The 144,179-nt window shown below is 36.9% G+C and overlaps 2 protein-coding genes across 4 annotated transcripts; one reads left to right on the forward strand and one right to left on the reverse strand.

The window, feature by feature from the left end:
* Positions 1 to 14,821: 14,821 nt before the first annotated feature.
* ZMYM2 (zinc finger MYM-type containing 2) lies at positions 14,822 to 109,976 on the reverse strand. Of its 3 annotated transcripts, XM_043992042.1 has the most exons (26): positions 109,916 to 109,976; positions 108,789 to 108,856; positions 76,854 to 77,352; positions 76,499 to 76,592; positions 72,265 to 72,550; positions 69,179 to 69,344; positions 68,126 to 68,338; positions 62,308 to 62,379; positions 57,416 to 57,566; positions 55,956 to 56,071; positions 54,601 to 54,717; positions 47,891 to 48,041; positions 46,153 to 46,325; positions 39,052 to 39,217; positions 37,405 to 37,439; positions 35,559 to 35,688; positions 34,171 to 34,286; positions 27,831 to 28,008; positions 22,010 to 22,138; positions 20,927 to 21,021; positions 19,928 to 20,096; positions 19,384 to 19,535; positions 18,320 to 18,434; positions 17,107 to 17,358; positions 16,646 to 16,766; positions 14,822 to 15,657 (listed from the first exon to the last, which is right to left on the reverse strand). In XM_043992042.1, exons 3-26 carry the CDS (start codon positions 77,340 to 77,342, stop codon positions 15,465 to 15,467), a joined length of 3,879 nt encoding a protein of 1,292 aa, XP_043847977.1. In that variant the 5' UTR covers positions 77,343 to 77,352; positions 108,789 to 108,856; positions 109,916 to 109,976; the 3' UTR covers positions 14,822 to 15,464. The 3 variants fall into 3 exon arrangements, with proteins under 3 accessions (XP_043847977.1, XP_043847976.1, XP_043847975.1); XM_043992041.1 differs by having other exon boundaries at positions 19,384 to 19,490; positions 76,499 to 77,352; XM_043992040.1 differs by having other exon boundaries at positions 76,499 to 77,352.
* Positions 108,219 to 110,016, forward strand: LOC122747815 (basic proline-rich protein-like). The gene is made up of 2 exons (XM_043993638.1): positions 108,219 to 109,261; positions 109,326 to 110,016. The coding sequence occupies exons 1-2, from the start codon at positions 108,219 to 108,221 to the stop codon at positions 110,014 to 110,016; spliced, it is 1,734 nt and encodes a 577-aa protein (XP_043849573.1).
* Positions 110,017 to 144,179: the final 34,163 nt, after the last annotated feature.

Raw genomic sequence — 144,179 nt, forward strand, 5'->3', positions numbered from 1 at the left:
ACCTAGCTGCCCTCTACTCCTCTTTCACCTTTGCTGAATCATCGTCCATGTGTGATAACCCCTAATTGTAGGTGTCTCCCAACGCTGTCCTGGGCCCTTGTCTCTTCCTGTGGTCTCTTACACCTGAGGAACTCATAAGCTTCCAAGGTTTTAATTATCATCTCAGTATAAGTGACTCAAAAATCTATATATCTATCCCTGATCTATCTCCTGAACTGAATTCCTACATAACCAACTTCCCATAGGGATTTCTATGTCCCATAGCATCTCAAATTTAACAAATCAAAAACAGAATAGTGGGGGCAGCTAGATAGTACAGTGGATAGAGCACTGGCCCTGGAGTCAGGAGTACCTGAGTTCAAATCCGGCCTCAGACACTTAACACTTACTAGGGGTGTGACCCTGGGCAAGTCACTTAACCCCAATTGCCTCACTCAAAAAAAAAAAAAACCACCAAAACCTACCCCCTTTCTAAACTCCCCTTTGTCTGTCAGACATCACCATCTTTGCAGATATTCATATTTTCCTTGACTTCTCACTTTCCTTCACCCCAGTTACCAAATCTTGTCATTGTTACTTTCATATCATCTTTTATCAATTCCCTTTTCTCTACTAACAGCTCACTAAGATGAGCTTTTATCATCTTTTGTCTTAATTGTTGCAATAGCCTCCTAATTGGTCTCCCAGCCTCAAATCCCTACCCTCTCTAGTCTATCATCTATGCTGATGCAAAAGTGATTTGCACAAAACATAGGTCTGATTATGTAAGTTCTGAACTATTCCAAGGCCTCCCTACTGACTTTGGGATCAAATCTTATTTCAGCCTTTTAAAATATCTCTTTTGTGTTTTATGTTATAGTTATCAGCATAGTTCCATAAGTATAATTTATAATTATGCAAATAAATATACATGTTGGGGAGGGCACATGCTCAAAAATTTCTTTACTAAAGTATCATCCACTCAAAGTTATTTTTCATCTAGTTGATATTATATTGGATGTACTGATTTTTACATGTTATTTCTCCCATTTAAATGTAAACTTCTTGAGGAATGAACTGGGTTTTCTTGCTTTTTCTCTTATTCCCAATGCTTTAAGTACATAATAAACATTTACATAAATGCTTGGTGATTGTCCGATAGGGATAGACAATCAAAAAAGTTTGGAAAAACAGCTCTATGGTAACAGGTTTGATAGACATAAGTGAGCAATTTTCTACTTTCCCCTTTCTTCAATTTAAGGTCCTCTTGATCAGATTTGCAAGAATATTGCAGAGAAAGAACTGATGGTATCTGAAAACAGATGGAAACACATTTTAAAAAAAAATTTTTTTCCTCTTTGACAATTCCTTAATCTGAAGTTTGGGGTTTTTGTTTTTTACTGTTTTCTCTCACAACCTAGCTAATGTGCGAATGTATTCCTGCTGAATACTCATCTTCATCAAGAGAGTAATGAGGGGGAAGCTTTGTGGCGCAGAGGATAAAGTACCAGCCCTGGCTTCAGGAGGACCTAGGTTCAAATCTGACCTCAGACATTTGACACTTTTACTAGCTGTGTGACCCTGGACAAGTCATTTAACCCTCATTGCCCTGCAAAAAGAAAAAAAGTAATGAAAACACCACTTGTGCACCAACAGATTTCATATTTTCACCCAAGCCTTGATCATCCTTATCAATATTTTCTAGATTCTTTCTAGCATCATCATTTGTTCCCATATGAATCACTCCAAGTGGCCAACAGATTTAATATATATTTGCTTCGTGGAATATCAACCTATCCTCTCTTTGAACCTTTTTGAAATCTATTATCCCAGAATCTAGTGTATACTACAGACATCTGTTTCCTTTCCTTAGTTATCATGAGCTATATAAAGGAGGGAGTACTTGCTTATTCTGTCTCTTCTCAAGTACATGCCCTGGGTGATATGAGCTGCCTCCTGCATACCCATAGATTTCACACTGAGAAGACATTAGACACAGTTGGTCAATAGTCAAATAATTCCTTCTTTAGGAATATGAAGGTAGTTATTGGTCCCTTCTTTTGCTGAAGAAAATGGAAAACCATTCACCCAAGATAAGCTAGAAAAATGAGGGACAGAGAGAAATATTGCTTAGTTTTCTCCCCTTTCTTCCCTGTCATTTTCTACCACTCTAACCCCCAAATTAATGGCACAGGTTAAGATTCCATCTATTTCTTCACTTCCTTTTTTCCCTTTATTTTTGTTCCATCAATCCAACCCATTTTATCAAGAAAAACTTCATTCCCCTAGATTAACTGGAGAGTAGAAAAGTATTCTGTCAGGCTTTATAAATTTTCCTTCTTTTCTATAGGGAGAATTTAAATAACAAAGGAGTTTCTCAGTACCAGTAGAAAATTATATATTATCATTCCCTGAAAAATCCCTCATTTGAAAGAACCTCAATCTTTATCGTTTTCTGTTTAGTAGCTCTCCGGGCAAATCTTCGTGGCTAACTACTGATACAAGCTACCTGTTTGCCAGTCCTTGAAATTCTGATCTGCTAAGGTACCTTTAATGGGCAGTTACCACATTACTGCTTAGCTTAAAGATGAGATCTAACTAGGTCTATAACTCTTCAAAATTCATGATCTCTAGGTTCATTTGCTCCTCTTTTTTATTGGACAACCTTCTAGTTCAAAGTTCAATTTTTTTGTGTTATGGATCCTTCTAAGAGTCTTGTGAAAACTATAGAGTCCTCAGATTTTTGAATAAAATATGTAAAATTACAAAGGAAACCTATTATGTTGAAATAAGGCTGGCAAAATACTTTCTTAAAAAAAAAAAAGCTCACAGATATAAACTATTGTAGGCAAAGGAATCCTACCAAATTTATTCTATGATCCAAATACCAGAAAGAGCAAAAACAGAGAAAGAAAACTGCAGACTAATTTCCCTTATGAATATTGATGCAAATAAAACACTAGCAAGGATATTTAAGCAATGTATCACAAAAATCATACACTATGAGCAGGTGGGATTTTATTCCAGGAATGGAGAGCTGGCTCAATATTATGAAAACTATTACCATAACTGACCATGTCAATAACAAAACCAACAAAAATCATGATTATCTCAATAGATGCACAAAAAGTTTTTTGATAAAATACTACACTCATTCCTATTAAAAACTCTAGAAAGCACAGTGATAAATGGAGCTTTCCTTAAAATGAGTATCTGAAATCATTATCATGCATTATCTGTAATGGAGAAAAGCTAGAAGCCTTCCCAGTAATATCAGGGGTGATACAAAGATGCCCATCACTATTATACAATATTATACAATATTGCACTAGAAATGCTAGTTATAGTGATAAGAAAAAGAAATTGAAAGTATTAGAATAGGCAGTGAGGAAAGAAAACAGTCTTTGCAGATGATATGATAGTATACTTAGAGAACACTAGAGAATCAACTAAAACACTAGTTGAAATCATTAACAACTTCAGCAGAGTTGCAGGATAGAAAATAAACCTCCATAAAAAAGCTCACAGAGCCCAGATTAGGAATCCTTGCTTAATTCATCTTATTCATTTCTTATCATTTGCTCCAAAGCAAAAGCTCTAGTAGATGGAAGCCTGGCTTTGGGAGTCAGACAACCAGGATTTGCTCTCCTGAGCAGCTATGTGAGGTAAGGAAAATCATGGCTACTGTACCACAGGCAGTGTGGCACCAGTCAATAAGCATTTATTAAGAAGCAAAAATTGTCTCTGCCCTCAAGGAACACACTTTAATATATATTATGTGTATATATGCATGCATATATATGCATATATATATAATTTAAATGGAAGCGGCTAGGTGGAAGACCTGAGTTCAAATCCAGCCTCAGACACTTACTAGCTGTGTGATGCTGGCGCATCACTCAACCCTGTGCGCTCCGGTTCATCTGTAAAATGATCTGGAGAAGGAAATGGCAAACCACTCCAGTACCTTTCTTTGGTAAGAAAATCCCATGCAAGGACACAAAGAATTGGACACAACTGATTACACACACACACACACACACACACACACACACACACAATCTCCTGGAAGGTAATAGAGGGAGCCACTTAGGCAAATGACTTAAATTTCTAGACTTAGCTTTCTCCTCTGTAAAATTAAGAGGTTGGATTACATGACTTATAAGGTCCCTTCAGCTCTAAATTAATGATTTGACCATCTATTCAGAACTTTGTTCAGAACATGCACCAAAGCTTCATGAAAGCAATAGAGGAATGATCTATTGCCCAATGATTTTGGGATTCAATTGTCTTTGCTATTTTTTTTTTTTTGGTTTGGAGATGGTACAAAAAATGTAGGATTTGAATCTTCTAACTGCATTATTCACTTAAAAAGAAAAAGTTTTCTCCCCTTAGAATTTTACAAAAAGCAAGTATCTAGACATTTCAAACTCTGATATAATCAATTACATTTTACTTTTTCCAATATGAAATTCTTTCAAACTTGTTTTGCATGATGTTCCTGATTTTTCACTGTTAACAAAAAAGTGGTTACATCAACATTTCATTGTATGTTGCTCCCACTCTGTGGTTGTAGGGTCTTTGTTATGTATTGACTGAAAGCTTGGTCATATGATTGTCTCAGACACTGACTACAATAGGATAAACAGCCTTCTTGTCAGCATCACCAGATTTGGGGTGGAAGAGGCAAAGAGAGATGAAGGTTGCATATAATTACCTCTCATTGTAGAACTCCTCTTTTACAAAAAACCTTTGAACTAGTGGGCCTTCATTGCTCAACTGAAAAAAATGGCATCTCTGTACTTCAAGTATCCTTTACTATGTAAAAGTCACAATGGAGCTGAGTCTTCCTCTAAGAAATCTAAATCTTTCTAAGGTTTCTTTCAAGCCATAAGGTACCTCAGAAATCACCCACTCCAAATTTATTTGACATGTAAGAAATTCAAGGCCAAAAAGGTTAGATGGCTTTCTGAAATTCATAGTGAATTTATTTGCCAGAGCCTAGACTAGAACATAACCCAGGTCTCCTGAATCCCAGCTGTAATCAGATTAGCAAGCTTTTCTTACCCATCTGTGTGCTAAACCCTGAGAATGACAAAAACAGAATACTCCCTACATCGAAGAAACTATTTCGGGAAGCATGTTCATAAATATGGACACAGAAAACAGATATTTAAGGGGTTTTTTTCTGGGAAAGCAGGGAGCATAGCAACTTGAGGGATCCAGGAAAAGCCTTAGGTAATGCTAGAACTGAAACTCAGAGGAACCTAGAGGTTCTAGGAGACACACAACTGAGCAAAGTGCATTTCAAACAGCTAGTGCAAAAGCACTGGAATGGAAATTTTTCTCGTTTTCAGCAAGTTGAAAATAACACAAAGATGAGGGTCATTTCATAAGTTTTGACTTTGCCAGAAACAAATCCTGTTCTTCACACACAATGAACAGTAGATATGATGCACAAGAAATGTTGTTATATGAATTTGGTTGAATTACCAGTGACAAACTTTCTTTTCCTATCTAAAGGAATAAGAGGACTTATCAAACTGAAGCATATGGCAGCAAAGAAAACAGAGGGAAGAGATTTCCCTTTGTTGGATGACTTCTCCACAATATATAGGTTCTATCCCTTTATATCCCTCCACTATAGGTTCTATTCTCAAATATTAATTTTCCAATTAAGAAATTCCATTACCCTATATTGCCTAGCACTCCTCAAATAAAAGTCTTACTATTTTATGTGTAGCTCAAGTTTCTCTAACACCATGGAGTGGTCTTTTCTGACTTCTCCCAATACACATTAATTTTGAACTTAATAGCATTGTCAATTTTTTTTTAGAATTTCAGTTCCAGAAAACACTTAACTCAGCTTTAAAATATCTCCTGTGTGTATATATGTCATAGAGATACCTTGTATGTGTATAGATAGATAAAATATATTGACGTGTTTTCTTTTTACATTACAAATATTTTCAGATTAATCCCACTCTGAGGCCCCTATTATATGTTAGTCTTTCAGAGTAAAATACTTCCCACATATTATAGTAAATTGGAACCTTAGTCATCATGGTACTATGGAGATGTCCAATGAGAAATGTCTGAATAGCTTTTGGTATATGAATGTGATAGACTACAACTGTGTTATAATAGATGATTTTTTAAAAAATAGATTTCAAAGAGACATGGAAAAACTTCAATGAACTGATTCAGTGAAGTAAGCAGAACCAGAACAATTTATAGAGAGCGTGTGCTGTATATATGTGTGTATAACTTGTATAAAGCCATTAAGAGAATGTTTTATGGGGACATCTAGGCAGCGCAGCGGATAAAGCACCAGCTCTAGATTCAGGACACGATTTCAAATTTGACCTCAGACACTTGACACTTACTAGCTGTGTTACCCTGGACAAATCACTTAACCTCATTGCCCCACCAAAAAAAAAAGGGGGGGGGAGATGTTTTATGTATATTTATTACCAAAAAATGTAGGGTTTTTTTAGTCAGGTGAGGAGGTAAGGGAAAAAAGTATTCTTAAAAAATGGAGTTGTGGGAGGTGCTAAACATGAAATGATGTTTCAGATGAGTTTTCAGGATTATTACTTTTACTTAACTAGTTTTCTTTGCTATAAAAGACCTCAGAGTGGGGTTAATCTGAAAATATTTGTAATGTAAAAAGAAAACACGTCAATAAAACTTTTTTAAAATCACTTAATGAAATAGACTCATAGACCTGGAAGGGACTTTAGACCATCTAGTTCAGGGGTTAACCTGGAAGATCCAGGAACTTGGATGGAGAAAAAAAGTACATTCTTTACTAATCTCAAAGTAAATTTAGGATTTCCTTCAATTATGAATCGCCCACTAGCTTCTTCAGACTGCCAAGGGGTCCATGACACATACAAAAGTAAAGCTCTAATTGGGTTCAAACCCCTCATTTTACAGATGAGTGGCCTATGGTCTACTGAGGTGATGCCCTCAGGTTGTTAAACTAAGTCAGTGACTGAACTAGGACTAGATTCTAGAACACCTAACTCTACCTTGGGCTCTTTCCACATTGTCATTCTCAACCTCTCTCTCTTATTGAATAGACCGATAGACTTTAAGTTGTTGCTTTTGAGCAGATTTTATCATTTGACATCAAATTCAGTTAAATTTAAACATCTGGTGCTAGTGCACTCCCATGGGCTATGTGGCCCTATTTGGTACATCATCTGGTTCCTCTCATTGAGGAGGATAAAAATGATCCCAGATAAGATGTTGAACATAAGAAATATTATTTCAATCAAGTTTGTTTTGAGTTTGGTTGGGTTTTGTTTTGTTTGGGGAGTAGGGGTATTAAAATAGTGTAACTGCTCAGAATTCATCCTAGATGCTATGGGGTATAGGGAAATGACAATACCTCTGGCCCCAGGAGATATCTTTTTTAAAAAACCCACTAAAACTAAAACATAAAACAACCATTAAAGATAATTGTGTAAAGTTGTGTAGTATATAAATACTGTAGGTGTTCTGAATGGATTTATTCACAATTCAGTGAAGCAGAGGCAGCACATTTGCTGAGCCACAAAAACGTGGATTTCAATATACAGAGGAAACCAGGGTGGTAATTAAAGGAAAAACTGAAGACACCTGATACTTACTAGCTGTCCCTCATTGCCCTGCAAAAACAAAACAAACAAAAAACAGGGGCTAGCAAACTATGGCACAAGAGACAAATCTAGCCCGCCAGAACTATTTTAAAATGTGAAAGCCATTCTTAGCTCACAGGCAGGTGGCCAATTAGCCAACCCCTGTTCAAAAATGCCTCTTGTAGCTTTAAGAATGGATTCCAAGTTTCTGAGAATGTAAGGAGACTGGTCTTGACTAAAATATAGGACATGCGTATGAGTAGTGGGAAATAATATTGAATAGGTAGGGTGAGAGCTTCGAAAGCCAGAAACAGTTTAAAGCCATAATCAATAAGCCACCATGGAAGATTTTGGAGAAAGTTAACATGAAAGCAATGTTTATGGAAATTTACCAAGTTTGTATAATGACTCTGAAGTCAGAGAGGTAGTGGCTTTGGGCATCAGCCTTATAATCCTACATTATGGTGAGGACAAATTATCCTCCATACCTTTGTTCAAACTGCTCTCTATGACAGGAAGACCCTCACACTACACTGTCTGGAAAATTCTTGGCAACTCTTTAAATCCCCAACACAAGTGCTCCTTACCCCAAGAAGCCTTTCCTGACCTTGACCTCACCCTTACCTTTGCCATTCAGATCTCAAAAGCTGTTTTCCTAGCAAGACACAGCTACTATACTCTATCTTTAAGGTTTTAAATCTACATTATTGGGAAAATCATACCACTGGCTAGACAAAAAACTTGAAGAAAAATGTGTGTATAGATGGGTGGGGGAGGATTGCTTAGGTTTTGAGTGGACTACATGTAATGGCATGTACAAATGCCAGTTTGGTTGGGCTTTTAGTCTTCTACCATATCAGAGGATGCTTCACAGAAATAGAGGATTACAACTCTATAAATATAAAATATAAAATATTTGGATAGAGGATTCAAGGCAAGAAATGGATTAGATGGGTCAGTCTCACTGGAACAAAGTGGTAGTTATTTAATGAACAGATCAAGGTCAGAGATCCTCAGCCATAATAATCAATTCTCGGTCTCCTATTCCCATTATTTACACAGACACTAGGCAAGTTCCTAGCAGAGATTAAGTGCTATCTTTAATTACTATGGACTTTGGCTAACTTTAGTTTCAAAAATTATTAAACATCTTCCAGTTATTTTTTATATTTTCAAAATTTTATCCAGTAAGGGCTACTAGATAAGTGCTTCATTAAGACAACTGCTAGCTATTTTAACATTATTATGGAACTTTTATAAAATGAGTTTTATCCTTGGTTTGCTGTCCCTGGAAAGCATCAGATAAAAATTGTCTTTTCATCAGCACTTTTAAAATAAGTAGTTTTAAGGACTTTACTAAGTTTTCCTCCATTATGTGCAACTGTCATCAACTAGGAATTGAATCACATACAAAAACCAAAGGATAGCTGCCATACCTACCTCATTTTTGCATCCACTCTGCCACAAAATCTATCAGAAAACAGGCTCTAGTATTCGGGTAACTTTGCACAACTTGTTTGAAGACTCGCAAAGAGCATTAGGAGTATAGGAGAGTAAAATTAACAGCATGTAAGTGGGATGGCCGACCAGCTCTAAGTTCAGGTAACTACAAGATCAACAAGTCTCTTCCCATCCCCCCCCCCCTTCCTCCTCTTAGTGCAGATAGAATTCAAAGACATGAAGAGGGATATTAGTGGAAGCTGTGCCACTTGGAATTGTTCTCCATCTCTAACAATAAATTCCATGTGTAGCATATTTAAAAAACAAAAACTACCAAAGTGGATGCACACATACACATCACGTCTGTACCAGATGAATGTTATTTTGTTCTAAAGAGGCAGGGAACCTATAGAATACAGTCCTGGCACCCTCAAATTCTCAATTCCACAAGCACTGAATCTTAAGTCTATAATCTTCCAAAACTTCACAGAGAACAGAGACTGGAAGGACAAGAAGAATGTTAAACAGTAGTGGCAGAAAAATTAAACCTACTTGTCCTCCCTATCCTTCCAGATGGAAAATGACAAACATTTCTTCATATACCCAGAAAAGGACTTGAGATATCCAAGCAACAACGAAGCAGGACAATAAAACCTAGGTCATACTTACAAATTTGTTTCTTTTGGACTTCAAATTCTCTAATGCACTTTATGTATGTTTGGGGGCACCATTGAAATAATGTCCAAAACCTTCATTAATCATTTTCTATTTGTAGTAATTGCCAGGTGACAGGTTCCTTTTTATTTTGATACATAGGGAAAAGAGGAAGGGGTAGGGTAATAATGTTTCAATTAATGATTCAGGTGTTACTACCAGGTTACCCATCTACAACTATTGCCCATGTCAAAGAAAAAGCATTCTTTTCTATTACAAGTAATACAATTAACCTTTGCAGCCTTGCTATATTGTATATTATTCAAGGCCCTCAGTAAATTAGTGCTATTTGTTAACACTAAAATCGGAAACAAAATTCACTTAAGTTTCGTTTATTTGGAAAGTAAACATCAGCATTGCCAATATTTGTAAGATTTATAAATGTCAATTCCTAGAATGGAAGGAATATGTTTGTTTACCTTAACAGAACAATATGACAAAAGAAATGAAAGCATTGAGGGAGAATGTGGTAGAAAGAACACTGGCTCCAGAGAACCTAAATCTAAATTCTGCCTCTTGACCTTAGGCAAATCAAACTCCCCAGGCCTGTTTTCTGTAAAAGGAGGGGACGCAGCCTCTGAAATCCTTCCAAATCCAGATAGATGATCCTGTGATCACACAATTTTAGAACCAGATATGTTGGACTCTGCTGCCATCTGCGGGCTTCCATACAGAACTACAAACATATAGATAAAATCCACTGATGAGAACTCAACATTCATGCTCAAATAACATCTATTCCTTTATTTACAAAGTGTCCCTGAAAAATTGTCCAAGGCTTCTGCACCGACCCTACCCCATAATTTCCCATTTGCATACTGGAAAAAATTGTTCCAATAGAAACAAATTCTCTTAAGGAATTAAAACTGTCCTGGGCAGTTTAAAAAAAGGAGGGGGGGGGGGGGAGGAGAGTTGGGTGAGGTATGGGGACGAAGCGTTTAAGAAAGGTGCTGGTTGTAGTCAGTCTCCACTGGGCTTGTCTTTTAGCAACACTAGATTAGCAAGAAAATGCTGTACCCATCATATTCATTTGGGGGCATTTCAAAAAAATATCCCTATGACTTGGAAAGTCACTTCTTTGGGTCACAGACCTTTTGGTCAAAACTTTTTTGGGTCCCCTTCCATGTCTTTTTAAACAGTCCCTACTGGACCCTAGGGCAGTTAGGTCCATAATTAGAAACAGACAATTTTTTTTGTGAGGTTGAAATAAAGGGCATAAAGGCATTTTTATCAGCCGAGGGTGGAGAATCTGCTCAATTCTGGTACTCCTTTCTAGGTTTCATCTTTCCTTAGCCCCGCTGCACAGTAATATTTCACCTCTCTACAGCACTCTTCTTTGAACACACAGGCTAAAAAACCTAGCAACTTCAAGAGCTACATCTTTTTCTTTTATTAAACCATACACTAGCTAGATGCTAGGTATAAACTAGGTATGTTTAATAAATACTTATTGACATAATAACTGCTAGTGGGTTTTCATGTATTAAATTTATTTGTATTTAAGGATACCTGTAAAGGTCCTTTAAAATCAGGTCCTGTACATATATATGAAAGAATTAAAATGTTTGTGCTATTTTAGGAAACATACTTTCAGTCTCCCAAGAAAACTTAATTTATGTAGAAACTCCAAGAATTTAAGTTATTTTTTGTGCATTAACAAAACCAAAAATTCCAGGTTCACAAATCACACCCAAAGCATTAAATCATATCTGATACCTTCCATTGGAAGTACAATCTACAATAAGCAGAAACTCAAGTTTGTTTGTCTGAACATAAATCCAGGGCTATTTCCTCAGGACAAAAATCTGTTAAATATTTTAATATATTGGTGCTCTCCTTGGCCCTATCTTTATTATCTTATTTACATGTTAAACATTTTCTTTGGCTAGTTTATTCTCAAAAGACTGATTTCATGAATCACTTTAGAATATAACTTAGTTTAGTATTGACCTAGACTGAAATCTTCAGGACAAGCTTTATATGGCCAGAACTGTTATTTCTTAAACTTTTATCATTGCCAACTCAATATAAGGAGCAAGAGTTAGGTTGCTTAGCTGTCCAGTTAAAGAAAACAGGAAGACCAGAGTCATTTCCTTTATATCTCTTTCCCCACCAAACCCATAATATATTACAATTGGCCAAAACAAGTTGGCTTCTGAATTTGAGAGGTAGATTGTAACATATTTATTAGGCTGTGGTCAAGATTTGAATATTTATATGTATGAAGAGACATATTACTTAACAAGAAGCTGAGGAAAGCTAGTCAAAACTCCACTTCCTCTATGTGTACTGGTTGCTTACAGGGGTGGAAAAAACAAAGCTTCAGTTTCAGAAAAAGGGAGGTCATTACTAGGAGTTAAAGGAGACAAATGAGACGTTTTAACATTAGAAAAATTTCACCTCTCTTTCCTCCCAAATAGAGGTCAGAGGGGAAAACAGGAAGAACAATCTAGGAAAATAGGAGAGAAACTTATTAAGGGAAAAGTCCAGGGCTAAAACTGTAATTGAAGGAAGGAGATTAATTCTTAAATACTTTTTAAAGACCCTTTAAATTTTAAAAATGTTTGTATGATACTGACAGATGAAAGGAAATGTCCTTATGGACAATGCTGACTTACCAAAAGTAACTGACATATTTATAACAGTAGATTTTAAGAAATTAAATTCTACCTTAAAAAAATGCTTGTAATAGTTTTAGACAGTAATAAAAAAAATCTTGAATAAATTAGGCCCAGTGCGTTGGTAAATGAAATAACCTAAAATTTCTCAATTTGGGGATAGATCTTCTATTTATTTTGCAAATGTTATAAATAAACTTAAAAAAAAAAGTCAAATCCCAGTAACTGTCAGGAAAATACTGAAAACATCCAAATGTATAGTACAATATGCACCTTCTTCCCATTCCAGAATTTTACCATGTAACACCAGGTAAATTAGAAACAACAACTTTTTAATAAAAAGAAAACCATAAACCAATTCTCGCAATTTACATATTAAAAAAACTATTTAAATAGAGTATTATAGTGAGACATATTAAACTTCTTACCTAACCAAACCCCTTTAATAGATTCGCCGGCCTTCTAATAAAAGGGTTTTGTTTTTTTTTTTTTAATTTTTTGTTTTTAAGGAATGAGTTATGGACACTCAATTATCTAAGAATACCATTTTACTTAATGAGGAGAAGATAACTTGTACGCAATGATGGCAAAATGTACTCTGAACAAGCTCCCCATCCCACCTTATTCCCCTAAAGAAAACTCAGCAGCTCTCACAGCCCAGCATTTTTAAAACAATGAAAAGTCACATTTACCAGATGCTACATTCAGAAATCACTAAGGAACAATAGAGGACTTCCATACCCTCACTGGCATCTATAACTACACAAACAACAATCCAGCAATGAATGGAAATATGGTTGGGAAGAACATCAGGCTAGTAAAACTTCCATATTACTAATTATTATTTTTGGAAAATAAAAAGAACAATTGCTGGGCTAAAATAAAGTTTAGAATTTAAATCCTGAATTGTGTCAAGGTCTGAATTATATTGCCAATTGCTTTCAGAAAACAGATATTTTGAATCATTATTAAAACTGTGGAAGATAAAAAATGGTTAATATTAACAGCAATAAGGCAGAGCCTTCTTGCTCACTGACATGCCAATCATTCATATTTGGGTGACGTTAGATGACATTTGGAAAAAATATTATTGCCCTTGGACGATTATTAGCACCATTATGTGAAATAAATAATAATCTGTATCAACCACTTTCTAATGTCATCAATATGGAGCTAAAGCATAAGTATTTGAAAGAGCCTGATTATGATTAAAGTGTTCTGAAAAAACGGGAAAAGATTGACAGTTATTTTTTTGCTTTACAAATTGGGACCTGCTTATTTCTCAGCTAAATAGAAAAGTAGCAATCTATTTTAGATAAGCAATATCAGGAATTGCTACTGGCAACCTGATTTTTTTTTAAATCAAATATAAAACACATAAGGGAATAGAAAAGTTATTATTGAGACTTATTAAAAAAATCTCATGGACATGGAACATTATAAAGTAAGTTTCATATACCCAAAACAATTCAATTAATTATTGCCTGAGCATATTGCCACTGTACCTGTGAACTGTTTTAAATGAGCATTTTTTTTCAAGGTGTATCAAATATTTTTCTGACAAAATAGGGCAGAATATCCTAGGAATATGTAGCAATTTCTTGGGCACTGTGGAGAATAAGCTTGATTTTACCAGCAATCATAATAATCTACATTAGTTATCATGATGTTTCAATAATTATAAGGAAAACACTACTACACACATGCTACAAAGTTAGCCATATGTCCTTACTGCTGACTAGCATTTTTTTTTTCAGTATCCTGGAAAAGTATAATTTTAAATGAATGTCTTTCTCTTCAAAGAAAGGGTCTTAAAGTATAAATTGCTACGCAGAAGCACAAAGCCTTTTAATGCAATCTTCTATAAGAAGTAATTTGAATTTTAAAAGACAATCTAACAGCAGATATGATTCCCACTGAGATACACCTTAATCCTTTCTTTCCTTATTCTCTATTAATATTTGAATTGTAGCCATTAATGAACTGTACTAACAAGCATCCAAAGTATCAGAATTAACACACTGGAAATTTTTATAGTAAAAATGTGAGACCATCTTATTTACATAAGCTCAACTTTCATTAACTACTGTTTCTGGGGGTTGTATTGCTTAAAATAACTCTATCCAATATAACATCTCATCAGCTATTTTTTGGTGCAGATAAATGAACTCAAGAGATAAATTGCTAAAGTTTCAGACTTATTTCTGGTAATACTTCATTGTGGTCAATTAACTATGGACAAAAAAAATAATAGTAACAACCCTACAATAGAATGCTAAGGATATTCGGGTACTTATGGTTGGCTAGTGAAAACAGAGAAGACAGTTACAGCAATTTCATCAGACATTTTTACAAAGTAAATGTCTTGATGAGTATGTGCTTTAAACTTAGTCATTCTTTATATTTATTTTATTTATTGGGGCGATGCAGAAAGTCACAAATGAGGAAAGGACACTAAGGTTTTAATGAGGGGAACAAAAGAGTTGTTTTCACCAGTATAGATTCACATTACAGTACACCAATATTGACAGCATTCTTTTGTCTATTTTTGGTACATAAGATGGAATCTCTCTACGTAACCTTGTAAGGCTTCAGAAACTAAAAAATAAAAAAACCTATTAGTTTACAGTTTATTTAAAAATTCTGAAAGACACTGCAAGTTCTAAACTTTAGTAGTGCTAACCCATACACAGCCATTGGGTTAAGAACCCAGTAAAAGAGCCCCCTTCCAAGGAAGCCTGGCGACAGTGGAGTTGTGCAATATGGATGTTTCTTACTACAAGAAAAGAAATTACACATGGCACATTCTCATTCATATTTTGTAATGTAAAAAGTTACAAACATACCTAATCAAATAAATAATAATAAAAAAAATGAATTTGAATGTGTTTGTTAAGTATCCTAAAACCACTACATAGAATAATGGCAACTTTCACTCACAGATTATTTACAAGGTAATACCCAGTGTGGGTACACTGCTACAAAACTCAAAACAGAAGGAGTAAACTTGAAATGTTTTCCATAATAAAGATCTAGCAGCATGACTATCTAATGCTGTTTTATCCCAACTGCTTTTTAAAAGTTTATTTTAATCCGTGTCTTCATCCAGTTCATAATTGTCTTTATCATAAATATCTTTTACTAAAAGAACCCGTACAAGCATATTTTCCAATGTGTTTCGGTCCAGTGAAGTAGAAGTATACCAGACAGGACTATCTGTTGAACTTGAACACTCTGGTTGCAAATAAAAAACATCCGTTCTTTGATTAAGATTCTGTGGACTGAAAGAGAGAGAGAGAGAGAGAGAGAGAGAGAGAGAGAGAGAGAGAGAGAGAGAGAGAGAGAGAGAGATCATTTTCACATAATAAACATTTATTTCCCTACAAATATATTTTTATTCCCCAATATTCTCTTTTCCCATTAGAGAACCTAACCAAGAATCATTAGTCTCAGAATGTTGCAATACCTCTTTGAGTTCTGTAATAAAAGAATTATTGCTCTAACATTGAAAAATGCTCTTGTAGCTGCCAGGGCCTCTTCCTGCCACTATATTCATCACAAAAGTATCAACTATTAATATGGTTAGACTCCATTTTTCAATTGTACATTTAGGGGCTGGACTAGTTACCATCTGTAATATCATTCTTATTAAAAAATAGAATTATAACTTCAAACTATAAAGTAAACTTTTAGAATAGAATCTGTCTGTAAAATAGTAATTGCCCATATTAGAAAAGGCTGGGAAATATCCTAAAGGCTCTAAACTGAAAAGTAAAAGCCAACAGGGAATAAAACACAGTATTTCTTTGGCCTGATACTGGAGAAAACCCTGGCTATTAAAAAAAAAAAAACTCTAGCCACTATATTTATCACTCCTTTGTCCAAGTGAAATAATTTAAAATCTTAATACTGCTTGATTCCCACTTTTGTCTTTTTGAAATAGCTTTGCAAAGACTGGTATCACAGATGTTCAAGTGCAGAAAGGATGAAAGGCATTAATGAACACTGTAATAATTTGGAGAAACTACTCCTTTTCCAAGTTCCAAGTTTTACTTGGATTCCAAAATTGTCGCTTGACTGTGGTCTACTAAAGGGTCTAGAAAAATATGAGTGAATTAGGAAACTAAAAAGAAAGGGTCAAAGGAAGCAAAACTAATTAAAAATAAGAAATATGGCAGCTCCTGGAGTCTATAAAATCCAAATCTCACTCTTCAAGACAGTTGACTTCAAATATAGTAATAATATACACTATTATGCACTACTATTTACCTTTTTGACAGGTAGCATTCAAACATTTTCACAGGACATCTAGAAGGATTGGCTGTATTTTCAATTTGTTCAAATACTGGCTCATCATCTTCATGTTTTCTTTTTCCAGTAGTAATTTTATCTTCAAAAAACAACAATAAAAAAAAACCTCCTAAGCTCATTAACACAGAGTAATAGCTATTTTGCCACTCTAAACTACAACAAAGATTAGAAACAGCCACAAAAATAACTGTGATATATGGAAACTCATGTGTTTTTTAAAAAAACAAGAACCACATGTACCTAAAATTGGTAGCCACCATGCTACAAACATTATTTTTGAAGAAAAGTGGGGATATGAATTGCTTAAGTTTCATTAAGCATAACTCTTGGATACTTGGCATATTATCAATGGGGTTCCTCAGAAAAAGTAGGGACAACCCTGCCATAAACAGTCCCAAAATGAAAATTGGCTACTCTACCTTCACTATCAGCTCCACACAAGGAAGACACTTGGTATCGAAGACATGCTTTGTTTTCCATTGTTACAGAATTTTTTTTCCACTGCCTAAATACGGTGCCAAAGGAAAGCCTTAAATGTTGCTCCACTGTTTTCAGGCCAAAATATTTAGTGTTAAAGTAGAACAGTGTGTTCAGAAGAGCTACTGGAGAGTGTGATCCTAGCTGTTTAATCCTCCAGAGATAATCTTCTTCAACACGAGAAAAAATTGACCCTTAAAAAAGAATAAGTATTAAAGGCAATAGACAATAGAGGTAGAAATTATATAGGTATGACCTTAAGATATATTAACCTTCCCGCCCCCTCCCAACTCCATACCATGCTTCTAAAATGTATCAATCATAAAGAAAATACCAAGAGATTCTGGGTTTTCATCAAACTGACCAAAATAAATTCCTATCTGAAATTTCAGGTTAATTTGATCATCACCCTCTCTATTTCACTCCCAGTTAAACTAGAACAAAACCCCCCAAAAATGGAAACATTTTCATCAATTGGAAAATGGATCAACAAATTGTGCTCTATGAATATAGAAGGACTACTGGACCATAAACTGATGAATATGGATAGAAAGAAACCTAGGAAGAAGTATAAAAAAACAATGTAGAGAAAAGCAGAGAAATAAAAGAAAAGACACTAGAAGGCAATGAACAAGTCTCAACCTCATTTCCTGAGGATTAATGTGAAATAACTCTCCTCTCTCAGCAGAGATCTAGTAATACAGGTGAAGAATAGGCATATATTAACAGCCTTGGTCAATGCATTACTTAGGTAAAATTATAGGTTTTTTTATAACAGGAGTTTATAGGGGTAAAGAGGAGTTATTGGGAAAACGATAGCAACATTTTCTTTTAAAAATCGAAGTTTTTATTAAAAAGAAAAGAAAGCAGAAACAAAATAGGGCTCCATTCCTTGAACCAGATATATTCATACACAATTTAAGAAAGGATCAGCATAACAATCACTTTTAAAAATAAGAAAAACATTTCCTCTGTAGGATTAAAATTAATTTATAGACTTTCTCTGAGCAAAAAAATTATCAATACATTTATCTAGCGTATCTTTATTTCTTTATACCATCCTTAAGCTACACACAATTAAACACTTTATACCTATTTATTTTAAATAAACACAGAAAATATTAGGGAAAATATTCATAGCAAAAAGAATATTACCATCTGGAAGTATACTTGGTTGCCAACTTCTAAGAATTTTACTTAATTCTTGTTCAAATGTCTGGTAACCTGGATCAATAAATATGTTGTCTTTTCGATTACTACCACACAAGTACTACAAATTTTAAAGAAATAAGAAAAAAAGAATTAATTCTATTGGAATCAAAATAGCTAGTTAGGAGCATCAAGAAATTATCAGGGCTTTACTTTTAAAACAAATTAGAAAAAAAGAATCAGTTTATTCCCCTAATCTAACTGAAAAATTGAATAAGAGATGAACATAAATCAAATGAGATATTTGTATTGTGCTTACACACAGTAACTGGAATATAGTAGGTGTTTAATATTAATACTGGCTCCTCCACCTTCCTCCCCACCCCATACAAACAAAAACAAAAAACACTGATTTGGGGTAATTTTAGCAGAAAATAATCAGTACTTAATGAATATAAATTATCAATGAAAACAAACAATTAACATTTAAACAATCACTGAGGACTGCAAAATAATCTTCCTACTAGCTTGATAACAGTTTTAAAATTTTCACAGCTTATTAGAAATGAAATCAGAAAAAGTTTAAAAGGAAATATATGGTAATGGCTGAAGGTGTGAAAAACACATCCAGGATGACAATGGTCTTGATAAGTCACCTATAGACCTCTTTGTACTCCCTTCATGCTTTAAATTTTGTTGAGAAACTAAGACACAGTAACTTCTAAGGGTGAGGGTTGGTTCTTAAGTAAATGACTATCAAGTAAAAGGTATGAAAAGTCTACCTCATGAGCCTAAACTAATTGCTGTCTTATCAGTTACCTTATTTGAATAGTGCACAGAACTAATTGAGTCCTAGGTTAGATTAGCCCTTGGAAATAAGCTTTGTCCACTTGGTTACTGAAGTCAAAATTATAGTATTCACTCGACCTCTCCACTCTTGCTTTAACTAGAAAAATACTTTCTTAGCTCAGCTCACAAAACTGTACCAATAATATTCATAAAACTCAACATCAAAGCTAGTTTTCAGCATTCTATCTTTATATTCTGGGGCTACCAACCAAATTACTAACCTCTTGGATGCCAAGGCAAAGATAATAGATGCTGTCAGGTGCATAGTTCTCTCCATTTGGCCTTCGGATTTCATTGACAAAGTGAGCCAACCCATAATTAAGTTCAGCTGTAGTGTGAGAGAGTAGATCTTCTTTTAACTTTACTGACTTAGCTGGGGAAAAAGATGTAATAACGCAGTTAAAACTCATTTGAGTATTATTTAAGACTATTTCAAGCCACAATCAAATATATTAAGATTCAGTCTATTTCATACGGATTATTTTTTTGGTTGGGTTTCTTCTTTCCCCTCTCCTGTCCCCTCCCCCAATACAATGTTTCATCTTTTTTGTGGGGCGGTGGGGCTGGGCAGTGAGGGTTAAGTGACTTGCCCAGGGTCACACAGCTAGTAAGTGTCAAGTGTCTGAGGCCAGATTTGAACTCAGGTCCTCCTGAATCCAGTGCCCGTGCTTTATCCACTGCGCCACCTAGCTGCCCACCCCCTCCCCAATATGAAAATAGGTATCAAAAGACAAAATTCTAAGGAAAAAGAATCAAAACACTTACTGGATTTTAGTTCATCTGATACCAATAGGTCTTCATCAAGCTGCCTCGTTTTGACCCAGTGTTTCCATGCATTCACGCCATATGTATATTTGAAGGGAAAGCTGCATTCAGAATTATCAGAACTATCATCGTGGGACTGGTACCCTGATACAGCTTTTCTCTTCGCTCCCTATTAATGAAACATCACTGTTAAATCTTTTCGGAAAAAAAAATGTTTTTGAAACCCAAATTCTTTTCCATGTAACAAAAATCACAAATCTTAAAATCTTATGTTAAGTTAAATAAAAATTGTTAAGTAAAAATTACAACAGTTGCGCATTTCACTGAATGCAGTGAAATTATGATCACGTTTGGCCCCAAAAAAGATGTAAGAATACATACTACCCACTCACCCATAAAAATGGGTTGACTACGGAATGCTATAAAGTAAGACCCCATATTTTTGTTAGCTTTGGGAACTATTTTACCCTTCTTTTTATTCTTTCTTATATGGGATTGTCTCCTGAGGCGGGAGGAAGAGAGAGACACTGAGAAATCAAATGTGGGTAAAATTAAAACAATAAAAAAGATATTAAAACAAGTTTCATACTTTGAATTAAAAGACATTTCTGAGGCTAAGCAGATTTTTGAAAGCTGAAGTATCACCAACAACATATCACCTCGGGAATAGTATATTTCTAAAATAATCTCATTTCTGAGAAAGTATAACGAGCTTAAATGTTTCCTATCCAATGGGAAGTTAATGTAAGATGGGGATTATTCTTTTAAAAACATCCTTAAATGGACCCATAACCTAAAATTAATTGTGCGCCAAAAAAGAAAGGAAATCCAAAACAAAAATTTGGAACTCAAAAGCTTATAAACAAATGTTGAAAAAGTTAAGAGGGAAAAAATGTAAAGATTTCTTTCTTCTTATCTGAAATGTGTATTAAGACTACACTTAGATGCTATTCTCAATGGCCAAATAAGACAATGAAGCAGATAAGTAGAATTTTATACCTTCTTTTTAGACCTTGGTCGTGGCTGCTCCTCATATTCTTCCCCAAAGACAGGTGGTAATAGAAATTCATTTTCCATGTCAAGCTCCTCAGCAGCTAAAAAGTAGAAAAGTTATTTTCATGTAAAAACACAAAGTGTCTTAAATTCCAAACTACAAGAAGAATGGGACTAACATGGACTGCATAGCAAATAAATCCTGGCTAGGCAATGGGTAAGGAGGCATTTTCATTTTGCACCTCCCAGGAGAGAGGGCAATCCTTCTTCCCTATCCCCCACCACCAAAAAAGCAGCACGATCTGCTCTTTTATAACCAAATAAAAACTAGAATTAGGAACAATTCCAGCATGAAATCCATAGGAAATTATTTTAAATGAATATGGTAAGAAAAATTTCATGAGCTCTGAAAGGCTGCTTAAAACAGGGCTCAAAACAGAACTGTTGATCAAAATTATAATCCTTCACATATGCCTTACAGTCGAAAGTAACTTCTGACCAAGAATTCACACATGAATATTTTGGCTATTTCATTTCATTTTTAATTTTAACGAGATAAGGGGCAGCTAGGTGGCGCAATGGATAGAGTACCGGCCCTGGATTCAGGAGGACCTGAGTTCAAATCCAGCCTCGGACACTTAACACACACACTTACTAGCTGTGTGACCCTGGGCAAGTCACTTAACCCCAATTGCCTCACCAAAAAAAAAATTTAACTAGATAATACATATGAATTGGATACTGCTCCAATATGGTAGGACAACTTATATGGATACATTAAAAACTTAACTTTCCTTAGCATAAGTGATTTCCCAAAAAGTTTCCCAGACACCACCAGTTCAGTCTCCACTACTTTTACAACCACTCTCCTATGTTCTTAGTGACAATTGATCCATTCAGGTTAACTAATTTGTACCAAATGAATCTTCTATAGGGTCTTTTTGCTATTTCAGTGCCATCCTAAGTAATGAGTAAGGGAACCAGGCAATAAAGATAGTGATGCTACAATTTTACCTGAATGAAAAATTATAAAAACAAAACAAATAAAAATATGGCCCATAATTAAAATATATAATGATATTTCAGTACCTCTAGGAAAATCAATTTCAATGTCGAGGTCTGGTTCATATGGAACGTCAGGCATATTTGCTTGTGTTTCTGTGTCAGAATTCTTCATAGCATCTGTATCTACCATTACATTGGTTTCAATAATTACACCTGAAATAAGTTTAGAAGTATTATATGTGGAGAAATACTGACACAAAACACATATTCAAAATTATAAAATCCATCTCTATTAATCTTTAGAAAACAAAATCAAGGTAAGACACTTAAAACACACTAAACATCAAAAGAAAAAGAACAAATCTACCAAATTCTCATAGAAAATTCCAGAAAGGATAAAAATAAACAATTGTCTAAAAATACAAAATGTATACTTTTACATAAGCAATAATCATACCAACAGTTAAATCCAAATAGTCTTTAACTTTAATCTGCCTAGTTTCCTACAACAATTAATGATTAAATAGTTATATAGCCCTACTGCTCAGAATTCTGGAAATGTTCTGATTAGTAATACTCAAAAACATTTTAGATTAAAATGTGTGATTTCATGTTCCAATGAAAGCACAAATACCCTCACTGAACAAAAGAATCAATTATCCAACATATATGACTAATTTTTATCTAAACAGGTAAACTAAATCATTGAATCTAGAACCTAAGAAACAACGATTTATGATTCACCTTGTCTGTCAACATTGGCATATGATCTGCCCGATGTACTAGACCACATCCAATATAGTTTTCACAATTCTTTTCTCTAGTGTCTCTCATTTTTACATGGAACAAGAGTTTAGTACATTCTTCAGTCTATGCAAACTCAAAGACCTCAAATTTCTACTCAATATTTTATACTGATATGTTAACGTGTGAAGAAGTAAGAGTAATAAATACTATGAGATAAATTTGTCTACCATAATCCCTCTAGAAAACACATAACAAACCTTTTTGACCCCCTGATCAAAAATTTTGACTCTTAGAGGCAGAACCAAGATGGCATAGGAAACGGAGGGATTCACCTGAGCTCTACCCAAGACTCCTCCAAATACCTTTAAATAATGCCATAAGACAATTCCTGAAGCAGCAGAACCCAGAAAATGACAGAATGAAAATGCTTTTCCAACCAAAGACAACTTAGAAGTTCATCAGGAAAGGTCTGTCACACCAGGATAAGAGTGGAGCACAGTCACAAGCTGGGCCACCAGCACAGCCCCAGCCCCAGCAAACCTGGAGCAGCCACTGAATCAGCAGCACCAGCAGTAACTACTTCTGGAACTCAGCTGAAAGACAGTAAGGGGGTCAAACAATTGGCCAGAATGAGATGACAGGGGTCTCTTTGCTAGCACTGAGGCACGACTCTGTTGTTTGGCCCATACTTGGATCCCTGTTACAGTCTTGGAGCACAAGCACCCTGGAGCTTGTGGCCACAGTGGAGCAGAATTCTATTCATAGTTCTAGGGCAGAAAAGCAGACCTGTGGTTGCTTGCAGACCAGGAGAGTAGTAAACATACCTCTCATTAAATCACACCACTTTGGAAGAACTGAAAAATTATAAATTTCTAGAAATATCTCTGAAAACAGCTACACAAACCCCCTGAAGCTTGGGACAGTGCACCCTCCACCCAGGAAGCAGTGCCCCACTTTAATAAAGAATTAAAAGACAAGAAACAGGCTGGGAAAATGAGCAAACAGAAAAGAATTCTGACAAGGAAGATCAAAATACATCCTCAGAAAAAGAAAGTCAAAGCTCCTACATCCAAAGCTGCCAAGAAAAAAATAATTGGTCTCAGGCCACAGAATCACTCAAAAAGAACTTTGAAAATAAAGTAGAGAGAGGTAGAAGAAAAAAATGGGAAAAGAAATGAGTGATGCAAGAAAATCATGAAAAGTCAACAGCTTGGTAAAAGAAATAAAAAAATATTGACGGACTAGGCCAAATGGTAAAGGAGGTACAAAAAGCCAGATAGGAAAAGAATATCTTAAAAGCCGAATTGGCCAAATGGAAAAGGAAGTACAAAAGCTCACTAAAGAAAATTACTCCTTAAAAATTAGGATTGAACAAATGGAAGCCAGTGACTTTGAGAAATCAAAAAACAATTTAAAAGGAATGAAAAAAATTGAAGGTAATGTGAAATACCTCACTGGAAAAAAAACAAGTGACTTAGAAAATAGATACAGGAGATAATTTGAAAATTATTGGACTAAATGAAAGCCAAGAAACTGTCAGGGGAAACTGCCCTATCCCGAAAGAGATCCCAAAATAAAAACTCCCATAAATATTATAGCCAAATTCCAGAGCTCTCATGTCAAGGAAAAAATATTACAAGCAGCCAGAAAGAAACAATTCAAGTATTGTGGAGCTGAACTGAAAAGGATAACACAAGATTTAGCAGCTTCTACATTAATGGATCAGAGGGCTTCCAGAGGGCAAAGGAACTGGGATAACAATCAACAATCACCTACCCAGCAAAACTGAGTATAATATTTGGGAAGGGGGGGGGGATGGGTATTCACTGAAAAAGAGGACTTGCAGGCATTCTTGATGAAAAGATCTGGGCTGAATAGAAAATTTGACTTTGAAATACAAGACTCAAGAGACGCATAAAAAGGTAAACAGGAAAAAGAAATCATACGGGATATTAAAAGGATAAACTGTTTACATTCCTACATAGGAAGATAATACTTGTAACTCATAAGAACTTTCCATTATCGTGGCAACTGGATGGAGGGTACAGGTTTGAGTTGAATCTGAAGGGATGGTATCTTTTAAAAAATAAAATTATAGTTAGGAGTATACTTGGAGAAATGGAAAGGGAGAGCTGGAATGGGGTGAAGTATCTATCTCACATAAAAGAAGCAAGAAAAAAGTTTACATAGTGGAGGGAAGAAGGGGGGGGTATGTGTGCGCAGGGGAGTGAGTCAACCCCATTCTCATCAAAATTGGCTCAAAAAGGTAGTTATATACACACTCAACTGGGTATAGAAATCTATCTTTACCTGCAGGAAAGCAGGAAGGAAAGGAGTTGGGGGGAGGGGGAGCGCCGCAGTGCAGATTAAGGGAGGGGGCAATCAGAAGCAAAACACTTTTGAGGAAGGACAGGGTGAAAGGAAACAGAGAATAGAATCTTGAGGATTTTTTGGTCTGTTTTCTTTCACAATCTAATATAATTTCAGTTAGTACGTGCCATTTACACTCTCATCTTTTATACAAATGCATTCAAAAGCTCCTTTCTTTTAATGCCTTTGAGAAATCCACAAATTAAGGTACACCTGTGGACTACACATAATCTTTTTAAAAAAATATCATCACAAAAGTATTTTATTATTTTGTAGTTACATGTAGAAATAATTTAACACTTGTTTTGTAAGATATCTACTTTCAAATTTTTCTCCCTCCCTCACCCCTCCCCAAGACAGCAAGCAACCTGATATAGGTTATATATGTATAATCACATTAAACATATTTCTGCATTAGTCATGTTGTGATGGAAGAATCAGCACAAGGGAAAAACCTCAAAAAACAAAAACAAAAAAGTAGAAATAGTATGATTCAATCTGCATCTAGATTACACAGTTCTTTTTTTTCTGGATTTGGAGAGCATTTTCCATCATGAGCCCTTTGGAACTATCTTGGACCATTGTATTGCTGAGATGAGTCAAGTCTAACACAGTTGATCAACACATAATGTTGGTGATACTGGGTACAATGTTCTCCTGGTTCTGCTCATCTCACTCAGCATCAGTTCCTTAGTGCTTCCAGGCTTCTCTGAAATCTACCTGCTCATCGTTTCTTACAGCACAATCGTATTCCATTACATTCATATACCACAACTTGTTCAGCCATTCCCCAGTTGATGGGCAAAACCTGAATTTCCAATCCCTTGACACCATAAAAAAGAGTAGCTATAAATATTTTTTTTTGTACATGTGGGGCCTTTTCCCTTTTTTATGATCTCTTTGGGAAAAAGACCCCAAAGTGGTATTGCTGGGTCAAAAGATATGCACAGCTTTATAGCCCTTTGGGCATAGTTCCAGATTGCTCTCCAGAAGGAGTGAATCAGTTCACAGCTCCACCAACAATGTATTAGTGTTAGAATTTTTCCACAGCTTCTCCAACATTTATTATTTTTTCCTTTTTTGTCATATTAGCCTATCTGATAGGTGTGGTGGTACCTCAGTTGTTTTAATTTGCATTTCTCTAATCAATAGTGATTTTTTTTTTGGCGGGGCAATGAGGGTTAAGTGACTTGCCCAGGATCACACAGCTAGTAAGTGTCAAGTGTCTGAGACTAGATTTGAACTCAGGTCCTCCTGAATCCAAGGCCAGTGCTCTATCCACTGCGCCACCTAGCCGCCCCTATCAATAGTGATTTAAAGCATTTTTTCATATGACAATAGATAGCTTTGATTTCTTCAACAGAAAACTGCCTGTTCATATCCTTTGACCATTTCACTTGGGGAATGACTTAGATTCTTATAAATTTGATTTAGTTCCCTATATATTTTAGAAATAAGACCTTTATCAGAAATACTGGCTATAAAAATTGTTTCCCAGCTTTCTGCCTCCCTTCTAATTTTGGCTACATTGCTTCTGTTTGTACAAAACCTTTTTAATTTAAGGACTACATATAATCTTTACATTCTTCCTGAATTATGCCACCAAAATTATTTATGGCAAAACCAACACAAAAATCTGAAGGCTCACAAAGTTTTAATGAGAATTTTAAATAATTATGAGTTATGATTAAGAAGCAGTATGGTAGAGTGGAAAGAATGCTTCATCTACAAAATTCAAGTCCATCCACTGATAAGTCTATTACTGAGGCCAGCATCCTACTAGCCTGTTCTAAGTGGTGGCATATTAAATAATTCAAAAGATCCTTGATTTCATTAGTACTACAGTCCCTTGCTAACACAGAACAAAAAGCCTTCCAGCCCTTTGACAGATGCCATTCATGAGTTGTCATGGCCCAAAATTAGTAATTGATGGCCTATTCCATGATGATGAACATCACCTAATTTAGCCAAGAATGTAATTTAAGACAAACAAATGCTGAACTGGCACTCCAAACCTTTCTAGGTAATAGGCTTTCAAGAAAAGACAATGTGGGGCAGCTAGGTGGGACAGGGGCAACTAGGTGGTGCAGTGGATAGAGCACCAGCCCTGGAGTCAGGAGGACCCGAGTTCGAATCCAGCCTCAGACACTTAACACTTACTAGATGTGTGACCCTGGGCAATTCACTTAACCCCAACTGCCTCACCAAAAAAAAAAAGAAAAAAGAAAAGACAATGAGGAACTGGTGAAGGATTTAAGGGAAATATATAACATAATATAATCATGTTGGCAATCTGTTGTTAAAAAAGCATTATTCTCTAATGCCAATTACTGAATCATTGGTGCCACTGCTCTCCTTCCACTATCACTAATGATGCAGATGTACATTTCTACAGAATAAATTCTGTTAAAGTATAAAAGCTAAATCCTGTAATGAAATTTCATTACTATGAACATTGTTTGGAAGAGGTAAGTCATTGGCAACAACATGAAAAAATGGGGAGGGGGGAGTAAAAAGATTTCAATTATGAGGATTATTAGGTGGAGCAATAGATACTTGCCAGTCATCTCATCCCAGACACTAGCTGTATGATCCTAGCTAGACAAGTCACTTCACCTTGTTTGCCTCAAATTCTCATTTGTAAACTGAGATGGAGAAGGAAACAGCAAATCACTCTCATATCTTTGCCAAGAAAACCCCAAATGGGATTATAGAGTCAAACAAGTAAAAAGCAGGAAGTTTCAGTAAATTGGCTTATACAACAGACATTTCTTACTATGATACTCACTGTTAATGTCAGTAGCTTCTGTTTTTTCTTCTTCCTCTGCCATTATATCTGCTGTCATTGTAAGCAGCTCACCCCCACCAAGGGGCTCTGAACACACTTTATTCTTTAACTCTTCAGTTACTACAGGAATTTTTTCATTACTTTCCGGTGGAGTAGGCAAAAATACAGGTACTGGCACCTATTAAATCAAAGTATCCACTGTTACAAATAAACTAAATGCTATTACTAGATATCTTTTACAGTGAAAATAATTTTGAAACCAGATTTACTTTTATTGTGCTACAATGTGTGTGACTTGAAAAGAACAGCCTTTTAAAAATTGGTAGTATTTTCCAGAAATATGAAATCCTTTTCAAGCAACAAAAAAAAAATTAGGAAAAAGATGATTTTTGGAAGCTGAATTATTCAGATGCTCAGTGACAGCACCAGAATACTGACAATAAAGTCAGAAAAAAGTTAAAACAAAAGACAGATAACATCCTAGCATTTGAATAAATCCTAAATAACAAATATTGGGAAAGTGAATTATATTTTAAAACTGTTGCAGAAACTAGATAATGTGGAAAAGAGAAAAAGCACACTGAGCTTAGATGCACATCTTATAACACAAACAGAATAAATTCCAAACACAAAAATAAATATTTAGAAAACATCATTAAAATACTGGAAAAAATGAATAATTTGTGGTTTAAAATTATGGAAATGTTTCATTCAACAGAAAGTATCAGCAAGAATAAAGCAAAAGGGAGGCAGCTAGGTGGCGCAGCGATAAACACAGGCCCTGGATTCAGGTGGACCTGAATTCAAATCTGGCCTCAGACACTTGACACTTACTAGCTATGTGACCCTGGGCAAGTCACTTAACCCTCATTGCCCTGCCCCAACCCTCCCCAAAATATAATAAAGCAAAATGAACCCAAGATAGTAAGGTGTTTTCTCATGCTTCTCTGCTGGGTTTTAAAAACAAAAATTTTTCCCGGCAGGGCAATGACGTGACTTGCCCAGGGTCACACAACTAGTAAGTGTCAAGTGTCTGAAGACAGATTTGAACTCAGGTCCTCCTGAATCCAGGGCCAGTGCTTTATCCACTGCACCACCCAGCTGCCCCGTCAAAAAATTGTTTTATTGGTGTCTCTTAATTTACCAAAATTTCCCCTAGTATCCTTTACTAGTATCCCCCCCCAAAGCCTACCCATATAATAAAAATCTATTTTTTAAGAGACAAAAAGGTTTAAAAAAAAACCCCAGCAATACTGATCAATACACTGAAAATTTTTGAAAATAAAAAAACCCCAGCAATACTGATCAATACACTGAAAATTTTTGAAAATATGAACAATGTACCATGCTTATGGAATCTTTTACAAAGAGGTAGGGATATCTCTTTTTTCAAGAAATTTTAAATTTTGCAACATTATTTTTATAGTTGCTCTTTCAATTTGTATTGTTGCAGAAACCAGACAAATTATGTTCCAAGCTTTGTTTATGTCAATCTATATTAGTTCATAAAGATTACTCCATGCTTCTCTTTATTCTCATGTTTGCAATTTCCAAAATATTCCATTGCAATCACATACCATAATTTCTTTACTCACTGCCTGATCAACAACTACTTTGTTTCCAACTCTTTTTTTGATCACAAAAAGTACAGCTAAAAATATTTATCAATAAATATCCAGCTTGGGACTAAGCCTAGTACTCTTGGGGGCTTTTTTGGGTTTTTTTATAATAAACGCTTTTCTTTAAAGTTTTGAGTTATAAATTCTATCACACTTTATCTCCCCTCCCCTCTTCCTGAGGTGATAAGGAACGAGATGTGCAATTATTTAAAACATTTCCAGATTAGTCACTTTGTATAAAAAAAACTCAAATAAAAGAAAATAATGAAAGAAATAAAGTGAAAACCAGCATGTATCAGTCTGTGTTCCATCAATATCAGTTCTTTCTTTGGAGGGGGATATTATGCTTTATCTTTAGTCCTTTGGGATTGTTCTTAGATCATTCTATTGCTAAATTTAGTTAAATCATTCACAGTTCTTCTTCAAACAATATTGCTGTCACTGTGTACAATGTTCTGCTGCTTCTGCTCACTTCACCATATACATCAGGTTATACAAGTCTTTCTAGGCCTTTCAGAAATCATCCTGCTTGTCATTTCTTTTTTTTTTCCTTTTTTTTTTAGTGAGACAATTGGGGTTAAGTGACTTGCCCAGGGTCACACTGCTATTAAGTGTGTCTTAAGTGTCCGAGGCCAGATTTGAACTCAGGTACTCCTGAATCCAGGGCCGGTGCTCTATCCACTGCGCCACCTAGCTGCCCCCTGCTTGTCATTTCTTATAGCACAATAATATATTCCATCACCATCATATAACACAGCTTGTTTAGCCATCCCCCAATCTATGGGCATTCCTTTGATTTGCAATTCTTAAGTCACCACAAAAAGAGTTGCTATAAATATTTTTGTACAAATAGATCTTTTTCTTAACTACTCTCAGCAATACAACAATCCAAGACAATCCCAAAGGACTAAAGCATACTATCCACCTCTAGAGAAAGAACTGATATTGAACAGACTTAAAAAAAAAAAGTACATATATAACCTATATTGAATTGGCTACTGTCTTGTGGAGGGAGGAGGAAAGGAAGGGAGAAAAATCTGGAACTCTGAATCTTATAAAAATTAATGTTGAAAACTACCATTACATGTAACTGGAAAAAAAAATGTTTTAATTAAATCAAAGAAGTCTTTTTCTCTTTTATTTGTGATGTCTTTGGGAAATAAACCTAGTATTGTTATTGTAGGATCAAAAAGTATGCACAGTTTCATAGCCCTTTGAGCATAACTTCAAATTGCTCTCCAGAAAGACTGGATAAGTTCACAGCTCCACCAATAGTGGATTAGCATCCCAGTTTAACAAAGCCCCTCCAACACTCAACATTTTCCTTTTTTGTTATATTTGCCACTCTGTTAAGTGTGAGGTGGTACCTCAGAGTTGTTTTAATTTGCATTTCTATGATCAATAGTGATTTGGAGGGGGAGCTAGATGGCGCAGTGGATAGAGCACCGGCCCTGGATTCAGGAGGACCTGAGTTGAAATCCAGCCTCAGACACTTAACACACACTTACTAGCTGTGTGACCCTGGGCAAGTCACTTAACCCCAATTGCCTCAATAAAATAAATAAATGAATGAATGAATGAATAAATAAATAGAAAGAAAGAAAGAAAGGAAGGAAGGAAGGAAGGAAGGAAGGAAGGAAGGAAGGAAGGAAGGAAGGAAGGAAGGAAGGAAGGAAGGAAGGAAGGAAGAAAGAGAGAGATTTGGAGCATTTTTCATATGATTATAGATAACTTTGATTTATTTGAAAACTGTCTTTCATGTCCTTTAACTATTTATCAGTTAGGGAAGGATTTGTAGTTATATAAACTTGACTAACTTGCCTATATATTTGAGAAATGAGGTTTTTTATCAAGTAAGCTTCCCTTATAACTTTGGTTATACTGGTTCTGCTTGGACAAAAGCTATTTAATTTTATATAATCAAAACTAAATATTTTACATTTTCTAATGCTCTCAGTATCCTCTTTGGTACTAAATTCTTCTCCTGTCTATAAATCTAACAAAATTCCATGTTCTTTTTCTTTTTTTTAATTAATGTATTTTTTTTGCAGGGCAATGAGAGTTAAGTGACTTGCCCAGGGTCACACAGCTAGTAAGTGTCAAGTGTCTGAGGCTGAATTTGAACTCAGATCCTCCTGAATCCAGGACCGGTGCTTTTATCCACTGTGCCACCTAGCTGCTCTTCCATGCTCTTTTAATATGCTTATAATATCACTATTTATATGGAAATCATGTACCCATTTTGACCTAATTTTAGTATATGATATGAGATGTTGGTCTATACCTGGGTTTCTGCCATACTATTTTGCAATTTTACCAGAAGTTTTTGTCAAATACTGAGTTTTTGTTCCAAAAGCTTACATCTTTGGGTTTATCATATATTAGATTACTATAGTCATTTACTATAGTGTAATTCATGTCTATTCTAATCCACTGATCCACCATTCTATTTCTTAGCCATTTACGAGATTGTTTTGATAATTACCACTTCATAAGACAGTTTGAGATCTGGTACTGCTAGATCACCTTCTTTCATATTTTTTCCATTGGTTCCCTTGATAGCTTTTGTTCTTCCAGGTGAATTTTGTTATTATTTTTTCTAGCCCTATAAAATACTATATGAAAGTTTGACTGGTATGGCACTAAGCAGATTAATTTGGGTAGGATTGGCATTTTTATTATATTGGCTCAGCCTACCCATGAGCAATTACTGTTTTTTCCTATTGTTTAGATCTGATTTTGTGTGAAAAGTTTTATAGTTTTCTAGACTCCCAAGTATTTTATATTGTCTACAATTATTTTAAATGAGATTTCTCTTTCTATTTTTGCTGCTGGACTTTGTTGACAATATATGGAAATTCTGACAATTTATGTGGGTTTTGTATACTGCAACTTGGTTGAAGTTGTTAAATAATTTCAAGTAGTTTTTTTTTTTAACATCCTATCACCTATAATCTCTTCGCTAATATTTTATTAAAAAATTTGCTTCAATATTCATTAGGGAAATTTGTCTATAATTTCCTTTCTATTCTGGCTCTGATTTGGGTATTATGTCATAAATGGAATTTGGTAGGACTTCTTCACCTATTTTCCCAAATAGTTATATAATATTGGGACGAATTGTTCTTTAAACATTTAGTAGAATTCGCTTGTAAATCCATCTGGTCCTGGGAATTTTTTTCTTAAGAAGTTCACTGATGGGGGGCGGCTAGGTGGCCCAGTGGATAAAGCACCGGCCCTGGATTCAGGAGTACCTGAGTTCAAATCCAGCCTCAGACACTTGACACTTACTAGCTGTGTGACCCTGGGCAAGTCACTTAACCCCCATTGCCCTGCGCAAAAAAAAAAAAAAAAAAAAAAGAAGTTCACTGATGGCTTGTTCAATTTCTTTTTCTAAAATTGGTTTAAGGAGCCTTTTAATATTAACTCTGGCTTAATGGAGTACAGTTCAATTACAAGATTTGCATATTTACACATTGGTTTCCAAAACTGTTATATTGATTCACAGCTCCACCAGCAATGCACCAAGGGACCTTTGTTCCCACAACCCTTCTACCAATAAAATATTACCTATCTTTTGTCACATTTTACCATTTGCAAGGTGTCAAGTGAAATTTCAGGGTAGTTTTTATTCTACACTCCTGTCATTCAGGTATCTAAATAAACCCCCAACTGATAAAGCATCAGCTTTTTTAACTTCTTTGAACTGATTACAAACTGAAGTAGAATCAGATGAGTAATATATACAACAATAATCATATAAACATAATCAGTTTTTTAACTTTTCTTTGCAGATGGAGGGGACAACAGGTGTGGAACACCATATACCCACAGATCTTTTTAAATACTGTTGTTCTTGATGAATTTTTCCCCTATCCTTCATTATAAGAGATGGGTCTCTAGGACAGGGCTTATACTTTTTTTCCACTTGCAACCCCTTTTTAACCCCAAAAATTTTCACTACATTCCAGGTATATGGGTATATGAAATAGGTATACATAACCTTTTACTGTTGTCAAATTTTTCACGACCCTTGCATTCAGTTACATGACTCCATATGAGGTCATGACCCACAGTTAAAAAGTTTTGCTCTAGGAAATCTAGGGATGCATTGACCAAGATAGAGGATAAAAGGATGCAATAAAAACACTTCTCAAATTAGAGGTATTATATACCTTGAAGTAATGAATTAAAAATAAAAAGTGGAGCACAATGAGGAAAAAAAAAATGCTGCCCTAAGGGGCAGGGTGGTAAGACCCATTTCTTTAATAGTTATGTGATCAAAAGACAGTGTGATGGGTAAACTGTCCCCACAAGGGACAAGTTTTACCCATTACAACAGTATGAACCATTCTAAAAGGAAGAGAAATTATCAATATCATATCAAATTAGGAACGAGTCACCAGAATGGCAACAGGGACTTACAAAGATATGCATGTCAGATTTTTAAAATGGAACATTCCAGGGGCAGCTAGGTGGCACAGTGGATAAAGCACCAGCCCTGGATTCAGGAGGACCTGAATTCAAATCAGGCCTCAGACACTTGACACTTACTAGCTGTGCAACCCTGGGCAAGTCACTTAACCCTCACTGCCCCACCAAAAAAAAAAAAAAAAAAAAAAAGAGGAACATCCCTCTGTCTATTTCAACAGTTTCACTGTGTTCAATAAAATCAGTATCTTCTTTAAAGAAGCCTGATGGAAATCAAAGATTTAACTTACTGGAACAGGAACAGCTGTGGGAACAGGAATGTTCTGACTGTACATATGCATGGGCACTGGAATATACACAGGTACAGGAATAGGAACCGGAACATATTCTGTTTTCCAATTGTCTTCTAAAAAGCCAAGATAAACAAGTTTAGGCAATGATATTAAATACTAGCCATGTTAACTGCTCAGTTTCAAATAAATTCAGAGAATAACATTCAAATATGAGTAAACACCAATCAGAAAGTCTATCATGTGAAAAAGAAGTCTTACAAAAATAATTAAGAACCGGTTCCTCTTGAAGCCCTGGCATTTCTGATGTGGAAGTTACACTTTCCCAGAGATGCACAAATGAAATTTAGACATTCACAATATTCCCCTTCCCCAAACAAATGGACACAGAAAGGAAATTTTTAAAGTATAAAAAGTCCTAAACAAAATGCTTGGTTGGTTGACTGAAAATAAAATAGGACATTGGTCAATAGGTTAAAAGTGAATGAACCTAAGGTCTTTATGGAGAATATTTGCTTTCAAAATAATGTTTATATTAATAAAAAGACAAATTTTCCCCATGTTTACTGATTTCATTTTAAGGAATAGAAAAACTAAATTTTTATAGACTTGAAAAATGAAATGACTTGTCTCCAATCACACAATATTTTTAAAATAACAAATGGAAATCACTCTTGTATATTTCTAACAAGAAAAGCAGTTACTAATATTTTTCAATTTCTATAGTTCATGACTGAATTTTCTCGGAAAATTCTACGTTTTTATTTCCATTATTCAAAATGCTCATTATACTGAAGCATAATAGTATTTTTCAAGAACACCACAAATTCGAGATGAGCAGAACCAGAACATTGTACACAGTATCATCAACATGTGCTGATCAACTGTGATAGACTTGATTCTTCTCAGCAATACAACAGAACAAGATAGTTCGAAAGGACTCATGATGGAAAAGGCTCTCCAAATCCGGGGGAGGGAAAAAAAAAAAAGAACTGTGGAATATGGATGCCAATTAAATCATACTATTTCTTTTGGTTTTGGTGCTGTTGTTATTCTTTTTTGAGGTTTATCCTTTTTTGCTCTGATTCTTCTCTTATAACATGACTAATGCAGAAATGTTTAATGTTATTGTACATATATAACCTATATCAGATTACTTGCTGTCTTGGGGAGGGAGTGAAAAAAATTTGAAACCAGAAATCTTATAAAAACAAATGTTGAAAACTATCTCTACATGTAACTGGAAAATAATAAAATACTTTCATAATTAAAAAAAAAAAGAACACCACAAATTCAACTATCAGGTTCAGAAATGGAACTGTTTCACTTAGTGAAGTAATAAACCAATAGTAAAATGCACAGTAAGTCACACTTTCAAAAAAACCTACCTGTCTGACAAGATTTCGTTTGCATGTGAGGTTTACAATACGTGGCCTTTGTCATTGTCAAAGGTTTACAAAGAACTGCTTTGTTCTTCATCTCTTTGTTAGGTGTTGGGGAAGGAGGTGGTGCTGAACTCTAAGGAAAGAAACACACCATTTCTTAGCTACCCACTTTGCATGTTAGGAGTTAGCTTATATTTTCAAGTTAAAAAGCTATGATTCTATAGCTATCAATGTTTGTTTTACCTAGCATATGACAAAAATCGATCAGATTTTACATTAGAGTAATGGAAATCAAATATGATGTATGACTACTTTAAGGAAATTTTATGAATATCTGATGTGATTCAATCAGCTCTCTAGTGGAAATTTATCAATATATTTTGAGAAAAAAATTTAAAGTACATGCCCTAGAATTACAGATCATGTACAGTATCTTTGAAATAAAAGATCACTTTATTTTGTCAAAACATACATGAAGGCAAAATACTGGTTGTTGAGTTGAACAAAAAGTTTATATCTTGCAGTACAAAAAAAAAAATCTTTGAACTAAAAAAAATCTGTTAGAAGAAAAATACTTCCTCCAGAATAACACAAATATAAATATAAGATTCTAGCTCCCTCTACTGGATAACTGCAAAGTATTTACAAAGGTAAATTTTTTAAATGGAAAGGGAAATAAATACTGTTATCTCACAGAAGACTACTTTGATGTTATGAATAGTTTCAAGAAATAGGGTAAAGGAAACCAATCAGTGGGATCAAGGCACACTGCAATGAATGGGGGAAACTAAGAGAGTAGAAACATTTCACAACAGAATAACAGAAATAGGCTCCTCCCCAGACTTTCTACATAAAGCAATGATTCTAGGGGGCGGCTAGGTGGCGCAGTGGATAAAGCACTGGCCTTGGATTCAGGAGTACCTGAGTTCAAATCCGGCCTCAGACACTTGACTTACTAGCTGTGTGACCCTGGGCAAGTCACTTAACCCCCATTGCCCAGCAACAAAAAAAAAAAAAAAAAAAAGCAATGATTCTAAATTCCCTTGTAGCAATTAGATAATTTTCTGATACAAGAAATGCAATAAAGCTAAAGGCTTATTTCCTATCCCAATGTACAAAAAATTCAAAGAACTTAACAGGAAGTAAAAAGTCTTTTCATTAATTTTGGGGGGGGGGGGGGTGAGGCAATTGGGGTTAAGTGAATTGCCATGGGTCACACAGCTAGTAAGTGTCAAATGTCTGAGGCCAGATCTGAACTCAGGTCCTCCTGACTCCAGGGCTGGTGCTCTATCTACTACACCACCTAGCTGCCCCTAAAATCTTTCTTAAAATAAACTTGCAGGGCATAAGCAGGAATTAATTTAACATAGATAAAAACAGTTCATTTTACAGCACTGTAAGATATGACCTTAATATTCAATAATATTCTATAAGTAAAGATATTTTGGCGATTTGTTATGCTTGAATACATCTATCTGTTGCAGGTGTTTGTTTTTATTTTTCTCCCCAAGGGAGAGTGGCAAGGAGGAAATAAGAATACAATAGCAAACAAGAAAAAGGGGTAAGGTAAGAGGGGTGTTGAGACATCTTAAAAAAAAAAAAGGAAAAAAGGAAGAGAGGAAAAAAATTTCAAAGTGACAGTTTGATCTTGTGTACCCACACGAGCACACACACTTTCTCTCTCAAGATTAAGTCATATACAAGAGAGATCTGAAGTTTCATGTTTTCTCTTTTTCTGTTCTTTTATATCCATTTTCCCATTCTATTTGGTGTATGTTAAGGTTAGAACACAAAGAAAAATTATATAAATTACATAAAGTGAAAAGAGTAACAAATTTAACAGACTTACCGACACTTTTGTCCGAGGAGTCTGGCAACCCTGGTCTAAATATAAACAGAATGAAAATAAGGTAACTTCATTTCATTCAATAAATACTCTAAATTAACATTACATTGATAAGACCTGTGATGTTGTTGGTATGAAAACTGCCACCTAGAACATTAATCTCAACCCTTCTGAAATTTATAGAATCCAAAAGCTGCCTGATAATTAGAAAGGTAGAGTGATTTTGTCTATCATGACACCATTTATCAATCAACAAAAACTTATTAAGTAACTGTTAATGGGCCAGGTACTATGCTCAGTACTGAGGAAAGAATAATAAAAATACAACAATCACTATACTCAAGTAGTTTACATTCTTACACAATACATTGTATCAGAAGGGGGATTTGAACCGAGGTCTTTCTTATTCCCAAACCAATCCACTATGGCACAATGCCCCCCTCTGAATTAATATTACCCCTACTAAATTTTAGTGGATTTTAAAATAATCTTTTGAAGATCAAGTTCCAAAATTCTAGCATACCTAAAATTATATGATTATCAATTAACTAAAGTTTTACAATGAAAATATTCTAGAGCTGATTTGACATAATACCTTGGTATACTGTAAACAGGCAATACAACAGGTTTGTTAAGTGAATTTTAAGAGGATAAATCAGCAAGTCTGAGCAAAAATGGATTTTCCTTTATGAAATTATGAGTCTTCCATACACAAAACACAGGGCCAAGTGCTTCTAGATGTAACATAGCAAATACAAAAAACAATTTAAAAAACACATTTACTCCTTTCAATAAATTAAATTTCAAAATAGTTTTTACCTTAGATACTTTCTTAGGTAGTAAATTCCCTAATTCCAAATGCCCTGAGATTCTGACATATGGCATGATAAAAGATAATGAAGCAACTAAGTGGTAAAATGGTTTGATTTCTAGACCTAGAATCAGCAAAATTTGAGTTCAAATCCAGTCACAAACATTTATTAGCTGAATAACGCTGGGCAAGTCACTTAATCTGTTTGCCTCAGCTTCCTCATCTGCAAAATACCTCCCCCAGAGCTGTGAGGATCAAGTAAGATATTTGTAAAATGTTTTGTAAAGCTTAAGCCACTATATAAATGCTAGTTATTTTATTATGGACAATTAACCAATTTAAATTAACACTAACATTAATATAAATGACTTGGAACATGGCTTTGGAGATCTGTCATGTTTTCTTTATGGTATTTTAACTTCAGAACCTATAAACTTAGGTAGAATCATACACAAAGCTCAGAAATGCCTAAAGACTAGGAAAAGTTCAATAAAACAGCATTTTCATTTCAAGTTGTAGATAAAAACATGCATAGTCAATAACATCTGGAAATAGATATAGGTGTTGACATATTTTGCACTACTTTCATGAAGTACTAAGGATACCTGATTTCAGGTAACGATTCTTTTTAAAATGTCAAGAATCTTGAACCTTGCCTCAAAGTCCATTCTAACTACAAAAGGAAATAGCCTGTAGACGAAAATAGATCCTTCAAAGCTCTGATTCTAAGCTATTTTGTCCTCCAAGTCTCCAAGAAATGAAATACTTTTTGGCTTCAAAATGGGGCAACTGAAAACTTTGAAGAAACTTTCCAAGTTACTACCTGAACCATTACATACCATAATGTAAGTTTTCGGGTCCTTTTTGGGTAGCCATGTTAGGTTCATTTTGCTGACAGTAAAAACGCAGTAAGCAGTGCTGATCACAGAAATGCTTCATTTCCCCACGCCACTGCACGCGTTCTTTAAGAGTTCCTTGGGATTTACAACAGTCACACCTTGCAGCCTTAATATAAAAGGAAAGTTTCAGATATTTTAAATAAGAGGTCTTTCAAAGAAAAATCTAATAGCATACACATAGGAGATGAAAAGATTTCTTAGATTAACTTCTCTCATTAATAATTTTGAAATTCAAATCCAAATGAGATTTTAACAAATAAATCTCTAATAATAGAAAATAAAAATTATGTCCCAAATTATGCTGTGTATACATGCAATTTTATTAACAGTCTAAAAAAATATCTTCCTTAGCAAAAAACGACTGGTTCACCAATTTTCAAGTCTCTTTTTACTTACCAAGGGGTCAGAAATACCAAAATCATAAAGTATCAAACTTAAGTGTGTTTTATTATCCCAAATTAAAATGTCAATTTCAAGATTTGTGGAGGTATATAGTAAGGTGCAGGCTAGTGCAATATTGCCAAGTCATATATAAATACACCAGTCAAAAACCATTAAAATATCTAACAATAAAATGAAATTTGCATAGTAAGATTTCCTTTCCAAACTTCAATAGATGTCAAGTAAAAGTATTTATATAAGGATTTTAACAACCCTTAAGAAATTACTGCAAAAAGGCTTTGACCTGAAATACACCATTACAAACAACACTAAGACAGCTGTTTTTATGAAAACTAGAATAGCATCAATTAATGCTTTATGGTTAAATTTTCAAAATATCAAATTATTTTTTAAAAGGTCTATCAGTATCTCAAGTCAAGATGTGACTAGGTTCCATTCTAAACATTTGCAAAATGAAAAAAGGATAATTCATGATGAAAATAAGGAAATTAGCATGCAACTAAAAATATACATATACAAACAGTAGGTTCATTAACATTAAACTATTCAGGGATTTCTTTTAAGTTTGTAGCCTAACCATGCCTGTTTTCCCACCCTTTGTCCATTTTCACTAACCCCTAACATCCCTAACAAGAGGGTAGGCATGAAAGGTTGAATTTCAAATTCAGTTCCTGTCAAATGTTTCTAAAGTAATTTCTTGCAAATATAAAATGCTGTACAATTTTTTAAATCATCTACCTAAGTGCAGGAAAGGTTGGATTAATTCAATATGTCTGTACCCATATACTTTTAAAGATTTTTCTGTAGTGTCAGGTAATCCTGGCCATGATTTTCCCTGATGACCCCAAATAATCAAAAAACTGATATAGGGTTACATTACTTAATAATTTATGGCTAGGGAGATCTTAGAAAAACTACTACTTCAAAATTCCTGTTCAAAAATGTTGACTGTTATGTTCTTAAAGTCTTATGTAACAGACATACCCAAAGATTAGAACACAGGATCTTTTTTTTCTCCAGGACAGGTTTTTCCCCTGCTAAATAAAGGTTGAATAAATGATTCTCAGTATCAATTATGAATACCAGTGATGGCAATGTCACTCTCATCAGCAAATTTTTGAAACCAGAATTATACTGTGATCTAGGAGTCATTCCCCATACTTACAAGCCAAAGAATAACATTAATATTTAGACATAATATTAACACAGTTAATATTTTAATAATGACCACAGATTAGATATTTTCTGAATATGATCTAACTAGAAATTAAACTGCCAAGAGACTAATTTCAAATGCCCTGTTTACACTCAAGAAATAACACCTAAATATAGAAAAAGGATAATTTAATCTACAAAGGGTTAAACATAATAAAATTTAAATGGTAGAAAATTCTTGTCTGCCTTATTATTCATCTGATTATCTCTATTAATAAGTTCTCTTAACTTTCAGAGGCTCATTTCTACATGTTTTATTCTCTGCAAGTTCTATGCTCATTCAAAACATTACGGACCTAGTAGTACTAATAGTGTGTCATTATCTGGCTCTGAGTTTATATACCATTTAAATTAGCAATTTAGAGGCCAGTTGTATTTTTTTTAAATAGGGTCTGATTATTTTTAATTTTACATGAACATTGAGAAAAAGCCTTCATTTTATAATTACTGATTTCCATAATTTACACTGAGAATTTAGTAATCAATAAGAAAAATATATAAAACCCCCAAATAACACCCAATTGCAGACATGCATTTTCAGAGCACACCAAGGAGCAATTACCTTTGCAATCCCTTCTTTTAAAAGACCCCCCCCATGCCACCCCCACATACACTTAATAGATGAGGTTTTTTTTTAAACCTGAGTAGTGATTTGTTCAACATTGAATGTATGCAATAAAAAGCCAAAGCTCAGAATTTAGTTCAAGTTCAGTTGTATTCCAAAGAAAAGTGTTTTCTGACGTAGTGGACACTTAAAAAAAAAATTTTATTACATTAACCCCAAAACCTTTGTTTGGAATAAGGGTCACTGATCATGTTTCATGAATTAAACAAATTCCTTACTCTACACTTTGACGTACTTAAGGCTTAGGGATCCCTAAACCAGACTTAAATCCAAGCAAAACACAACTAAACAACATCATTATTTAAAAGTTTAGGCTAGGGCAGCTAGATGGCTCAGTAGATAAAGCACCAGCCTTGGATTCAGGAGGACCTGAGTTCAAATCCCTAGGACACTTGACACTAGCTGTGTGACCCTGGGCAAGTCACTTAACCCTCATTGTCCCACAAAAAAATTATATAAATAAATAAATAATTAATAATAATAATAAAGTTTAGGCTAGGGGCACCTAGGTGGCACAGTGGATAGAGCACCAACCCTGGAGTCAGGAGTAACTGAGTTCAAATCTGGCCTCAAATACTTAACACTTACTAGCTGTGTCACCCTGGGCAAGTCACAACCCCAATTGCCTCACTAAAAAAAAAAAAAAAAAAAAAAAAAAAAAAAAAAATTAGGCTACCTGGCCTGTCCACTCCTCATTCCCACCCCACGCTAATTTTGATGGCTGTCACCATTCTAGCGGAATGAGAATTTATCTTCTGTAATAAAGAAATGTGACTATCCTCATTTATTGCCTGACTAATGATTAGGCCTGAAAAGAATAGAATTTTAAAAGGAACTTTTAAAGACCATCTACCCATCATTCACTGCAGGAATCCTTTCATGTACATCTTGGGATTGCGGTTGGTCCAGCCTCTGCTTGAACATGTCCAATGACTGGAAACACCCTACTCCAGGAGGCAGTCCATTCTAGAGTAGGACAATACTAACTAAATTCACATCAACTTGTTCCTTTTATCAGGATGCTGAGTTCTAAACCTGGCTCCAAATCTGAATTCTGTAGCAATAATCAAATCCCAATTAAACATTATTGGCCGGGGGGGTGGGGGTGGGGGGGGTAGTTAAAATTATTTTAAAAGACTTGAGAGATTTTTACAAATCTTTTGTTAGGAAGGTTTTATCATTATTTTTCTGACTAAAAAAAAAAGCATATTTGGCAGATAAAATGAGGCTACCACACAAGTGGATAACTTTGCACACTGCCATGGACTGAAAATAAAATGAAGTATTTGTGGCTGAGTGTGTTTGTAAAACAGCTTTAAAAAATAAATAATATATAAAATCATATACAAAACAGGTTCTGGAGAGATGTTGATTAAACAGATGCCAAAAAACACTTGCCATTTCAGATGTTCTAGGAAAGCAAAAAATATTTTTTAATGGAACTTGTATTAAAGGAATCATTATTGAAGTCAAAGGTCATACATGCTTTTTAAAACCGTGAGAAAGCTCCAGAGTGGCAAGGGTGAACAATGTCAGTACAGACAGTACAACAACAAAAAGATAGGTAGTAGGACTTTTTAAGAATGGAGACTTTTATACCAATCTATACCAACTGTTTCAACCACTAGATGTAGCTAAGGAGATGTACGGAAATAGAGGTGATGATGAGATATTAAAGGGGAAAAAAATTCTAGATAAAAGATAAAAGGCACACAAATGTGTGCTAAGACACCAAAAAATATTACTTTGGAAAATAGTTTGAGGACACTGCCTATCCAGGAATGCACAAGAGTGAAAGGTCATTAAATTTGTTTCTATTATTTCTGGTTGACTGAATACCAATACATTTGATTCCATTCACTTTTCACAAGAAGACAAATTGCCTCAATTTTAATTCCTAGTATGTTGTAAAATAAACAGAAAAAAGGGAAATAGACTATGAAAGTTACTCCTTTAAAAGTATAGTATAATCATAAGCTTAGAATTTGAAAATTTCAAGACTACCCAACAACTCTTATTTGCATCAAACAATACAAGTATAAGATAAGGCTATACTTTATCTATTTTTTAAACTTGGGTAGAGTCTAATTTTGTTTATGTTTGATATAGCCTGGATTGATTTATAAGATTAAGGCCAAACAACAACAAAACTAAATTAAGATTTTTTAAAACCTATGTTATAAGGGCAGTTAGGTGGCACAGTGGATAGAGCACCAGCCCTGGAGTCAGGAGTACCTGAGCTCAAATCCGGCCTCAGACACTTAACACTTACTAGCTGTGTGACCCCGGGCAAGTTACTTAACCCCAACTGCCTCACTTTAAAAAAAAAAAAAACCTATGGTATAGTTAAAAAGAGTACAATAAGAAATTTTTGTGAAAACCTTAAAAAAAAAAAAGCTGAAGTGAAATTACAATAATATTTTGCTAATTAAAAAAAAAGATCCTTGTAAGAAGCTGAATAAAGGACATTAAAATAAATACATTGTTTCACACAAAAATAATGGCTTGGAAAAAAACAAAAACATAACAAACCCTCTTTCTACTCTGCCTGTTGGCAAACTCATCTGAGAAGCCTAAGATAAATCATTTTAAAGCTCCTTTAGATCAGCCAGCACATAGATGACTGTGTTTAAAATATCCTTTTTGGGGGAATTACTTCGCTGGTCCTTGTCAGGTAACTTGTTACTTTACTCTCATACTTCAGAGATCAATAAATACAAATGGCTTTTTGCCTGAAATAAGAGTATTACTATCTTGAAGGAAAAATACTTTCAAATATACAAAAAAATATTCTAGGTTTAAAATAAGACAAGGAATACATAATAAAAATGTTTTTAATGGATAGAATACTGGCATTAAACATGACTGGATAATTAACTGGCTATTTCACTAATTATTTAATATTTCAAAATAAATTGTTTTATTGAATTTCCAACATTGGACATTGCATGAAAGAGAACATTAAATACAATTATCCTTTAAAACAAGTGGTAAAATGAACAAATTACAACTTGTGGAATTAGTCTGCATATTTAACGACAGATCATTTATATTTGCTTCTCAAGAAAAAAAAATTAACAAATTTCTCTATTTAGGCTATGGTATGAAACTAAACACAAGTTAAGACCCTCAAAGAAAGCAATAAACTAGAAACAGGCACATTCATAAAGTTGTGAACAATTACAAAATTCTCCAAGATAATCTTTACCATCTCAAAATATATAAAGCTTAGGTTCACAACATGCCAAGAAGGCACTAAATTGCACAGTAATTATAAATCATCACAGGGTAACAATTTCTGTCTCTAATATTAAAATGTTTAAGATAAAAACTGAATTAGCAGTAGGATCAATTTTCTTAGTTATAATTTTTCCAATACTAAGCTAAGCCAATGTTAATTTGCCCCCCAAAAAAAATCCTGAATGAAAAAATAAATTTAAAAAAATTTTATATCAGGCACTAAATTCTTTCAGTGTTTACTTAAAGCCAATAAAAACAAACCCTCAAATTGAGCAAAAGCTCAAAAGATGAATACAATGCAAGAATCATACTAAAAAACAAAAACAAGACTAAAACTCCAAACCCTTGGCATATTATAGAAGGCATGCATCAACCTGTATTGTAGAGGATATTTTATTTCTCCCCTGCCTGGCTTTTCAATTTAGATCTGAAATTCAAAGGTTTAAATCAATACCAACAAAAAAAGCAGTAATTTTAAAAATAACTTTTAAACAAAATGAAACCTTTAACCTCAATTTTGCATTCCTAACAATTCAGATTTATATCTTGCTTAATGTTCTAAAATGGCATATATTCAAAATTTCTTAATTGCTTCTTTTCACCTAAAAAATTAATAAGTAACTACATATTTAACTGCAGATCTTCTGGAGTCATTCCAAGACATCCTTCAAGTTGTCAAGAGTTAGTTCCATTTCAATGACCAATCAATTTCATAAATGGAATGCATAATATTCGCCAACATTTCAAATCTTATTGTTTATTTCCTCAGAGGTAGCTCACAATTTTGTAAAGGTGGTGATGAATTCTGTCTTCTTAAGCTTTAGAACTGTATCCATAATGAAGCTTTAGTTATTGAGATGGTTTTCCATGTTGCTGGCACAGGAACTAGTAAATACTTTCTCCAGGGTAATATTTGACTACCTCAGTCCAATTTTACACTCTCCCACCTACAAGATAACCAATGCTGTGCAAAATGGACCAAAATTATTAAACCTTCCTGAGTATTAAAAAGTAAAATAATTGGATTAAAGCTTCAAAAGAAATGCCTTTGGTCTCTTGTTTTTCCATGGAAAGTCCTTTCACCTCGAAAACACTGAAAAAAACAAAGACTCCAAAATTCACAATTAAATTTAGGAGTAGGCTTGAGGTGGCAAAAAAAAGAACACATCTAAAATACATCTCAAATGTTCAAAGCAATAATTGACTACTAATATTTGTAAACAATCATCAAAAATAGCTTTCATTAGTTAAAACAATAATTATAAAAATAACTTGATTTATAAAACTAAACTATTAAACAGATATCAATCTAGTCTATTATTTAAGAGGTATATATACAAGTATTTCACAAGAAAAATGCTATGTCAAGTTACAAACATCAACTGAAATGAAAGCCATATCTTTACTGACTATATGGCAGAAACAATCCTAAACTCACTCCAGGGAAATTTTAAAGAACTATGAACTGTAACATTTGTAATGAGGTACTCAAATGTAGCTCTTTGTTAGTGACCAGTTAAAGCAGCTGTAGAATCCATCTAAAATTCTGAGTTACTTGCCTTATAGTACCAATCTTGAAATTTTTTACAGCACTCTTCACTGCAGAAATCTCTCACAACGCCATCAAGTTCTTTAGTTGCTCCCTTTTTACAAAGCTGGGAACAATAGTTGCAAGTAACGCATCTCAATCCTAAACGTCTTGCAAAATCTTGTTTATAGAGTAGCTTGCAGCCTGAAAGATACCAATATTTAATCTTGAAATAAATAACCATTACGTTTTCTTCAAAAGAGGGGTTAAAAAAGGTGGAGGGGCAGCTAGGTGGCGCAGTAGATAGAGCACCAGCCCTGGAGTCAGGAGTACCTGAGTTCAAATCAGGCCTCAGACACTTAACACTTACTAGCTGTGTGACCCTGGGCAAATCACTTAACCCCAACTCCCTCACTAAAAAAAAAAAGGTTGAGTTATCTATAGTATCCCCAACAAAAACACAAGGCAATATACTAGTATCAGTTTCAAATAATTTGTGTGAATTTAACTACTGAATTTAACAAACTTGCACTCTAATGTGACAATAAGACTGAAAAAGGAAGTATGTTAGGAAGACTCCATAAAATGATTAAATTGCATGTAATACATAATTAGGTTGAGTCAAAAAAGACCTTAAGGTAATAGAGAATTATATTGGCTGCCCTTTACTACCTTATCTTCCCCTATTCTACTATCTGATAAATGATGCACTACAAGTATATTCCTTCACTATCTCCTAAAAAAGCCTTTCCATTTCCTACCTCTGATATTTTGTTTGGACTGTTCTACCAGAAAACTTATGTTATCACACCAATGTAAAATTTTCTCCTCCTAAACTCACAACATTATGATGGGACCGCTTAAGCCAGGATCCATTTTTTAAACTTTCAATAACTGTATTTCAAAATAATTGATTTTCTTTATAATCCTATGCATTATATTTTAGGCATTTAAAAATATTATTCTGAGAAAGGGTTCATGGGCATCATCAGATTGCTAAGAGTCTATGACGCAAAAAAAAGTTAAGAACCAGTACTATATAAAGTTTTTTCTTTTAGTTAACCAATTTCTTCCACTAGTATAAGTATTTTTTCTTATTTGGACTCTGTTAATGTGTTTTTAATCAATAACATTCTAAATGCTAGTTGAGGACAAAGATCATGAATTACATTACCTGTATATCATCCATTGTGCCTTGAACAACAGCAGAGAATAAAATTTTATGACAGCCATAAATATTGAAGAAATCAGAATTGCTTATTTTTACCAAAAAAAAACTGTGCAACCTATTACTGTAATCTGAAAAATTGTATTTCAAAGTCTTTCTTCACAAGTCAAAAACAATACTCATATTGCATCTATCATTCCACAGCACCTTTCTAGCATTTCTAATTGATTTTAATTTTATAATTTCTCTGAAAAGATCAGATAATTATTCCTATTTTACAAAAAATAAACCTCTGATCCAAATCTATCAAAATACCTAACTAAGCAAAAGAAAAAAATTGATTTTCTATTGGTATGCTTAAAAAGTGTTTGGCATAAAAATTATCCCAAAAAAATCATTATTTAAAGTTTACAAAAACAGGGGCAGCTAGGTGGTGCAGTGGATAAAGCACTGGCCCTGGATTCAGGAGAACCTGAGTTCAAATTCAGTCTCAGATACTTGACACTAGCTGTGTGACTCTGGGCAAAGTCACTTAACCCTCACTGGCTGGCAAAAAAATAAATAAATAAATGAAATAAAGTTTACAAAGGTAAACACCTACCTTCACTACAGAATGGCCTCTTAACTCCAGAGAAATTTACTGTTTCATGCAGAGTCTTCTCCTCTTGGCAGTATTCACAATACGTAACAATGCAATGCAACTTCTTATAATCATCTGAACATGTTTTGCTGCAGAACTGATACACTTTGTTCTAAACACAAGAAAGCAATAACAAATTTAAATGACAAGTGAACATTATAAGAACAATATTGGTTAATTTAGCTAAAACTGGGAATCCAGAGCCCTTTAAAAGGTATTACTGAAACAGATGCAATTCCTGTGTCCCTGATGACCATTTTCATTTTTGACATTTACCTCAAAAGACTTAATTATTCTCTGGGAAGATCAGAATTTCCCAGAAGACATATATCCATTTTCCACCTCAAAGCTGTCACTTGAAATACCAACTGCCTTATGAAAACCCTCCTTTGTCCACCCAGTTGTCAACTGCTCCCCCCTTTAAATCACTTTGGAGTTTACCTGTCTGCTTACATGTTATATGCTCTCCACCACAGTTGCTTGAGAGCATCAATCACAGGTTCTTCATTTTAGGGTCTGCAGAACAGGCCTTGCAGAATTTTACAAGTCCACATTATAAATTTTATCATTGTGGGGGAACTCACAATGTTAGGTTCTACTGATACATGTGAGAATCTCAGGACTGTACTGATGTACAGTTAACTGGCGCACAAAAAAGCTAAGAAACTGATCCATGTCTTTAAAGTGACATAACAGAAACAGGTTATGGACTCTGGCTTGCCATGTGGACCCAGAATGTTAGTCTCTTCTTAGGTTCCAAATAACTATATATTAAATCTAATTGAAAGACAGTCATACCTCTTTCCAAACCAAAATTAAGCCCAAATCAATGATAGCAGGACTTCTAGTACTGAAGTTGCAATAGTAGAAAAAGCTGAAAAACTAAATGACAAATGAGTATGCTGAAATAATCCTGTAAGACTGAGCAATGACTAGTACTCTGCTCCCAAAATGATATTATACAAGAGCTATATAGAATTGAACATTTAGGCCAACAGCTTGGTGAAAGTGGGAACTTGGAAAGAATAATTTTTGCCCCTTTAATGGGAAGAAGGTAAGAGCTTTTAAAAAGGGACAAAGTACTTGAACTTGACAATTAAGGGTCAGAGGATGAAATAAACAGATTGACACAAATTGGAATGAGCTATATGCCAAACACACTGAAATAAACAATGCAAAAGCATAAAGACAGTACTAGTATACCATGACAATATGAGAATTAAATCTGAGAGTTTTAAATGTATTGAGTCTTCATGTCTATAAAAAAGCACCTATACTTAAGACTCTTTCAACTACATAACTCCCTTGAGAATTCCCCTTCCCCCTGCTAAGATAGCAGACCAACGGGTACCATGACTACAGTATGCCTTCCACTAAAATACTGAATCTTCTGCTAGGCCAGACTGTTGGTCCACAATACATATCATTAAAACATAAATTTCACAAAGGACTTAGTTTTTTGAACCTCAACTCTGCCCCATACATATTAGGACCAATTAGGGTAGAAGAATGAAGAATGCTGGATTTGGAATCAGGAAGACTCAAGTTCAAATTCTGCCTTAGACATTTAGTAGCTATGTGACTTGTTAAGGGCTAAAATTCTTGCTAGTCTGTCTAAAATATCTAATGAGTGGTCGCCAATCAATTACAAGCTTTAGCAAGAGTTAGACTTTTAAGCATTTATTAAGGAGAATAAGAATTTGGTAAAGAGAGAGAGAAAGGCCTAGATTCCTATCTATTAAAGGGAGAGCACATTTCTAGCTCCCTTCTCCGCCAGCGTCCTCAGGAAAGAGACCCAGAGTCAGTGCCAGTCTCTTCCTTCCTCCTCCCACTAGTCTGCGTCACTTCCTCCCCGCCAAAGAAAAGACTCCTGGTCTTGCCCTCAAAGACCTTCGCTTCATGGGCAGAACTCTTCTACAGTAAGTATCCAGCAGGTGGCGTCATTCCAATCGTTACAGACTAAAACGAAGTCATTTAACCTCTATGGGACTCAGTTTCCTGACCTGTAAAATGAGGATAACAATTGCTTTTTCCCAGGGCTCCTTTCAGGACCATATGAGAAAATATATGTAAAATAATTCAAAAACTTTAAAATGTCCTTAAAAGGTTAGCTATTGGGGCAGCTATGTGGTGCAGTGGATAGAGCACCAGCCCTGGAGTCAGGAGTACCTGAGTTCAAATCAGGCCTCAGATACTTGACACTTACTAGCTGTGTGACCCTGGGCAAGTCACTTAACCCCAACTGCCTCACTTAAAAAAAAAAAAAAGGTTAGCTATTATTGAGAAGCAATGGCAGCACAGTGGATAGAGCTACAGGGCTAGAATCAGTAAGACTCAAATACAAATATAATTTCTGACACTACTAGCTGTGTGAACCATGTCAAATCACTTAACATGTCTGCCTCAGTTTCCCTAACTATAAAATGGGGAAAAATAATAGCACTTACCTCCCAGGGTTGTTGTCAAGTTCAAATGACATTTTTTTTAAGTGCTTAGCACAGAGGTTAACAGTTAGCACTATATGAAGGTTTGTTTCTCTCTTCCCTTTCCAAATTTTGACTATTTCTTGTTTCAAAGATAACAAGTATGTGTTTTTACAATCAACCTGGTGTCCTAACTACACAGCCAATAAATTTATCCTGCAAAACTCTACTATAAAACATGGGCTTAAATATGGGCTTTCAAGATGTCCTAAAGGATAAAAATTGAAGATTATTATTATTAAAACAGACGTTGGAAACAAATTCAAACTAGGCCACTATCTTGGTAATATGGCTAAGGAAATAGTACCAAGGCCTAGAGAAGTAGTCCTGGCTTGAAAAAGCTATCCATATTACACGCTATATACTGAAAGTTATACATGTGCCTTCATGAAAAGGCAAGTTAAACCATGTGAAAGAATGCAAGGCAACACACATAGGTACAAAATGTGCCTTAAAAGGCAATCAGGGAGGGGCAGCCGGGTGGCGCAATGGATAGAGCACTAGCCCTGGAGTCAGGAGGACCTGAGTTCAAATCTGGCCTCAGACACTTAACACTTCCTAGCTGTGTGACCCTGGGCAAGTCACTTAACCCCAATTGCGCCCCCCCCCCCCCCCACAAAACAAAAAAAGGCAATATAACAGGCCTTCAATGAACTCCCGAAGAAAAAATCTCCAGGGCCAAATGGGTTTACAAGCGATTTCTACCAAATATTGGAAGAAAAATCAATTCCAATACTATATAAATTTTTTGGAAAAATAGGTGGAGTAGTATCCTTTCATGATACAAATACGGTGATCATATATAAACCAAGCAGAGTCAAAACAGAAAAAAAATTATAAACCAATTTCCCTGAGTACTGATGCAAACATTTAAAATAAAATATTAGCAAGGAAATGACAGCAATTTATCATCATGATAATACATTATGACCAGGGTGGGATTTATACTAGCAATGCAGGGCTGTTTCAACATTAGGAATACTATCAATATAAATCAACGACATCAATAACAAAATTAACCAAAATTATATGATGATCAATAGATGAAGAGACAGCTTTTGACAAAATACTGCATTCATTCCTATTAAAAAACACTTGGGGGGGCAGCTAGGTGGCGCAGTGGATAGAGCATCGGCCCTGGAGTCAGGAGGACCCGAGTTCAAATCTGGCCTCAAACACGTGACACTTACTAGTTGTGTGAACCTGGACAAGTCACTTAACCCCCATTGCTCACTCACACACACACACACACACACACACACACTTAGAAAGCATAGGAATAAATGGAGTTTTCCTTAAAATGATAAGCAGTATCTACTAAAACCATCAGCAAGCATTATATGTACTGGGGATATAGGGATGCGCCCATTATCACCTCTATTATTTAACATTGTACTAGAAATATTAGCTTTACCAGTAAGAGAAGAAAAAGGAATTAAAGGAATTAGAATAGACAAGGAGAAAACAAAACTATCACTCCTTCAAGATGATGTGATGGTATACTTAGAGAATCCATAAGAATCAAAAGAAAAACTACTTGAAACAATTAACAACTTTAGCAAAGTTGCAGGATATAAAATAAATACACATAAATCATCAGCATTTCTATACATGACCAACAAAGCTCAGCAGCAAAAGCAAAAAAGAGAAATTCCATTTAAAGTAACTGTAGGCATTATAAAATATTTGGGAGTCTAACTGCCAATACAAACTCAGGAACTCTATGAACACAATTACAAAACACTTTTCACACAAATATAAATCAGATCTAAATAAGTGGAAAAATATCAATTGCTCATGGATGGACCAAGCTAATATAATAAAAATGACAATTCTCTTACTAGCTGTGTGACCCTGGGCAAGGCACTTAACCCCAATTGCCCTGCCAAAAAAGAAAAGACAGTTCTACCTAATTTACTAACTCAGTGCCATACCAATCAGACTACCTAAACTTATTTTATACAGCTAGAAAAATAATTTAAAAATTAATTAAAAAAAACAAAAGGTCAAAAATATCAAGGGAACCAATGAAAAAAATGCACAGGAAGGTGGGCTAACCATACCAAATCTTGAGCTATACTATAAAGCAGTAGTCATCAAAACTATATGGTACTGGCTAAGAAATAGAGTGGTGGATTGATGGAATAGGTTAGGCATAGGAGACAACACTAAATGACTTTAGTAATCTACTGGATAAACCCAGACTCCAGCTTCTGATATAAAAACTCAATATTTGACAAAAACTGCAGAGAAAACCATAAGAGAATATGGCAGAAACTAGGCATAGAACAACAGCTTAAACTGTATACCAAAATAAGGTCAAAACGGGTACATGATTTTGACATAAAGTAAATAAGGAGAGGAAGGAATACTTTACATTTCAGATCTATGGAGAGGAGAATATTTATGACCAAACAAAAGATAGAAAATATTATGAAAGGCAAAATGTATGATTTTGATTATATTAAAAAGTTTTTGTACAAAAAGAAGCAATGCAGCCAAAATTAGAAGGGAAGCAGAAAGCTAGGAAACGATTTTTATAGCCAATGTTTCTGATAAAGGCCTCATTTCTAAAATATATAGGGAACTAAATCAAAGTTATAAGAATGTAAGTCATTCCCCAACTGAAAAATGGTCAAAGGATATGAACAGGCAGTTTTCTGATGAAGAAATCAAAGCTATCTATTGCCATATGAAATGCTCTAAACTATTATTGAATAGAGAAATGCAAATTAAAAGAACTCTGAGGTAGCACTTCACACCTATCAGATTGGCTAATATGATAAAAAAGGAAAATAACAAATGTTAAAGAAGTTGTGAAAAACTTGGAACACTAATGCATTATTAGTGGAATTGTGAACTGATCCAACCATTCTGGAGAGCAACTTGGAACTATGCCCAATGGGCTATGGCACTGCACATACCCCTTTGACCTTGTAATATCACTACCAAGTCTGTATCCCATGAGAGAAAAGGACCCTCATGTACAAAAATAGTTATGGTAGATTTCTTTGTGGTAGCAAAGAATTGGAAATCAAGAGGACGCCCATCAACTGGGGAAAGGCTGAACAAGTTGAGGTATATGAATGTAATGGAATACTACTGTGCTGTAAGAAATGATGAGCAGGCAGATTTCAGAAAACCCGGGAAAGATTTAAGTGGACTGATGCTGACTGAAGTAGGAAGAACCAGGAGAACATTGTACACATAACAGCAACATTGTACAATAATCAACTGTGATAGACGTAAGTATTGCTGAGAAGAGTTATACAATGATCCAAGACAATTCCAAAGGACTCATGATAGAAAACGCTCTCCACATATGGAAAACAGAACTATGGAATCTAAAGGCAGGTTGAACCATACATTTTCCACTTTTTGGTGTTTTTTTTCCCCCTTTTATTCTGATTCTTCTTTCACAACAAGACTAATGCAGAAATGTTTAACACGAAGCTAGGTGGCACACTGGTAAAGCACTGGTCCTGGATTCAGGAGGACCTGAGTTCAAATCCATCCTCAGATACTTGACACTAGCTGTGAGACCTTGGGCAAGTCACTTAACCCCAACTTCCCCACAAAAAGAAAAAAAGAAGAAATATATTTAATGTGATTGTACATATATAATCAGTATCAGATTACTTTCTGTCTGAGGGAGAGAGAAAAATTTGAAACAAAATCTTATAGAAACAAATGTTGAAAACTACCTTTACATGTAATTGGAAAATAATACTTTTATGATTTGAAAAAGGCAATGAGAACCAAAAAAAAGTTCCTTAATTGGAATGCATACTAACAAACAGGATCACAAATGGGAAATTGTCAGAGAAAAGGAGAAAATGGAAAAAGGAGGGAAGGCTGAAGAGAAATAGGGGCTATAGGTTTAAAAGCAATATTTAACAAATTACATACCTAGTCTCTTAAGCACAATTTTAAAAATAATAATTAACCAGGTATGACAAAGTTGGCAGACATTACAAATAAAAATGACTTCTTATAGCAATAAAGGGAAAAAATGTAAGATATTTCTGAGAAAACAGTGTTCTTACAAAAACTAAAATTATTTCTTTCCTAGAAAGAAGTACTAATGTAAAAAATAAAGCTTAACCAAATCAATGCTACTGTGGAATGTGTACAAAATTCCTCTAAATGATAAAATTAACTTTAAAATAGCAACAAACAACAACTTACCTCCCATTCCAGTATCTCAGGTTTGGAACAAAAGGAATTTTTGCAGTAACTGCATTTCAACTGAATATCACTTGGTGCAGCAAACTGACCATTTGGGGAGGACTGCATACTAAGAGCCTGAAACACAAGTAAAATAATTTTATATTTTAATTAAATTAATACTGATTACTAAAATTATGTGAAATTGATACGTGATAAAAATGTGAACTTGAAACTTTTTTAAACCACTGATATATTGAAAAGATAAAGGAGTTTTCGTGTATTTATATTCAGAAACCTTAGTAATTCATAGTTAAAGGGAGCTTAAGAAGAAAGTTCTATATTCTATATTCTATATTATAAGAGACATTCAGAAACTAAAATACATAGCAGTTACATAACGTTCCTGCACCAGGAGCAGAAGACTAACTAGAACCGCAGCCTGTACTCTTTTCATTACACTTTATAAATCCATCTACCACCTGCCTTCCAATCAGGAAATGTTTCTTTAAAAGGAAATTTAATTTTTAAAACTAATTAAATGAGTCAAGTGTGAGGAATTTTTTTTTTATGATTTGAACCTAAGCTTTGGCACAAGACCAGCATGTACTCTCTGAGCCTAATATACCTCAACCATGAGTTCACCAAGTAATGAACCTTGGTCTGAAATATATATCAAGAAATTAAGTGCAACAAATGCCATTGCCAGCATATACTTGTGACTGAGATGCCAATCAAGTTGGGGAGCCAAATACTGCCCTAAGGCCAAACACTTAGGGTAAATCATGCAACAGCAATTTCAAAACTCTGTAATGGACTAAAATATGATTGTCATTGACAGATGAAATTCTTTTTGATAGGATATAGTTCATCAACCACATTTATACATAATTTATATACAATATATTTCATCTCTTGAAAGTCAGGATTTAAAAAATAATACAAATGTATTCTGTATTCTCTGGCTCAAATTTTATGCACTACATTAAATCTTTCTGCATTAACATTGATAATACTTTATCTTACAACTGGTATACAAAAAAGTAAAATTTTGATTATCCAGTCTAAGGAATGTAGTTAAAAAGCATAAATTAAGGATAATCTAAAAGTAATTTAAATGAAATAGTCTGACACCTATGTCCCCTCCAAAACTGGATAGTTTTAATTAAACTTAGTATTATGTATGTGAAGTATATGAACCCAGTATTCTGAAGTCCAGTAAGACGTATAAAAGACAATTTGGAGTTGTCACATCTTATTATCCTATCACAATAGGTAGGAAAGCTGAATTAGAGAGTTTAAGAGTTGATGGCACATACAAAAGTAACGTATCAGATATGTATACAGATAAAGATTACATAAAACAAATGTCAAACCTGAAATTTAGCCACACAACTGGAATTGCAAAAGTTGTACAGTTTTCCATCAGGCATTGTCGCTTGGTACTGAGGTAAAGAATTTCGCTTACAAAAGTGACAAATGATTCCCACACCTGAGAGAGAAAATGTCCACATAAGATCCTTGCAAACTAAATGATAAAGTTTTACTGACTAAAAAAGGTTTCCAGGGGAAGCTAGATGGCGCAGTGGATAGAGTGCAGGTCCTGGAGTCAGGAGTACATGAGTTCAAATCTGGCCTCAGACACTTAACACGTACTGGCTGTGTGACCCTGGGCAAGTCACTTAACCCCAATTGCCTCACCAAAAAAAAAAAAAAAAAAAAGGTTTCCAAAGTGCATTTCTCATAAAACCACTATGAGGAAGGTAGTATAACAATCAATATTAGCTTCATTTTAAAAACGAAGAAACTGAAACTCAAACAGGTTAAGGGACTTGTAACTATCAAGTTTCTGGGGGTGTGAATTTGAACCCAGGTCTCATGATTCTAATATTTCCTATCCATGATGCCACACTAATGCTCAGAAAGTAAAATCTAAAGGACTGTAACAATTTTAGAGTCTATCCAGTCTAGATATTATTTGAAAACAAGTAAACAGTAACTTTTAAATGGCATACTTTTCATAAGATCACAGGATCAAAGACTGTGGGGCTGGAAGGATCCTTAAAAGAATCCATCTACTCCAAGACCCTCATTTTATATGGAAGGGCAAAATGAGAAGGCTTGACTTTCCCATGAAGCTATCAAGACAGGATCTGAATGCAACCTTCTCCTGTCCTCCATCCTTAGTACAGTACCACACTGTCAATTAATCGGTAAGGCTAGTGTCCTATATTTTACTTAGAAACACAAGGGAAGATATAAATAGTTCAGTCTCTCCCTATATTTTAGAAACACAGATGGAGCAAAATTTTTAGCCATGAGAAAAGGGAATAAAATTTTACCAATATTTTAATAATTGCTTAGAGCTATACAGAATATAATTAACTTTAAGGTTTTAGAATTTCACTAGCATAGTTATTCTGAATCCTCTAACAATGAAACAGACTGAGAGATACCTGTAATATGGCAGATAATTTTTAAGAGTTGCTATGACTAAAGATTTCATCCCCCTGCATCTAAACATAGTGAAGAACATTATTTATTATGATAATCTGGAGCCCCAAAGACTAGGCCCCAAGTGAAAACTCTAGTGGGATCTGAGCTGATTGGGCTCTGAATATTAGCCTTCCTGTCCAAGGAAACCCCAACGAACATTTTAAAGATAGTAATCTTTTTAGTAGAGTATGGAATTAGTATTTCCTTACTAAACTAGTAATGTGACTAGTTTAAAAAAATATCAAAAACTAAAGAAAAGATGTTCAAGAGAGGGGGAAATGTCATTTATACATACATGTATATGTATACATATATAAATTTTTTTAAACTTTAAACTTACTTGGTGATTTTGCATATTTTGTCTTGTGTGTGTTCATGCAAGCAGTTGAACAGTATGGCTCCATATATCCATTCGGACCTATGCACTGAGTCATATCAAAAAACCGGCACTGAGTTCTGCATCCAGTACAAGCTGTCAATTTGCCATATTTCTAAAACATAAAATAGAAAACAGTGCATTAATTAAAATGTTAAAAATCAATTCAACTAAAATTAGTCTATGTCTTATGGTATGATGACTGAAAACATTTTTAAAGGTAACCAAAGATTATATATTAAAATGGATAAACTAAATAACTTTATAAAATATACAAAAGCTACTACTGTCAGGAATTCAGTTCACATTAAAATACCAGTCCATAATTATGCAGACTTTTGGGCAGGAACTAAAACTTCAACAGTTTACAATTACTTTAAACAAAGATACTAACTTCCAAATGAATTACCAGTCTTTTTTAAAATACAGTTTTCTGAGGCAGCTAGGTGGCGCAGTAGATAAAGTACGGGACATGGATTCAAGAGGACCTGAGTTCAAATTCCACCTAAGAGAAGTGACACTAGCTGTGTGATTCTGGGCAAATCATTTAACCCTCAAGTGAACAAGGAAACAAATAAATAAAAATTTATTTTATTTTTATTTTCTTCTCTACCAAAATTCACATCACATGCAATAATGGATTACAGATAAAACTAGACAAAAGTGTTTATTTAGGGAAGAGGGGTACACATTTCTACATTAATTGACAGAGAAATTAATTTTTGCTAATGAAAGTGAAGTGAAACTACAAATCAGCAGAACAAGTTTGCAGGAGAGTGGAGCTGAATTTGAAATACACAAACCATAAAACACAATCACAATCAAGGTCAATTCCCAGAAAACAAATTCAAGTTAATAAATTAATCCCTAGACTAAACTCCAAATAACTTCTGAAAGAATATTTGTCACTTTCAAGGATATTCAGAAGATTGCAATGCAATAAAAACTGAATATGAGAACTGCAATCTTTCCTATATGCAGAAGGAATTGATTCAAATTTATAGGAATAAAACCCATCAAAACTAAAGTATGTTCAAAATGTGAAAAAAAAACCCCACTAAAAATCAGTAATAGAAAAATGAAAATTAAAGCAACTCAAGGTTCTCTCATACCCTTCAATGATAGAAGAATTGTGGGAAAACAGGCACATTAATAAAAAGACCCTAAACAGAAACTCTTATATAGTTTTCATTGAAGTGGCAGGTAGATGGCAATCATGTGGCAAGAGGCACAGAGCACTGGGCCTAGAGTTAGGAAGACTTGAGTTCCACTTGGGCCTCAGATACTAGCTGTGTGACCTGAAGAAGTCACTTAGCTTCTTTCTAACTCAGCTTCCTCATCTGTAAAATAGGAATAATAGCAACTACCTTCCAAGGTTGTTGTTATGAGGATCAAATAAGTTAATTGTAAAAGCACAATGCCTGGCACATAGTAAGTTCTATATAAATGGTGGCTGTTATTACTAGAAAAAAGAATAATAGATTATGAAACTGGAGAGAACCTTGGAGAATTCATCAATAGATGTAATTGTGATTTGTTCCAGCCATTCTGGAAAGTAACTTACTTGGAACTATGCCTCCACAACTCAGTAAACTATGAACATCTTTTAACTCCAACATTCCAGTGACATCCCAAATTTATTAAGAGGAAAAGGAGGGGCAGCTAGGTGGCGCAGTGGATAGAGCACCGGCCCTGGAGTCAGGAGGACCTGAGTTCAAATCCAGCCTCAGACACTTGACACTTACTAGCTGTGTGACCCTAGGCAAGTCACTTAACCCCAACTGCCTCACTAAAGGAAAGAAAAAAAGAAAGGAAAAAAAAGAGGAAAAGGAAACATGTACACACAAATATTATAGAATTATTTTTGGTAGTGTTGAGACTAGAAACTAGGGAAATGACCATTAATTGGGTAATGATTGAAAAAATGCTATATGAAATAGGATATTACTGCACCACAAGAAAAAATAAAAGGGAGAGTTGAGAGAAATATGAGCAACTTTCATCAACTGATGCCATTTTACCTAGACCATTGTGAAAACAAAAACTCATTATGCCATTAGAACCATGGTTCTTTCTTTTATGGAGCTGTTCATTTTCTAGTTGTGTTTGACCCTGGGATCCCATTTAGGGTTTTCTTAGCAAAGATACTAGAGCGGTTCACCATTTCCTCTTCCAGCTCATTTTACAGGGTTAGGTAATTTGCGCAAGGTCACACAATGGGTCTTTTAAAATCCCATACAAGGGGGCAGCTAGGTGGTGCAGTGGATAAAGTACTGCCCCTGGATTCAGGAGGACCAGAGTTCAAATCTGGCCTCATACATTTGACACTTACTAACTGTGTGACGCTGGGCAAGTCACTTAACCCCAACTGCCTCACCAAAAAAAAAGAATTATTAGACTACCTGAAAACCATTCTCAAAAAGAAAAAAAAAAACTTAGACATTATATTTCAAGTAACTTTGGAAAACTGGCCTGATACCCTAAAACCATAGGATAAAACAGAAATTGAAAGAATCCTCCAATCACTCCTGAGACACCAAAATGAAAATTCCCAGAAATATTATAGCCAAATTTCAGAGTTCTCAGATGAAGGAGAATATATTCCAAGCAGCCAAAAAGAAACAATTCAAATTTCGTGACGTCACAGTTAGGATAGCACAAGATTTAACAACATCTACATTAAGGAAATCAGAGAACCTGGAATATGATACTCCAGTGGGTAAAGGAGCTGGAATTAGAGCCAAGAATCACCTACCCAGCAACACTGATTATAACTCTTTGGGGGGGGGGGGGGGGGAGAGAAGCACATTTAATGAAATTGAGGACTTTCAAGCATTCCAGATGAAAAGAGCAAAGCTGAAAAGAAAACCTGATTTTCAAATACAAGACTCAAGAGAACCATAAAAGTGTTAAACAAAGGGGAAAAAAGTGTAAACAAGAAAAAAGAGAAATCATAAGGGATACAATAAGGTTAAACTCTTTACATTCCTACATGGGAAGATAATTGTAAGACCTAAGAATTTTATCTTATTACAGCATTTAGAAGGGGTAGACATAGCCAGAGGGTATAATTGTGAGTTGACTATGATGGGATAATAACTAAAAAAACAAAATTAAAAGGTGAGAATGAGGGATGCACTGGGAGAAGTGGGAAAGGAGAGAGAGAATAGGGTAAATTACCTCATGTAAAAAGGTATGAAAGAGCTTTTACAGTAAAGGGGAAGATGGGGAGGTGGAGATGGTGGATAATACTTGAAAACATTACTCACATGGAATTGGTTCCTAAAGGAACTAACATGTACTCGATCGGGTATAGAAATCTATCTTACCCTATAAGGAAGTAGATGGGGAAGAGGTTAAGGGGGAAAAAAAAAAAGGGGGGGGGGGGGAGACAACTGACTGGGAGAGGTAGGAGACTGAGAGTATTGGGGAGGGGGGAATAGAGAGGGGGAAACAGGGGATGCGAAATACACAGTAATCATAAGTGTGAATGTGAAAATCTAGTGCCTTCCTATTGCCTCTAAAGTAAAAACATAAATTTGTCTGTTTTTAAATCCCTATACAATCTAGCCCCAACCATTTTCAACTTCACTAAATGCTACTCCTCCCTTTCTTCTGCCCCATACTCTGTAATTCAACCAAACTGGTCTCTTCTCTCTATTCCTTTCATGCCTATAATGCATGAAATTCTTACATATCATGATCTCACTAGACATCACCAGCTCTCCCACACTGTGCATACGATTCAGTCAAACCAACATTCCCTTCTGTTCATGACATACAAAATTCTACATCGCCTCTCCATACCTTTTTACTGGCCATCTTCCATGACTAGAATACACTCCTCACCCGACCCCCAGCTGACCCACCCCCACGCCGCCTAAAAAATGATTTGCCCAGGGTCATACAGCTAGTAGGTTTCTGAGGCCAGATTTGAACTCAGGAAATGAGCGACCTAAACTACCCCCAATGACGGTAAACCTGTGGCTATTTTTCATCTCATGTCTTATTCCATATTCCATCTACCTATGAAATACTTCTCAAATATAATTCCCTCTTCTATTGTCAAAATGCCACCACTCGATACAGGCTTTCATTAACACCTATCATAACTTAGTCTAACACACCCTACTCTCTACTCACTCCTTATAATGTTAACAAAATATTTTTTACATAGAGATCACACTACTGTTAGGTATCTTCAATGACTCCATAAAGCATACTCATTGAAATGTCTTTGCTTTTTAGTCAAGACCTTCCTAAAATCTAGTTATTGCCCACTCTATTTGCAAGGTAAGCAAGCAGTCTACAGAATTCTCTATAAACCTCCAAGTATCAGTAAGCATAAAATGTAAATGCAGCTTCTTCTGTGTACCTCTTTCTGTAATTTTTGTGTTATAGTGTATTATTTAACACACATATGTGTAGGTACTAAGAATGAAGAACTATTTAAATTTTGAATCCATCCCCTAGATCAGACACAATGTCCTATACAAGGCAGGCACTTAGTTCATATTTAGTTAATATGTAATACTGAAGAATTTCAATTAAAAAAAAACCCTATAATTCTACTGTAAGTCCAAGGTAAAAAAAAAATTGAGAAACTATACTTCCTTCTTTCATTGAGGAGGTCTCATAACAAAGGTAGGACACCTCAAATAATACAACATAAGGTTGATGTGTTAGTTATTTTTGTTAAGCTGACTTTTTTATATAATGGATGGCTTGCTAGAGAAAGAATTAATTATTCAGAAACATGATATAAAACCAAGAAGTAATAATAAAAAGATTAAAACATCTTAAACACCAAGCATTCTGATAACATCATAAGAAAAAGGCAGTGGCAGAATTCTTACCTCTGACTGCATCAGGAAGGTATCCTGCATGTGATCTCTAACTTCCTTCAGGAAGCTGGGATGGCTACCTACCTGGAAAAACATTAAGAAATTAGATTTCGCCAGAATTGGGACCATTCAGATTTGGATAATTCTGCATACGTAAAGAAGAAATAAAGTTGGAATAAAAGAAAACTAAAAGGAAAGAAAGTGGCTGAAACACAGGTAACTCTCAATATGATACTTTGTGAATTTCCCGTAACGTATCTTAAACTTTCAGCTTCTGTCCAGTTAGTTTGTGTTTGGAAAATTCTAACTTTAGTATCAGTCCTAAGGAAAATGTAATTACAACAAGGATTAACAACACCATAGAGTATTAAAATAAAAATAGATGACAAATCAGGAGAGCTGGGTTCTATTTCATTAAATAGTTGTGAATATTGCAAGTAAACAGACTATAATTGAGTAGTTTTATATTTAAGATTAACAAAATACTTCCAAGGTCTCTTCTACCTATGACGCTATCATTTTTTCTAAGGAAATCCTGTTGTTGTTGAGTCATTTTCAGTCATGCCCAACTCTTCATGACCCAGTTTGTTTTGGGGGTTTTTTGGGGCAAAGATACCGAAATATTTTGCCATTTCTTTGTCCAGCTCATTTGACAAATGAGAAAACTGAGGAAAACAAGGTTAAGTGAATTAGCCAGGGTCACATAGCTAGCAAGTGTCTAAAGCCAGATTTCATATTTGGAAGAGTCTTCCTGACTCTAAGCCTGGCACTCTAACCACTGCACCACCTAAGCTGACCAAGGTAATCATACATATGTATCTACAAACATTTTTAAAATTGTATATAGATACACTTTCAAAAGTTATGTAACGATTGGAATAACGCCACCTGCTGGATACTTACTGTAGAAGAGGTCTGCCCATGAAGGGAAGGTCTTTGAGGGCAAGACCAGGAGTCTTTTCTTCAGGAGTCAGGAAGTGACGCGGACTAGTGGGAGGAGGAAGGAAGAGACTGGCGCTCAGTCTCGCTCTCTTTCCTCTGGACTCTGGCGGAGAAGGGAGCTAGAAATGTGCTCTCCCTTTAATAGATAGGAATCTAGGCCTTTTTCTCTCTCTTTACCAAATTCTTATTCTCCTTAATAAATGCTTAAAAGTCTAACTCTTGCTAAAGCTTATAATTTATTGGCGACCACTCATTAGATATTTTAGACAGTTTAGCTAGAATTTTAACCCTTACAGTTACATATAGGGGGCAGCTAGGTAGCACAGTGGATAAAACACTGGCCCTGGATTCAGGAGGACCTGAGTTCAAATACGGCCTCAGGCACTTAATACTAACTAGCTGTGTGACCCTGGGCAAATCATTTAACCCTCACTGCCCCACAAACAAACCAAAAAAAAGTTACATATAGTAAGACTGTGGACTTTTAGGATTACAAAAAAGAAGCACTACAGTCATATAGAACGTTAAATTACTTTAAAATAAGTTTCATCTATTTATATAATATAATAATCACTAAGAAAGCTCATGTCACCAAAGTCCTTGGGATTGTCAAATAGTTCAACATCAGAAACTGACATATTTTATCAGTAAACTGACATTAAAGAGGTATGGTCATCTACTTTGTATTACATCAATAAGGACTTTTTCATTTGACTTGCAGCTGAAACCTTCCAAAAATACTCTCTTCTATTATAATGTGAGGACCTTGAAAACAAGAGCTTTCTTATTTTTTTTTCCCTATCTGTATATCCAGTGTTTTGAACATACTGTGTGTTTAATACAGGTTTTGTTCATTCATACATTCAAGAAAAACATGGTTTCTAAAACGTAGAATCACTGATATCCTTAGAATTCGTTCCCAATATGCCAAACTAAATTTGTTGCAAAAGTACATTAAGCTTTACAAACAACTACAACAATAACATAAAGACATTCTAATCTATAATTTTCCGTAAGGACTGATTTAGCAGCCTCCCAAAAGGTTATTGTCTCATTTTTTCCAAAAAAGTTTTATTTTTTTATGAAAAAAGTGCATTAAACTAAGAATTTTACAAATATTTATCTCATTTGATCTTCACGGCAACTTTGCAAGGTAGGTGCTGTGTCAATCTACAATTGAGGAAATGGAGACAAAAAGAGGTTAAGTGACTTGTCCAGGTACACTCTGCTAATTATCTGAAGCTAGATTTGAATTCAAGTCTTCTGACTCCAGGCCCAGTGTTCTATACACCAAGCCACATAGCTGTCTCAGATGACTACCTATTTAGACCATGCTTCAGCTTAACAAAAAGAAATGAAAATAAAAATATTGTTTATGTATTTTTTTTAAAAACTGGAATTGTCAAAAATTTCAATTCCCTCTGGATAACTGAATATAAACTTAGGCATTACAAAACCAGGATTTAAATTCATGGTAATTAAATATAAACAAAAGGACAATCAACGCAGTAATAATAGCAATATAAAAAAGTTATTAATGCAGTGAATAACTAGGATTCTGGAGGACTGATGAACCAGCCTAAGTTCAAAACATAATGAGGTTGGGCAACTAGGTGGCCAAGTGGATAGAACACCGGCCCTGGAGTCAGGAGAACCTGAGTTCAAATCCGACCTCAGACACTTAAGACTTACTAGATGTGTGACCCTGGGCAAGTCACTTAACCCCAATTGCCTCAATAAAAACAAAAAAACAAAAAACATGATGAAGTTAAGTGGAGCGGTTGATAAGACATGATTTAGAATCACAGAGCAAGAAATGAATCCCAGGTACACAAATAAAACCTAGAGATACAATACAGATACAAAAACAATAGGATAATCTTGTATTCATTAAACAACTAGGTACCAAGCTCTGTGGAAAAAAAAAAAGACAAAAATGAAATGCCCTGGGGACAGCTAGGTGGCACGGTGGATAAAGCACTGGCCCTGGAATCAGGAGGACCCGAGTTCAAATCAGGCCTCAGACACTTGACACTTACTAGCTGTGTGACCCTGGCCAAGTCACTAAATTTTCATTGCCCTGCAAAAAACAAGCCCCGCCGCCCCCCCCCAAAAAGAAAGAAAAGAAGAAAGAAAAAAGAAAGGCCCTGACACTACCCTCAATGATTTTACCTTGTAATGGAGGAAAAGCAAGTATAGACAAGGTAATTTTAGGAAGAGGAAATAGCTGTTGGGATCATAACAGGTCTTGCTTAGGTAGGTGGTACTACAGCTATGTTGTAAAGGAAACTTTAATTTGAAGAGGTCGAAATTAAGACTAAATATATTCCAAGTACTTAATAACAGCTTGTACTAAGGCAGAGGGGTTGGGGGGGGGTGAATATAGGAAAAAGGGCAAGAAGGCAACGAGAGGAAAAGGGCATTTTTGAGTGAATTTTGGAGTATATGAAAGGAAGGGAGGAAGGGAGGTAGGAAGGAAGGAGGGAAGGAGGAAGGGAGAGAAAAAAGGCAGGGGAGGAGAAGGGAAGAATGTTAGGGAAGAAAGTTAGTTTGCAATGTCCCACTGGCAACTGTGAAATGAAAAGAGGGAAAGAATTGCATCATGTAGGCCCAATAAGAAGCCACCTGAATAGTGCAGACAACAGATGATAAGGGACTGGGATTGGACAGGAGTGATGGCTATGTAACTAGAGAAAAGAGAAGAGATGGAGTAAATTTGAGGAGGTAGAATCCATAAGATTTAGCAACAGGCAGAATATTGGGGGGGGGGGGTGACAGGGGGAAAAGTTAAAGATGATTCTGAGGAAGCTAACCTACATAAGTACAAGGATGATAGTACCCTCAACAGAAATAAGTTACAAAAAGGGGTGAGATAGATGGTTGGCAAGTGTGGCAGGACAGAATCGTTTTGTAAATGTTGAGTCTGATATAAGGTTTGTGAGATTTCATCCCACACTTGGCAAATTGCCAAAGATGAAAAATGGGAATAAATCAGGAAAAGATAGGACCATTAATGCACTGTGGAAAGAGTTATGAATTGACTCAACACTCTAGAAAAAAATTTTGGAATGATGTGAATATGCCCATATCCTTTGGCCCAGAGATTCCACAGTTAGGAATATATGCTGAGTCAGTGACAAAAAGAAAGGTCCCCATATATTGGGGGAGAACATAGGGGAAAGCTAGTTAAGTACAAGAACGGTAGTACCCTCAACAGAAATAAGAAATGTAATATGTAAAATGTTAAGACATTTCTAAAATGTCTTAAACGTATGGTGTATCACTTCATACCACTAAAAACAAGACCTTTACACTTAAGTCAGAATGGGTAAGATTTAGTTTTTATTTATGTTATTTGTCTCAATTATCCACAGTGAAAAAGATAGGAATTTACAAATGAGCCTTTCTTTACCTAAATCCAATTAAAAAACACAATGTTGGGGAAAACTGGTATTAATTTTTGCCTATTATTTCTAACTGACTTTCTTTTTTTTGTTTTGTGGAGCAATGAAGATTAAGTGACTTGCCCAGGGTCACACAGCTAGTAAGTGTCTTGAGGCCGGATTTGAAGTCAAGTCCTACTGAATCCAGGGCCAGTGCTTTATCCACTGCACCACCTAGCTGCCCCGCCCTCTAAATGACTTTCATCTAAAAGTTAGCTCAACTTTCCTGCTTTTCCGATTTTCTTCTTACAAATTACAAAACTACAGTGTTATAAAGAACTCTCTACTCTTGAAAAAAATTATATCAATTTAATTCAACTTTATATAATTTTAATTGAGCTTTATAAACACCTGCTTCCACTACCACACCATGGGTAAACTATCTCAATAGATCATTTGATGATCTATGTTATGGAAAACTACAGAATAGGCAAAGTACATAAAAAGGAATTGGCAATTATTTTTCTTCAATAAAAGGCATCTCAGTAACACAGTTCAAATAGCCTAGATCTCTTTATAGCGATTTTCCCTAGTATTCCCAATTAGATTGTTCCTTAAATTCTTTATCAATAAATCCTTCATGAATTAGATGACTTCAAACCAAAAAAAAAAAAAAAAAAGGTGGTAGAGAATTTCTTCTTCGATGGTTGCCCATCTAAAGCAATTGCAGTTAAAATACTAAGCAGAGGGGCAGCTAGGTGGTACAGTAGATAAAGCACCAGACCTGGATTCAGGAAGACCTGAGTTCAAATCTGGCCTCAGACACTTGATACTTACTAGCTGTGTGATCCTGGGCAAGTCACACAAAACAAAACAAAACCAAAAAAAGAAAAAAAAAAGAAAAATACTAAGCTGAAAGAAACCAGGTCTTTATATTTTTTAAAACCTAATATGTGGGCAGCTAGATGGCACAATGGTTAAACCACAAGTTACTAGCTGTGTGACCCTAGGCAAGTCACTTAACCCCCATTGCCTGCAAAAAAACAAAACAAAACAAAAACTAATACGTGGTCTTTGTCTTAGCCCAGAACTTGGAAGCAAGGGCTATTATTCTTCCAAGGTCATTGGAGATGTTTAATGGAGAGAACTCATGTTTAGGAACAGCTACTGAGAGTCTTTCTAATGCTGAGATTTGAAATATATATATATATATATATATATATATATATATATATATATATATATATATATATATGTGCATCTTTTAGTTCTGTTAAGCATAAATGTTCTTTAACCAAATGATTTTTTTTAAAACCTAAATGTTAAGGACTTACTTTGGATAGTCACATTTGTACTAAATGGTATAGTGAAAATACTATTAAATTTTAAACAGGGTCTCAATGAGTTTCCAAGTTAAGCCTGATGAACAGACAAGATGTTAAAGATATGTCACTTCATCTCACATATATTTTTCAAATTGAAATTCTTTTTATTAAAACAATTACCTGTTTGTATTCGCTGACACAACTTTGGCAGCAAAATCTTTTCTGCTGCCCATCGACGATAAGGACATTGTTTCCAGCACCTTTGCTAGGCAAGTACTCGCCACACTGTTCACAGCAATTCATTATTAAGCCATTTGCCATTCTATATCTATTAAAGCAGTGGTCACTACAGAGCTTATGAGTCATGTTTTTAAAGCTTACTTCATGGCGAATCTAAAAGAAAAATTCAATTCAGTATTAAAGACACGTAAAGAAGAAAACTTTCTATCATTATATAAGAACAGAAGATCTGACTCCTCTGCAGAAGGGATGTTTAGGGGAAAGACTGTCAAAGTAGATCAGACCTATACGGGAATTCTTCAAGTAACTTAATTAAACCTCTCCATTTTAGTGATAAGGGAAGTTGATCTCCTCCCCCAATAATGCCTAAAATTGCAGAACTCGTTGACATCCTCTTCAACAAATAGAAACTGGAAACTGATAGACAACCAACTAGTTCTGATGAGTATGATGGTCCCACCTAATAAGAAGAATGGATTAACAACTCAAAGTAAATATTTCAAACTATTATGTAGCATACAATTTTAAGAAATAAAAACATCTTTATTTAGATGCTTGATAATGCCCTTCTACTCAAATTCGAAGCAAGATCATTACTTAATTTCCCTCTGATCCCACCCTGTTACCCAATGCTTCGCAATTTACCTTTACATTTGTAAGGGGAGGGGAGAGGAGAGAAGTGTGTAGAGACATGAGGAAGAAGACTATAGTTTTTAATGAATTCACCTCTACTCAAGAGATTATCCAAATTTTAAAAAAAAAAACTGTTAAAGTCATATATTTAAATAGAAAAAATTACTACTAATTTCAGCCAAGTGAATAATTTACACAGTACTGATCAAATCTATCTTCAACTCTTCCTTCAGGCTCAAGTAATAGAATACCTTGCTAACCAAATTTTAAAATTTGGTTTAAATATAGATAATAATGTAAAAAACTGAAGCTTAGACAATGTTTATCATGAAAACTACTTTAAACATAGACAATACAGACCTCTGTTAGTTTGCCACAGATTGTGCATCTTGATTTATTTAAGAGTCCTTTTGAAGGATTCTGTTTGTCTTCATAGAGTGATAAGCATGAAGTACTACAGAATTCCTGGAAGGATTCACTTGAATCCACTTGGGCAACAATGGTACCTTTCATTGTTGTTATATCTCTAAAAAAGAAAAATGAGGAAAGCACATATCATATTTTAACAGCAGAGCATTATTTTTAAAATAATTAAACCCTTATTACCCTGAAATGTTTATTCATACAAAAATCAACCAAACTCTACCAGATGGGGGTCTCAATAGGAGGCTATATGGAAGAATGCACCCAAAAGACAATTTTTAAATGTTTATAGTCCTAAGAAAAGATAATTAGGTCAACCACAAATGAATGTGAATACAATGTCTATTAGTAGCTAAAACGTTTGCTCCTGTAAGACAATATCAGTATGTTCAAGTCTGTAAAAACTCCAGAAAGCAAATATATACCTCTGACTAGAATCAGAAAATGATATAGGAATATATCCAAAAAAAAAAAAAAAAACCCATTTTAAAGTTTTACCTCAACTGGAGTTACAATATAGTACAGTATAGTATTCAAGTGGGAAATAATAATAGCAAACATTTATATAAAGCTTACTATGTGCCAGGCACTGTGATAAATGTTTTACAATTATCCTATTTGATCCTCACAATAACCTTGGGAAGTAGGCCTTATTATTACCCCCATTTTACAGGTGAGAAAACTGAGGCAAACGGGCAAACAGTCATTTGCCCAGGCACATACGGATACTGTGTTGGAGGTCAAATCTGAACTAAGATATTCCTAACTCCAAGCCCAGCACTCTACCTACTATACCAGCTAGCTGCCCAATATTGTGATGAAACCAAAAGCTGCTATAAGTTAAGATTTATAGTCAGAAGGGAACTTTGAGACCAACTTTGAGTTCAGCTGCTATCATTTTATAGGTGAGGAAATTGAACTTCCAGGTTAGTTTTATTGCCTAAAGTCACCAGCAGAATTTGAAACCATATTTTCCAACAACAGATTCCATGTTCTTTCTGCTATATCACATCCCCTTTGTAATATAATTTATTATTGAATAGATTCTTACAGAAATTGGAAATTAGGGGCAGCTAGGTAGTGCAGTGAATAGAGCACCGGCCCTGGAGTCAGGAGGACCTGAGTTCAAATCTGGCCTCAGACACTTAACATGTACTAGCTGTGTGACCCTGGGCAAATAACTTAACCCCAATTGCCTCACTTAAAAAAAAAAAAAAAGAAATTGGAAATTAAATGTCTTCTAAACTATACAAGGCTAAAAATAATTCTACTCACCTAGAAACAGATGGGAAGACCCCACCCTGTTCTGATTACTTATCATATACTCTCTTCTAACATAAGCTACATTTAACTTCTGAGTTGAATTAAAATGGTAGGGCAGGATAGAGCCCAACTCAGAAGAAAATTTATAAAGATAGAAAGTGAACATCATTTAAGGCAAATCATTCTCAAAATAAAACTAAATTCTATTTATGGCTTGATAATGTTTTAAAATAAATAAAATCCAATGGCATTCCTCTAATCTGTTTTTTTAAAAATATCAGACCAAATTTTGTCAAGTTTATAAAAAATGTGAGTCCTAGAAAGCTATAAAATTTCATTTGCCATTAAGAATCTACTTCACTCAACTAAAAACAGAAATCTACAAGAATCATAAAAGGACTACCTATACCACCATCCAACCAAATTCCAAAGACCTCTCTGTCTAAAGTAACTTAAATCAAATTCCCCAGAAGCCCTTCTGACTATAGCTCTCCAAATATTACCTTGCACACAACTTTAGGAGACTATAAACAAAGACAGAGCATTGTAAGTTCTAAAATGGATGTTTGATTACATTAAATAAAAAAGGTTTTGTACAAATAAAACCAATGTAATAGCAAAGACTAGAAGGAAAGCAGAAAATTAGGGGAAAAATTCGTTTCTCAGATAAAGGTCTTATATCTCAGATACAGAAAACTTTATCAAATTTCTAAGAATGAGTCATCCCCAATTGGCAAATGGTCCAAAAAAAAAAAAAAAAGGCTTGTTTATTTGTTGGTGGGGGGGAGACCATGAGGGTTAAATGAATTGCCCAGGATCACACAGCTAATAAGTGTCAAGTGTCTGAGGCTGGATTTGAACTGAAGTCCTCCTGAATCCAGGGCCGGTGCCACCTAGCTGCCCCCAAAATATGGGGTTTTTGATGAAGAAATCAAAGCTACCATGTAAAATGAAAATATGCTCTAAATCATTACTGATCAAAGAAATGCAAATTAAAACAACTTTAGAATACCATCTCACACTTACCAACCAGGTTGGCTAAAATGATAGAAGGGGAAAATGACAAATACTGGTGGGGATGTGGAAAAACTGTGCATACCCTTTGACCCAGCAATATCACTATTGGGTCTGTTTCCAAAGGTAATCAGGAAAAAAGAAAAGTTCTATGTTTTCAAATATTTATAGCAGCTTTTTTTGTGGTGGCAAAGAACTGGAAATGGAGGGGATGTCCATCAATTGGAGAATAGCTAAACAAGTTAAGTTATTAAAAAAATGACAAGCAGATTCATTTTAGGAAAACATGGACAGATGCATGAAATGAAAAGTGAAATGAATACAATCAAGAACACTGAATAAAGTAACAGTAATAGTGTTCAAATAATAACTGAACTAAGCCATTCAGAACATTACAAACATTCAAATCAACTATAAAAGACCTATGAAGATGCCATCCACCTCCAGAAAAAGAACTGATAAATGGAAGTATGCATAGAATATCTTATCTACTTCCATCTGTCAAATGATGTGATTCTCTAATGTGGGGTGGGACAGAAAGGAGGAAGAGAGTTTGAATGTCAAAATGGGGAAAAAAAATTTTAATTTAGTTTTTAAAAAAGACTTGAAAAGGCAGAAAGTGGCCAGCAATAGACATATGTACAATAGTGCACATCATTTCTCTAATATAGCATACGTTTTCCTCCCCAAAAAACATGTCCTTCACCACCTATATAATCAGTAAAAAAGTTAAAGATATCCCTTACTTTTTGCACATGACGCAGAGTTTCTTTGGAGCAGGCTTGTGTGAGAATGAGGAAAGACAAGAAGTAGAACAAAACAGGTGAGCAGATCCTTTTCGTTGATAGGCAGTTTGTCCCTTCTGCAAAGGTTTTTTGCAATTTGCACAAGTAACTTTAACTGGTTTAGTAGGTTGCTGTTGTGAAGGAGGCTGGAAAATCTGCTTAGGAAGTGAGGCCACTGGTGACAAAGAATCCACCCCAGGTTGCTTCTGATTTCGGGGAAATGAAGCTGACTGGGAGATCCAAGAATCTTAAAGACACAATACATATATAAGAATAACTAAAATAATTTTAAATCAAAATTGAATACCATAAAAATATTTGTAAGCTCTCACCAAATTGCAAGATTTAGGTTAGAAAGAAAATTCTACTTCATAAAATCACTCTTTTCTGAATGGTTTAAACTGGGAATATGCATATTAATAAAGATGTGTCTGCAATCTTCAAGTAATGGTTTCTGTGACTAATAAGATCTAGGTATTTAACTGAGAATTCACACTAAAACCAAATATCACAGAAATTAAAACTGAAAGGGATCTCCAGAATCATCTAATCCAAACCCCTCATGTTACATGTTACAATATAGGGGATGAGGGCCTAGAGGGATCTTTTTTTTTTTCTTTTTTGAGGGGGGGAAAGGTATCCCCATGAAAATCTAGAAAATACTTTCCTGACTTCTAAAGTTGTTCTGTGCTCCCACCTAAGTATGCAATATGGTATGAAATGACAGTTTGTGATCATACCAGTGTCAATAAATGTTTCCCCTGCTGCTCCCAATCAAAAAAACCGAAAAACATTTTAACTGTATTAAAGTGTCTTCCTTCAACATGGAACACTTTCACTAAGACTACAGTACTGAGTTATCAGTGGGTGTTCTCCCTGCCTTGGCTCTCCCTAAAGTGTAGAACTGTTGTATCTTTCGAGTCACTCATTAGCTCTCACTAATATTAAGACTTTCTAGCAGTTTACTCTCTCCATCCCACTTTAAATCTAATATCCACTGTCTATGGTTACAGTCAACACATCCATGACCTGTTTGCCACTCAATGCTTCTGCAATCTACTATTGTGTTCCTCCTCTTTTTCTTCATACTTCTTTCTGTTAACACTTTTCTCCTATAGCTTCTCCAGCACATCTAAGTTTGCTTGTTGTTTTTTAAAGGGCTTGTTACAGACACCACCAGCCAACAAGACTCCTTTTCTAGCAGGCAAACTGACTAATCACAGCTTCTTAGATGCAGCCTTCTCATCTTCTTGCTTGTGTCTTTGATGCGTGCTCAAATGCTGCTTCTTTGTTTTACACACTCGCACATGTGGCACAAGCCACACACAGGATTGAGAGATAGGGGAAGGGAAGACTCCAAGTAGAACAGGAGAAAAGAAATGGTTGTAACTTCTAAATTCTTGCATAATCTGGAGGTCAAAGAAACCTAGAAAGCTGACTAGTCAATGACCAACAAATTTTTACTGGCATTTCAAGAACAAAAATTATAAATACCATCTGTAAGATAGAAAATAGCATATAATCTGAAACTAAAATTAAATTCTTCCCATATCACCAGAATAATTTTTCATTCAACAAATGCTATCATAGTTTTATTGGAGAGAAGGGAGGGTGAGCCTATCAGAAAAATTTGTAATTAATTTAATATGCTACAAAGATCTAAAAGCCCTAAGGAATTCACTTTTCTTAAAAGTGTTTATGGAGTAATTCATAGAAATAATTACAATACCAACAGCTCTGTAATCAGTAAATTACAGACAGTGAATAAAAGTATTCTTATTATTTTCAATTAAATTTGGTAGCTCATTCTCTGTATATATCCTCTTTTGAGTAACTGAGCTCAGAATTTACTTGACCAAAAGAAAATTTTATACTCTAAAATACCTAAGTTATTAAACAAATCTTTAAATTTATAAACTCAGGATGGATTAGAGCTGGAAGAGGCCTTGAAAATTATTAAGTATAGGTCCTTCACCATATCGCTGAGGAAACTGAGCCAGAAAGCTAAGTAATATGCCAAACATCCCATAAATATTTTATAAAACATGAGAAATAAGATTACACTCAGGACTCCTGGCTGAGCCCATTTACTCATTCTACTATGTAGCAATGTTAGAGAAAGGAGTAGCAATGAGAGACTGAGGCAATTGGGGTTAAGTGACTTGCCCAGGGTCACACAGCTGTGTCAAGTGTCTGAGGCCGAATTTGAACTCAGGTCCTCCTGACTCCAGGGCCAGTGCTCTATCCACCGCGCCACCTAATATCTGTTCTTAAATGGTCGCTTAGGATCCTGAAAGTTAGAAAGCCCAGGGTTCCTCTGGAAAGGGGAAGGGAGAGAATAGTAAATAAGTCTGCACTTTCTTTTCTATTTCATCAGAAAGTAGAGCTAAAATGGTTATTATGTATGGTACATAATCAACTGACCAAATGAATGGAAAAAATTCAGTTTTATGCATAACCATAATTATTGGGTGTGACTATAAAGAAATACAATTCACAAATACAATTAAGCTGTCAGTAAAAATTTCTTGCCCTGTTTAATAAAGAATGTCATCTTAAGTTGTTTCTTTTTTTCTTTTCTTTTTACACAAGGAATGCTATAACTTTAAAGTACCTCAATCTGGTAAGAATAAGAGAAAAATCAGACATGAAATCATCTTCCCATACCAAGACTCAAATAGAATAAGATCATTTTTATAAAATACAACTTTCCCCCCCTCAATTATCCATATTAATGAGGGGACACAGATGTGTGACTTAAAGACTTTTTTGTCCTAATGTTAACATGAATGTCCAATGGTTTAAGAAATCATGAAGGGGGAAGCTAGGTGGTGCACTGGATAAAGTACCGGCCCTTGATTCAGGAGGACCTGAGTTCAAATTCTGCCTCAGACACTTGACGCTTACTAGATGTGTGAACCTGGCCAAGTCACTTAACCCTCATTGCCCCACCAAGAAAAAAAAAAAAAGAATGCATTCAGAAATCATGAAGATGGGGAATTATTCTGATTCTTAACTCAGGCTTCACTCCTCAACTTGTTTTATTTCACTTACATTTTATTTATCTGGTTTATATTCAATGGCCAGGGCAAGCCAGTCCATCTCTCACTTGACAAAGTTCCAATCTAAGCACTTCCTTTAAATTCTTGCTTAGTAAAAATAACTGAATGTTACCTTTGCTCACACTTAGACTCAAGCAAAGGAAGAACAAAAAAAAAAACAAACCAAAATACTAATCAGCCATCTTAAATACAATTTTGTTATCCCTGCTGAAAACCCTCATTATAATCAAAGGTACCTAAAAAATATCAACATTGACTTTCTTCTCCTACAATCTGAAAAAAGGTTATCATTAGTGGGGGAAATGAATACAAAGACTGTCCAAAGGAAAATGATTCCTTTCTTCTTCTCATATTTTACTCCAATGTAAACTTGTAGCTGCTTGATTTGGAAGCAAACTTAAAAAAAATTATTTGCTTTCTTTCAAAAAGCAATAACAATAAAACATTAAGCAGAAATTAAAATTTCAGTCTAATAGTAAAAACAAGGAGCCAAATGTAGATACAATAGCCAAAAAATACCAAAATAGCCAAAAGTACTTTTTCCTTCAAGATTTCTATCCAACCATTGTTTTAATTGGACATGAAAATAAAAATATTGACAAACTATTATGTTGAGTCAAATCTATGATTTCTAAAGTGAAAAAGTTTAGATATACATGGTTGTTGATATACACAGTTGATAAACTTTTAGAGAATAGCTAATATAGTATTTATTCTTTTTTTTAAATAAATTTATTTTAACATTTGTTTTTTGTTTTTGTTTTGGTTTGGTTTTTGGTGAGGCAATTGGGGTTAAGTGACTTGCCCAGGGTCACACAGCTAGTAAGTGTTAAGTGTCTGAGGCCAGATTTGAACTCAGGTCCTCCTGAATTCAGGGCTGGTTGCTCTATCCACGGCACCACCTAGCTGCCCCTAGTATTTATTCTTGTAGACTAAAATGGAATTTTAAGAATAAATCAATGAAAAGGTCAAATAAATACTCTTGATAAGAAAGAAAAAGCCCTGATTTTGGTAAATGTAAAAATAATGTTAATCTAAAAGTAAAAAAACTACAAAACTAAGAGGGGAGAAAGCCAGATAATATAATTATAGGTAAGAAACTACAAATGCATGCCATTAAAATTACCGCTTACCAGGATTGTGATGAGTTGCAGATTCTCCATTCTGAAAAACATCGCCTGCCACATTCATTCTACCAGGATTAAAAGGTCCTACTCCAGTCTTGGTCTGTGAAGTTAAAGATGGGGTGTATGTTTGTATATTAACACCAAAATTACTTGACTGCAGTCCGTTAGAGACATCTCCCAAGTTGGTATTCTGCAGTGATGTTACATGTGTAATCATTAAGTTCATATCACGCCCATCAGTATTTTCTAATTGGCCATCATTCACTGAGCTTACACCTGTTTCTAATGTAGTAACATTAGCAATCTGAATTTCAGAGTCTGGTTCTGTGGTGATACCACTATTACCCATTCCTGAATTTACCTTACTTCTTGAAAAACTGGAAGCTGAGAAATCCAAATCATTGGTTCTGTTTTTAGTCTCAGGAAGTCTCCGTTCAATAAAACTGGAGGCATTTTTCTCTTGCCCTTGATTTGTTTCAATGTCCTCTTCATCATCAATGATAATTGTCTCACTTATACTTCCCTTTTGAGAAGTCAAATCTTTTGAGGAAGAAAGTTTAGAATCATTTCCTTGTTGCTCTTCATTTTTTGATGATGGAAATGTGATGTTTCTTTGATCAGATAGCACTGGGGCAGCAGATGGTGGAGGTTGTATAGGTTCGATAAAAACAACATCATCATCATCTTCTACTGATGTGTTCTGAAACTTATTAGGTCTAGAAACTAAAGAATTAGTTGGACCTCCAAAAGTATTTCCTACATTTGTGAGACTAGTTGTCATGGTTGTAGTCCCTAATAAAACAGGAGCCTGTTCCGTCAATTCTAATCCTCCCACTGAATTTGTGTCCATTCCAGGCGACCTGTTGGGAAAAGTGAAGAAAGAGAAAAAGATAGTATACTTCAGTAAAATACCACGCGGTGTTTTTTTGTGCCTTTTTTTTTTTTTTAAACAAAGTGACAGACATTTAAAATTACAAACTGAGTTTTTTTTCTTAAATTAGGTTGATTCAAAGGAAAGGTTACAGTCCAATATTTCATGCAAATTCCTTATAAATATTATCTCGGGCTCTTCTAAGGTAAAATTCACCTGTTCACTTCTTGATATAATACAAATTGAGTAATATCCATGCACTCATCACCTCGAAATATGCTGGTGTTTGTACTAAGAACCAAGAGAGTGAAGTGTATTTGTGGAAACATAAGACAGAACCCTTTGCCAGATAATGGAAATAAAAGGATTAAACAAAGTTAGGGAAAGTTTTTTGTTTTTGTTTTAATTTTAAAACTTAGATATGGAAAACAAGAAATAGTCTTAAATTGTAAAGGATCCAGAATCAAGAAGAGAACCAATGGCTTTTATTTAATATAGTCAGGAAAGAGATGCCTTGTACATATGATAATAACACCGAACTTTTGTGGTACTGTAAATACTTTAACTATATTTTCTGCCTTCCCCCACACTTTTGCAATGTGCTTTTTCCTGAATATTAATTTTTACCAATTTTTGGACATCTGAATTTGTCTCCCATCTTCAAATTCTAAATACTCATTCATGTATTAAACCTCTAACTTAAAGACTTAACATAGAAAATTATGTTAATTATATTATGTATCATTAAAACAGTCCCTGTGATCTTAAAAACCAATGATTCCAAAAAACATATAGACATTTGCTATGATGTCAACCAATTCACTGTTAGTATAGTTTTATGTAACTTTCTACAATAAAAGATTTGGCAAAAATGTATTAAGATAAATTCTTTTTAGGAAGTCATAAACAAACATAATAAAAACTGGTCATTTTTAAGTAATTTCTTTTTCTATTAAGTAACCTGGTCTAACAACATAATGCATTTGTGTTAAAAAAAATATCAAGATTTGACTTAACAAAATAGGTCCTTTTTCTCAAGAGTGCACATAAATTAGGTGACTTACAGCACTCAACATAAACATGAGCCATTATTAAGAGATACTTGCTGTAATAAAATATTAAGCTTCTTCTAACAGTGAAAAACTTGGACCTGTAATTTCACTGGTATAAGAAAGAGAGTGGGTAATCTATCAATGCAAAGAGGCAACTATTCTGGAACCGTAGGAAATGGCCTGAACTGAGAGAGTACAACTTGCCAAGGTTCCACAGCCACTGCAGATCAGTAGCAGGACTTAAAGCCAAGGTCTTTCTGAGGTGAGCTAGCTCTCTATCTTCTCTATATCGGAGGATCCCAACATTTTTTGTTCCATAAACCACTTTCAACATCAAGATATGTATTGTGATTCCCTTCAGGCTAATTTAACATTCTACTCCTAATACTGTTTTAGATGTAATAAGTGCTTATGATACCTACAATGATAACTTTTGCCCCCAAAAGGTCCAAATTAAAAATTACTTCAATGATGCTTCCAACATGCACATGCTTTATCATCACAAAGAAGAAACATAACTGGACAATTATTAACTCCTTATGCTGCCATTAAAATATTTTAAACCCCAACTCCTTGGATCATTGTCAAGAATCTCCACAGGATTCACAAACCACTCAATGAGAACCACTGCTATACACAAGTAGTTTCCAAACTTTTTTGATCATATACCCCACTGGGAAAATTCTTCAAATAAAAACCCAAAACTGAGTATTAATTAGGTTGGCAGTACTAAATAAGATAATTCACAAAATTACATAAATCCAAACAGAAGAAATGCATCGCTGGCTAAGCTTACTAAATCATGATATTCATTTTCTAATTCCATGCACGAAAAAGTTTTAGTTGAAATTAATTTAGCAAAAGTGAATCCTTGATGATAAAGAGTGGAGGGGGGGGCGGGGAGGGCAGCTAGGTGGCATAGTGGATAAAGCACCAGCCCTGGATTCAGGAGTACCTGAGTTCAAATTCGGCCTCAGACACTTGACACTTACTAGCTCTGTGACCCTGGGCAAGTCATTTAACCCTCATTGCCCCACACAAAAAGAAAGAAGTGGATGGGTTGTGGTCAATGAAGGTCAGTCAGTTCACAGGATCTGCTGAGAAAAAGCACAGCTTCCAGGTGAGGAGGCAAAATACAATGTTGGAGTACCTGGCAAGATGGCTGAGAATGATCTGATTTTCTGATGCTAAATGTTTTTTTATTTCTTATCAAATTGCCCAATCACTTTGGGAAGAGTTTGGAAGACCTAAGAGTTATATACTTTGTTCCTTAATGTAAAAGGTACCAAACTAACATTTTTAATAGGAAATTGTAATAATCAATAGGAAATAATAATCAAGTCTGAATGTCAAAAAAAAAAAAAAGCTGTAAGAAGCCACAAACATACCTGGCCACCAGCCACCTATCCTGCCCAACTGATCTATGGAGGTAGGTTTAGAACACAAAATATAATCCCTCCCCCCCCAATATACAGATGGGTTTTGCTGAATGTTTCTTTATCTCTATCCTCTTTTTCTTAAAAACTTTATCGAGGAAGCTAGGTGGCGCAGTGGATAGAGCACTGGCCCTGGAGTCAGGAGTACCTGAGTTCAAATCCGGCCTCAGACATTTGACACTTACTAGCTATATGACCCTGGGCAAGTCACTTAAACCCCAATTGCCTCACCCCCCCCCAAAAAAATAGTAAAAAAAACTTTATCATAAGAGGTGGCTCTCTGGGAGGGATGGGGTACAAAGGATAGGCGTATAGAAGAAAATCTAAGGCAAAGAAAAACCAAAAACATCAATAAAAATCTATTTTTAAGAAGCAGGGTTTGAAGCTGAAGTTCTTAAGGGTTACAAGTTAATTTTTTTTCTAATTGCCACTTTTTCATCATTCAAAGGAGCAGCTGAAGTAGGAATAATTCATAAGGAGTTTACAATCTAGTAAAGGAGTTAAGATTTAGACACAACAAGCTATGAAAATTCCGAGGACAAAAATATTAGGGAGATAAAAAAGTTAGAAATAAAAAGGTATGAGAGATTAAACTTTATTCTGAGTATGCTTATCTATGTTGTCTCATTTTTTTGTCTTTGAATCACCAGCACTGAGCATGTTACCTGGAACACAGGAGAAACTTAGTCTATGTTTGTGGACTGAGGAGGTAGCTGGGCCTTGAAGACAGGATATAGGTGTTTCAAAGGAAGTGTGATGGGTGAAAGCTTTCCAGGTAGAGACAAAGGGAACACTAGGCCCCTTGTAGGAAGTAGTCTGGCTCAGCTTGAGGATATAGTTCTTATAAGGGAGAACAGGGTAGTCAAACTGAAAAGTTAGGTTTGAAGCAGGTTATAAAGAACATCTGAAGCAGGTTATAAAGAACATCAAATGCCAATCTAAGAAGTCTGGACATTATTCTGCAAATAATGGAGAGCCATCGACAGTTTGGGTTGAATTTTTGCTTCCTTTCTGTATTTATTTTGTGAAAGGGAAGTATATACTCTCAAAAGTTGGGTGAGGAAATGGAAATACTGGAGACTAATCTGTGTAGAAATTAGACAGTCAAAAGGAAAAATGGAAATTAGAAGGTTCTGAGAACTTCAGTGTTTTTCACCAAAAGAACTATCATCTTTGGACATTTTAGGACTCAATAGTGGTATGGGAGAGTTTGAAGATCTTGGGAGAGGAGGGGAATGATTAACAGCTAGTTAATAAATCCACATAAAGGGAAAGTTACCTATCATATCCTCTGAAAAAGGAGAAAAAGGACCAAATAGGTGGAAATACAGAAAAGGTTTTATGGTTTACAGGGACAGAGTTTATCAAGCTGCTGATAAAATCCTCTATGCAAACTTCAGGAGGACTTCTGTGAAGACTTTTAAAAACTTTGATGAATCAGTGCTTAAGTTCTTTAAGTCAGATTTTTAAAGTCTCTTCATAAATGTTGATATTCTAGCCCAAATGCAGAAACATGTCTATAAAGGCTCCATGTTAAAAAAAAAAGAAAGAAAAGAAAAGAAATGCATTCAATTAAAATTTTTAACCTAATTAATGAACTGAGCTTCTCAGTTCATTCTCTCTTTCTCAAGATCAGCATTGAGCTCACTATCATCCTCTGCTCCCTAACTCATGCCCTTTGGAGACTTTAACATCCATGTTGATGCTCTATTAAACTCTTCTCCTATTTCTTTAACCTCTTTTAAGTTCCATGATCTTTTGCTTCACTATCTCATTACATCTGGTCATTCATTACTCCCAAGTATAACACTTCCCTAATTATAAACTGACATTATTCCATCTAAACAAAACTTTCTATCATTCTACTGATCTCTGTGTTTTGCTCTTCCCTCCTATATCTGTCCTTCCACCTCATGGAGAGACAGCCATCCTCTGTACCACTCAAGTACTACTTTCTCAGGCCATTAGCCAATTCAATCCTATACTGTCCTTTGCTCTTGAAATCACTTGCCCCCTTATTTATCTCCATTCCTCCTCGCCAAACCTTAACCATGACTCCTCCTACTCACCATAATCAGGCTGAGTGGTTTCATTACAAATCATGTAATCAAACTTCAACTGGGCCTTCACTACAGCAAAGCAATCCATTTATTCCTCTGCAATCGATTCCATATTTCACTCTCCACAAAAATCTATTCTAAAACCTGTCCCCAGGGGGCAGCTAGGTGACACAGTGGATAAAGCACCAGCCCTGGATTCAGGAGGACCCGAGTTCAAATCTGACCTCAGACACTTGACACTAGCTGTGTGACACTGAGCAAGTCACTTAGCCCTCATTACCCTGAAAAACAACAAACAAAATGAAAAAAAAAAAAACCCTGTTCCCTCAATACCCTTATAACTTCTCCACCTTTCTCAACTGAGGACTTAGGAGATTAATTACACTGCTAAAAAATGGATATAAGCAAAGTGAATATCGTACCAGGCCTATAGTGATAAAGACAAGTTCAAATCCGGCCTCAGACATTTACTAGCTCTCTTACTCTGGGTAAGAGAACTGGAGAAGAAAATGGCAAACCACTTCAGTATCTCTGCCCAAAAAACCCAAAATAGGGCCACAAAAAGTTGGACACAACCAATCAATGAAACGTAAAGTCAATGAGCTCATTCTCTCTTATCTCAAAACCCTGTGAAATCACCCCCTACCCAACTCTGTTCTTTTTAACCAGTCTCTGACAGGTAACCCCTTCTGTATATATACTATGGCCAGTTTGAAAAACATGTGCATTTGATCCAATCCTGTCCTATCTTCACCGGCAGACTACATCTTCAATCATCTTCCCTCCCAAATCTTCAAGCTCTCCCTACTGATTTTTCTTTCAAATATCCAAGTCTCCTCCATCCTTAAAAAAAAAAAGAAACTTTAATAAACTCTACCATTCCCTCAAGCTAGCTTCCTCTATCTCTTCTCCATTCCAAGTCAGACTCCTTGAAAAAGCTGTCTACACATTTGCTTTCCATTTCTTCCACTCACTACCCCAATCCTCATCTATCTGGCCTTCTACCTCACCAATCAACTGAAACTACCTCTACAAAGTTATGAATGATCTCTTAGTTGCCAAATCTAAGTCTTTTCTCTGTCCTAATCCTTTCTCAACTTACTGACTGCATTGACACTGTAGATTTCCTTCTTTTCCTGGATATTCTCTCCCTTCTCTGGGTTTTTCTGACACTGCTGTCCTAGTTCTGTCAAATTAATCCCTCTCAGTCTCCTTTGCTTTCTCATCATTCACAATATATCTTGCCCTGTGTGTGGGTGTACTTCGGATGTACAAAGTTCTGCCTTCTCTTTTCCCTCTATATTCTCTTAGCAAACTCATCAAATCTCTCATCAGATATGTATATATACATACATATGCACTTATATAGACAGGCATATACATAAACAATCATTGTTTTGATCTTCACAACAACTGTGTAGGCAATAATAAAGAAAAAGAAAAGAAAGGACAATGAATCATGTTTTGAAAATGCAAAGAAGGGGGCAGCTAGGTGGCACAGTGGATAAAACACCGACCCTGGATTCAGAAGGACCTGAGTTCAAATCAGGCCTCAGACACTTAACAATTACTAGCTGTGTGACCGTGGGCAAGTCACTTAACCCTCACTGCCCCACCAAAAAAAAAAAAAAGAAAATGCAAAGAAAAGAAGCCCAGAGAAGATCACAGACAAGCAGAGTAGTTCAGAAAATCCTATGCTGAATTTATCCTGTATTTTAAAAGAAAAGCAAGGTGTATGTTAAGGGACATTCACAGTTTTAGGTTCAAACCTCCTTTTCTTCTTTATAGTTTAAGGAAATACACATTTTATTTGATTTGTCAAGTTCAAAATAAAAATTAGGGGCAGCTAGGTGGCGCAGTGGATAGAGCACAGGCCCTGGAGTCAGGAGGACCTGAGTTCAAATCCAGCCTCAGACACTTAACACTTACTTGCTGTGTGACCCTGGGCAAGTCACATAACCCCAACTGCCTCACTAAAAAACAAAAACAAAATAAAAATTAATTCTTTAAAAAATGATGAATATATTTCCTGTTTTTAAAAATATCATTTTCTTCAAACAGATAAATGAATTTCTATTAACTAAGTCTAGAGGCAGCCGAGCAGCACAGTGGATCCAGTGCTGAGCCTGAAGTCAGGAAGACTCATCTTCTTAAGTTCCTATCTGGTGTCAGACACTAGCTGTGTGACCCTGGGCACCCTCACTTAACCCTGCTTGTCTCAGTTTTCTCATCTGTAAAATGAGCTGGAGAAGGCCACTCCAGTACCTCTGCCAAGAAAACCCCAGATGAGGTCAAGAAAAGTCAGACCAATTGAAATGACTCAAACTTCCCTAATACGACTAAATAGACTTCATTCCTTCTGATCACTAAAATTCAAGGAATTTAACTTTTTAATTTTCAAAATTATCTGGGTAAATGCATACTAATTGTACGATGTAGTATATGAAGATGTTGGTGAGAACTTAATTCAACCAGACTGCTTAATTTTTTTTTTAGTAATTCTTATCAAATAGACTTTTTTCCTACCTAATTTACATTTTCTCATTTACCAAACACCAGATTGAATTAAATTATTCCTCATTCTTCCTTGCCTAGTCTATCCAACTGATCTAACTTTTCTATTTTAAATAGTTAAATTACCAAATAGTTTTATCAATTACTAGAGTCTTGAGTGTTCTTCTTTCTCAAACATTTTCATTAATTCCCCTGAAATTTTAGGCATTTTAACAAACTTAAAATTCTGTCTAGCTATATAAAGAATTGTTCTGGTAGATTAATTTGTATAGCACTAAAATGCAGAAATTAATTTACATAGTATTGTCATTTTCATGATTTTGGCATCACCCAGTCATAAGGCCCTGGAGTCAGGAGGACCTGAGTTCAAATCCGACCTCAGACACTTAACACTTACTAGCTGTGTGACCCTGGGCAAGTCACTTAACCCCAATTGCCTCACCAAAAAAAAAAGAGTGGGGGAAAAGTAGTTAATGTTTATCTTTCATAGATATCAATGGAGGGAGAGGGGAAATGAAGATTGGTGTCAATTTTTAACCAAACAAGGGGGAAAAGTGATTACAAAAAATAAGATCATTTCAATTACATGAAAAAGCTTTTACAGAACAAAATGTAAAAAAAGGTAAGGGAATTACAATGCTGAATGTCATTAACACAGAGAAACATAGAAAGACTTGTAGGAATTAATGCCAAGTTAACTAAGAAAAACCATTGTGAATATACAACAAAAATATAAATGGACAGAATTATCAAAAAGGAATGATGGGGGGGGAGGGCAGTTAGATGGTATAGTGGTTAAAGCACCAGCCCTGGATTCAGGAGTACCTGAGTTCAAATCCAGCCTCAGACACGTGACACTTACTAGCTGTGTGATCCTGGGCAAGTCAGTTAACCCCCATTGCCTGTGCGCGCGCGCGCACACACACACACACACACACACACACACACACACACACACACACACACACAAAGAATAACAAAAAAAGAAATGATGGAAAATGGAAGTAAGGGAAGAAGGGAAAAAAGAGGAGAGGGGGAGAGAGAAAGAAAGAGGACAGAAAGAAGCAAGCAAGCAAACAAGCATAACCTCATAAGAGCCTCATAAAAGAAAAGAGAAAAAAACAAGTTCACAGAAAGTTTGGTGAAAAAACCAAGTAAGAAAGTATGGCAAGCACATAATATACATAATTCCAAGGAGGACAACAAAGGCAAAAAAGAGAAGATTGTCAACACTTCTGTGACAAGTTAAGCCACTGTACTTGGACATGTTAGTCATCACCCTATAATCCCTCATGTGTCAAATAAAGAAGACAGAAGATCAACTGCAGAAAATTAGTCTGTATAAAAGGGACAATTCCGGTAACATTGAATTCTGATCATTTTCAAGCTATCTGAAGACACTAAATTGTTTGGAAATCATTGACCCTCAAAAGGCACAAAATCCCTTTGAGAATATTTTACATATATTTTGAAGATATCTTTGATGAAAGCATGAGAATAGTACACAGGCAAGCTATAGCTTTAGCAGACATCTTATAGCAGGGAATACAAGATAGCACTGTTTAATTGATCATAAAAAAAGCATTTCATTTTATGAGTAAAGCAAAATGCCACCTTTTAAAGGTTCCTCTCCAACAATTAATAATCACAAATGGCAAAAACCTTACAAGACTCAAAGATTAACAACATTTATTCAATAATATTCTGATTTTTAGTATCAAGCTAGTAATAATACAAAGAGGCATATGCTTGCGCCAAAAACATTTTGCCACTATTATTCAGGATATCTAGTACAGAGGCCCTACCAGACAGGGATTCGCTATAAACACTGAGGTCCACCAGATGTTGCTAACTGTAGATGACATTACGCTGAATATATCAAGCACCCAGAACACTGCAGAACCACAAATATTTTGTCCTATCCACACAGGAAAAATTAAGAACATGAAGAATGTCTTAAAGTTCAAATTAAAAGATTACAAGCCCATAGAGCTGGCCCATCAGTACACATAAAACCTAGAAAGACACTTCAACTGAACAATTAAGTGGGATCAAAATTGAACAGATTCATTTAGGAAAATGACACAGCACCAAGATTCTCCCTAAAGCAAAGGAATAACTATGAACCTTGGAATACCACAACATCCAAAGAATTAAAGTTGTAGAAAACCCAAAGGACAATGAAAATAAATGTATATGTGGGTGTGAGTAGGCTGTTTATATATATGCCAAGAGATCTGGAAGGTCCCCAGTATGTTGAGTGGATCCCCTGTGTGGAAGATTTACATTCAGCAGCATATGTTTTAAATGCTGATGTACAATACTGGGCACTTAATCTACAAAAGACAGGCAAGATCCTACTGGATGAGGAGTAAATTAACTGTGATTTGCACTACGAAGTAAATCGATCCACATTGAGTATGTTATTATTCTGAGTCTTACCTTCTCTCTCTGGTTAACATTTGCTTCAAAGTACTAATTCTCCTGATACCCAAAGTTATAATTTAGGTATCACATACCACAACAAAGAAGGTAGGTGGCACAGTGAATAAAGCACCCACCCTGGATTCAGGAGGACCCTAGTTCAAATCCGGCCTCAGACACTTGACACTAGCTGTGTGACCCTGGGCAAGTCACTTAACCCTCATTGCCCCCCCCATAAAGAAACAAAAAAACAACAACAAAAAAACAAAAGTGCAAGCACCACTTCATTCCACTATTCTTCAGATGCTATTTTCTAATTTTATATCTATTTATTTGTACACATATAGTTACTATAATTAGTATTGACATAAGACCATGATTTGGGGTTTGTTTTGCGGGGTTTTTTTAAGACCGTTATATTTAAGGTTCTTGGAACCACAAAACCATGTCATGTCTGACTTTATAATTCTCCACAGCTTAAAAAAGCTCTTGGTGTCATTAAAAATAACATGAATGCCCCCTTTTTAAATACACAGAGATGATGGGATATAAAATTATTTTTAAACACTGACCTAGTGTCTAGAAGACAATAGGTTATGGGTAAGAAATTGACATTTAAATGAAAATAAAAGTGCAAAAGTAATGCTCATGTACTGGAATATATTAATGTTTATTTCAAATAATAGATATGATATAACATTAAATATTGAAGAGTGATAAAAACTTTGGTAGTACTTGTCATAAGAACTCTTCTGCCACTTTACTGCATATTGATCAGCTTGTAACTCTCCTAACATTCTATTAATTCTATTCTTTTGCTTAATTACATGTATTTGTTACAAGGACTTTATTTTCTTTTTTTCCAGAGGAAGTGGAAGAGGGAGGGAAGGAAGGAAAAGGAAAGGAAAAGAGGGGTGGAGAAGGGAAGACAATGGAATTGTCTAAATTCCTTTAATGGAATTTAGAAACAGAAAGAATGCCAAGCACAATAACTTTAAAAACAATTGGTGGGGAGATTGGTAGGATTTATCTTGGTTTCCCTCCCCACCCCCTTCCCTTGCCCCTAAATAAACTACCATCTAAATGTTAAAAAAAAAAAAACAAAAAAAACATACAATTGGTAGATCTTACTTACTTAAAAAAAAACTATCTGTAGAAAACAGATCTGCAGTTTTATGTACAATTCTCTATTCTACAATTTCTATTCTACTATGTAATGCAAATGCCTGTTCTGTTCGGCGTTCAAATTTAGAATAAATTTTTTATAATAAATATGTCAGGCAGCTAGGTGGCGCAGTAGATAAAGCACCAGCCCTGGATTCAGGGGGACCTGAATTAAAATCCAGCCTTGACACTTACTAGCTGTGTGACCCTGGGCAAGTCACTTAGAAAGTCATAACATTTTAAATTTGCTAATTCTATATTCAGTACTTACACACTATTTTTTGCAAAAGATTTGAGAAATCAACTTTGAGTTCCATAAAAGCTGAAACGTCTCCTTTATACTGAAATTCAAAATGCTTAATCTGATCACCTTCATCTGTATTGTAACTGTATAAACATCCTGCATTTTCCTCATTGGTTCTGGACAACTACAATAAATAATCAACTAACTGGGAATCATTATACTCACATGCTTTACTATTGGAAAAAATACTATCATTTGATAGTAGTTCTAAGTTTACTTGATGGAAGTGATGCAAACCATTACAGATGAAAATGACAGAGCCATATCAACCCATTAATAAAGAAAAGGGTATTACTGTCTCGTAAATTAACTTAGGTTTTCACAAATTGTATTTTAGTTCTCCACTATCATTTGCCCAGACAATATTAAGAAAGCAAGTTTGCCACCTACTGACTCATCAGTCACACTACACTGATTTTTAAAATTTGCTACCAGTTTTGTACATTCTTGCATAATAAAATTTACATAACTCTTTATGTAAAGTAAACACAAGTGTAATAATCCCCATGTCAGGAGTAATTAAGAGAAATGAGTCTCAAAGAACTTTAAGAGTGAGATTTCCAGGATCAATAGCAAGTATCAGAGCCAGACTCAAATAAAATACTTTCTGAATCCAAGTCCAGTGCTCTTTCCAGTGTACCATGCTGTGAAGTCCATCAAAAGGTTTAGTTATACATCTCGACTGACACATAGGGTAGTAACACAGCAGGTCAATTATTTAAGAGCTTCATACTTATCAATAATATTAAAGTTGATGACTAATTGTTATAAAAATCCTTCACTAATGTCCTATTCCAATGTCTCCAAGGCATGAAGGTGACCCTGGGTCTTCAAAGGCTATAAGCAGAGCATAGATAGTTCAAATTACCTACCAAGCACGAAAATCTTCAAGACAGCCTGACACTGTTTGAAAAGGTAAGACCAGCTTACTTAGGTAATATGTTAAATATGTTAGGTTCATCACCAAAAGGTTGGCCATTAAGTGAAATTTTTTTGGTCACAGCAATTCATTAAACTGATGAAAATATGAAATGGCCATCATTCTAATAAGTCCCCTTGGAGCTTCCTCAGTTACAGTAGCAGAAAAAAAGAATAACACTTTTATTCAAAATAAACATAATTTACCACTGGAAAACACAATGCACAATCTTTGTCTAACCTTCAAACTAATAACTAGTGGAAGATCTACAGCAACATTTGTTATAATTAAAAACAAAAACAAAAAAGAAATTGTAGTTAAAAGTAGTAACAGTTCAGTTTACCCTTAAAAGTGGATGAATAGTGGAGATCAGGGTTGGTTTTATCATAAAGGACAAGGAATATTATATCATATCATTCAATACTTGGTTATCTCACGTTGGAATCAATGTTTACAATGAACAATTACATGGAGAAATTGGTTTATGATCAAGAAATGAAAGAGACAAAAGCCCTTTTAAGTCTTCTCAAAAGTTTCAGGATCAGCTGCCTCTGTACAGTCAAAATCAACTAGTTAGATCAAAGGTCAAAATTAGTATTAGAAATCTGAAGAAAATGTTACATAAATGTTCAGGTGCTGTAAGTCAACCTTTTTAGATTGAAGTAAACAAGTTATTTGCTCCAAAAGATCACCATTTCTGAGAGAAGTTTAAACAATGCAAAAAGGTTGCCAGAGCTGACAGAGACCAAAACAACTACACAACTACCTCAGAAAACAGCCAGAGGTAACATCTATCTCCAATACAAGTCTGTTTTTTTAAAAGCATGAAAGAATAGATCAGAAGATTTAAAAGGAATGTCACTTTTAAAGAGGGGGGTGGTGGAGATGGAGGAGTAAAAGGGGAAAATAAGCCTGTGGACAGATTGGTTTAAGCCTAGCTGAGTCAGATGGAAGCAAAAGCAAATGAAACTTAGAAGAACAAACAAATGTAAAAAAGCTCACGTCTATTTCTTTAGAGGGCCCAATGCACCACAACTAGTAATGGAAACTATGACCCTGGAGATGAAGTTCAGAAGAACAGGTGGACCTGACCCAATCTATTCAGATGCAATCTATGCTGAAGACTTCATAGGAGGCATGGTTCCAAAAGAATGAAAATGATCAAAATTGGGCTTGATCAAAAACTGAGCAATCATGTCTTTTTATAAAACAGCATTTCTTAAAAGTGATCAATACACAGGGCAGCTAGGTGGCGCAGTGGATAGAGCACTGGCCCTGGAGTCAGGAGTACCTGAGTTCAAATCCGGCCTTAGACACTTAACAAACACTTACTACCTGTGTGACCCTAGGCAAGTCACTTAACCCCAATTGCCTCACTAAAAAAAAGTGATCAACACCCACAAGGAAATAAGAGAAAGAAACCAATTTTTGAGGACAATCTTCTACCATGACTCCTATCTTTGTAGTTATAATTGCTATCCAAAATTACAATTAAAAAGATCTGGTTGTGTTCATTGGATGGTGTTGTGTTTTTTTAATGTAGCCTTCAAGATTCACCAATTGTCTCCCACCCATGCTAAAACGATTTGGATGCAGAGAGTTTAAAAAACAAGATTCCCTAAGGATACAAAGATTCTCCAAATGCCCATTTACATATAATCCACTAATTGCATCAAGTCAAGGACACTAAAAAACCTCAATTAAACACAGTTTTTAAAGACACCAAGCATTCAAAGTTGAGAAAAACATTGATGAAAAGTACACAGCAAGGATTGCATCATACTGCCAGTCATTATTAACAATTATAGCAAGCACTTACATAGTGCTTTAAAATGTGCAAACCACTTTACATATTGTCTCATGAATCTTGGATAGTCATTACAGTTGGGTAAGCCAGGGCAAGAACTAAAAAAGCAACAATGGTGAGGCTCCTTCATATTTGGGAAAACACAAAGGGCTTTCCAATGTGTCAGTTCTGCTCAGTCACAAAATCTCACCTTAAATATTCTACCAGTAAAGGTTTTTAAAATCAAATCACCCAACATCATGTCTGAAGAAATCATAACTCCACATAGTCCAAAGCCAAACTAGAGGATTATTAATTGTCTTAAAATTCCCTACAACCTACTACTCTGTCACCTCAATTACATCTTTCCCCCTCCTCTGTACACCTAATACCTCACCCGCAAATTGTAATTACAAATAAAATACATGCTAAATACTGAGTTCTGATCTGCACTACAATCCCAAGGCAAGGAAACTACATACTTTGTTTAGCATCATGAGAGTGCTCTAAGGCAAAATCAAGTGTCTTAGTTTCTTCACTTGTCAAATATATAAAACTGGCCAAAACTCATAAGCTATCATTTCTATAAAAGGAAATTCAAGCAGGAAACCATAACCATAAACAGAAGGAGAAAGTTTAAGTTGCGAATAGTGTCTGAAAGTAAGAAGGTTTGTTTATTCTAACCCTATACTAGTTTACTTCCCCAAATTAAATTCTCAATAGTTCATACTGGTATATCATTAAGCACTTCCTGAGCGGATGTTAAAAAAAAATTAACCTCTAAGTTCACACACACAAAAAATGTGAATCAGCTTTATTTTAGTGTAAGGAGAATACAAAAAAACTTGAATCACTAGAATGCTCAAATGTTTATAGATAATAAAGTATAAAGGTAGGGAAGAAAGTTCTCCTTAGCTTCAAAGTTTTAATTGGATAAGGAATCATGTAAATATGAACACTGTAATAGTTTATTTGGACAAATCTATTCTTTGATGCCTTTAACGGTTCAAGCAATCCTTTGCAAGATACATTCCATTATCTAAGTATAAGTAACCTAAGATTACTACTGTATGTTCCACTGAAATAACGTGTTAATGTGTTCATTGTGAACTGATCCCCTACAATGTGTAGAATGTGAGATCTTCATTACCCTTACCTTCCAAAACAAGAAAAATTTGATCAACACAAGATTTCCCACTCAAAAAAATTAAGATGCTAAAAAGAGGCAAAAATGCCACCATTAAAAAAAGTAATATTGATAGCTGTATGACCCTGGGCAAGTCATTTAACCCTCACTGCCCTGCAAATTATTATTGAAACACTAAAATACCAGAAATAAAGCTAGATATGTCAAATATTCTTTCTACTTTACTATGCTGGCTCCCTGCAAAATTAATGGACATAACAAAATCTGACAATTGATGCAACGTTGTATACCTTTACCCCACACACACATTTTTTTTCTACATTAAATATGAAAGCTTCATTTATCTATCTCCAGTTCCAAAATTTGGTCATTATCATTATTTAGCATTGTATTTCACTTCCAAGTTGTTGGGGTTTTTTCCATTTAAATTATGGTAGGTGTATGTCCACAAACACCCACGTATATAACCTGACATACAATCCCCTGATAGGGTGTAAGTTTCCTGAAAGAAATGCCTGATCCATGTTTCATATTTATTGCTCCTTACAGTACAATATTCCACTTTATCAATATACCATAATTTGTTCAACTGTTTCCCATTAAATGGGCACACACATATTTTTCTGGTGTTTTAATACTACAAAGAGGGATGTCATAGTTTGGGCAAAGATGGTGACCTAACCTCTCAGGAGAGTCTAGTCACACAGTTCCTATATACCTTGTTATCAAGGCAAAACCCTCAAGTTCTTACAAAACAAAAACTAATCAAGAAATCCACCAAGAAACCTAGTAAGAACAAATCATGGGGTGAGATTGGTTCTATTCTAAGGGTGTAGAGAAGGAATAATAAAAAGCAGGAATATACTAGTGAAGAAAAGAGGAGAAAGGGGATGGTAAACAGACATCAGATGGACCCGTAACAGACAAAGGAGGAATGAACACGCACATACACTAACACAAAGTTTGGGGACAGAAATTCCAATTCAAAACGGAAACAGTATTCCAGGTGAGAGATTGGGTAGTGTTAAAAGGGAAGATAGTGTCAGAGAGGTAAAAGTTCAAGCAAAACAACCCTCCTGATTCAGATGGCAGAGATTTTTTAAAAAGAAGGGAAATAAGTAAAAGGTAGTTCCTTAGATTGTGGCTTAGTCAATTAGGGAACATAGGGTATATAAATGTAAGGGAATATCATGACAAAAAAATCCTGGGTAGCATGAAGCAATGCAAAGAGAAGTGAACAGAACCAGAAGAAAATGTATATAAGAAAAACATTTCAAAGAAAAACAAAGGGGGCGGCTAGGTGGAGCAGTGGATAAAGCACTGGCCCTGGATTCAGGAGTACCTGAGTTCAAATCTGGCCTCAGACACTTGACACTTACTAGCTGTGTGACCCTGGGCAAGTCACTTAACCCCCATTGCCTCACAAACAAACAAAAAATGTTGAAAACTATCTCTACATGTAACTGGAAAAAAAAAAGAAAAACACAAGGAGTAAGAATTCTGATCAAGACAACAAACCATGCCATGTCTAGAGGACCTATGATGAAGCATGTTATCCACCTTTCAACAGGTGATTGATTATCACAAGACACAGACATACATTTTTGCATGTGGCCACTACATGGATTCATTTTGCTTGTCTAAGCTTACTTATTACAAGGAGGTTTTATCATCAAGGGGGAAAAAAAGAGGGTAATTTTTACACTTAAAAATTCACAGAAGGGGCAGCTAGGTAGGGCAGTAGATAGAGTACCGGCCCTGGATTCAGGAGGACCTGAGTTCAAACCCGGCCTCAGACCACTGACACTTACTAGCTGTGTGACCCTGGGCAAGTCCCAATTGCATCACCAAAAAAAACAAAATTCACAGAAGAGAACCAAAGCAAATTAAGACAGCAGAAACAAGCAATAGTTTTTAAAGTAGCAAGTAGAATTTATTAGACAGTTAAAAATGGAAGATTTAGTTTCATATGGAATCTTTTTGTGTTCTGCTGTATAGAAATGCTCTTTTTTGGTTTCAATTCAGAATTTTTAAACAGTTTTTGACTGTTTAGAATATGTGTAATACAGACTTCCAAAAGCTTTTGTATACATTGTCACTGCCATTTTTTCTTAGTGTCTGTTTTAGCTACCACAATCTCTAACTTTATTACATGACCAAGAGAATATCTCATTTCAGAGAAACCTGGAAGGACTTACATGAACTGATGCTGAGTGAGATGAGCAGAACCAGAACATTGTACACAGTATCAACAACTTCCTGTGTTGATCAACTGTGATAGACTTGACTCTTCTCAGCAATACAATGGTCCAAGATACTTTCAAAGGACTCATAATGGAAAATGCTCTCCAAATCCAGAAAAAAACAACTATGGAATCTAGATGCAGATTGTACCATACTATTTCTATTTTTTTGTTTTTCTTTTTTGAGGTTTTTCCTTTTTGCTCTGATTCTTCTTGCACAGCATGACTAATGCAGAAATATGTTTAATGTGATTGTACATATGTAACCTATATCAGATTGCTTGCTGTCTTGGGGAGGGGAGAGGGAGGGAGAAAAAAAATGAAACTAGAAAACTTATAAAAACAAATGCTGAAAACTATCTCTACATGTAACTGGAAAATAATAAAATACCTTTATGGGAAAAAAAAGAATATCTCAAGAAATAACAAAAATAAAAGGTATCTTTGTTTTAAAGAATAAAGCAAGGATGTTCCATTTTTAAACAGATAAGTACTTTTAAGCTCCTACTTTTTCAAGCACAGGACTGGACAACTATACAATTTTTTTAAAGGGTAACTGCTACTTGAAATAAGCTCATGTCCAAGTACATATAAAATATATACAACATAAATACATACACATATGTACATGCACGAAATAAATTAGGTACTAGGTAATCTAGAAGGGAACTAACAGGTGGGAGGATCAGAAAAGGATACATAAAGATGATGATAGCTGAGCCACATCTGAAAGGAATGGAGGGCAGGTACGTAGAGTGCAGGATGGGAAGTAATGACCTGTGAAACTTCAAAGATAGGTTGGGGAGCTAAAGAGAGTTTTTATTTCATTCTAGAAGAATTAGGAAACCACTGATGTTGGTTGAGAAGAGTCATATAGTCAGGATCTACACTTAAGGAAAGAAAACTTATTTTTCACTGCTTTTATTTGAGATAGTTCTACAAATGCTACCAACCATAATATAAAAAAAAAAGCAAAAATTTCAATACTGACAGATTACATATTGGTTTAAAGAAATTTAGAGAATAAAAATTTTAAAGTTAACTATAAATAAATTCAGTAAAGTAAAAAGTCTAAAATAAACTCGCAAAAATCAGCCTTTTTGAATATTACCAACAAGATAGAGAAGAGAAGAAATTAATGTCTTTAAATAGATGTTAACTGCTTATGGGTAACCATACCAACGTAATCAAAAATTATAATAATAGCTAAATTAATCCACACATTTAGTGCTATAAAACTATTTCATGGACCTAGACAAAATAAAATTTATTTGGAGGAAGTAATGGTCAAAAATCTCAAGGGACATGATGAAAACAAAAGGGAAAGGAAGGATAGTAGGATTTCAAACTATACTAAAAAAGCCAGTATCATCATCAAAACAGGTCAGAACTGGTTAAAAAATAGTAAAGTGAATCAATACAATAGACCTAGAAGTAGCCAAATGTATAGAATAGCATTTGACAAACCGAAGAGCTATTGGTTGTATGGCTCCTTATATGACAAAATATACTGAGAAAACTAGAAAGCAGTCTGACAGAAAATAGGTTTAGAACAAAACCACATATTCTACGCCAGAATAAACTTCAAATGACCTAAACATTAAAAGAGTAGGGAGGGGCAGCTAGGTGGCGCAATGGATAAAGCACTGGCCTTGGATTCAGGAGGACCTGAGTTCAAATCTAGCTGTGTGAACCTGGGCAAGTCACTTAACCCCAATTGCCTCACCCAAAAAAATAAAAAGAAAGAAAGAAAAAAGATATTGTATCTTAGTGTATTTGGAATTGACACAAATATAAGAAGAAACATTCAAGCTAAGCTGTTAACAACCATATAGGGAAAATGCTGCAAATCACTAATAATAATAAATGTAAATTATAGTAACTCTCAAGTTCCACAAAGACATTGATAGTATCTTTTTTTGTTGTTGTTGTATCAAAAAAAATGAGAACGAAGTGGCTTGCCATCATTTGGGGAATGCTGAATATGAGAAGACTTGGGGAAATTTGGGAAGATTTATACAAACTGATGCAGCAGGGAGAAATGTTCAGATATAAAATATGACCATAACAAGGTAAAGAAATGCAACTGTGAAGACTTGAGAACTTTTCAAAGTAATTACTGTGGTAATATTAAGTTTTAGAAAATGTTTCAATTTTTGTTTTTATTATATGTTTCATGCATAACAACTGGACAATAACTGTAAAATCTCTAAAAGATTCTGAATTTCCTTAGACATGTTTTTGAGAACTCTCATTATTTGATTTGATTATTGGCAAAGCTATTTAAAGTTGTGTTAAGCTCAATTTCGTAGGAAACTCTCCCAGCTGATTACCAGTATCTGAAACACCTGGACTTTACAACCATATCCAAAACTCTACAGCTGAGACTTACTTTATCTTCAGCATCAACACATAAAAGACTTCCATTCCACAACTACACCCAGAGGACATCCCAAGAATCATCTGAGAAAAGACTTCCAAAGACTTAAATGGACATTTTTCTGTTTTCCTTTTTCCCATTGTATACACTGTTTACAATGTTCACTTACTAAAAGGGAGTGCCCCCTTTAGTTTTTCTGTTTGTGATATCCTCATGCAAAGAGAGGAGTGCCCCCTTTGGCCTTTGTTAATGTGTCCATCAATATCTTTTCTCTTTTCATTCCCTTTACTTCATTAGTCATAGGTATCTAATGTTATTGCTTCATTAAGGAAGCAATTGTTTGTTAATAAAATAATGGGACTTGACAGATGCCATGGGGTCCCACCTGATTGATTAGTATTGTTTGAATTGGGTAAGAATGAGAAACTGACCAAGTACCTGCTTAAGTTTGATTGGATGGAGACTACACCTGGCTGGCCCAGAGTGACATGTTGGTGTACTACTGACCTCAGCAAGAGACCACTCTCAACCAATCAGCTTGAAGTACCTCCCCTTTGGGGGAGGGAGAGAGGAACTAGGAAGTGGACACTTGCTCATGGAAGAAGTCTTTCTTTTTGGTGAGGAAGGTGTATGGCGGGAGGGGGAGAACAGGAGTACACCCCACCCTTGTCATTCGGGACACTGGCTTGGTGGCAGAATTTCAGGTGGGCTGCTAGGAAAAAAAGGATTCTGTCTCTCTAGCTATACTGGATAGATCCAAGCTTTAATAAATCTTTAAAAGCCTAAACTCTTGCTGAATTTATCAGTGATTTTATGGGGGGGGGGGGCAGGGGTGGCAGCGCAGATTAAAACCCACATTTAGATTTTAAACACACTACCAGAAAACTAATGATGAGGAATACTTCCCACATATTGGTAACGGGTTGAAAGACTAGTCATTTTCAGGCACACCCAAAGTATTGTTTTGCTTAAATATATTTGTTTATACAAAGAAGAGAGAATGAAGTTGCTATCAATAAAATAATTTTAAAATGCATACAACATTTACAGATAAAATTAAGATGATACAGAAAAGCAGGGCAATTTTGTTTCTAAAATGTCCAATTTAATCTAAAATAATATGCTACATAAATTTGGTTCTATCCACATTTGATCAGTATTAATGACAAACTATTACCACTTAAGGAACCACACAGAATTTAAAAAGTAAATTATACCGATTTCAATATTTAATATGTATGCAGAATGATAAAAAGTAGTTATCTGTTCTTTTGTCTCTGAAAAACTTAAATGGAAATGAAAATCCAGAAACATTCAAAACTGATAAAACTACGAGACTGTTTGATTTACAAGGCAATCACTGTGAAATATTTCTGAATGTTTTAAACATGAGATTTATGAAAACTCCATTTTCACAAAAATATATCAGAAAAACCTCTAATACACAAAGTATGAAGTTTAGTAATAAACAGTTCAAATACCACAATTAGTTTAAATATACTTGTAAATGGAATTTACATAGTTTCAAAATGTTATTAAGGATAAATAGGTTTTAACTTTATGTACAAATATCATCAAAACAATTTTGCATCATCTAACTGATTTATGATCTCACGACAACTCTCATTTCATCACACTTCTATGTCTTTTTTTCTTTTTTCTTTTTTTTTTTGCGGGGCAATTGGGGTTGTGACTTGCCCAGAGTCACACAGCTAGTAAGTGTTAAGTATCTGAGGCCAGATTTGAACTCAGGTCCTCCTGAATCCAGGGCCTGTGCTCTATCTACTGTGCCACCTAGCTGCCCCTATATGTCTCAATTTTATATTTCAGGCTTCCCTTTTTCAGCCACTGCTAATCACACAAATCAATAATAACAATAATCTACTGCCTAGTCTCTCATCATTTCAAACAAAACAAAAAAAGTGCTGTTAAAAGTATATTTCTGGGGGGCAGCTAGGGGGCACAGTGGATAAAGCACTGGCCCTAGATTCAGGAGGATCTGAGTTCAAATCCATCCTCAGACACTTGACACTTACTAGCTATGTGACCCTGGGCAAAAGTCACTTAACCCCATTGCCCCGTGCATACACATACAAAAAAAGAAAGACTAAAATTAAGAAAGAAAGTTTCTGTCTTATCATTGCCATCTACCACCATATATCCCTTGAAGTTGATCTCTCCACTCTATCCTGGCAACATTTATATCCTTGTTTCTCATGTCTTTAACCTCCAAGTTATTATAAGGCACAATTTTACTCTCAACAAGTCACTTTATTTCTCTGATCTTCAATTTCCCAGTGCATTCCCTATCTAAAGAATAATACTAAGTTTGATAGCTAGCATTTATGTAGTACTAAGGTTTTCAAAGCAGTTTACAAATATTGTCAGTTAATCTTCACAACAAACTTGAGGGGTAGTGCTATTAATACTCCGTTTTATAGAAGAGGAAACAGATGTTCAAGTGATTGGCCTGTGGTAGACATAGTGCTGAGGCCAAATTTGAACTCAGGACTTCCTGACTCCAGGTCAGGCAATCTACACATGAAATCACTTAGCTGCTTGTAGAACCACACATCCAGGATCAACTGAAAAAATAACTACACAAAGCACTCCCCCGCCCCCCATCCCCTAGGATCCATCCAAGTTTGCTTTAAGATCTCCAGTGAGAGAAAACCCACTACACCTCACCAAACAGTCCATGCACCTTTTTGATTGCTTTAGTTTGTAGAAAGTTCTTGCTTAAATCAAAATTAAATTTGCTATTACAGAGGGGAGCCAAGATGGCAGAGGAAAGACATTAAACACACAGAGCTCCTGACAAAAGTACACCCAAAACAGCAATAAAACAACCCCTGGAGCAGCAAAACCCACAAAAAGATGGGCGGAGATCATTTTCCATCCAAAGACAGATGAGAGGGGGCCATGCTGGGCTGTGAGCAGCATCCAACGCCATGATCCTAAGGAACGCAGACCCCAGGCACACTACACCAGAGGACACCCCCCTCCCCCCAGCCTCCGAATCACCTGCACCACCAGCATCTTCTGGAACTAAGTTTATGGTCAAGTAAGAGGGCTGAACAGCTGGCTGAGGGGTAAATACAGGACCTAAGGAGGAATTTGACTATACAACCCCAGCAGGGAACCAGGAAGAAATCTTGAGCAGTAGGAGGCCTAGGTTGGGGAGGGGCACAGGCTCTTTGGAGCTAAGAACCACAGCACACCAAGTTCTGCTGGCTGGTTAATTAGCAAGTTGGCTTGAGGTTATCTTCGGGCCAGAGAACAGGCCAGGTGAGAGAAAACACCTGGGACCTTCTGAAGATTGGGACAGTGTAGCTTGGAAGTAGGACCCCTCTGTAAGAGGGAGTTAAAAGTCAACTAAAAGACAGCAAGATGAGCAAACAAACAAAGTTGAGAACTATAGAAAATTAAATTTGCTACCTCTTTGCACCTTCTAACCATTCACTGTTCCTAGTTCTGCTTCCTGGGGAATCTAAATTTTTCTCCCTTAGCTCAATAGTGTACAAAGAATTAAGCGTTTAACGTCTGACTAATAGGATTGTATGACTGACTAAAGGGAGAAGGAAGAGTCAAAGATAACTCTAGAGATTTAAGCCAAGGGCACTGGAAAAAGTAACAAAGGAAATAAGCATTTTTAAGTACCTACTATATGCCAGGTAATATGCTAAGCTTACAACCTACTGGTTGTAGATAGTTCATGCTATTATCCGCATTTTACAGATGAGGATTTTAAAGCAAACACAGTATAAGTGGCCTGCCCAGGATCATACAACTACAAAGTATCTGAGGCTGGATGTGAATTAAAAACTTCCTGACTTCAGGCCCAGCACTCCATCTACTGCACCAACTAGGTGCCACTAGCTAAATTTTAGGAATAATGTCACATGTATGTTCTAGGAAATTTAAAGGACTTTGAGTGCCAAACCACCTCATTTCAGAGGCAAGGAAATTGAGGTTTAGAGTTTAAGTTGAAAGACTTGCCCAAAGTCAAAAAGGCAGTGGGTAAAGCCCAGGGTACTTGGTACTACAACTATCTAGGAGGAAAAGTTGGGGATAAAGATACTTACTTTATAAAAGATGATGAGGATAAATGATAAGTGATGATAAATGATAAATAAATATCACCTACAGAAAACCGATAATGTTCAAAGACCAGGGCATATAGGAAAGCACATTATCCAAGAAACCAAAAAGAAACAGTAAAGGTAAAGAGACTCAGGAGAGTAGATCATGTTGTATAAGTCAAGGAAGATAAGAATATCAAAGTAGTAGTATTAAATGCTGCAAAAAGATTAAAGATTTGGTTGTTCGGTTACTAGTGACTTAGCAAAAGCGCTTTATAAAAGACAAGTACCAGAATGCATGGAGTTGAGAAGTAATTTGATAATTAGGAAGAAAAAATATAAACTGTGGACAACTATCAGTTTATCACTAAAAGCAAGAGTGGATATGAGATGATAGCTTTAGAGAATAACAGTGTCAAAAGAAAATGTGCTTTGTTTTTTTTAAATAAGGCAGACATATACAAGTTTGCAAGTAGGTGGGGAAAATGAGGTGTAAGTGAATATAAGAAGAGATGAGTGATGGAATTAAGTCCCCAAAGGGGCAAAAACCTATCAATTCATCTTTAAACCTGAAAGAAGATTGCCGAGTATTTTGAAGTTTCAGAGATGAAGGAACTCATATCAGACGCCCTCAATCTCTTCCAGCAAGATAGAAGTTATAGGTAGCTCTGGTCTGAAATAATTTAATATAGTAAGATATGACACACATTCCACTTGAGAATGAAAACAAAACATGAATATATCTAACTCTGTTGTTGACAGATATCCAGATTCAAAATTTTAAATTAAATCCACATTAGTTTCAACTAACCTCTTCCTCATCTAAATAAAATTAAAATGTTTCTTTAGAACAAGTGGCATAATTAATGTTAATTTTGTTGGTAGAATATGAAAAAATTCTTTGTATCAAATTTCTCAGACAGTGGTTTGGTAACCAAGATATATGTCCCAAGAGTCAAAATGCAGTTTTAAACAAATAAACCTTAAAATTAAACTTTAAATTAAACTTGGGACACACTTTTATAGGCAAAAGGTATACTTAATACCAAAAACCATTCCCCAATAGACAAATGGCCCAAGAATATGAAGTTTTCAAAAGAATTTTATCTTAAACCTAGCAAATTTTTGGCAGAATTTAGGAAATAAGTACACTAGTGCATTACTGGTAGAACTGGGATTCAGCTTTTGGATAGCAATTTGGAATTATGCAAAAAGTTACTGAAGTGCCTATACTCCTCTTTGACCCAACTAAAATCCTATTTTCTATAGGAAACCCTTTCTAATCTCTCAATTCTAGTGTCTTCACTCTTAATTATTTCCCATTTATCCTGTACATAGCTTGTATCAGTATGCTTGTTACCTCCCCCATCAGATTGTGTGAGCTCCTTGAGAGCAGGAATTGTCATCTGCCTTTTCTTTATATAACCAGAACTTAACACAGTGTCTAGTACATAGTAAGAACTTAATACTTACTAACAGACTGAGATTCCACTATTAAATTTAAACACCAAGGAGATCATTGGTAACAAAGTCACCAACAAAATATTTAGAAGCAGTACTTTTTTGTGATAGCTAAGAATCAAAAGCAAAGCAGACACTGATTGATTGTGAAATAGCTAAATAATTTATGGTATATGAATGTGATTATTACTATAAGACATGAAATGAGGAATATGATAAATAAAGAAAAGCATGAAAAGAACTGATGCAGACTGAAATAAGCAGAGCCAAGAAAGCAATATACACAATGACTGTCAATGTAAACAAGAACTCCCACAAATCAAAAATGAATGTTGTATGTATAACTGATATTACATTTCTTGTCACAATTGATGGAATGAAAGCAAAGGAACTCCAAACTCAATTTTTTTAAATGATTGTTAAAAACAATAGTAAAAAAATTTTTAAGTGATTAACGTTTCAAAATTACAAAGAAGCATGGCTCCAAAGAAGAGATGAGAGAATTATCTCTGCCCTATTCCTCCAAAGAGGTGGAAGATCCATAGCTGTGGTATATTACATGTTTTCAGATTTTTTTTCAAGGAATAGGTAAGTTTTGTTTTGCTGATCTATTTCTCTTCTTTCTCCTTTAAAAAAAAAATTCTGTTATATGGGATGTTTGCTCTTTAGGAGGGGGAAGGGAAAGCTACTGGGAGAAATTTTGGCAATGTAAAAGATACATGCGAAATTTTATTTTTAAAGGAATCTTAATTTTTTAGCTCTCACATCCTACCCCTGTACCAGTGAATTACAATATTTATTAGAAATGCTAAAGGATAATAAATGTTAGAGAACTAGAGAAGAGGTCAATATATAAGTGCTATTTGGGGGCAGATGACATTAAAAACCAAAACCACACCGAGTTATTTTATATAATAGTGACTAGCTGAAGTAAGCCAGATACTTGCTCAATCCCCAAATGAGAAAAAAGTAATGTATTTGTGAAATGGCTGGGTAAGGACAGACATTCAGTAGAATAGTTAAAAACTAATCAGCCCTCACAAAGGTCAAACTCCCAGAGTTAAAGTGACCTTGCAGGCCATCTGGCCCAATCTGAAACACATATCCCTTCCTTTATCACCACCAAGTGGTTAGGTATATAGGCTTCACTTTAACACCTGCAATACCATACTATGAAATCTGTTAACTTCTTGCCTAATTATCCTATTTCTACTCTCCTCTGGAGGTCCTCTACCTTAGTATCTCCCAAAAAATGTAGGTCCCAAATAAAGCACAATATTCCTGATGTAGTCTAAAAAAGAATACAAATAAATTATTTCCCTTTGCTTCTATTATTAGGGCCTAAGAAATGACCAGCAGATTTGGGGCTCAATTTCAGACCTTCCTAACAAAAAAAAGATTAAATAAAAATAAATAAAAGAGATACCTGAAAATATTATAGGGGGCAGCTAGGTGGCACAGTGGATAGAGCACCGGCCAGGGAGTCAGGAGGACCTGAGTTCAAGTCTTCTCAGACACTTGATACTTACTAGCTGTGTGACCCTGGGCAAGTCACTTAACCCCAACTGCCTCACTTTAAAAATATATAAATATATATATTATAGGTGTTCTTTAAAGAAGGTTTCCTGAGGGGCAGCTAGGTAGCACAGTGGATAAAGCTCGGCCCTGGATTCAGGAAGACCTGAGTTCAAGTCCGGCCTCAGACACGGGACACTAGCTGTGTGACCCTGGGCAAGTCACTTAACCCCCATTGGCCCAGAAAAAAAAAAGGTTTCCTTATTACTAAATATATTCATGCTAGAAACAAAGTAATCACTTATGTTGAAGGGGAGTCATACATTAGCTAATAGGTGGACAAGATTATAAGATTAAGTGCCTCTCATCTCTGAGGATCTGATTTGCTCTTAAGAGACGATGCCTGAGCATCTCACAAATGCATATATTTTTTCATTGGTCAAAGGAGAGGAATACAACAGAGAATCTACAACTTATAAAATACATTTAAAGGAAGAAAAACTAGTGGACCAAGACACAGGGGCCCTGGCATACTATAGTCAACATAAGGATATAAAATAATGAAAATTATTTCATCAGCCACACATATAAAGCAGTCTTATTTTGTAGTTCCTAGAACTTTTCTAAGTTAACTGGACTACCCACAGGGGAAATAAAATTGTCTTAAGATCAGTAGCTCCATGATGTCCAATCAAAATATTTGGTACCTGACCCAGATACTTAAAATATTTTGCCTAACCAATCCAAATATGATTAGAGAATACTTAATTAACCACTGGGACTAGTGGATATACTAACATCTTCTCCACCTGCTAAAGAGAGAAAAAGTAAATTAACTCAACTTACTCTGTCCAGTAAAATTATACTCTTGGTATTCATTTACATTCAGTCACTATTGCAGACCTTGCTTGAAATATTAGTTTTACAATTTCATATTCTTATGGAACACCAAAAACTTCAAGCATAAAAAATTTTTAATTAGCACAAGTTTAAATTTCACAAATTTACATCTTAATCAATTAAGAAAACAAGGACAAATGTAGACCTTTGGGCCACAAACTTTTTAAAAAATATTTTGATAGGGGGCAGCTAGGTGGCACAATGGATAGAGTACTGGCCCTGGAGTCAGGAGGACCTGAATTCAAATCCAGCCTCAGACACTTGACACTTACTAGCTGTGTGACCCTGGGCAAGTCACTCAACCCCCATAGCCCCCCACAAAAAAAAAATTATAACTACGTTTCAATATAATTAGTTTCCTTTGTAGCCTTATGTATTTTATGCATTTAAAACACTATTATAAGGAATCTACATAGGCTTTACTAGTTGGCCAAAGAAGTCAGTGATGCAAACAGGGTTAAGAACCCTTGCTCTAAAGGTCATCCCAGTTAATATCTGAAATGGAATGAACTAAATTCTTTAATATTTTGGCAAACCTTCTCAAATCTTCAGGGAAAATACCCTCAATAATGATATAAATATAAGGCGGTATGTTGACATATACCAGGCCACCCCAGCAACTTAATTTAAAATCATGAACCTCACATAGGGAACTTTAACCTAATCCACAAAAAGATTCCCCAATATATTCAACCTTCCACTATCACAGTAATGAACCCAGTCTTGGAAATATGTGTCTTAAGATTTACTTTTTACATGGAAAAACTTCAAGCATAAAAAATTTTAAATTAGCACAAGTTTAAATTTCACAAATTTACATCTTAATCTATTAAGAAAACAAGGACAAATGTAGACACTTCCCCAAAAGGGTTCTTAATCTGTGGGCCACAAACTTTTAAAAAAATATTTTGATAGGGGGCAGCTAGGTGGCACAGTGGATAGAGCACCGGCCCTGGAGTCAGGAGGACCTGAGTTCAAATACAGCCTCAGACACTTAACACTAGCTGTGTGACCCTGGGCAAGTCACTTAACCCCAACTGCCTCACTTAAAAAAAAAAAAAGATTTACTTTTTACTTTATTCTATTATAGTACAAAGATTCTTTTTGTACCTTTTGTTAACTGAAATTTAAAATCAAATCTCCATGTTTTTGTAAGCTTTCCTTTCAATATTCACTGAATAACCATTTCATGGGAACACTAGAAGTTTTGGTTTGTTGGGTGTTTTTTTTTTTTTTTTAATAAGACATTTATATTATAGGAGACAGCATAGTATGGTAGAAAAGGAGTGGCCTGACCATCAAGATATCTAGGTTAGTCCCAACTTTGCCATTAATTTTCTGAATACTATTTCACTGACCTGAGCCTGATTCCTTCTCTGCAAACAGAAAGGGTTACCCTAAGTCTCTCTCAAATGTCTCTTGCCGCTCTAAACTCCTAGGATTCCATGCCCATACAGGACTATAAGAAAACACACCAACCTGAATAAGAGAATGTAAAAATTAAAGACAATAATTATATAGAAAGTAATTCTCATCTAAACTGAAATGTTTTGCATTAGAATGTTAGTTTGAATTATCTGGTTATAATCATTCAACATTTATTGACTCATAGTACAAGGTCTTATGATGAATTGAACTACAAAAATAATACGGAATCTCTGCCTTGAAGGCACTTACTAGTAAGGGCTCTAAGAAAAATGCACACCAAAAACCAGTTAATACAAATTTGAATGTTTTAAAGTACCTAATTAAAAAGTGTGAAAAGCTCGATCAAATGAGATACAAATGACTTCCAGGTAAGCCTATCAGGGAAAATTCCTTTAAGGATGAGCAGGGAGGATAATCCAATACAGCCTTTAAAGATGGGCAGGCAAGACAATACAAAGAGAGCTAGACCACTAGTGCCCAGAAAAAGTCCAAGTTACTTTGCTTGCTGCTTGCTCACTGCACTCAAATTCACTAATAACTTCATGTTATTTACAGGTGTACTCCACCTCTCTATGTAAGTATAAATCAGAATGTTTCCCAACTACTTTTAAAGAATACAAAAAAAGGGAAACCATTTATTGGAGGTTCTTCCCATTTTATAAGAAAGTAAATTACTTTGTTGATAATTCTAGGCAGTTAACCTGAAATTTTAAAATGTTGAGAAAAGAAACATTTAATATTGGTTTAAGTAAAGTCATACAGGCAAATCTACTATCAAAAAAATTAGTCATTTCAAATCTACTACAAAAAACAAATATTCATTCCAAATAAACAAGTAGGTGGGTGGTCTTGTGGAAGACAGACTTGGGAGTCAGGAAGACCCAGTTTTAAATCTCACTTCAGAAAATAGATATGTCCCTGAGCAATTCACTTAACCTCTGAAGCTCAGTTTCTTCATCTGTAAAACCTATCTCATAAGGTTCTTGTGAAGATCAAATGAAACAACATTTGACATAAATGCACTTTACAAACCTTAAATGTTATTATAATAAATAACTTTATATATCTGTGCCAACAGTCCCATTAATAAGATAAAGCTGATCATATGCAAAGGCACTAATAAACCTTCATTCCTTTCGAAGATCTGCTGATACAGAGTTCTTCATTTGTGTCCAGTATCATAATACTATCCATCCTTCGGTCTTTCCAATTCCCTATGTTTTTAAGTAATTACTAGAAGAAAAACATGGGGAAAATATATGAACACTAACCACCTTAAAGTAGTTATGATCCAATGTCACATCAAAAAAAATGATGAAAAGGAGCAAGTATGAAGCATAGTTCTGTAGCTATAAGTTTTAGGTTAACAGGTTCACCTATTGAGTTTACTATTAAATATAATATTTAAGAAGTATTTATATGCCTTTTCATTTCAAAGAAAAGACAAGAAAATCAAATTAGTTATTAACCTTACCTTCTTTAAAAATTGCTAGGTTTGGGGGCGGCTAGGTGGCACAGTGGATAAAGCACCGGCCCTGGATTCAGGAGTGTACCTGAGTTCAAATCCAGCCTCAGACACTTGACACTTACTAGCTGTGTGACCCTGGGCAAGTCACTTAACCCCCATTGCCCCACACAAAAAAAAATTGCTAGGTTTGGAAGCTATGTCACACTCAAAAATTTTTTCCATCTTAAATGCAATCATTCATCCCTCCATTCCCTGAAATACTACACCCTAATACACACAATTCAGTGGTTTTGGATTGGATATGATTAACTTTTCTTGAACATTTGATGTTTACTGTATATTTATGCAATAACCTTCGAAGCTGATGCAGCGCCCCTAGCGAGAGTCCTATAACTCCAGATGAAACAAAATTCCACGGGTTCCCAAAATACATTGTCGAGAGGTACAGTATTAACTTTTGTCACTGAAGCTACTTTATAATCTGCACATCTTAGTTTCAAGGAAAATTTACAACGACAAATCACAACCACTCAATTCTAATTCTCATCCGACTAGAATATATGTAACATAAGATGCCGGAAGGCTCTGGGAATCAGGGCAAACAAGGGTCACTGGTCCGCTCTAGTCCTGAAACGACAGGAGCTCGCGGCGCCCAATCTCCAAGCCAGAGGAAGCATCTCCCGGCCCCCTCGACGATAAGCCATCCATACAACAAATCAGAGCCCAGAGAAAAGCGCCGTTTTCCTTTTCCCCGTCCCTCCTGCGAGAGATGCCCGAAACCGCCGCGCGCCGCCTCTGGGGCCGGCCTGGCTTGCCAGCCGCAGACTCTAGGGGGCACCAGCCAAGTGCCCTGCCGGTACCGCCCTCCCCCCGGTAACGTGAGCAGCTGCGGCCCGTCGTCGGGGAGCTCGGGCTGCCATCGCGGCTGCCGGAGCGGCGTTTGCGGCGGCCGCGGCACAGAGCCCACCCCCGCCGCCTTCCCAGCCAGTCCTGGGTCTTCGCCCCCGGGGCAGCTGCCACCCCAGCAATGGCTCCTCCTCCTCAAGACAACAGAGGCCGGCGGCGAATCCCAGAGGTTTAACACCCCCCTCACCCCGGGGCTAGGCCCGCTAAAGCAGACAAATAAAGAGAACAGCACTCACAATGGGGGGCTCTGCTCCGCGGTTTCGGCCACAGCTGCACCAGATGGGGCTGGAAGCGATGCCTGGTCCTGGGAAAACAGAGAAGAGATTGGAACGAGAATCGAGCGGACCCAAGAAGGCCGCGTCCCAACCCCGCGTCCCCCCGCCCCGGGGGAGGGGGGGAGGAGGTCGGGCCTTCTTTCCTTCCCTCGTAGCCCCGAGGGCCGCCCCCCACCCCTGCACCCAGAGCTCCTGTCTAGGGAAGCGGAACAAGGCGAGAGGCAACACTGGCCACCGCGCATCCGCGCCCTCTCCTCAGGGAGGGGGGAAGCGAGAGCCTCGACGCCAGGAGGGAGAGGATGTTCTTTCCGAAGGGGGCCCGGCCGGCCGCCTCTTCCACGAATCCAGACGCCCGCACCGCACTCCCGGACAAATCACGTCACCGCCGGGCCGCGAACTCCCCATCTGCCCCCAGCAGTTGCCCCGGGCCCGGGGTTGGCCCCCCCCTGCAGTCGGCGGCCGGCAGCGCTGCCTCCCCGTCCGCCATTAGAGACCCAGGCAAACAATACGGGAGACGCAGGAGCGGCGCAGGGCAGCGCCTGGGACGGCGGGGGGCCGACGACCGGGCTCTCGCGGGGGAGAGGGCAGCCCCCCCAATAACTCGGGAAAAACAGCGGCGGCGGCAGCCCGCCTCAGGCGGGGGGCGCCCCGGTCCTCGCCGCCGCCACCACCCCCCTCCAGCGCCCTCAGCGGCGCCTCCCCCCTCAGAAACAGAGACGGAAAGGAAAAATACCCCGGCCTCCGAACGCCCCGACTGCCAAACCCGCGGGGCTGCCCCTCCGCGGCCTCGTCTCCCCGCCGGGGCCCCGGCCCTGCCCCTAGCTCCGCCTCACAGCCCGCCGAGCCGGGCCGTGCTGCGCCGAAAGGGCCTCGGACCCGAGGGGAGGGAGGAAGCCCGGGGCAGCCCCCGAGGCCCTGCGCGGCCGCTGCGCCGCACTACGGGGTAACAAGCCCGAGGAGGTGGGAGGCTCCTTTGGCGGCTCACCCGTCTCCGCCTCCCCAGTCGCCTCCTCCGGAGGCAGTGCTGCCCCCAGCCACCCCCACCATCGGCGGACTTAGCTGGGGAAAGAGTGGGGGATTATCCTCACCCGGTTCTGGCTGCGGCTCCACGGAACGAACCTCCCCTCCCCCGCCCCACCCCCCCCCTTCGGTAACACGCACAACTCCACTCGGTCCAGTCCCGGGCTAAGCGCTGGCGAGGAGGAGGAGGAGGCGGCACAACCGAGCCCCACGAGGCTCCGCCTACCCGGACGCGACTGGCTGCCGGGAGACACGGGCGGGGGTGTTTAGAATGCGTCGATTGGCCAGCAGGATTATCTTTCACCGTCCCGCCTTCTCAGGGTGGTCTAGAAGGTTGTCCATCACATTTTGGCCACACCCACATACCCCTTCCACTCCTCCCCCTCTCCCCCCAACCCCCCTCCCCCATCCTCATTCCCTCCCAACCCCAACCCCCCGCTGGATCTTTCTGGTTATGGCAAATGTGAATTTGGTTGCCCATTACCACCAGCCAGTGGTTGCTACCTGCGGGCAAAGACGGGTGAAAATAGAAGCTATAGCAAATGGGAATGGGGCTAAGGGGCCATTCTTCACCCAGGCCTGGGCACTCAATCTTGTGCAGCAACTGCAGCAGCTAAAGAACTCTCCCTGCAGGAATAACTGGGGAAAGACACCAACAGCCCAGATACCCCCAAACCATCTTCCCCACCCCCACTCCAGTGTCTCTCACACCCCCGGAGAAGGGGCAAGAAGTGGGCAGGAGCTAACAGCGGGGTGCCAAGCTAAAAGTGCCAGGCAGGGGTGGGGTAAAACTCTTAAAGCCTCTTGAGGGAAAGGGAGCCTCATTCTTTCTAACCCTCTTCCCCCACCCCCACCCCATGGGTAATACCCCTCCTTCCCTCCCCCCTTGTCATGGCTGCAGGAGGAGGAGACGCCGTCCTCCATTTTGTCGGAAGCTGCTGTGGGAACTTGGGACCAATTCAAAATCAAACCCAGTGGGGCTAAAGCCCCTTCCCCCTGCTAAGCCTCAGCCTGGACCGGTCATTTGACCGTGGGGGCATCCTCTGCCTCGAGCATGTGGAGGTGAGGGGCTGGAGGAGGCAAGAGTGGCAGGAGAGGGAGGTGAGAGATCAAGGCGCTCCTCCCCGCCTCCATCAACCAAAATGGAGGAAGCTGCGGACTCCCCTAGAGCCTGGACTCCCGCTTGTTGGAGGGGCTGGAGCTTTCCCCCCGGTCTGTCACAAGGCGGTGCCGCCCCCTCCGCCCCTGCAGCCTCCTCGCCTCCTCCTCCCCCATCCTCAGGCCGCCGTCTCAACAGCCTTCCACCATCTCTGGTCGTCCAAGGTTGGCTAGAGCTCCAGCCTCCAAGCTCCTCCATGGCCGGGGGGCGGGGCGGCCACCAGGCCCCCCGGACACGGCCCAAGCTCCTGGGACCCTCTTGGCCCCTCCCCGGGCCTCTGGCGGCCGGAGGCCCCACGAATTCCGCTCCCGATATCCGTCTGAGGCCGGCGGAACGGTGGCGCTCCATTTCCGAGGCTCCAGCGTGCTCTTCGGGAGGAGCGCCCGCGAGGGCGCCGCGGCCCGGCCCGAGCTGGAGCCCTGGGGCTGGAAATGAAGGCTGGGCGGGCGAGGAGAGGCTGGGGAGGCCGCCCGCCCGCCTGCCTGCAAGCTCAGCATTGTCTGTCTAATCGCGAGTGGCAGAGCGCCCCTGCCCCTGAACGCCCCGACTCGAGGCCGGGCAAGCACCAAGTTTTTAATGAAGTTAATCATCCATGAAGGGCGCTGCAAGACTGATGCACAAGCCTTCCTAATAGATTCAATTTAGAGAGAGTAATTTGGTCAAAATTGAAGATTTCTTGAATCAAATTAAACTTAGGCAGGTTAGGCATATTGGGAGGGGGGAAAAAAAGGAGCAGGTCCTTCTACCTGGGATCTAAGGTCCTGAGTGTGAATCCTGTTGTTTGTTTGTTTTTCAATAAGTAAACATCAGTTGCATCACCCTGGGCAGGTCACTTCTCTCAGCCTGCGAGTCCTCACATGTAATAATTGCAACCCTTCACAAGGATCAACTAAGCAAATATGTAAAAGAAATCTGCAAACCCTAAGCCTATATAAATGTTAGCTAATATTATGATTAGCTGTTATCAGAGGGGCAGCTAGGTGGTGCAGTGGATACAACACCGGCCCTGGATTCAAAAGCACCTGAGTTCAAATCCAGCCTCAGACACTTAACAATTACTAGCTGTGTGACCTTAGGCAAGTCATTTAACCCTAATTGCCTCACCCCCCCAAAAAAAAAAAGCTGTTATCAGAGCCCTTCGTAACCTAGCCCCCTCCTATCTTTCAAGGCTTATTACACCTTACTTCCCCAACACATACTCTTCAATTCTGTGACACTGGCCCCCTGGCAGTTCCACCCATGAGACTCTCCATCTCTTGGCAATAGTCATTCTCTCTGGTCGTGGCCGGTGCCTGGAATGTTCTCCCTCCTCTGTTCTAAGTACTGAACTCCCTAGCTTCCTTTCAATCCCGACTAAAATGCCACTCCCTACAGTAAAGCCTTCCCCAACCCCTCTTAATTCCATTCCTTCCCTCTGCTTAATTATTTTCTATTTATCCTGTATATAGCTTGCTTTGTATAGATTTATTTGCCTGTTGTTCCACCACCACCATTAGATTTAAGCTCCTGGAAGGAAGGACTGTCTTTTGCCTTTTTTTTTCATCCCCAGCACTTAGTACAGTGCCCTGCACATAGTGAGTGCTTACTAATGTTTATTGAATTTAATTAAATTATCAAAATAAACCTTTACTAATAGTTCATGGCAATGTTCTCAATAGAATTCTTTTTAAAGATGCTTTTATTTCATAGTTGCATTCAAGCCTAAAATTCTTTCAATACCATGATAAAGAAACTAATAGACTTGCAAGACTTCTGTTCTGATAAGCCTGATGTTACCAGTGACCATTACAGTTCCCTTCCCCACCCCCAACTTCATTTCTAGAAGTAAATAAATAAATTGAACAAAAGGTGAACCAAGATTATAATAAGTATAGAAAACGACACCATCCTTAGTTGGTAATAGCCAGCAATCCACTGAATTTAGAGTGAGAGGGTCAGATAAGAAAACATTTGGAATTGAATTTCTCAAAGATCTGGTACCTTAGAGTCAGCTACCACATGCTGTTGGGTTTTAAGCATGTAATTTAAAGCTCCCTTCTACTTCTCTTTCTAGGGCTTCCTTACCACACAGTCCAAGACTAGAATAGTAAAAAGAAATAATATACTGTTTGACTTGAAAAGGATAAAAGACATAAGATCCAGTTCTATTTGCCCATGAATACCTTTTATTATAATCCTGAAAGCAGACATGGCATCAGGAAGCCTAGAAAAATGCACAAAAGAAAGAGGAATGTTTTCATATAATGTGGAATATCAAATTTAGTTACTTTAAATTTTATATGAGCCCATTACTGGAGTACTTACAGGAACATACAAAGTACTATAGCTATGATACAGAAAAATCATAAAAACTTGAAGTTAGTAATGCTTATTATGCTTTTTCAAAATCTTTATTCCATATTTTCCAATTAAAGTAAACCTGTGTATTCCCACTACACACACACATGTGTATGTATGTATATATATGTATATGTATATATATATTTATGTGTGTGTATATTTACGTATATACACATACATATTGCTCATTTGAAAATGAAATGCTAGGCAGATTTCAGAAAAATTTGGAAAAACTTAAACGAACTGATGCTGAGTGAAGTAAGCAGAACCAGGAGAATGTTATACACAGTAACAGCAACATAGTTCGATGATCAACTATGATAGACACCTCTTCTCAGCAATACAACAAAGGAAGACATTTCTAAAAGACTCATGATAGAAAACACTATACACATCCAGAGAAAGAACTAATGGAGTCTGAATACAGATCAAAGCTTTCCATTTTCACTTTGGGTTTTTTTTTCATGTTCTTTTTTCCCTTGTATTCTGTTTCCTCTTTCACAACATGACTAGTATGGAAATATGTTTAATGTGATTCTTGTACTCCATCACATATATTGCTTGCCATTTTGGAGAAGTGGAGGACAGTGTGACGAGTAAAATTAAATGTGTGGTCACCTTATTTCTGTCCCAAGTTTGGGGAAAATTAGCTGGGATTTCTAATATATTTGTTACTTATAAATTAGAAGCTTTAGCACCAGTTTTGGGGCATTAAGCATTTATTAAAGAATACCAAGTATTGGTAAAAAGAGAACACCTGGGTCAGAAAGTTAAGAAAAGGCCTATCTAGCCTAGAGCTCCAGCCTGGCCTGATTCTTCCTCCAAGTCCTCCACCACTAGCCTGTCCAAGAGACAAATTGAGAGTGCAAGCTCTCTCAGCTTCTGGAGGAGAGGCAGTTCTTACACACTGCTTCAAGCCAATTGGCTAGCATCACCCAAATCCATTGGTTCACTGGACTTGAGGATGGTCCCATGTTGAGGTCAGAGTTCACACTCTCTGAGAACACACCCTCTTGAGAGCCAGGCAGCTGTGGTTTTAATTGAATTCACTTTAAGCAAGTTAATCAGCAAAGTCAGTCAGTCCAAGCAATCTTTTTTTGTGGGCAATGAGGGTTAAGTGACTTGCCCAGATTCACACAGCAAGTAAGTGTTAAGTGTCTGAGGTCAGATTTGAACTCAGGTCCTCCTGAATCCAGGGCTGGTGCTTTGTCCACTGTGCCACCTAGCTGCCCCCTCCAATCAATCTTAATCAATCCCCTTGAACTGGGGCCTTTGGGCATTCCAAAACCCATTATTTTCTCACAATAGGGAAGAAGAGAGAAAAATTTGGAATTTTAAAATACCATTTACATTTTTAAAAAAGAAAATGAAATGCTCAAGACCACAAGGAAATTTTATACTATGCACCAAAGGTATATACTTAAAACACTTAAGTAAAGGAACTATCTTCCAACTATATTAATAATATTCAAAAGCTTAATCTTTTGGAAAACAAGAACTCACTTGCCTTTCATAATTGCATTGATAGTATGTGTGAAAGAAACAGTTTCTAAAATATTACAGATAAAACCTAAACCATATTTAACTTTCAAAGTCAAGATTAAAAGTTTGAAAAGGCAGAAATAAGTAGGCTCTGCAGCAGCATACGTAATGCTTGTAATTCATAAGTGAGTATACAGTGATTCATAAATAAGTGAAAATAATATTTCACTTAATTCCCTAAGAATGCATCACTAGGAAAACAATACATGGACCTGGACCCAATGAAGAAGAGACTAGAAAAATTCACCCTATCTAGGATAAAAAAGAGGAAACCCCACAAATTTTTTCAATCATTAAAGTTAATCATATTCTGCCAACAAGCATTAAGCATTTACCATGTGCAAAGCATTGGGCTATAGATTAGGAATGCAAAAATAGATATGATAAGTAATTTTCCTTAAAACCATATCTGATCATGCCCTTCTTTTCTCAACCAACTCCAATGACTTCCTATTTCTCTAGGATTAAGTATATAAACTTTTCTGTTTAGCATTTAAAACCCTCCAAACCTTACCCTAACATATCTTTCTAACCTCAGTATAGATTGAATTACCTTCCCACAGTCTAAAATCTAGTAAAATTAGCCTTTTCTCTTTATTTCTCAATCACAACACTCTGTCTCTCATCTCTCTACCTCTGCACTGGTTGCCCTCCATAACTGTAATGCATTCCCTTCTTACTTCCCCCTTAGACTCTCCTTTTAATTTGCAGTTCAGGCACCATTTTCTGCATGAAACCTTCCCTAATCACCCCAACTACTAGTGCCCTTCCTCCCACTATACCTTTGTGTTGGTATATGTATGTATTTATTAACTTTATGCTATATACATTTTTATATGTACTTGTCTCCATTAGAATATAAGCTCATTAAAATAATAGCTAATAAGGGGCAGCTAGGTGGCGCAGTGGATAGAGCACCGGCTCTGGAGTCAGGAGTACCTGAGTTCAAATCCGGCCTCAGACACTTAACACTTACTAGCTGTGTGACCCTGGGCAAGTCACTTAACCCCAATTGCCTCACTAAAAAAATAAATAAATAAAAAAATAAAAAATAATAGCTAATAGCTAATAGGATTTACATAACATGTTAAGCCTTGCAAAACACTTTACAAATATTATCTCATTTTGTCCTCACAACAATCCTATTATTATCCCCATGGGGAAACTGAGTAAGAAAGAGGCTAACTTGATCAGATTCACACATTCAGAGCAAGATTTGAATTCAGATCTTCCTGACTCCAGGTCCTGAGTCACTCTATCCACTGCACAACCTAGCTGATACTAGCTAGCTTCAAGCTGAGATGTTACATTCTTTGTACTTGTATCCACAGGTGCCTAGCACAATACCTGGTATATAATAGGTACTTAATAAATACTTATTAATTGACTAACAAACAGGCTATTATTGTGAAAGAATGTGCAATCTAATGGGAGAGGAACATATACACCAGTAACTATAATGTGCGCGTGCGTGCGCGCGTGCGTGTGTGTGTGTGTGTGTGTGTGTGTGTGTGTGTGTGTATGGGTGTATAGAAGGCATGAGCAGGTATAGCCTTAAGACACCTCACAATACAAGGTATAGACAGCCAATGTGACTGAGGACTTCTCATTATACATTATATGACCGAGGACATCCTGATGAAGGAGTTTGGTCCATTTGACAAAGTTTAAGGGTAGTGCCTTTATTCTTCAGACTTTGAAGAAACCTCCTGATTTCCTCTGGCATTGACTTAATTATGATATGATTGAATTTCAGACACTGAAGAGATTAAGAGAAGGAACTCTTGGGTCTATAAAAGGAAGCCAACAACTCTGCCAGAGATCAGAGAATCAAAGAATAGAGAGGAGCATACAGTAACATATAAGCGTGCTCTGGCTCCTAAAGATTGAAGTCCCCTCGTGAATCCCTCAACTCCAGAGGCAGTGGTCATGGAGAACAGTGGGAAAATGACCAAGGAGTTCCTGGATCTATGGGGAGTCATATGGCATGAGAGACAGAAGCAGCCCAGAGCAGCAATGGGGGGTAAGAGTTACTTGACCAACCAGTCAAAGAGAGGAGAAGGGATTACCTGGACAATAGAAAAGTTCTAAGTATCTAGAAGAGAAGAGAGGCAAGAACACAGCTCCAGAGAACCACGGTCCTCAAACATTAAGTGAAGAAATCAATCAACAAGCATTTATTAAGTGACTACTAAGCATATGAATCGTGCCCTGTAGTTATGATGACTGCAGACTACAGGAACAGTGGAAATGAGAGTTCATACTAGCAACACCAAGTATAAAACTTCTTAGAGTGAAAAACAACAGTCATGAAAATGTTCAGGTAGCAATCAATCTAGAGAACTCTATGGATCTCTAAGGGAGTATAGGTTCATGGCACAATGAGAGAGATCATTTCCATTCTGAGGGTGTCTCAATCACAACATGGTACTAAATCGTCTGAATTACTGTATGTAGATGGTTCCTGTGGGGAAGGTGAGATTAACCAAAGTGGGAAGGAGAGCTGCCTTAACTATTTATGGTCTACTGTTGGACCTAGTTCTGCATTTTTTTTCTATGAGGTAAAATTAGTGTTGTCCTATATCAAATTATATATATATATATATATATATATATATATATATTTTTTGTGAGGCAATTGGGGTTAAGTGACTTACTCAGGGTCACACAGCTAGTAAGTGTCAAGGGTCTAAGGCTGGATTTGAACTCTGGTCCTCCTGAATCCAAGGCTGGTACTCTATCTACTGTGCCACCCAGCTGCCCTTCAAATAATATATTGTTAACTGACTCCTTGCATGGCCTTTTTATATATGTAGAGACCTATATGTGAGCTGTAGCCCATTTGTACCTCATTGGTGGAGAATAATTATTTGACACTCCTTGCTTTCCTGAGGGGTGGGGTTGGTGAGAAGAGATCTTGGGGCTTTAGGCTTTCAGCTTTGAGAGAGAATACATGAAGCTCCAGGAGAGAATCTATTAGACTGTAAACTCCTTGAGTGTGTTGGTGTTGTTGTTTTGTTGTTATTGCTGTTCAGTCATGTCTGACTCTTCATGACCCCATTTAAGGTTTTCTTGACAAAAATACTAGAGTGGTTTGCCATTTCCTTCTCCAGTTCATTTTACAGATGAAGAAACTGAGGCAGACAAGTGACTTACCCAAGGTCACACAATTAGTGTCTAAGGACAGATTTGAACTCAGGAAGATGAGTCTTCCTGACTCCAGGCCCTTTATCCACTGTGCCTATTATGTGGCTGGCACATAATAGGCACTTAATGTTTATTGACTAACTGAGAGGTTCCTAGAGAAATAAAGAGACACCAGGAAGAAGCTGTCATGTAGAAGACCTGTCCCTATTTCCATTTTGCCACACTAGAGATTTTGGGGAATTTCTCCATGGGTGAGATTGGGAACTCTCTCTATTTTGGTTGAGATGTCTTGTTCCCAGTGGGAAAGATCATCCTCTGTGTGTATTATCTGGCATATCTGTATAGCTTCTATGATTTCTATTTGTTATCAGCTTGAATAACTGTGTTTATTCTCTATTCATTATGTGTGATGGTCTTTGTATAACTGGTATTTTGTGGGAAGGGAGTCAAGCCTTTGCATTTAGCATGGGGCACTTCTTTCCTGTTGAGAGAGCAAATCAGGAGAGTGGCTTAAAGGTATAAATTATTTTCCCCACACTAATATTATTTATGGGGACAGAGAGATATAATTCTAGGCTGGTACTTCCTCTCTGAAAAGAGCAAGGTGGCCAGCTTCGAGGTCTCAATCTCCTGCTCCTAGCCTAGGAGGGAACAAAGTGTTGGAAAAGAGAGGAGACTCTAAGGGTATCTATTCAGGCATCATTTCAATTCATATCTAGACAGACTCATATGGACACACACCTTATGGAGCAGTATCTGCTGCTCCCTAGGGAGACACTCAGTGGAAATAAAATGAACCAAATTCTGAGTTACTAGAGGAGACACCATGTGAGAGCACAAGCCAAAGATATATGTGGGCAGCCCCAGAGATTGAATTAAGTCCACATAAGTTTAGAATGGGGGGTGGAGCTAGGCCATGGATTACATAAGGAACAATATGGTTTACCATAAATGGGAGGTCCAAGCAAAGTGCTAGGAAGGATTTGAAGAGAGACGTATCACTTTCATTTACCATGGTAGTGGGTGGTAGGCAGTCAGTAAAGTCTTCGTAGAGGAAGTGGCAACGGAGTTAAAGATGGGGCTAAAATAGACAAAAGATTGGAGGAAGGCACAAAAACAGGAGAGTAAAGAACTAGAAAAGTGAGAGCCATGAAATAGTATGAAGATGAAAAAGGTAATGATGACGGATTATGCGCTCTACGCTGACTTTTAGTTGCTAAAGCCCTCCAATGAATCCTTATTCTCTCCTAGACAAACATTATTAGACCCATACATAAAGAATAACTGGCAGATAGAAGATCAATTAAAGGGGAATAGAGACTGAAGACATATTTCCATACAACTGGTTAAAAAAAATACAAATACCACAAAAAAGGTAGGGAATATGAACTATTTTTTCAGGCACATTTTTCCTTTAAACAAACTCTCAAAAACTGCTAGGAAAAGCACCCTGGCAGAAATTAGATTTAGACCAACATCTTAATCCACATTCTACAATAACTCCAAAATGAAGGATGATCTAAGTAAGAAAAGTCATATTATAAAAAAATGAGAGAAAAACAGAAATAAGTACAAGGTAGGCCAAAGTCATGAATATTTAATAACTGCTTTATGTTTTGTTTTTAATTTACAAGACCATAGCATCACATACAGTATATATAGGAAATGAATGTACATTACAGGTGAAAAATCAAATCTCACAAATGGCAAAAAATAAAATAAAAATAAATTTCAAAAAGTTATTAAAACATCAGACCCCTTTGTGTCTTTTGGCCCACCCTGTACTTTAGTTCCACAATGTCTATGGGGAGAGTTATTAACTAAATGGAGAGAAGTGATAACAGAAATCAAAATGGTCAATACTGATTATATGAAGCTGAAAAGCTAAAAATAGAAGAAAAGGACTTAACTGAGAAAAAAAACTTCACAACATATATATTTGATAAAGGTCCAATTTCTAAGACTTAATGGGGAATTGATACAAATATGTAAGACCAAAAGTCGTTTTCAATAGATAAGGGACCAAAGAATATGAACAATTTTCTTTTTTTCTTAATAAATTTTTATTTATTTTGTTAAATATTTCCCAGTTACATGTAAAAATTTTAACATTCATTTTCTAAAATTTCGTATTATAAACAAGGTATCAAATATATGAAAGTGTTCCAAGTCACTAATATGAAAGATGCAGAATAAAACAAATCTGAAGTTTCACTTCAATACTCTTTAGATTGGTAATGATGACATAAGACAAAAATAGTAAATACTGAAAAAGCTGTCAAAAGACAGCAACATTAATGCTCTGTTGGTTGAACTGTGAATTGGTCTAACTATTCCAGAAAATCACTTGGAATTACACCAAAAAGTATCACTAAACTGTTCATAGCCCTTAACCCAGAGACAGCCCTACAAGGCATGTACTCAAAGAGGTCAAAGACAGAGGGTCCCATATATGTAGAAATATTAATAGCAGCATGATTGTAATAACAAATAACTAGAAATAAAGCAAGTGCCCACTAATTTGGGAAATTGATGCATATATTATTGTATATGAATGTACTAGAATAGTATTACACAGTAAGAAAATGACAAATATGAGGGGGCAGCTAGGTGGTGCAGTGGATAAAGCGCCAGCCCTGGATTCAGGAGGACCTGAGTTCAAATTTGGCTTGAGACACTTGACACTTACTAGCTGTGTGACCCTGGACAAGTCATTTAAGCCTCATTGCCCCCAAGGGAGAGAAAAAAAGACAAATTGTACAATTCAGAGATAACTTGAGAAGAATTTGTATGACCCAATTAAGAGGAAAATATGTAAAATCAAGAGAACAATTTACATGATGACCATAACAATGTAAAGGAAAACAATATCAAAAGACGTGGGGGAGGGGGAAAGGGAAGTAGAGGACACAAAGGTGGGAGAGAAAATAAAAGCTTAATTGAAATGAAACAGATGAAGTTCTTTAAAGACTTCAGAAATCCAATCAATAATGACTTCAGAAAAATGATTATGAAACATCACTACCTACTTCTCAGAGAAGTGGTAAACTACATAGAATGAAGTACTCATTTTCATGTATGGACAATTTATTGATTTGTTTTGCTTAATTATACTTATTAGTTAAAGGGAGAGTTGTATGGGAGAAAATAAAGATTTCTTCCCACCCTTCCTCACCAGTGGTCCAAGAATCTGGCTCACACAAAACAGCATATTTTGGAGGGACTAATTAAGGAATTATATTAAGGGTCTAAATCAGGAGAAGCAAATTGAATGTTATCTACAGTGACACTAGAAACTAGTAGTAATTGAAAAGTATCCTCAGTTCTAAAAAGTCATTCAAACTCCATCTACAAATGCAGATTAGCATCAATTATGAAATAGAGCCTTACAAAACTGAGAGGGCAAGCAATCTACCTAGGGAAACACAAGAAGTATGTATGCGCAGGGACCTGAGCCCCAAGACTTCTGCCACTGAGCCTGCCTACTCTCTCTATCCACTACATCCACATTCACTATTACCGTAGAAAAACAAAAAGCCCAAGAGATATGTCTACGGAGTATCTATACAGATATATAGATACAAATGGGATGAAATCTAAATTAAGATCTCTTCCAGTTCAATGCAAATTAGACTTGATGTTTTATGTTCATATATGGAAAACAGTGTAGAAAAAATCTACCAAGCCATTTATTTACTTTCTTTCTCTTAGTAAACACGTTATAAGAAGGCCTAGGGATGTACCAAAAGTATTCTTTTTTTTTGCAGGGCAATGGGGGTTAAGTGACTTGCCTGGGGTCACACAGCTAGTGTCAAGTGTCTGAGGCCAGATTTGAACTCAGGTACTCCTGAATCCAGGGCCGGTGCTTTATCCACTGCGCCACCTAGCTGCCCCCAAAAGTATTCTTGATAAAAACATTAAGCAAGAAGGCTTTTGTAGATAATCTTCTACAGCAGAGGACACCTTCATAGACAGACACAGACAGATACCTTCAGACAGAATATGCATTGTACCTAAGCTTTAACAGCTTAAACCAAGACTAAAATTTTTATAAGACCTTATATAAGATCCAACTGTGGCTATTTGCTGATTTTTTTAAAACTGATTCAACAGAACAAAATGCAACCTTAAAGATTTTCCTTAAAGATGCTATACTGAAGTGAACACTATGTAATGATCTACAAAAACAGTAGCATCTTGGACAGTTGGAAAATAAGGGCATTTTATTATGGGCTCCTAACTGATGTGGTCAGACCACATCTGGAATACTATTCTTGGTTCTGGGCACTATGTTTCAAGAAGGAGATAGACAAGTTGGAGTATGACAGGAAGACAGGAAACAGAACGAGGAAGGTACATAAGAGCTGCCTTTAAGTATCTATCTGAAGGGCTGTCAAAGACAAATGTTTGGGGGCAGCTAGGTGGCACAGTGGATAAAGCACCAGCCCTGGATTCAGGAGGCCCTGAGTTCAAATCCAGCCTTAGACACTTGACACTTACTAACTGCGTGACCCTGGGCAAGTCATTTAACCCTCATTGCCCTGCCAAAAAAAAGACAAATGTTCTCCTTGACCCAAGACAGAATGACTAGAAGCAATGGGTAGAAGATGCAGAGGAGGAGTTTTTGTGTGAGGTGAAGAAAAACTTCCTAATAGAGGGATCCAAAAGTGAACTCAGATCCTCTAGAGCAGGCCTTCTTAAACTTTTTCCACTCCTGACCCCTCTTTGTCCAAGAAATTTTTACATGACCCCAGGTATGTAGGTAGATAAAACAGGTATACATAATCTTTTACTGTTGCCAAATTTTTCAAGACCCCCATATTGTTAATACAACCCCAAATGGGGAGACGACCCACAATTTGGGGTTTTTTTTGTTTTGGGGTTTTTTTGCATGGCAATGAGGATTAAGTGACTTGCCCAGGGTCATACAGCTTGTAAGCATCAAGTGTCTGAGGCTGGATTTGAACTCAGGTCCTCCTGAATCCAGGGCCAGTGTTTTATCCACTGCACCACCTAGCTGCCCTGACCCAGCTTTGCTGTAGAGCAGATGTTAAATCTTTTGTGTCATCCACCCATTGGTCAGTATAGTGAAACCTATGAACCTGTTCTCAGAATAATGTTGAAAGAAATGCTAAATTTCAGTTAACAATGAAAATAAAGATATGAATTTTTCCCCCATCCAAGTTCACAGATTTCTCTGAAGTCTATCCATGAACTTCTTGGGGACCTGTAGATCAGGGCTTCTTAAACTTTCTCCACTTGCAACCCCTTTTCACCTGAGAAATTTTTACATGACCCTGGGTATATAGGTATATAAAAAAGGTATAAATAATCTTTTATTGTTGCCAAATTTTTTGCAACCCCCCACATTCAGTTATGCAATGCCATATGTGGTCGCAACCCACACTTTAAAAAGCTGGGGTATAGATCACAAATTGAGAACTGCTCCAGGGTAGTAGATTCTCCTCATAGGAGGAGATCTGAAAGCAGGTAATGAATCAATAGGTACTTGTCAGCAACAAAGTGTGTGGAATTGTTGGTTAGGTATGAGTTGAAAGCATTTACTAAATAGTAACCTTGTGTGATGATGAACTGTGATAGACTTAGCTCTTCTCAGCAGTACAATGATCCAATACAATTCCAAGACTCATGATGCTCTCCACATCCAGAAAAATAACCACAGAATCTGAATGCAGATCAAAGCATACTATTTTCACTTTTGTTGCAGTTGGGTTTTGTTCCTTCTTCCTTGTGGATTTTCCCTTTTACCATATTCTTTGCTGGCTTTAGGAAGGGGGAGGGAAGAGAAAAAGGGAGAAAATTTTAGAACTTAAAAACTTATCAAAATGAATGTTTAAAACTATCTTTACATGTAATTGGGGGAAAAATAAAATACTATTTAAAAAAGAAAAAAAGCGTTCACTAAGAGTTTACTATGTGCCAAACACAGTGCTAGATGCTAAGTGGGGATACAAATACAAGCAAAAAGACAGTCTCTCTCAAGGAGCATATACCCTAATGGGAGAAGGCAGTGCACAAAAGGGAGCAGAGATGGAGGGCAGAAAGGGAGAAGTACCTGCCAGGGAGTCCCAGTACAGAAGTTCTAGAAAATCAGAAGCAGAGCCAGGAGGAGAATTAAGGTTGTCTGGCTTGGGTCCCGAGGCCTCAGGAGAAATTCTTGGACCAGCTTGGCTAAGGCATGTTTCAGGGTGACAGAAGCTGAGGCACAATGGAAAAGTCCAAACAGTCAGGGAAAAAGCCAGGAGGGAACTAGCCAGCTTTGAGGTGCCTTCCAAATCTTAATATAAGGCTAGGGGTCAATTAAATAAAACATTCAAATTGCTCCCAGCCCACCTAAAGGAAATGATAAAATGCTGTGCCCTCATGCCTCTACCAGGTGAAAATCAATCATCAACTTTAGACTAAGTGCAAAGTATTTCAAACTGATAAGGAAACTCAATAACTCCATATGGGATCTGAATAAATTTAGGAGCTAGTTCAGAAGACAGGAGAAATGGGAAAAAACTGAAGGAAGCATTTTAGCTAAACTCCAGAGAAAGATCGGAGGGTAAGGGAGAAGCAGGACAGAGCCTCAGGCTTCAGGCTCATTCTCCAACCCCCTCCCCAACCTTGACAAGAAGGAGGTGTCATGAACTTCAAAATGCTGAGGATTTCCCATCTTTTAGCTGTATCCCTGTATGAATTTCCACAATGTTTGAATTAAGAAATAAGGACAAACAGGATGCAGATTCAAGATTCTACCAAGAGCCTCTCCGAGAGAGAGGCTGCCCCATATCTAAAGGAAGCCTCCTGAAGACTCCAGGAAAAGGATTTATAGGAGCTTTGCCACATCACTAAGCTGAGAATGTGAAAGATATTTGGGAGGGGCAGCTATGTGCCACAGTGGATAAAACACTGGCCCTAGATTCAGGAGGACCTGAGTTCAAATGCGGTCTCAGAAGCTTGACACTTACTAGCTGTGTGACCCTGGGCAAGTCTCATTGCCCCACCAAAAACAAAAAACATTAAGTGGCAAATCCAGGATTTGAAATTGTGTCTGAGGATCACAGAAACTGGAAAGGTTTGGCATGGATTAAGCTCGCACCCCGGAAGTGGAGTGCTTAGCAGCCAGGCTGGCATGCGTAGCCCATGCACGGCCGTCGGTCTCCTCCCCAAAAGGGTGGTCCTTCAAAAACTGGCATACTTTTTACCACAGAAAGAAGGTACAAAATAGCTACCTTCAAGAATCAGAAGGGTCATAGAGCTAGAAGGGACCTCAAAGGTCATCTAGACCAGTCCCCCATTTTACAAATGAAGAACCTGGGGTGGCTAGGTGGCGCAGTGGATAAAGCACCAGCCCTGGATTCAGGAGTACCTGAGTTCAAATCCGGCCTCAGACACTTGACACTTACTAGCTGTGTGACCCTGGGCAAGTCACTTAACCCCCATTGCTCTGCAAAAAACAAAAACAAAACCAAAACAAAACAAAAAAACAAATGAAGAACCTAAGACCCAGAGAGGATAAGTGATGCCCAACCTCAGACAGCAGGATTTGAATGCAGATCCTTTTGACTCTAGAACCAGTAATCTTTCCACTACATCATGACATTGCTCAGATTAGGGCCATAAATCAAGAGCTCCTTCCTCTACTCCTCAAATCCTTTCTCTGGTCCTTTGCTCCAGTCTCAGAAGATGACCTGTGTAATGATTGGAATGACGCCACCTGCTGGAGACTTACTGTAGAAAAGCTTCGCCATGAGGTGAAGATCTCTGAGGGCAAGATCATGGGTCTTTTCTTTGGCATCAGGAAGTGATGTTTGCTTGTGGGAAGAAGAAGGGGGAGCCTGGCGCTTTGACTTTCTCTCTTTCCTGAGGACTACGGTGGAGAAGGGAGTTAGAAATGCGCTCTCCCTTTAATAGAAAATGAATGTAGGCCTTTCTCTCTCTCTTTACCAAATTCTTATTCTCCTTAATAAATGCTTAAAAGTTTAACTCTTGCTAAAGCTTATAATTTATTGGCAACCACTCATTAGCTATTTTAGACAGTATAGCTAGAATTTTAGCCTTTACACCTGCCAAAGCTGACTACTGTATTTATGCTATAATGAGTATACAGCATATGAGCAGAGTTCCTCAGATAGTAACTTTCAAAATGGAGGAAGCCAGATATTTGGATTCTGCAAAAATCAGGATGACATGGAATGAAAGTACTTGGAGAGAGAATGGAACATTCATAGATATTCTGTAACTGGTTGTGGTGGCTCTCTGATTGGCCACTGAAGCATTCAAAATAGCATATCAGCCTCAGTTTAGGCCCTGCCTTTTTGACCATTTGTTCTTTGTCTCAGTGTTCTCAGGAAAGCTCACAGTAACCAGTGAAGGGAACTGACCCTATGATCCCATGAGTTCAAAAGATCTGTAGGGTCTCTTAGCCCCTCAGCATTCTGATCCAGGTCAGAAGACAGTGCAGGAACAATGCCCCCAAAGCATGAAAGGAGCAGAGCCTCCCTCAGCATCCTGGCCTTCTAGAATACAGGGCTGCAGTCAGCCTAGCGTCAACAGCCTGAAGACCAAGGAGTGACCTTTGGGGATCCGAGCCCAAGACAAGGACTCATCTAGCAGGGAGGCTGCCTTTGAATTGGAACTTGTTCAGACTACTCTGTGCAGGAATGGAACTAAATTGAGCCTATTCTCACCAAAGGGATATAGAGGAGAGTGTGTTCCTGGGTATTGAGGAAAATGTTTATACTTTGTTCTTGCTACATAGTTGAAGTAAATATCCCTTTGTCTGAAGGGTAAATGTAGTAAGACTTGCTTAGAGGTAGTGAGGCAGAGCATACTTAATACAATTCCTATGATCAAATTCCCTCTTTTCTATACTCAGGGTTTATTTCTTCAATCACTCCCACTGTTCATGTTGTTGTTGTTTGTTTCAGTTGTGTTCAACTCTTCATGACTCCATTTGGGGTTTTCTTGGAAAAGATACTGGAATGATTTGTTATTTCCTTCTCCAGGTCATTTTACAGATGAGGAACTGAGGCATATGGTTAAGTGACATACCCAGGATCACACAGCTCTATTAAGCGTCTGAGGGCAGATTTGAACTCAGGAAGATGAGTCTTCCTGACTCTGGACCCAGCATTCTACCCACTGCACAACCTACCTGCCCATTTCCACTATCTTCAACTTTTCTTTTCTTTTTTTTTTTTTTAAGTGAGGCAATTTGGGTTAAGTGACTTGCCCAGAGTCACACAGCTAGTAAGTGTTAAGTGTCTGAGGCCGGATTTGAACTCAGGTACTTCTGAATCCAGGGCCGGTGCTCTATCCACTGCGCCACCTAGCCGCCCCTATCTTCAACTTTTTATTCCCTCCCACTCTTCTGGCTCTTTCTGTGACATTCACAAATAATCTCAGCTTGCTCCTATTCTAAAAAAAAATTTCATTTGACTCTGCTAATTCCTCAGGCTATTATTCTATATCTAACCTTTTCACTACTTAAGTTCTAGAAAGAGTAAACTACATTCATCCATGTACTTAGCAGAGGGAAGATTAATGATAGAATAGAATTTAACATGGGTCAATATAGAAAAGACCCATAATTCTAATGTTGTAAGCTTCGTGGATCTTCACTCTTGTCATTTCAATATATCAGCTAATTATCTGAAATTAATGTAATTGACACAATGGATAGATGCCCCATTTGTGTCTTCATCCAAATCACTGATACAAATATCAAGCACAGTTTCCTGGGACACTATACTGGCGATTTTTTACTAAGTTGACATCAATAATGACTACTCTTTGGATGGAGTCATTTAGCCACTTCCAAATCCATCTAATCATCTAATCCAAATCTTTCCATCTTGTTCCTAAGGAGAAAATAAGAGATTTTTTTCAAATGATTTTCTGAACTCCTGAAATCAACAGGATTTCTCAGATCTACCTGTCTGAAAATCTTGTCAAAAAAAAAAAAAAAGGAAATGGGGTTTAGTCTGGTATGGCTCTTCATTAAAATCATGTAGGCTCTTAGTGATTACTGTTTTCCTTTCTAATGTTTACAACTTTTCCCTTTAAAAATATGTTCTATAAATTGCCAGAACTGAAATCAAGCTCATTGACCTACAAAGTTGGAAGATGTCATTTCTTTTTTTTTTTCTTCTTTTTTTTCTTTTTTTTTTTTTTAGTGAGGCAATTGGGGTTAAGTGACTTACCCAGGGTCACACAGCTAGTAAGTGTTAAGTGTCTGAGGCCGGATTTGAACTCAGGTCCTCCTGAATCCAGGGCCGGTGCTCTATCTACTGCGCCACCTAGCTGCCCCATTTCTTTTTTTTAAAGTAGAACAGTCGCCTTTTTCCAATGGCATCTTTCTTTTATGTTTTCTATGACTTTTCCAAGTCACTAAGAAGTTCAACAATCACATTTACTACTTTATTCAGTACTTTAAATGGAAATTTATCTTGGTTTGATAAGTTGAACTCATTGAAGAGGCTCAGTGCTCTCTTACCACAGTTATCTTGGGTTTTAGTTAACCATTACCTATTTCTGTTCTCTTTCTCACTCTGATGATCATTTTCCTTTTTAGAAAAAAAAAACACACACACACAGAAGTAAAGTAAGAGTTGTAAAGTTCTGATTTATTTATGTAATATGTATCATCCATTCTTGTCATTCTTATCTGATGTTGGGGGAAGGAAGGAGAGAGATGCTGTCCCTGCTTTAACTTTCTCTTGCCCCCAACAAAGCTGAAAAATCCTCTGTTTGGATAATCCTCCAGTAACTCAAACTGAGCAGCTCCAAAAGTGAGTTCACTTCACTGCCTTATCCCCAGATTTCCCTATTTCTGTTGATAGCACCATTCTCTTTCACAGTCACTCAGGCTCAAAACATCATTTGAGTTTTCTATCTCACTCATCACCCACATTAAATCACTTGCCAAGTCCTGCTGATTTTATCTTGACAGTATCTCTTATCCATCCTCTCATTGCCACCTTTCATCTGGACCATTGTGAAAGCATCATAACTCGTCTCCCTGCCTCCAGTATATCCCCTGGAATTCACACATACTGCATACCTAGAATGTACTCCCTTCTTCTTTTCCTCCAAGGTCCAGCTCAGATGCTACCTCCTCCGTGAAATCATGCTTGTTCCCCACAACTGATAATAATCTCATCATCTTAGATTTTCTTAGCAGTTGACCCAAAGGACAATGGAAAAATGTATGCTGGGAGCAAAGCTGTATCAACTGACCAACCACAATTTGAAGACTCTCCTCAGAGTAAGGAAGACCTAGTAGTTCAAGTCCTTTTACAATATGACTAATATGGAAGTATGTTTTGCATGACTATATATGTATAACCTATATCAAATTGCTTACCTTCTCAAGGAAAAAGGAGAGTAGGGAGAAAGGAAGAGAATTTGGAACTTAAAAATTTTTTAAATGAATGCTGGGAAGACAGCTAGGTGGTGCAGTAGATAGAGCACTGGCCTTGGATTCAGGAGTACCTGAGTTCATATCCAGCCTCAGACACTTGACACTTACTGGCTGTGTGACCCTGGGCAAGTCACTTAACCCCCATTGCCCTGCAAAAAAAAAATGCTAAAAATTATTTTTACACATAAATGGGAAAAAATAAAATATCATTCAAAAAATGATAAGCAAGATGGTTTCAGAAAAATCTGGGAAGACATATATGAACTGATATGAAGTAAAGAGAGCAGAACTAGGAGGATATTGTACACAGTAACAGCAATATTATAACAATAATCTACTGTGAAAGATGCAGCTACCCTGATCAATACAGTGGATCCATGACAACTCTAAAGGATTCATGATGAAAAATGCTAGTCAGTTCTAGGGAGAGAAGTAACAAACTCTGAGTGCAGACTGAAGCATATTTTTTTTTCACTTTATTTTTCTTCCTTTTCCCCCACTTTTGCAATGTGGCTAACATAGAAATGTGTTTTGTATGACTTCATATGTAAAAGGGGTATTATCTTTCTTGCCTTCTCAATGGGTGTAGGAGCAGGTGGAGGAAGGGGAAAAATTCAAAACTGAAAATAAAATTTGTTTTAAAAATGGAGTACATACTGAATTCAGTTATATAAATTAATCAATTTTCTAAGATGTTAAAATTTCTAGAAATATAATTATGTTATGAATCAGACTACAAATGTTTTAAAATATATATTAAAATAAATTTACAGGCTGAGATGAAAATGAATTCAATTTTAAAACTTTAATAATCCAACAATATGAACAATAAGCATTTTTCATGCTAGCCTCTGAATGAAGGTCAAACTCTAAGTTGACAACTCTATTACCCATTATTCTCTAAAAGATAAAATCTAGGATCTTCATTTACCAGCTAAGAGAAAACCTTTGAGACAGTAATTAAAGGAAAATATTTTAGGAAAGTAACAAAACTGGCAGGAATTGTTGGGTATTAGGGAAAAAAACATTCCTCCTGCCTCATCTTTTTCTATGTTTTTCTCTTCCTTCGAAAAAGGCTAAGTAGTATCTATTTCATTATAAAGGAAATCTCACCACTACAAAAATTAAAGTTTATAAAAGTTTTTGAAGAGTATGAATTTCATGGCAAAGTAAATACCAAAATATTAGGATCTTTCATATTGTGCTATCCTGGGGACTCCTGCAATGAGGCCATCCTGAAGGTAAAAGTTAGCTTACTACAAGGTCCTTTGTTTTTGTATGTAGACTGAAAGAGGCCCTGAGCATACTAAATTCTATTAAAAAGAAAAGCATTATAATTAAAGTCTAGCATCTTTATATTATATATTATGGGCAGAAAGGCAGTTCAGTGGATAGAGTGCTGGACCTGGAGTCAGGAAGACTCATCTTCCTGAGTCCATATCTGCCCTCAGACACTTAATAGAGCTGTGTGACCCTGAGCAAGTCATTTAAGACTGTATGCCTCAATTTCCTCATTTATAAAATGTGCTGGAGAAGAAAATGGCAGTATTATTGCCAAGAAAACCCAAATGAGTTCACAAAGAGTTACATATCTCTTCTCAGCAGCTGACAAATTTAAGCAAGGTTTAAAATTTCTTTCTTTCTTTCTTTCTTTCTTTCTTTTTTTTTTTTTGGTGGGGCAATGAGGGTTAAGTGACTTGCCCAGGGTCACATTGCTAGTAAGTGTCAAGCATCTGAGGTTAGATTTGAACTCAGGTTATCCTGAATCCAGGGCTGGTTCTTGATCTACTGGGCTACCTAGCTGCCCCCAAGGTTTAAAATTTCAAAGAAATTATTAAACTTTCTTCATAATCTTTTTTTCCCATTACTTAAAATGAAAGGGGTACAGAGAGGTTAAGCAAATTTGGGATCACATAGCTATTAGTTTCAGAAACTTCAGTCTCAGTGGCTCCTAGAGTCAGCTGGGTGGTACAATGGATAGAGAGCTGGTCTTGGAGTCAGAAAGACCTGAATTCAAATCCTGACTCAAACACTTAGTTGTGTGATCCTGAGCAAATCACTGAACAACTTTGTGACCCTGAGTTTCCTCATCTGCAAAATGAGGATAATAATAGCACCTATCTCACAGGGCTGCTGGGAGGATCAGATGTGATAACATATGTGCTTTGCAAACCTTAAAGCCTAGCTATCATAAATATAAATTATGTTATTAATGCTAGCTATTATTTTTAAATCATTCATAGCCATGAAAGAAAGCACTGGAATATACCATTGATATCTATGTAGCAAGGATAGACCCTCTGAGGAATGGAGTTGTCATTTGTGACCTTTGGAGACCATCTGTGTGTTTAGCTGAATTACAAAGTTGTGCAGTCTCCTTTGGGGAATGTGGAAGGGTTGGAGTTAGTTTAGACAACAAGAGTAATATGGAAGGAGCATAATCATAGCACATATCCCTCTATAGCCCCAGTGGCTGAGAATGAGCCTAAAATTGTAAAAATGAAGGATGAACTTTAAAGAATGGCCAATAATATACTTGAAGATCATTCTAAGGAAGGTGGTTCTCTTTTGGGGTTGGGAAGGAACCTGATGAAAAGAGGTGGGACTTTTTTTTTTTTCAGGGCAATGAGGGTTGAGTGACACAGCCAGTGTCAAGTGTCTGAAGCCAGATTCAAACTCAGGTCCTCCTGAATCTAGGGCCAGTGCTTTATCCATTGTACCACCTAGATGCTCAGAGGGCATCTAGGATCTGTTAGGAAGCTTTCTTGCTGCCAAGTCTAGAACTGAGTAGTTTTCTTCTATCTATAATTATATTTACCTTGCCCATGTATATTATTTCTAAACATGAACATTTTCCTTTCCAAATAAACCTCACAAAATACTCTTGTCACCTGGAATATAAGGGGTAGGCAGAAGGGAGATGACAATGGAAACCAGACCAAAAAGTATAGTTATGAAAGCAGAGGTACAGAAAAGAGTGGTAGGTAATTAGAGGTATTTGGGAATCAATATGACTTGAGTTGAAGAATCAGTGGTCACTAAAGGTTTAGAAATGTGAGAATATAAGATGGCAGAGGAAAGACAGTGAGCTCTTGAACTCATGACACAATCACTCCAAAAAACATCCAAATAATACCATAGGAAAATGCTTGGAGCAGAAAAACTCACAGAACAATATGCTGAAATCATCTTCTAACAAAGAACGGCTTGGAAGGTCAGAAAGAGGGAGCTGCTGTGCTAATAGAGGAGTCGAGTCCAACCCCACAGTCACCCTGACACAGATCCAGTCCCAGGAAGGCCTCACCAGAGAAGGAGACCCCCAGAGCCTCTGAATCAGCTGAAGTGCCAGTGTCGTCTGGAACTAAGCTCACAGTCTCGTGAGAGGGCTAAGACCTGGGCAGGGGGGGACTACAGGGGTCTATGCTGGTGCTGTGGCAGAACTTGGGTTTTTCACCCCTGCTGGGAACTAGGAGGTAGGCTTGAGTAGCAGTGGCCCAGGTAGGGGAGGGGCACAGGCTTGTTGGAGCTAACAACCACAACATACCAAGCTGGTTGATTAGCATATAGGACCAGGGAACAGGCCAGGCAAATGAAGAACCTGATACTCCTTAAATCATACCAACTGGGACTTCTTAAGCTTGGGATACTACAGCCTGGAAACAGTGCCCCACTTTAAGGAGCTAAAAGTCAAGTTAAAAAAAGCAAGATGAGCAGACAGAGAAAGGTGAGGACCATAGAAAGTTTCTTCAGTAAGAAGGAAGACCAAGGTGCACCCTCAGAGGAAGATGTCAACATCAGGGCCCCTATATCTAAAGCTTCCAAGAAAAATATGAATTGGTCTTAGGCCACAGAGGTGCTCAAAAAGGACTTTGAAGATAAAGTTAGAGAGGTAGAGGAAAAAATGGAAAGAGAAATGAGGGTGATGCAGGAAAGACATGAGAAAAAAGTCAACAGCTTGAAAAGCCAAATGGAAAAGCTCTCTGATGAAAATAATTGTCTAAGAATTAGGATTGAACAAATGGAAGCCAGTGATTTTATGAGAAACCAAGACACAATAAAGCAAATCCAAATGAATAAAAAAATAGAGGGCAATGTAAAATATCTTCTGGGAAAAACTGCTGACCTGGAAAATGGGTCCAGAAAAAAAAAAAGAAAAACAGGAAAAAGAGGCAGCTAGGTGGCGCAGTGGATAGAGCACCGGCCCTGAATGCAGGAGGACCTGAGTTCAAATCCGGCCTCAGACATTTAACACTTATTAGCTGTGTGACCCTGGGCAAGTCACTTAACCCCAATTGCCTCACCAAAAAGAAAAAAAAAAAGGAAAATAGGTCCAGGAGAAATAATTTGAAAATTATTGGTCTACCTGAAAACCATGATCAAGGAAAGAGCTTAGACATCATCTTCCAAGATATTCTCAGGGAAAATTTCCCTGAAATTCTAGAAGCAGAAGCTAAAATAGAAATTGAAAGAATTCACCGATCACCTCCAGAAAGAGATCCCAAAAGGAAAACTCCTAGGAATGTTATAGCCAAATTCCAGAGCTCTCAGGTCAAGGAGAAAATATTGCAAGCTGCCAAAAAGAAAGAATTCAAGTACTATGGATCCCCAGTCAGGATAGCACAAGATCTAGCAGCTTCTACATTAAAGGACTTGAGGGCATGGAATATTATATTCCAGAGGGCAAAGGAATTGGGATTACAACCAAGAATCACGTACCCAGCAAAACTCAGCATAATCTTTCAGAGGAAAAAATGAGACTTTAATAAAAAAGAGGACTCTCAGGTATTTGTAATGAAAAGACCTGAACTGAATTGCAAATTTGACTTTCAAATACAAGACCCTGGAGAACCATAAAAAATTGGAGTTGGGGGACATACCTGGGGTTGTGCAATGGGTGACCGTCTTGTGTCTGAGGCCGGGTTTTGGCTGGGATCCCCCTGGGTCCAGGGGTGATGCTTTTTCCACTGTGTCACCTAGCTAGGTGATGACAACTTTAGGGTTATGAGGGGTGAGGGGAATGCACTGGGGGAGGGGGAAGGGCAGAGGTGAAATCCTACATGAAAGAAACAGGAAAAGGCTTATGGAGTGGGGGAAGAGTTGGGGGAAGAGCAAGGCAGTAAATGAATTTTACACTCATCAGAAAGGGCTCAAAGACCTTAAACTCATCAGAGTTGCCTCAAGGAGGATCTAACACACACACAATTGGGTGGAATAATCTATTTAATCTGGGCAGTAAATGAGCCTAACACTCATCAGAATTGGCTCAAAGACCTCAATCTCATTAGAATTGGCTCAAGGAAGGAATAATGTACACACTCAATTGGGTGGAGTAATCTCTCTAACCCTGCAGGAAAATAGGAGGGGAAGGGGATAAAGAGAGAGTGGCAAAAGAAGGAAGGGCAAAGTCAGGGAGGGACAGACAGAAGTAAATCCTTTTGAAGAGTGATAGGAGGGGCAGCTAGGTGGCGCAGTGGATAGAGCACCGGCCCTGGATTCAGGAGGACCTGAGTTCAAATCTGGCCTTGGACACCTGACACTTACTAGCTGTGTGGCCCTGGGCAAGTCACTTAACCCCAATTACCTCACCAAAAAAAAAAAAAATAAAAGAGTGATAGGATGAGAAATGTGAGAATATTATTATCAGGGGCCCCCTGCTAAATGAGCATGAGACCACCTTCAACCAATAGGCTTGAAGCAGTGTGCAAGGCAGTGGGTTTTGTCAGTTGGTTTTGTCAGGGAGTGATTGGAACCTTGTGAGAGGTGGCACTCTGATCTTCACTCTAGGGTCGTTAGGGTTTTGCTATTCTTTCAGAGAAACTTGTTCTCTCCTTGTTAACCTCTGATATATTATAATAAATGTTTAATACCTAAACTGTTAAGCTGTTGTCTTAGCTAGCTTTCCCCACATGGGGGACAGGTAGGGTGACCACACCCATTTAATTTTACCCGTCACAGAAAATATTGAATTGTAAAAGTGAGAGGAAAATGACTCCTGCTCAATAATTCTCTGGAACTCAGCAGCGGTGATGTGTCAAAGGCTCATTTATTATCATTCTTGTAAGAATGGTCACCCAGTGTGCAGCTGGTGGGTGCAAAGAATGAGGGATCACAGGCCCCGTTTTAGCCCCTAGTCCCTAATGCAAATGGACCCTCCCCTCTTTCATCACTGGTGTATTACTCAAGGGTTACAATCTACATGCAAAAACTAGCTGACTGGAACGCAGTATTCCAGACTCTAATCTCCATATTTATTCTTTTGGTTCTTAGTCAATGGGGGAGGTGACACAGGGACATTTCTTCAATCTTCCCCTATATGGACACAATGCAGGAGAGGACCTAATTGAGACCAACTCAGGGCTCCTTGAACCATCTGATCTTGTTTGCTGGAGAGGAAGGAGGGGCACTGAGACCTTTGTGCTTAAACAGGTCCTGAGGAGTATAATTTGAATGGTAACTGTTATACCGCCATTGAGAGGATATCATTACCCATTTCCTCACAAAAAGCCATTGGCTTGAGATACCCTAGACTTCTTCCAAGAAGAGGAGCTGGCCTTGGAAGTTGATGCTCTTCAGCTACTAGAGGCAGACAAGCAAAAATTATCCTGGTTCCTGATTGCTACCTAACAGATACCTAGTGATGAGGACTTCATTCTCGCATAGATTCATGCATATGGTGTCTCTCTATGGTGTCCCAAAACTCCTAGTGCAATTTAAAGTTATTAAAATTTAAATGAAAGAGGAAGAGAAAAGTGTCCCAAAAATCTTAAGACTCTGGACACACTGTACATAAGAATATTCAGCACCCTCAGGCTGCTCTCCCCCTCCATTAGCAATTGCATCCTCCGGGGATGATTCTCACAGGTTAAAGCTTCCTTTAAGTCTCCACTTCTAAAACTATAACTCATGAGTCCCCATTGGTGTGTTTTGCCTTATCTTTAGTCAGGCAGGCAATACAATTAGCTCAAAGCAAAGATAATTTGCTTAAAAAACAGCATACTAAAAACGGTTTTTTAAAAATCTCCATAAACCTATGACATATACTACCACAAATATATACCATGTCAGGAGGAAGAAAGAGAACCCATTTGCTTCACAGGTAGAGAGGCATACAAGGAAGGAAACCATGTGTCCAAGGCATATATAAAGAGGGGACAACTCATATCTGTTTCTGATGCTATAGGAAAGTTTGATATCTTGACACTGCTCCTGTTCACCATGACCTCACAGTTTCCCCTAGATGCTAATTCGCTGATAGCATGTGGCCAATCCAGTAGCACACAGCTCCCCCAAATTTCTCATTCCCGTGTCCTATCACCATGCATCTCTTGCTAAATCTCAGCCCTGAATTATTCCCAACATCTACCTCCTCCACTCCTACTCATGCTGTGCTTGGCAGAGCTAGAGGAAGTTATATAACCATGCCAACTATGTACAGTATAAATCCATGCTATGCAATTTCATCTGGGCCCTCATTGTAGCAAGGCCATCCTTTTACCTATCCCTAATTAATTCCTTAGCTCACCCCCACAGAAGCTATTCCAAACCTTCTCTTCTTTCCTCAATCCTCCCACACTTTTCTGTCTGATCTCTCAGCTAAGGCCTTTACCTCTTACTTTACTGTGAAAATCGAGGCCATTAGATGTGAGATCCCTCTTGTGCCAATCTTTTCATCTCAAAACTCCTTTAAATAATCTCCCACTCTCTCTGCCTTCCCATCTTTTCCAGCAAATTACATCTTCAATCACCCCTTCCCTTCAAAATTTCCACCCTACCTTCCCTACTTTATTCAAACATACCCAAATTGGGGCGGCTAGGTGGCGCAGTGGATAAAGCACCGGCCCTGGATTCGGGAGTACCTGAGTTCAAATCCGGCCTCAGACACTTAACACTTACTAGCTGTGTGACCCTGGGCAAGTCACTTAACCCCAATTGCCTCACTTAAAAAAAAAAAACCATACCCAAATCTCCCCACCCTTAAAATACCTTCATTAACCCCTACAATACCCTCAAGCTACCAATCTATATATCTTTTCCCTTTCTCACCCAAACTCCTAGAAAAAGTTCTTGTCCTCTCACTCTCTCTTCAAGCCTTTTCGACCTGGCCTCCAACTTCATCAGTCAACTGAAATGGCTGTTTCAAAACTTTAAAAAAATTTCTTAACAGCCTAATCTGATAGTCTTTTTCTGTTTTCATCCTTCTCTTCACACTTCATCCTCTCTTTCATCTACTGTCATTGACACAGTTGATGGTCGAATACTCTCTCCTCTCTGGGGATTTATGACACAATTCTTCCTTGGTTCTCCTCCTCCCTATCTCCCTGCTGCTTTTCTCTATCTCCTTTGCTGAATGATCATCAACATCACGTCCCCTAATATAGATGCTCGCTAAGGTTCTGTCTTGGGCCCTTTTCATTTCATTTCATTTCATTTCTTTCTTTTTTGGGGGGGGTGGGGTGGGGTGGGGCAATGATGGTTAAGTGACTTGCCCAGGGTCACACAACTAGTAAGTGTCAAGTGTCTCTGGCTGGATTCGAACTCAGGTCCTCCTGAATCCAGGGCCAGTACTTTATCTACTGCATCACCTAGATGCCCCCATTCATTTCTCTATACACTCTCATTTAGTGACCTCATCATCTTCCATGGGTTTGTCATCTTTATGTAGATGACTCATAGATCTATAACTCCAGCCTCAATCCTTAACTACGTCACAAATCACCAACTACCTAGAGGACATTTCAAACTGGGTATCCCAGAGATATCTCATACTCAAGACAAAACTCATTAGCATTCTCTCCAATTCCATATCTCTTCTAAACTTTACTATTTCTAGAAAAGGAACCACCATTCTTCCAATCTTCCAGGTTATAACCTCAGTGTTATGCTCAATTCCTCATTCTACCTCATGCCACAAAGCCAATCATTTGCCAAATTTTCCATTTTCACCTCCACAGTTTTACATCTGACCCCTTCTCTCTACTCACAAAGTCACCACTTTAATTTAGTCTCTCGTTGTCTTTAGATTAGATTACTGTAATGACTTCATAAATTGGTATCCTGCCTCATCTTCCACTACTCCAATTCATCCATCTTCTACACTGCTGCCAAAGTGATTTTCCATAAGCACAAATCTAACCATGTTACTCTACTCAGTAAACTCTGGTGACCTGAAGGATCAAATATAAACTCCTCTGTTTTATTTTTAGAGCCCTTTATAATGTGCCCCCAAGCTATTTGCCCAGCATTATTGAACACTGCCTTCCCTTCCATACCCAGGCATTTTCTTTGTTCTCCACCCATGACACTCCATCTCCTGAACCCATGCCTTTACACTGACCTTCTACCGTGCTACAGGACAGTTCCTCCTGACCTCTACCTCCAACCTCCCAGAAATCTCTCTTTCTCTAAGGTTTAGCTAAAGCACCATCTTCTACATGAAGTCTTTCTTTTCTTTTCTTTTTTTTTTAGTGAGGCAATTGGGGTTAAGTGACTTGCCCAGGGTCACACAGCTAGTAAGTGTCAAGTGTCTGAGGCCGGATTTGAACTCAGGTCCTCCTGAATCCAGGGCCGGTGCTTTAACCACTGCGCCATCTAGCTGCCCCCATGAAGTCTTTCTTGATCCCCCCCAACTGCAACTGCCCTCCTTCCCAAATTACCTTGCATTTATTTATATTTATCCTCTTTATGTTTATTCTCTCTCTCTCTCTCTCTCCATATATATATACACACATACATATGTGTACTTGCTGTCTCACCAATTGGAATATAAACTCATTCTGAGTAGGTATTGTTTCATTCTTTGTATTTGTATCCCTAGTGTCTAGCATATAGCTTAATAAATGGTTACTGTTTCACTGATAGTCATTGCTGTCTCCAGCTTCTAACTGCTGAAATCCTGATCTAGAGCTTTGGGATGACTTTTTCTAGAAGCCGAAACCCTTTCCAGAGAATCAGTAGAAGGCCCCCCCCCCCACCTTTGTTCTGCTCCTTTGGTCTCAGTATATTCCAAGGAGAGGATCTTGGCCCCAAATACTAGGCTCTCTCCATACAGCTGGATCACATTCTACTGGACACTTCCATATGTTTCTACAACAAATACCTCATTACTGGAGGGAGTGAGGAGTAGGAGAGAGAATAAAGACAAGAAATTCCCTCTGTACATGCAGCACTCTTCAAGAGAGAATCAGGTCTTCAAAAGAGGGAGCTCTTACCACATGGTTGACTCTTTTCTTGTCCAACTTCATAGTTCAAATACTTTTTGAAGGCCACCAGGAACATGACTAACCTGAGTCAGTCACCTTCAACCAGTAGCCAGAGACTTATTTTTCTATTAATTGAAGAATTTCAGTTTGTTGTTGAGTTACAAGAAAACTCCTTAATTTGATCAGAAACTTTAGTCTCTATTCTGCTTTATTCCTTATAAATACACATACACACACAGTGAGAGAGAAAGAGAGGAAACATTAATATTAATACCATATTTAAGGATGACTTAGTGAGTTCTGGTTAGTCATACACCTGAGACTGGCCTTGAAAAAGGAAAAGTATACACAAAACAAAGAGAAGTTAGAGAGGTAAAGGGCTACAAGGAGGGATAGCCTGTGTAGTTACCACAGTCCCTCCAGGTCCTAGGAAAACAGAAACCACATAGCCAAAGATTCAGCAACAACAAGCAACAGGGGAATTATTGGACAAGTGGAAGAATTTGGAGACCAAGCCTACTTTATAGGTGTTCCTGCACAACACCAAGTACCTGGACCAAGCAGAAAATGGAGGTGAGGAACCACAAGAGCCAGAGCTATCATATAGCAAACTCAAACCCTGCCCCCAGAGTTGTGCCCTAAACAGACTGTCTATCCCCCAATTCCTTTCCCTTTCAAAGGAGCACCAACAAGAACAAGACTACTGCCAAACTACTAGAAGTCTGTAGGATTTTACAGACCCCTGTGTAAGATGGACGCCCACCATGAAGGGAAGGGAAATTGTTCTGTGTGTGCATGAGCTTGGATGCAAGTACTTTGCCAGCTTGTTTTCTGGTGAGTGAAATAAAGCCTGTCCTGTACTGATGTTATGTTATTTATTCTGAGTGCTTGCATGGAAGATAAAGGCCCTTGTGCCAACATTTTCCATAGACTAAGACATAAGTTATATTATGATGTCCCCAGGGGAAATTCTATGAAGAAGGGGGTGGGGTGGGGGCAGTGAAGGAGAGCCTTCAGATTTAGCCTTGTAGCAGTTTCTGCACGAGTATACACGTTTTTGACTGGAAGACTTTGAGAACTTTGACAATTTTCTTTCTCTTTCCCTACATAAGAACAAATGACTTAAAAGAAACCCTTGAAAAAGAGCCTTTTCAATGTAATCCCAGAGATTTATTGTGGGCCAGAAGTTAAACAGTAAATCCTATGACCTAGAACTGAATTCTACATTGAGCCCCATTCCCTGTACCCACCAATTTACTATGGAGAGCTAAGCCACAGCCCCAATACTGCTGCTATTCTGTTCACCTGGGGTGGGACCAAAGTAAACTGGGGCTAAGACAATAAAAACCCCTATGACAGAGAAGAGGCCATTCATCATGGCACAGGTACTTTCTACCTAGATGAGTCAAAACTGGGCAAAGATGCCAGAAATCTGATCTAGGCTGAAAACCTGGTAGTTTACCACCAGGGCATGGCTCAGAAGGCACATGCATAATCTGCCTATGTATAATCAGAAGTTACCTATATCTTGCCTCCTTGACTCTAAAAATACAGATAAAAAACATTAAACACAACTTGGTTAGAAAACTATGACTTAAAACTATTAACTTGCTTTTTCTGAAAAGTTGTATTTAATTCTTAAGAGAATAAGAAGCCTCGGCATGCTGGCTTCAAAATACAGATCATCTGCTCTTAAATCTCCCACTTACATCCTAAAATACTATTTCTGAGTGAGTATAATTTCCCAACTACACAGTAAAATCAAGTATTTGGAATACAGCCTTGAGTTAAAAAAAAAAGTTACAATCTTTACTTGAATTTTTTTTTAAATTGAGTGTCAATAAACTATGTAAGTGCTCATATACCTCTGAGATAAGTCTTCCAAATTCTTGGGGGTTCATTAGTTGGTATGTGACTTTTCTTCCTCCCAAACTTAATAAATTTATCTTTTCTACCACCTCTCTGTTGTTGTTGTTCAGTCAGTTCAGTTGTGTTCAACTTTTTATGACCCCCCCCCCATTTGGGGTTTTCTTTGCAAAAGAAAACCAGTTCATTTTATAGATGAGGAACCTGATACAAACAGGGTGAAGTGACTTTCCAAGGGTCACATGGCTAATAAGTATCTGAGGCCAGATTTGAACTCAGGAAGATAAGTATTGCTGACTCCAGCACTCATCTAATGAGAGACCTAGATGCCCACCATTTCCCTATATTGTTGCAATTAATTCATTAACAGATATTGAGTTCCTGTTTCTAAATCTGTCCTTAGGGTAGAATGCCTGCTGTGCATCACCTTTATTTAAGACATGGTTATGGGTGCCACACCTGTGACAAGTTTTTTTGTCATACTGTCAAAACTTTTTCATAACTAGAACATACATATATTACTAGCTATGGGAGTTATGAAAATAGGATTATAGTACTTAAAACTAGAAGGGATTTAGAGATCATCTAGACCAAAGGTTCTTAATCTAGGGTCTATAAACTTGTTTTTTCTATGCTTCGATTATTGCATTCAATATAATTGGTTTCCTTTGTAATCTTATGTATTCTACCTTATTCATTTAAGAATCTGATTCTGAGAAGGGGTCTATAGGCTTTACCAGACTACCGAAAAGGTCCACAATATGCAAAAAAATGTAAGAATGCTGATCTAGACCAACCTCCTCATTATGTATATGAGAAAACTGAGGCCTACAAAGGTAAAGTGACAACAACAATAACTGCCATTTATACTTTAATGTTTTAATATAAAATGTAATGACATTTATCCTTTAAAGCACATTAATGTTTGGAAAGCATCTTACACATTTTATTATCTCATTTAATCCTTAAAAGAATTCTGAGTGGCAGCTAGGTGGTGCAGTGGATAAAGCACCAGCCCTGGATTCAGGAGGACCTGAGTTCAAATCTGGTCTCAGACTCTCAACACTTACTAGCTGTATGACCCTGGGCAAGTCACTTAACCCTCATTGCCCCCCCCCAAAAAAAGAATTCCGAGTGTGAGCTCCTGCAGTTACTATGCCCATTTATTAGATGAGCAAATAATTCACAGAGCTGCCCATAGTCAGAGAGCTATGAAGCAGCAGAACTAAGATTTCAACACAGATTCAGTGTCTCCAAGGCCCATACTCAGTAGAGGCATATGAAACATCAGGAAAATGTAATTGCCAAGTTTAGCAGATTAACGCCACTGGCTCATGGTGAGGCTAATACAATTAAAAGATCAATGACATAGGGCAGCTGGGTGACGCAGTGGATAGAGCACCAGCCCTGGATTCAGGAGGACCTGAGTTCAAATCTGGCCTTAAACACTTAACACATACTAGCTGTGTGACCCTGGGCAAGTCACTTAATCCCAATTGCCTCATCCAAAAAAAAAAAAGATCAATGATAATTTATCTTAAAATAGAAGACAATTCTGTCTATCCTAGAAAGAAATTTTTTTTAAGTGATGATCTTCTCTCTATTTCTTGAAGTATTTTGTTGAAACAAAATGTACCATTATGATTGGCTTCTTAGAAGGCTTCCTCAAAAAATCTTATTGTCATATTTTACCTTATACAGCACAACACTTTGTAATTTCATTCTCCATATAGCAACTCACATTTCTATGGTAACTTATAGGGTTTTTTTGTTTTGTTTTGTTTTATTTTTTTGGTGGGGCAATGAGAGTTAAGTGACTTGCCCAGGGTCACACAGCTAGTGTGGTAAAAAGTACGCCAGTTTTTGAAGGACCACTCTTTGGGGAAGAGACCGTGACGAACAGCCATGCATGGTGTGGTAAAAAGTTTTAACAGTCGGTTAGATAATGGAGAGACACCAGGTTTTTTTTAGGACCACCCTTTTGGGGAGGAGACCAACAGCATGAGCTATGCACACCAGTCCACCTGTGACGCACGCCAGATTGCCTGCTGAGCACTCGACTTCCGGGGTGCGTGCTTAAAAGGCAAGGAGAGAATGGAAGTGGGTTTTTTTTTCCTGCTCCGCTGGTCTCCTGGCTGCGCTGCACAGGCAGACGCGGACTGGAGTTTGACTCGTCCCAGCTCTCGGTTAACAGCACGTGCTTGACTCGGTCTCTCTCCCCAAAGGTGGCCTTGGGTTTTGGTGAGTTTTATACAGAATATAGACTAAGCCTAGACTTAAGATGATTTGTATTGTATTTCTACTTTTCTATCCTTCTAATCAACATCACCTTGTGACTACCATACAATAAAAGGTCTATCTAGAAAACCAGAAGCTTCTTCCATTTACTAGTCTGGGAGATAAATTAAGGGAAAGGTTAAGTAGGGGAGATTTATGATCTAATATCCAATTTTAATCTCACACTAGTAAGTGTCACGCCAGTCCAGCTGCTAAGCACTCCACTTCCGGGTTCAAGCTTAAAAGGCAAGGAGAGAACGGAAGTGAGGTCTTTTGTCGGCTCTCCTTGTCCACTGTTTGCGCTGCACACACAGACGCTAAGGTTTTACTTGACCTGGTTTGCTGTAACAGCATGAGCTTGAAGCAGCTCT

The sequence above is a fragment of the Dromiciops gliroides genome, chromosome 3 (genome assembly GCF_019393635.1).
Source record: "Dromiciops gliroides isolate mDroGli1 chromosome 3, mDroGli1.pri, whole genome shotgun sequence".
Lineage (NCBI taxonomy): Eukaryota > Metazoa > Chordata > Mammalia > Microbiotheria > Microbiotheriidae > Dromiciops > Dromiciops gliroides.

Excerpts from the sequence above, each read along its gene's own strand:
- ZMYM2 (XM_043992040.1), bottom strand. The coding sequence starts at position 77,342 with ATGGACACAAATTCAGTGGGAGGATTAGAATTGACGGAACAGGCTCCT. Across the intron at positions 72,551-76,498 it reads TGCAACTCATCACAATCCTG|ATTCTTGGATCTCCCAGTCA; the intron begins GTAAGCGGTAAT and ends TGTGTCTTTAAG. Across the intron at positions 17,359-18,319 it reads ACCAAGTATACTTCCAGATG|GGTCAATTTTTTCTCGTGTT; the intron begins GTAATATTCTTT and ends TTCTTTTTTAAG.
- LOC122747815 (XM_043993638.1), top strand. The coding sequence starts at position 108,219 with ATGCCGGAAGGCTCTGGGAATCAGGGCAAACAAGGGTCACTGGTCCGC. Across the intron at positions 109,262-109,325 it reads GCAGTTGCCCCGGGCCCGGG|GCAAACAATACGGGAGACGC; the intron begins GTTGGCCCCCCC and ends TTAGAGACCCAG.